Source organism: Pipra filicauda, unplaced genomic scaffold (assembly GCF_003945595.2).
Source record: "Pipra filicauda isolate LSUMZ 115617 unplaced genomic scaffold, ASM394559v2 scaffold430_size1018388_pilon, whole genome shotgun sequence".
Taxonomy (NCBI): Eukaryota; Metazoa; Chordata; class Aves; order Passeriformes; family Pipridae; genus Pipra; species Pipra filicauda.
This window is the reverse complement of record NW_024104566.1, coordinates 151911-295222: the sequence shown is the minus strand read 5'-3', so window position 1 is coordinate 295222 and position 143312 is coordinate 151911. Positions and strand designations below refer to the sequence as shown.

The following is a 143312-nucleotide window of genomic DNA, read 5'->3' as shown; positions in this document are numbered from 1 at the left end:
AAACACATTTCCAACCTCAAAGTATTTATAGTATAATTTAAACTGTACACAACAGCTATGGAGTACTAGGCAGTAATAAGTAACTGAGAAGGAAGGATTATTTCTTTCTAAGAACAGATACTTATAGATGAATATTCTAAAATACTAAATAAGGAAGTGCAGGTAACCTTCTAGCTGCCTACACAGCTATCCTGACTGCTCCTTACAAGAACTTCATATTTTCATTTGATCTGGGTTAGCTGATCAACAGCTGACTAATTGTCTGACCCCTACAGTTTACTAAATCCTTAAGCTTTTGATGTGAATGGAAATGTGTCCAAATTTGAAATTCAGTTGCCACCTGTGCAGGCAGATTTGAAATTCTTTGTCTCAAAACATCATGTCACTAAAATTCAACTGCTGGAATGTTTGCACGGCAAACACAAGTGGAGAGTCAACATTTTTCTTAGGAAGACTATGCATATGCACAGAAGAAAAACTTTGGCATTGTTTGTTTCATTCTGCTAAGAAAGAAGCAAGATGTAAATTTTCAGATAATTTAGGCTGCCTAAAGGAACCTGTCCTCAGGTTCTTCTGCTTGGTTCATCCTTAATTTTTGATGGCACAGACAGTTGCAATGAGAACACCTTGTGTGCCTTCATGACTTGACAGCAGAACAGAGTGAGAGGGAAAGAAATAAATGGACATGTGAAAGGGTGTTTCAAAGGTGCTGAACAAGCACAAATGCATCTGTAAAGCATGTGGAAGTCATTATTGTGATGAGCTGTAATGTCCTCACCACACCAGAGGGTTTTGCTGTTGGGAAAACAGTGACAGCAGCAAAACTAACGATTTTGCCATAGCCAGAACTCAAGGCACCACTGCACTCAAAAACATAAGTGAAATACATGTGCCTTCCTTGGATGAACTGAACTGGAGGTTAAGGCAGCTTTCTACAGCTAGCCTTGTTAAAAATATAACTGAGTAACCAGAAGGTACAAGATATTCAAGGCAAGAAAAGAAATAGTTATTTTCTGGTTGCTGCAATGCTATTGTAAATTGCACAAGTGCTGATAGCAGTTATAAGGTCACGGACACATAGGCTGGTTGACCCATACTAAGTAAACTTAGCCCAGGTTTAAAAAGCTGTAAACAGACACTTTGACATGCCTCTGTTTGCATGTGCAAACATATGCAATAGAGCTCTAGCACAGGAGTAGAAAGGGTATTCCTGGGTGGGTTATCATATGTAATTATATTACATTTTTAAATGGATGCAGTTCAGTACACATCTGAAAGATTTACATTTTTAATGGGTGCAGCTTACTGCACACATAAAAATTTTCATATATGTAGCCTTCTTTTTGTATGTAGCTGTGATTGCTGCACTGGTTCCTTCACTTCAAGTTATGGCTCAAGTTTGACTCTCCATTTGTTCATAGGCTAGGATGTCAATGATACGCAAAACTACAGTGATACAACCAATTCAACTGCACAAAAATACATTTTTTTATAGGAACATTATTATAATGATTAGTCTCAACCCCCTCCTACCTGTTACGTGGCCCTAAGGTAAAAAAGACACAGCACCTTAGAAATAATTCTGGCAAATTCCAGTAAGTGAATGAATTTAAACAACAAAGGAAAAACGGTGTCTACTTGGATTTATTGTGAAATTGAACCTAATCTCAGGAAGGAGCTCTGAAATTTTGCTATCGTTGTTCTGAAAGGATCTGAAGACTAAAACATTGGTAATGGTGAATTTGTTTTCAAAAACTAAATCTCAGAGAGTGGAAGTTCTGCCTGACCTCTGTGAGTGCAGGATCAAATTATAAATCCCAGCTCCTGCGTTGCCTAAATAAAGTAAAATGAACATTTATTTTCTCACCAGAAGAAGCCTATTGGGGCTGATTTTCAGGACAGATGAACACCTTCAGCTCTTACTGGTGTCAGGCAGAAGAGCGAGAGCTATGCAGATCTGAAAATCAGGTTCACTGTAAGACAAGCAAACTTTCTCTTGTCCATCTCTCTGCAAGAAATGCTTTCAATGAGAAAGGACTGCATGTCTCAGTGATGGTCTCAAGGGGGTTTGAGGAAACTCAGAACTGGGCTGTACATTCCACATGCAATGTAAGATTCAGCTCAACCTGCCTACCTAGTCACAGCACATGTGCAATATAATCATGCTGTCAAAGGTTATTTTGGCATGAAATCCTGAGCCCTTCTCCCACATACAACTGCAGGAAAAACTTGCATTAAGCAGCTTTCACCTTGCGCCTAAGGACAGACATGCCAAAAAACTGAGTATTTACACACACAGAGTGAAAGGCAAGCTCATAAGAGCACCAAAACAACACAAGACAAACCTGAGGCCCTCCAATAACAAAACGCCCACTAGGTTGAAGGTGATAAACAGTATTCTCATCCAAGTATTTTGCAGGGACAACATCTTGGATCACACGTTCCTTCAGGGTTCTGCGCATGTTCTCCAGCGAAATGGTTTCATCGTGCTGCACAGATATCACTATGGTGTGCACACGCACTGGGATCACTGCTCCATTCTTCTGGGTATACTGAACTGTGACCTGGATGGAACAGGGAGAAGGAGGAAGAACACACCAAAGTTGCCATCAAATGTATTACTGGTATTCATCAAATGCCATGTACACTATTACAAAAGTAAAACTGTAGCAAAATGTCAACGCTGTCATGCATTATATTGATCACTGTTCAGATTGTTGCCAGGGCATGAGAAATAAAGCCTATTTTCTCACCTCATATTTTCTATGCTAAGGAAGAAAATAGAAAAAAATAAAAAAAAAATAATAATTAACCAAACTCATTTGGTAGACCATCTGATTCTCTATGAAATCATCCAAAATGTGTCTTTTAGTTGGGATTTCCATCAAAGCTTCCAAGCCTCAGAAATTTACATTCTTGTTGCATCTTGAAAATGTCTCCCCAAATCCCTAAATACAAATAAATCCTTTGGATGTCCTGTCACTTTTTCAATGAGCACAAACCACTTAAGTCTGAGGGGTTAAATGTCTCTTCACTGTTAGGTGCTTAAGGGCTCTGATACAAGTTAACCACTTTCCAACAGTCAAGGAGACAGTATCATAAGCAGTGGAAAAGCTTTATCTCTTACTTGTAGGTTATCCTGATAGGCTTAACACCTTTTCTTTCCAGAAATATTAAATAGTTTTGAAGACAACAATTGATGTGCTCAGTTTTCAACTATCTAGACAACCATAGCAGTATTTACCTGTGTCTTAGAGTCAGGTCTCAGCCAAGGAAGTTCTCCATTACGCCTCAGTTCTGCTAACCTGGCATTCAGTTTATGAGCTAGAATAATTGTTAGAGGCATACATTCTTCTGTTTCATCAGTTGCATAACCAAACATCAAACCCTACAGGGGGAGAAAATATACTTCAATTACTGTTAATGGCACCACAATCAAAGACAATGAGATTTCATCTGAAGCAAAGAGTAAACAGTACCCTCAGGTTTACTTTCTACTGTTTTACATTACAGTGCAAGAAGCCTAAACTTGGGTCAGGCTCCAACATGTTACAGTGTAATGAGAAACAAACCATGTTCCTAGATTTTTCGACTGAAAGCCTGAAGGTTTACATGTTGAACTGGAAACCTGGACAAAAATGGAGATGTTTCTGTGAAGAAAAAACCCCACCAGATTCTTTCACAGAAAAAAAAAATCTGCTGGAGAAAAAGGTTAAGGACTATTTTGTCATAAAAATGATGCTATCAGTAGTACGAAAAGGTTGCAGAGGCTTTTGTGTGTGAGTACAGACACACACACTGCAGGTCGCACCTGAAATGACAGTGGAATGGGATGCCAGCACTCCATGAAGGACACACCATTCACCAGTTTAAGGCACCTGCCTCAGATTTTTCAATGCCATATGCTTCTAGTCACAGCTTCTACCAGTATTCACTCATGTTTCCTGCACCAGATTATAATTTGTTAAATAGAGTTAGGAGCATTTCCTTTTATCTCATCCAGTGTATGTTGTGGGGGAAAAAAAAAAAAAAAAGAAAAAAGACAGGAATGTACTTTGATGGGAATGGGAAAGGAGGCTACCAAAGTGCCAAAGAAAGTCAAAGTGCCCAAGAAGATATCTTTTCATTTTATGTAGTGTTATGACTCCATGACAGTATAAAAGCATTTTAATTTAGCCCTTAAGGGATTTTTTGAACAATATTACTTTGCGTCCTGTACTCTGATACCCTCACTTACAGTTTTCAACAGCAGTGTTATAAACTAGATATTACTTCTAATGATAACTACTGTAAATGCTGAACTCACTCATACTGGCATCAGTCAGATTATGGAGTTTTTGTGTTGGTATCTCTCTCTTGGGAATATACCATAATTACCTATATTACCTATTTAGCTCATAGAAATGCAGTTCGGACAGCCTTAATTATGTGGAACACCTATTACAATATCTGCCTCTGGGAAATAAGTGAAAATTAAAAGCACTCTGGCACTCTTTGTACTAATTCTGAGGACAGTTGAAACATCACCTAATTTTTGGATGTGCGAAATCTCAAGAGCTCTGTGAAAGTGAAAAGATCTTTTGTTTATTCCACCTTACATGACAAGTCTGGCTGCAAGACGAATGGACTGATGAACCTAAATCTACTCAGCAAAAACATGAAATATGTAAGCAAAAAAACTTTCGCTAAGTTCTATAGGGCACCTCCTCAGCTACTACCAACTGCCAGAGCTCTCCTCACTTAAATGGAGTGCTAAAACAAGCACCAGGAAAAGTCTGCTCTCAAAGAACTTTCAACTGTTTAGTAAAAATATGGGTTTTATTCCGGGGCAGCGCAAGATAGAAGTGTGGAAATATTTTGACAAGGGTTTTGACACAGAAAATAGGGCAGTAAGATGGGGTAAATTTTTTCTATTGAAACATCTTTGATGCTTTAGATGTGATGCCACATCTACCTGATCTCCAGCACCAACATCCTCTTCATTCCTGTGTAGATGAACACCTTGGGCAATATCAGGTGACTGCTGTTCCAGTGCCACTAAAACGTTACAAGTCTTGTAGTCAAAGCCTATTTGGAAAAAAGAATAGCACTGAATTAGCTTTTTCTGTCACAATTAGGGCAAGTAACATGGAACCATATGACAAAATTTTAATTTTATATAGGATACTACGTTCAGAACTCAAAATCTTTCCACTGTTTTTAGTAATTATTTTGTAAATATCACACTTGAAACCTTTTTTAGGATGGTGTGGGGTATACAGGGTTGCCTTTATTGCTTGTTACTGCTTATTTTCTCCTGCACTGGCTCCCTGCGCCAAGCCAATTCAGATTATGAATTGTCAACTCAGAAAATTAGATAAAAAGGTAAATAATGAGCCTCTCCCAAATAAATAGTAATAAAACCTTCTACATAAATTCCTAGAGGCTGATGTTTACAGCAACTGAAGGCTCTGCTCTCTAACACATTGTTTTAATACATGTAAGGTAGTGTCGGTACCTAAATCTCTCACAGGACTTTGTGTGAACCACAAACAGAGGAAAAAAACAGATTCAAGTGTCACAGAAAATCTTGAAGTGGGAATTTACATGACTTTCAAAGACCAAAAGTAAAGTTTTAAAAAGAAATTGAAAGAAGATTGTGCCAAAATTTTCCACCTGTTCCTAGGTATATAAATAATAACTTGTTTCTCTCCAAATTCAACCTTTCCTAGAACTGTAGCCACTGACAGCTGCTGACCAAACTCATGTTCAGTCAGTACAACATATATACATGTCCATATGCATATGATTCACTTGAATGCTCTTCACCCTATTTTAAGTAGGCTATATAGAGAAGAAAATTGTATCTTTGTATACAATTGTTTGGTTTAGGTTTTGTTTTACTTCTAGAAATTGTTTTTTACTGGGTCACTGCATCTCCCCTCGTAATTTTGGGCAGTTAGGTTAAACAGGAGATTTATGACCTACTAGATTTGCCAGTGTTCTCTGTAAGCACTGCTGAAACATGACAGTGGAGGAAACCTGCAGATGTGCTGCTATAATATTCTCCCACCACAATCTCCCTGCAAATGCAATAGCAATTAAAGGGCTGCAGTAAACAACTTTTTAACCAAAAGCTCTTAAAAGATACGCTTCACTGTAACAGAATACTTGGAATATTTATACTGTATAAACGGACACATGCAAATCAGAAAGTGAAATGTGTTTGGTACATAGAGCATTTTGTCTTTTTAATCATTTGCACATCACACAAACCAGGTCTGCACTGCACCCTCCTCATTGTAGAAGTAGTTATTCAGAGCACTCTCCACACTGAGAACCAGCTTTACACCTGGAATTCCAGATGGTACCACAGTACAAAAATATAAAGGTACAATGAAATTAATTAGGTTTCTTCTCTCTCTTTCAAAACAAGATGCATCAATCTGTTTGGCAAATGAAAAACCAAGAGTCAAGTTCTTGCAAGTTTGGAGGAGTAGTAAGTTCTGTGCCTCAAGCTGCAGTTAACTATTCTGGCCTAATACCACAGTTCAAAGTATAGTCTGTCTATTCCCAATTCAGTTTTGACTAATAAGTGGCAGTTTCTTTCTTACTGGGATAAAGCCAGAAAGTGTATCATGTAGCACCATGTAAGCAACTGTCAAACAGAATACTGCGTTTTTATCAGGCTTGCTAAAGCCCATGTATGGAATTGGTGACAGACCTGTTTTGCAGTTGCCTATTGCTTGCTCTTCCAGGATTTCATGAGTTTTTCCACCAACCTTTAGCTGAATCATCATAGCCAATATGTCTAATTGCATCTCGGACAACTCGCTGATAATCCACAATAGCACGAGACGTGATCTCCCCACAGAGCAACACCATTCCTGTCTTACATACTGTCTCTGAAAAGAGAGACGAAAACAGGATTACAATAGCAGAATAAGCCAGCCTACTAAAACAAATAACTGTGTTTGCGCCAATGGTGATTTTGAGAGATCTATTGGGTGTGTAGAGTGTAAATCCTTTCTACCCATATTTTTAGCATTATTATCTCCTATAACAAATTCATTTTATATTCACTATATGCCTGAAAGTAAGGAAAAGACTAACATGTCCTATTTACAAATGGGAAAGTCAAAACACTGAGCACGATTCAGTGATATGCATCAACTTAAGAGAAATTTAAAATTAAACCATGATTTTTAAATCCACCCAAACAGTCTAAGGTATATAGTGAGGCTAAATAAAACTAATCAGTGATCAACTATTTTGAAAACTTGCCTCCGGTTCCAGAAGGAAGAATCTGAAGATGGGATTTAGTTACACAATAAATTAACTGTAGTAATAACCTGAAATTTGATGGTACAACTTCTAAGTAGATTTCAAAAAACAAGCAGGAACTTGGACTGAAAAAATAGTACTTCATTAAATACAGTAAATGAACTTTTCAACAAAACATTCAAATATTCTTTCAAAAATCCACTCTAGTCAATCCAAATCTGTTTCTCCCAGGACAATTCAGTCCACACACAAAATCAACAGCCCTATTCTTCTACAGCCCACTTAAGCTTCAGCCTTTATAAAAACTTTTACTGTTTCTTCTCATCTCTCCTTCTCTTCAAGACTGAAATTCTTATGTCATTTTTTGAGAGTGAAATGAGCTAGCTCTTTTCAACATCCTAAAAGAAGAATGTGTGATGACTTAAAGCAAAGTAGCAAACAACTTACCACAAGCAACCTTGGCATTTGGGTCCTGTCTGAGGTGGGCGTCTAGTACAGCATCACTGATTTGATCACAGATTTTATCTGCAAGACATCAAAGCTGTGATTCAAAACCACAGTACTAAATACAAACCATGGACTGCTTGCCCCACTTAGAGTAGGTATTTCAGAAAGGAATTCTTTTTTTGCTTATTTTTTTTGCTATATTTGGCATATTTAATCCAGCTAAATAGAAAGACATATGAAACATCCTGCAAACAAACTCTGTAGATGCAGTGGGGAATTTACTCACTGGTGTAAACTAACAGTGACTATAACTTTACCTGTAGTTTTTTGCACTTAGGTGTGAAACAATGAACAGAGAATGAGGTTTTCTTCCCAGCCTTCTCCTTCTCTAACACCACAAGCCAATACAGCATGCCCTCCACACCAGGGATATTCTAACAGAACAGTGATGCTTCACCACCAACTTCCATTGCCCTAGCAGAAAGTTAGAATGTACCTGACCAACCCTGTGGGTAAAGCCTAAGAAAGTATTTGGATTAATACACATAATGCACAGGTCAGTGGAGAGCCTGTTTCAGGTTTGCTTTTTGTCACTGCTTCCTACCATCTGGCAATGTTGTTCCCTAAAAACGCCTGCACCCAAGGCAGTGGAGGGAGCACACACAAAAGCAAGAAGAGTTTATCAACTGAAGTTTGCCTGAGGTAAACCTTTAGTTACCTGCCAAGTACAAAGGTTTCAATTCAGGTTTATCATAATAATCTTTTATCTTCTTCTTTCTTTGAATCTTATTTAAATAATGTAGCTAATCTAATGAACACAAAAGGGCAGCACCCACAGCAATGCCTTCTACACGAAAATAGTAAATTTTCTCATATAATTTAATTGTATAATTCTTAAAAAAAAAAAAGTCCAGTATTGTACACTGTGTTTAGACTTTGCCATAACATGCTGTGTGGCAAAATAAATTAATCTCCTCTGCAACACAGTCTGTTGGAAAGCAACGTTTTGTAAGTCTGTCATTGGAGGCCTTTAATACATTTAACCTCAAATCAAAACAAATTCTCATTTATTTTCAGGAAGATGGTGTACATTTAGCTAAGAGGGACAAATCAAAGACTGGAGAACTAATGTGATTCCTGCACTCTCGTCTCCCATATTAACTACTTCAACACAAAAAGAAGGAACATGAAAGACAATTAACAGATGTCAGCTGCATTGGAACTTTCAGCCTTACAAGAACTGTACATGGATTACTAAATTTGGGACAATTATTACCAAACAGGAATCAGACACCATTCTTGCAGTTTAATCAGATGTCCAATTGAACCTTGTTTAGCAAACCTGGGGACAAAGGTGGCAGGAGTGATTTAAATGTATCTCTGCCTATCTCTTCAAATTTCTCAGATTTATAAGGAAATAGAGCCATATTTTCAAGTGTAAAAGCAAAAATTACTGATGAAAATATGTAATTTTTGATTACCTAGGTAAGACAACAAAACAAATGGGGTTAGAATGGCCCTCCTAGTGCAGGTCCACTGCCCTGTAGTAAAGTCCAAGTGGTTGGGACTGTTTTTTAGTCTTTTTTTCACCACCCAGAGTTCCTATGCCATGAACACCTTTATCCCTGTCCTTGCTCCACATGAAGCATGCCAGCTGGTACAAAGAACATTATGTTGGTTTTGCACGCTGTGGTTGAAATTAATGAACTATAACTACCATGAAACATCTTAAGGGACCACGAGCCATAGCAGCCAGTGAAATCAGTAAGTGAAGATTTAACAGAATGCTTTCATGAGGTTGGTTGTTGGGGGTTTTTTTAAAAATTAACTGTATCATTAGTATCTACAGTATTCCATGGATATTGAAAGCAGCTCTTTTGCTTCCTTCTCAGAGAAATAGACCAGCAAACACTCCTGAACAAAAAGTATAGTCCACATTTACAGAAGGAGAGAGTTTGTCTTACAAAACTGCTGCTGTAAAAAGATTGTGATAGAACCCAGAGGGACAGTCATCCATAGAAATGACATTATATCCATGCAACAGTATTAGACTGCTACAGAAATACTAAATTTTGGTGCTGGTATTCCAAAGATGAAGTTAAGAAGCTGTGGGAAGGTTTAAGCCAGACTGAGAAGGATGCCCTAAATCAGAAAAGTCTACCTTACAGGATTATATCAATCAAACTCAATCTAGTTTTGAAAGACTGAAGGAGAGGCAACCTACCAGAGGAAATCCCTACAGGCACTGGGATCACAGTCTCTAAGAACCCAAAAATACTACGCTGAGAGAAAAGGTTTTTTCTGATGGGCAAGAATATAACTACAGGTGATAAATGAAAATAAAAAGAGACAGATAAAGATTCAAAAAGTAAAATCTTAAATCTTTCAGAGCCACTGAAACCATTCATCTAGAGGCACTCAGGATTCCTTGTTCTTCAAATCACCACATGAAAATTAGATATAATTTTAAAAGGTATAAATGAAATTCAACCATCATTTACTAGCTTGTCTGATGAATTCTTGCATGAAATAATATTACCTGTGTATGAAGGTCAGACCAGACTATATATTGGAGGTCACTTCTGGTCTTTAATTTCTATGTGAGAATCTAATCAATGAAAAGAATAAATTAGAATAATTTAGTGTACCATGCTGAGAATGCACCTTTAGATTAAAATAGTCTGGGCAAATCAGTTCGATAACTCATGACATATCTGATTGTTGGTGCAACAACCAGCAGATCTAGTGCAACTAGATCTCCAAATACAGATACAGACATATCTATCAAGACTGGAAAGAGAAATCTAACTGGATGATTGGCTGATTAATGCATTAAATTAAAGGCATGTCTATTAGCAAAGGTCTCTGGTGTAAAATAAAACAAGGCATTCTATTTTTAGTAATGCTTAGCAGGCTTTGTGCACCTTTCATTCTGTTATTCAAATTTCTCAACTCAACCATCTCATTTCTCTTATTAGCTGCTAAATATGAGAGGATATGCTTCTTTCTTTCTTTTTTTTTCCCCTTTCCTTTTGGAAACGGGGAAAGCATAATGGACCACCTATGGTGAGACATTATCATTTTTAAAAGATGCTTTCAGGGGTCAGAATTCAGTTCATGCATCCTTCCATGTAGTGAATTACTATCCAGTAGGGTAACTATTGCAAAAGAGATGTCTAAGCTAAGGATTTCTTGACTGAGCACAAAAGTATTAGATGACCATGAGTTCTTTTCATGAAGTCAAATCATCCCACAGACTTATCCTTATGGCAGAGATGCCAAATAGCCATGAAACAACTCTTGCTAACTAAAAAATTAGTCTAGGGAGACCGATGATAAGACCAGCCCTCAAAAGTCCAGTTGTCATATTATGAAGTAAAGGAGTAAACAACAAAAGTGATCTCCAATAAATAGAAGGAGCTTCCCAGGTTCCAGATAGTAAGATATAAGTTTTTTACATGAATCTAGAATATTTAAGAGCCTAACACAAGTTCTCAGGACCTTCCCAGGAAGTTTCTCAGACTCATCATGCACAGACAAAACCTACGAACAGCAGTAAAACCTGAAAATTTAATTTTAAAAAGCTCCATTTTTTGAAGTTCAACAAACAGGTGCAACCACACTTCTGACTTCGATGGTGTAGTAAACATAACAAACACTGAACACCTGAAATGGCAAGGTTGACTTTCTTCAAATCCTGTGATCATTAAAATAAAATTCAGTATTTTTAATGTTATTTTATTTATATCAACAGAAAAAAAAAAAGATAATTTTAAACTAGAATGTGAAATTTTATATTCAAAATATGGAAAACTGAGCAATTCTCAGTTTTCTGGTTAAAAAAACAGTGAAGAAATGCAGATACTTATCACAAGCATTTCATCAAAAAGTGAGCTTTCCACCAAAAAAGTTTCACTAGAAAGACTTCAAATAGCTTAAATATGCAGTACTTTTTTCCTATTTAAAAGACTCTTGAGAAGTGCTAGTTGATAGCTGTAGTGATATTGCACTATTAACACTGTTTAAATATCTTGTACATCTGTTCTCTGTTCAATGTGCAGTTTACTGAAGTATTATGTATATCATTAGGTATATATAATCTTAGATATAAGACAAGCAAGAATCAACTTGCTGGAAAGATCTGCATTTTCTGGTTTGTTTTTTTTTTTTTTTTTTTTTTTTTTTTCTTTTGTGATTTTTTTTTTCCCCTGTGAATATCTAGGAGATAAACATATGCTTTTAATATGGTTGAAAATCTGAGGGTGCTTTTAGCAGATGTTTGCTCTTATATTTTTAAAGATTCCTTGATACTTTCTGGAAAACTGAACGACATTTAGTTTGCAGGAAATTCCACCTGAAGTCACACCGAATAGGGGAAGGAATTATTCCTAAGTGGTTTGACATCTGTAAGACATTGTGGGGTAGAGAAACACTCAATGCCTTTCAAAGCATCGTGAAACCATCATGCAGCACAGACACGACTGGACTAAGCCAAATGGAGCAGTGACAAAAACCAGCTAACTAAATACAGAATCTTTCTCTTGCTCATCCTACTGTCTGTGTGCTTTTATTATTCTATTGAAATGCAGATCTCTTCAGAAAATTTGGAATTTACCCCACTAAATGACTAAATTATTAAAGATCTGAAAGGGATTCCCAAATGTTACACCCAAGAATCTGGACTGAGAAAATGGGATAAACAGTCTCCTATAATATCTCTGGGGAGCAGAGGTAATACCTGTATGTCAATTACTGGCAGCTATTACTCGCTTCCATGGAATTTGGGCTTCTCAGTGACACCCAGCTCCAGGCATTGTACAGGTATAAAATAAATAAGCACGTAATTTCTCCTGCTTTGTGCATTAAGGAGGAGGTCTCCATTAAAGCGCTCAGTCCTCAGCTAATATAATCAGAACAATTCAAATTTCCACCAGACAAAGATGCAGTTCAGGATCTTTACTTCACATTGTGCCCTCTAGCAAAATTATGCTATCAGATACGGAAGAGAAATAATCAAGAACACGCAAATTATCCATTTTGTATAAACAGAGGAAATCAAAACTCACAATAAAATTCTATTGCTACAGATAACGTCAGAAGCCCAACTACAGCCCCAGGCACTGGGCCCCGTTTTAAGAAATAACCAAGATTTTCCTGGGTGATAAAATCCTAGCGGCATGTCTACACCTCTTGTACAAAACCAGGGAAGGAAAAGGGGGAGTTGGTCAGGATGTAAGGGACATCAATTTGCTGTCAGGAACTAAGAGCTACAGCTGAGACAACTAAGCTCCCTTCCTGGGCTATGTTCAGGAACAAGAATTTGCTGGACCACCCAGAGTTACTTACTGCCAACCTGCCCGCCTTTGATCTGGAAAATCTGTATCTTCCCTTTGCCATAGGGTTTGGGTTTTCAGTACCCTACATGGAGATCTAGGCTGTTTAAGAAAGTACAAGCATCACAGTCTTGAAAATATCCAAGTAATTTTCCATTTTCTACTCACTCCACAACCAACCTCGCATCTCAGAGTACCCAGAGACCCACCAGGGTAAGAGGCTGTACACACATCAGACAAGTGGTAACAGTGTTTCTCAAGGGCCTGCCCAATGTTTAACACAGGAGAAAAATAATGTTCATGGGCCTTAAAAGAAAGTTACTGAGGGCCTATAGAGTGTTTGGAAATAAAGAAGAGAATGTGAAGAAGAACTGAAAAATAGGTCAAATTCTAAAACAAGAAACAAGATAAAAAGAGAATCAGTAAAGGAAAGAAATCAAGGGACAAAGCTAAACCTGGGGACTCAGCTAAACTCTTTCTGCTCCGAGAGTTCCCTATTATTGCCCCAAGGGGATTAAAAATAATGATTAGAGTAGCATAAATTGTGACCTGTCATCTTTGGAAATACCATCATCCATTTAAAATTACCATATTGTATAATGTTATTTTTTTCTATGAAACTACATAGCACTACAAATGCTGGATGTAATTATACATAAATTTGAGATGGGACCTATGTCCCAAGGACAAAACCTGGCTGTCATTTTCTGATTGTGTTACATCAGAAAGAACCCCAACTGGTTCAACCTGATGTAGCTGCCTCCCCATTGATGGAGACATACTCAATTGCATCAGCCATGGATTTCATCTGCAGTAATAAGTTTATATCATAGGAGTATCAGAACTATAGACACAAATTCTCATTGCCGACCTTTTTATCCTCTACTATGTCATTCCACCCAATTATGAGTTACTCACATAACATAAAACACAAACCTGAAAAAGCCTTATTATAGCAAAAAGTATAGGCCACCAAATTGGCTTCTAAAACAAATACACTTTTCAGGACATCAAATAGCCTATTGTCCCCTGGCCTCACTTGAGGGAACAGTTGCTGTTGACATAAGGTACATGTTTATGGTGGATGAATATTTGTTTTCAATAAAATTGAACTAATCTCTGCTGACCATACATAAAGTTTAGCAAATAACTGTCCACTATTTGCTTAAGCAATTCCATATATTGCATCAGATGATGGAAAGGGGTGGGAGGCAGTGGGGTTGGAAATCAGCAATTTTGCCCTGTACAGCTGCTGGGACCACTAAAAAAAAGCTTTAAAACAGGCTGCTTAGGGATATTCTAGTCGTGGGGTGACAGTTTTAGAGCATTGCATATGTGGAGGACAGTTTCACAGGGCCCATAAAGATATAGAACTTGAGAAGTAAGCTATGCATTCTTATCCATATGTGAAACTTGAGTCTGCCGGAGACACAGTAGTGTCTCCACAGGAATACTGAAAGAAATTCAGATGAAAAGGAAGGAGCAGCAACATAAACCTCAGTGCCCTCCTCAGTTTAACACACACCCTGCAAAAGCACGTAAACTGTTGGAAGCACACTAGTTATAGCAGTTCTGTAGTCCAGTAAGTAGAAAAGAAGTAAAAAGCACCCTGTTACATATAACTTCTATAATAAAATTAATAGCAGATAAATTCTTCTTCAGACTTTTTAAAAAGATTCATCTTAAATGAAAATATTATTCTTTTTACACTTTTACCAGAGCTGGTTTCTTACCTGGATGTCCTTCTCCCACTGACTCCGATGTGAACATGAAAGCCCCTTCATCATCCAGCGTGTAATCACATAAACCATCCACTGGTCCATTCATGGTTGTGATGCTTTTCCTGATGAATTACTACAAACAGTGGTTGAAGAGTTCTACCTTTAGTGCCTTCTCTTTAAGGAGAAGGTTCTTTATCAGCAAGACTATCACTGTCTTCACTTGTCACCTCTTTCGCTGACTTGAATTTCAGTGTGTGAAAGCAGCATACACTTGCATCTGTGCATGCACACAAGGAGAACGCATGTGCCTGAAGTCTGTATCCCTACCTAGCTTGATCTGTCAGTCCCTGAGCTGCTCCTATATATGGAAAAGTGAAAGTGCCTAGATAATCATGTGAGGAAAATGGAAGAGCCCATTTCTTGGCAGGGGAGTTAGTTAACTTTAGGATATTTCACTAATTAACTCAGTTCTTGGAAACTTTCTGGATTCAACCTGTGCAAGATTGGTTATCTTAGCAATTCAACCAAGTACAAAGTAAGGCAGGAGTACTAGTGACAGCTCGGGGCAGCTGCTTCTTCAGTTTGTCTCTCCCCTAATTCTGGGATCTATGTTGTGCTTCCAGCTGTGTGTTGAGGTTTTACAGGATAGATACAAACTCTGTAAATACATGTCTTTCCTAACAAAAGACTGGAAGAAGTTTGCTCTGTGTCACGTAAATATTTTCTTTTTACTTTTACAGCTCTAGAAAAGTAGAATTCTCTCCTTAAATATTTCTTTTTCATTTTCATTCATTCTTCATGCACATTTGAGAGACAAAACATCTGATAAGATCTAGCACGTCGGCTGCTTCTCATTTACGCAGACCTCTCCCTTCAGCCTTTGTTTTTCTTTTCCCATCCTCTATTAATCCAGATCCATCTCAATTATATTTTTATATCATATTCTCATACTATATTCCATCACCCTTAGAAATATAGTAACTGCCACATCTGAGCACTCAGTGATCAGTTCTGCTATGGAAAATTACTTGTCAGATGGCTCGTGTCTGGAATATGCTGATGGTATGCCAGGTATGAAGACAGATGGCATTTTGTGGGTATTTGTGTCTTTAAGTTACTATATAACAAACAAGTAAACATAACCATGAGGCAGATCCACAAAATGCCCAGCACTAGTGCACCATTATAAATAAGTGTAATTACCCTTAATTCTTTTAGAAGAACCATTATAATCTCAATTTCAGACCAAAGCACAGGTCTATCAAAATAAAAATTTCTCTTTACTTCAATGCACTCTGAATCATACTGTCTTAATCATTCAAAGTGTACCTGGTACTTGGATTGCAATGTGTTCCACAGCCTTTGCCATTTTGACAGCAATGAAACCCTTATCGCTCTTCAGTTTAAAAACCTACTTAGTTTACTTCAAACTAAGTAAACTTGATTATTTTCAAAAATCCCTTTATGTGTTTCCTTGGATTCAAATTTCTGCATTGTTACATAGTTATGTAAGAATTCATTAGAATTTTCACTTTCTGCCTACATTCCTGAAAACAATAACCAGTGCCTGTGAATGTTCACCAGTAATCTGCTGCAGCATTGGCCCCTCTCTAATTATCATTGACATGAAATCGTTCATTTCAAATATTTTTTCTTGGTTTTCCATTGTAGACAATTTGACTCATGGAATGATGAGCACTGGTTGCACTTAAAAACATGGACAACGCACACATCAGATACACATTATGAGGGACAGCTTTCCCTTCAGTAAACTGTCATCACTTCACTGACATGAAGATACTATCCCAGCCTGAATAAATTACGCATTAACACACCCAGAAAAAGAATAACTAACTATATTAACCCTAGTTAATGGGTAACATTCAAAGACTATATTGCCTTTTGAAGTGATAAACATTCATTCTTAAATACAAATGTTTTGTTGTTTTGTTTTTTTTTTTCTTATGGAAGCACCAAAAGACAATGCAAATGGATGAAACAACACTAACAAAAACCCTTTTTGTACACAAAAAGTTTCTTAGAAAGAAGCAATCATCCAGTAAAGGCAGACAAGATCAAATATTGTCAGTCTGTGAGTTCCACTCTCTCTTGCTTCTGGTTTTGCTCTTCCTTGGTTTTTCAATGCCACTTAAGGAAAGAAACTGTAGTTTGGGAATCAGCATTCATGTTTTGAAGGTAACACTCAAGCAGAATGCAGAAGCAGGCCTCTCTTATCACATATAAAAATAAAAAACCCCACAAGCTCCTAAAATGATGAAGAGCACAAGTAATTTGACATATACAAGGAATGAATTTGCAGGACCACTGTTTATTTTGCTTTTACAGTTCCTCTTTCTGGACTCACTTCTGTCTAGTTAAATGCATTGGTCCTTGAGACCTTTGGAGGTCACCCCTTCATTGAAACATCCTCTCTGGTACTAGTATTCTAGCAATGTTGCACAGCTGCATTTCACATTAACTTGTGTATTAACTTCAAACTCCATTTTGAACTTCTTCCGGCTGTGGTTTTACTATCAAGAGGAACACATTTACTTTATGGCCATGAAGCACCTCAGCATGTTCTCTTCTAGGACATCTGTGACCAATGCTAAAGCACTGTAGGGTTAGGTAATGTTTAATTTGGCTTCTCTTCCCAGACAATGTGACGTTTTAAATATTTGTAAAAAGGTAAGATAGTGCTCTACCATCATGTCTTTTTGGCACAGCACTTCTGCCTATGAAAAAGAAAAAAAAAAAAGATGATAAAAGAATGATTGATATCAGCATTTTTCCCTATTCCATTTTATTGATAATGACTCATCACTCCATGTAAAAGGTTTCCAAATTTTCTACTAAATTTCTTGCCATAATCAACAGCTTTGTAGACTGAGCCCTAATAAAGTTTCTCTGCAAATCTCTTTATGGTTCACATATTGTCCATTGCACTGTATTATGTTTTGACCACATTCTATGACCTTTACTCAGAAGATACCCAATGGTAAAATCTAAATCAATATGACTCCTGCGCTTTGAAATGAGGCTAAAGACAGGAAAATAATGATGTGAAAACAACACTGCCCTTCCATATTGCTCCATATCGAGTATAATGTCAATTGGAACCACTGGAATAGCAACATGAATCTTTCTGTTAACTAAAAGAGTCTTCTTATTTGGAATCATCCCATGATTTTGCTACTTTTACTCACAGCAGTCCTGCAAAACAATCCCTCTTCTAGTTCATATAACAAACACTTAACACCTGCCAGAAGGCATGGGTTTACTGGAGTCCTGAGGAAACCTTGAAAGTAATGAACAAGATAAAACTGACAAAAAAATTTTATCAATGATGGCTATTGGTGCTGCTGATTGTCTAGACAGATAGGATTGATAATTGCCTTGGCCCTAGACCTCATGACGTTCTCATCAGATCATTTAACTTCTCCTTTTCTCTTTTTCTGCCCGTATTTGCTTTTGTCCCTTTCCCTCATTTTTTCTTGCTTATATCCATTTGGTTAACACAGATTTCCCTTCCTTCTTGGTTTCTTCCTTTTACTTACTCCTTTCCACCTCCCTATCTGTCACTACTGATGTCCCTTTTAGGTTATAAATCGCTGAATATGGAGTCTATGTGGACGAATTATGCTTGTAGAAATGAAAAAACAGGTTTGAGCCAATAGATTACAGATAAAACACTATCACAGCAGAAGGGGAAGGAAGAAAGTAGGTTTCTTTAAGATTTGATTATCCTCACTTCAGCTACAGAAGAATCATGTTTTCCCTGGAAGCAGTACAGGTTTACACTCCACTCCTACTGTTTTGCCATCATGGTAACTCTTAGGTAGCTTCTTTTTAGTGAGGAGTAAATTGTATCAAGAGCTCTGAAGAAATTCCACATTACTAGAATCGGTCAAGGGAAAACCATTTCTTAAGCTATGTAATTTGTCTCTCTCATTACAGCTTTCAAATGTTGAGGACAATGACTTGATCTGTAGAGAGCACACACTTCACAGTAACTCAAAGATACAATTGCACTATTATTAAAGACCCCAAACATGCTTAAGTTTAGCATTATACAGAAATACTTCATGCACACAAATAATGTCAAAGTGTTTTCCTAAAAAATTCTGTTTTGTTCTCTCATCTTTATCTTCAGATAAGACATTATTTACCAAAGTTAACTGTTTCACAGTCTAGCAGTCTAAGTTTCTTATTTCGCTATTCTATTCTCACTTCATGAAAGGAATTTACCCCTAAGTAATGCTTGTGGAAAGAAAACAATTTTGCAAGTGCTTACAAAAACAACTTTAACATTAGTTTCATTTGTACTGTTTACTATTAGTACTTCGTATAATACAAATAATGTGTTTTCAAGGAGTTACTGCAGTCCATCTTTTTTCCTATTGAAAATTATGCCAGCTTCATGGGAATGTCTTTGAGGGTTTTTCAGTTTGTTGATGAAAAGCCTTGTCTTAGCCTGTACATTTTGGTTTAGAGGAGGTAGATGTTTTGTTTCAGTTTTGAAGTTAACATAAGGAAGATTTTTCAAGTTGTGTTTATTTCCTTTGCACGAAGAATGACAAGAGCAAAAGAGTTTGAACATCGGGAACTCAAGACCTGCTTCCCACCTGCTCCAAAACTCTCACCTCTATCTATTGTTACCTGAGAGTGGCTCAAGGCCTCTTAGATGTGCAGGTGTAGAATTTCACTGGCCCATAAACATTCAGGTAAAACACATACTGTGGAGCAGAAAAAAAGAGCTGTGATTGTAGAAGGAAAGAAGGTAGTATGTGCCCTGAGATGGGTGCTCATCACCAGCATTTATTCTTTCATATCACCTTTCACCTTCTCAGGATGGGAGTATGGGACCTCCTGCAACCCCTGCACAAGACCATAAGCAATTCAGCTCTTCCATTCTGGAGGGTTTTTATGACTTTTTGAATGAATACCAATTTCAGCCAGAGTAATATATTGATGTGCATTCTATGTAACTCATTCCACAGTTACTTCAGCTTTAGAGAAATCCTCTGCTGTATCTCCCATATGCCTTCCCTTCTGCTCCCTAAGAAGTCTTTCCAGGTTCTTCCATTACTAATATCAAAGAAAATAATTAATTTTGCTTCTCTCCCATATGCTTGTCTTCTTTGTATCTGTTTGACCTCAAATTCTCTATTCTAACATATCCCTGAATCACAGAATATTTGAGGCTGGACAGTCTCAAGTCCAACCCTCTGCTTAAAGCAGGACCAACTTGAACAGGTTGCTCATGGCCATGTCATAAAGTAACATGTGCCAGGGCTTTATACATGAATGGCAACTTTTAATTTGCTTCTTAGGAAATAATTAAAGCTATACTGGGAGCTAAATTCTGATTTAATTAAAATCAGCTATACGCTGGTATTAATTTCATTGGGTGCATTTGTTCCTTAGACCTGGAACATTAAGTAGAAGTGAATGCAACTTAATTTTCTGTTTATTCACTTAATAAAAGTCCTATCTGTTCATGTCTCAACACTAAGATAATGATAAATTAAAAAGTCTGTTTCCTAATCAGTCTTCATAAATAAGCACTGTTGTACCAGAAATAGTGAAAAAAATAGCAAGATTAGTTAAAGTTTTCCATTCACTGATTGGTTTCTATTGGTTCATTTAAACAGCATTAAACCATATTGGTATATAACTAGTTCTGCCCTTAGTCTTTGACAGTATTCCTCTTTAAGGTATAAGCTCTACAGAGCAACGCACAACCATTTGTTTGTGTTACATCCTAATGTGAAGACAAATTCTGTGTTCTTCATAATTGTGCTGAGAGGGTAGAAGAAAAAGAATAGAGCCCTGTTCCATATTCACCTCACACAGCTAAAAGTTTTTCAGTTTGCAAATGTAGCAATGTACAACCTACAGATTTAGGAGTGTGCTTATAATCTATTATAGTAAATTTAATGAATTAACCCATTCGTTATTAAAGTTATGCCTCAGACAGGTATGGAAAAGTCTTCGATTAGAAATGGTCTCCCTCTGACCTTACAAAAAGCCATCTATATATTTTCACTGGATGTTTTCTCCAGTTGCTATGGTCAGTTGTTTGGCTAGGGAAAGATTATCATCTGAAATGTAACAAAGCATAACACTTAATTTCACTCACGTGGGGTCTGACCACACATCAGATACACACAGCCACAGTTCCTTAGGACTCCTTGTTGTTAGTGACAGCTCTGATCACCTGCCCAGACTAAACCCTATTACAGCCATAGATGTGCATCTCAAAAACAATTTGGCTACGGAACCTCAGCTGTCTTCCATCAGCTTGGGATCTGTACAATCTTCTGCTTTCCCATGTCTTGTGACATAATTAGTGTATATATGTAAACCATTAGGATTTCCTCAGTACCTTAGGAAACAGACAGATGCATTTAAACAGCTATTACCCAAGAGTTTTTGCTGCAGTGTTTCACAGATGTTTACAGTACAGGTGGTCTTTGGACTTTGAAACAAATATTGACTCTAGTACATGAAGTCAGGTTTCAGAAACCTACCTGCAAGAAGTGTTCTGGAATTTGTAAATTCTGGCTTCCTGACAAGGAACATAAGGTTAAATTCAGGCACTTCGGACTTTTTCTAGATATAATGCCAGAAGATCATTTTCTTTCATGTGGTATAGGACTGTAGTTACTTCTCTGGACCAAAAATCTTTGTAGATCATCTTCCCTATGTGCACAATCTATGTGAACAATAACCAATATTTGCAGATGTACCTCTTTCATGCTTGCAATGAAAATATTTACATACTTGAACTGTTTGATACAGGCAAACACATCTACTTAAACACTCAGTACTAATCTACTAAATAATAAATAGGAGAATTTTACATGCATTTTACATGACTGAAAATGACTGCACAATGTTGTGATCTCCAGAACTAGGCTTGTATGGTTATCTGGATGAAAAGATACAACATGCATCCAGCAACCAATTTAGTCATGATTCCTATCCACAGGTTATTCACAGCCTTTTCAGAAATTCTGCCACTGTCATTGCTACAGAGCTCAAATGCACTACTGGTGCTCTGAGGTCTGCAGGAAACTCTCAATCATCTGATTGGTCACATCTTTCAGAAATCCTCCAACCTGACCTTGTTACTACAGTTGACTTAGACAAGGAATTGACACTCAGGTAGCCATTCCACATACTTCATGTGGGCAAATATATTAGCAAACAGCAAACATCATTATCTTTCATCTATGTCTGAAAGATTTCACTGCAGCTAGTCACTTAGCAGTCTCAGATAAACAAGTCTAACATAAAACATAGCCAAAAATATTCTTAGATATCTGTCTAAATGGGGGACGTTAGATAATGGATGAAGGATATGGAGCATAAACCAACACAAGTATAATAAATGGTACTATACAAAAATTCATATAGCAACCAGAACACACCAGCATTTTTAGACTCCCATTCATAGATGAAATATGGAATAGAAAATGGATCTCACCAAATGATCTTCAGGCTTATAGACACAGTTGCCATCTCACAGCTTCATTATGATACTCTTCTCTTTTTTTCCCCTCAAGTCCTTTGCCTTGAAACAAACTAAAAAGCTCAGCACTTGTGAAGTGTAATGATCTTGCTTCGACCCTTAGCAAGAAGAACAGTTTTAGCAATGAGAAATGTCAGGACCAAGGATGTCACACCTTACCTGTTGCACTGAAACACGTAAAAGTGATACAAACTAGCAAAAAAAACCCTCAAAAACAAACAGGGGAAAAAACCCCCAAACAAATAAACAAACAAAACCAACAAAAAACGAAAGCAAACAAACCCTCCTGAATATGACCTAGTACCAGTGAATTATGACTATAAATTTCAAAATTTTGTTCTTAAAGTTTAAGATCACTAATTTTTTTTTTCATTTTTGCAATGCAGAGTATTCAAGTTACACAGAAATCACAGTACTCTAGAAAATGAACCAGCAACACTAGATCATGTCAAGGAAGCAAACCCAGCTTTAGTCCTTTAAGAGGAAACTGAAGCCTGCAGCTCGCTCTACTAGGCAGGCAAAGAGAAGGCCAGAACTATTAACTATTCTCTTTACCATCTTAAACCCTACCCTACATAGGTATATAGGCTACCCACAGGTAGCACATAGCAAAACACGTGCAAGAGCTGCTCTTAAGGTTTATCTTTCTTCTTCTACTTCAATATTTTCTCACCCATTTTTGGTTCTTTTTCTTTTTTCCCCTCTTCCAGGTTTTCCAACTAATCAATTTAAGGAGCACCTTAGTTTCCTACATTCATATCGATCATCAGTTCTGTTTCTAGGCAGAAGATTCTTTCCTGTTTCTGAGGTTGACAGCTTACAGGCTTCCTGCTACTGCTGCTTTCTTATGTCCACAATCCATGTTGCTTGTAATTAAACACCAGTGTTGCCTTTGGCCTCTCAACGGTTTGATAAGAAGTCAGCCAGAAAACAGAGAACAGAGTAGACCTGTCATAACCAAAAATCTATCAACTATTCCTATCAACTCTAAGAAAAAAGCATTTGGCTCACAGATATTAGAAGGTTTGGACAGTGAAGTGAAAGATCCCATTTTCTGCTTTTGAAAATTAGTATTGAAATTGGCACCTAGAACACATTAGCTCCTCTAAGACAACCTCTTTTCTGTATCTTCAGAAATCTTGGCTAATGAGAAAAGTAATGGAAAGTTTATGATGCAATTTATTGTTAAATTCTTCCCAAATGCTACCAGTGGCTTAGCATCCCAACAGAAACAGTCAGAGAACAAGGCATTTAGAGGTTTTGGGTAATCAGTTCTATTTTGTTAGCTCTCCACCTCTGCAGTACCATAAAACATGCCACTAGGATTCTGTAAGGTCAAAGTTATTAAGAAGCAAGGTCAAAGTTATTTCAATGTGTAATTATTTTTAAGACACATATAGATATTCCCATGTGGTTGGCATGAATGTTTTACCATTCCTGCCAGCATGTTCAGTTAGCACGGACCTGATCTCCTTAGAAACTAAAACAATTTCTACACAGTAGAAAACTAGAATATGAAATTCATTTCCAGATTTTGATTTCACAAATATCTGAATCTATCCAAAGCTGGAGGTCTCATTTTTACAGTGTGTATAACATTGAAATATTGTAAGCAATAAAAATTTATCTTACTTAACCCTAGGAATTTACTTATCCTACCAAAAAAAGCAAAATTCAAACAAGTCAATCAATCTTTTTTTAAAGGTTAGATGGTTCTTTGATTTAAGGAAGTGTGAAGAATGTTGGTGTATTGCTGTCAGCTACATGGGTTTACCACAGGTACAACTGGAAACTTTCTTGCAGTCACAAAATAGTGAGAGAGTTGTAGCTGCTGGAAAGACATTTCAAGAAACTGCACCAAGAAAAAAAAGAAACCTGCCTTTACAGTACTCTGTGTCAAGAGACAGGACAAATACATAGAAATATATAGATCTGGATGTATTGTCCTGATTTTTTGTGCCAAGCAAAGCCTGGGCAAATTCTAAGACAGATTTGCATATCATAACTATGCTGCGTTTCCCAGTGATAGTTTAAAAAAAAGCTAGAAAAGTCACATAGGAGTAAGGGGAAAATGTGTATGAGTTAACAATGGCCTATATCTGAGCAGTGGCAAAAACATTTATCCTAAAGATATTAAGAGATCAGTGTCTATAAAAACATGATCTTTTGAGATAAGAGAATAGTTCGTGTCCCAGTATAGCGTTCTAGCATATGATCAGTGATAGTTCTTGTACAGTTCAAACCTGACTGAATAGGTTTCAAATACAAGTAAATATAATAAAACTTAACCCAAGTTCAAATGAGAAAAAAAATAGTGGTGCATTTTTACTATAGGCTCCACTTAGATACATGTGCCCACTGAAAAAAACGTTGAAGAACAGCTGTCTCAGAACTTCGCCGCAGTCCCAGCCCTAGAAATTTTCAGCTGCCCGTGCCTCAGGGTAACTTTGGAGTGCAGTTAAGCTTACAATGAAACAAACAACAGATCTTGTTTCCAGGATTACAATTATCGGCTAAATAAATAGCATTTTTTAAACTTATCTACTAAACACATCAGTGGCAAAACCACAATTGCTTAAGATAATAATGAACCAAATACAGGTGTGTCCACATGCAGCCAGTCATTTCTGGAAGAAAGTACATCCAAGAGGTGGAGTAGAAATTAAGCAGAATGATTGGAGAAGCCAAACACACTCCCAGGAATGTGACCTGAAACAGAGTAAAAGGGAGCTGCAGTGCCCCTTTGCTGGAATTGGAGTGATACATTATATGAACGTTTCTTCAATCCTCCCTACAATAATTCATCTCTAATTCTGCAGTGTCTTCCCTGCATGTAATTTGAGTCAATCAATTATCTCATGTTTTACTATTAAGTATATTAAAAGTTTAATAACTAGGAGATGGCTTCTCAAAGGTAGACCTCATGTTCATGTTAGTTGAGAGCTCAATCCTCTTATAATTTCAACCACAGCTTTTTCAGTAACTTCAATGAGAAGACTGGAGTCCTTGGAAGACTAGTTCCTCAGTACACCAAAAATGGTTTCCCTCAATTTTATTTTTTTTTTAAACAAAACAACAACAACAATTGGCTTTATAATAGAGCTGAAAATATGATTCAGTTCATTACAAAAAACAGACTAACCAAAATACTGATCAAGTTTAAAAATATTTCATCCTTCTCCCATAGGAAAAGCCAATTTCTTTATCTGGAATCTGCTAGAAAATGCCTAAATTATAGAGGAGCCACTGAATGAAATAATGTCTTTTGTCCAAAAACCAATTTGCTCAACTCAAACACCAATGGGTTCTTGCATGAAACTAAAGTCAGTCACATTTTTCACACTTACTTTCCCAAGATTGTGGAAAAAAAAACAACAACCAAAACTTTTATGATAGCAACTTCTGTTGAGATCCATGCAGAAAGTAGCAGAATCTCCTTGGAGAGTTCATTAAAAGATTTCTAAACCTTTTAAATACTCCTTAGAGAGGCTAAGATCATCCAGATAACTTTGGCATGATATGCCTAAATATCATTTTTTTTTCCTAAATCAATCCCAAGCTTCACAGAATCATTTAAAGTACACTGAAATTTCAAATTACACCAGATGCAAATTAATGGGGAAAATCTGGATATTTAGTGAGGTATATACTTCTTATCAGTACAGAGACATCAATACAGCCTTTGTGACAGATAACTCAAGTAAGATTAATCAACAAGAAGCAAATGGCAACTTCTCTGCTTAGTACATTACTTGACTGTACGCCGTGGATTTGCTTTCAGGTGATAATACAAATATGCCTGGGATTAATAATAAAATAATTTTAATTTCTGGCCATTGATTCTGGATGACCTAAAGATAAAATGGAAGCACTCAGTGTCTTCACACAGGCCCTAATGAACATAGTTTTCCAGGATGATACACCTTCTAATTTATTTCAAATCCAAAATAGCATAGATTACAAAAAGTCTGATCTCTGATCTAAGTTAAACACTGATTTTGGTTAATTAGAATGATTCTATGAGGTGCAGATTAACAGGGAAGACCCATAGCATTTAAGTTATATATACACATCTGAGAACTCTCAAAATCTGGCAATGAGTCTTCTGCTTAACTTCTTAAAAAGTTTGCTACACTGTGACAGCTCAATTAAATGGCACTGTCCTCTACCTGGCCTTTATCCCTTTCACTATTAGACCAATAAATTTTGGTCTATATACACGTTTATATAAATATTTATAATAGTATAACTTCTTCCATTATATTAGTTATAAAAAATACACAAGTATAAAGTACAACGACTGCATGAAGGATTATAATGGTAACGCCAGAAAACAAACAAAAGTTTTAGAAAACCCCCCAAAAACAAACAAAAATCCACCAAAACCAAACAACAGCAAAAAAAACCCAAACAAACAAACAAAAAACAAACAACAAAACCCTCCAAAACAAAACAACAACAACAAAAACCTGAAACCACCAAAAACCCCACCACAAATACAAAACCAAAAAACCAAACAAGTGTACTGGTAAGATATTTTAAAAAGTACATCAGTCCTTATCAGCAAGCAACAGGTTTAGTCTCTCTTTTCTAGCTCTAGTCAATAGACAACGCTGCTCTCTTTCTAACCTAAGTACAGGAAAAACTCCACAAAATAGAAGTAAAGCATTTAATAGTTAACTTCAAATGTGAGTAAACTGTATTAGCAAATTCAGAGGAATTCTATTTTACATTTAAACCAGACCAATTCACCTTTCTCCCATTTCCATTAGCAAATTATTGTATAAGGTTTTTGCTTACAAAAAGATAAGTTAGTTCCTTTAGACTATGAAAACCATCCATCATAAGAAAGGGGACTGCAAACTTAATAAAGCCTATTCTGTTAACAGATAACATTAATATGTGCTTGCTGCAACATGTATTTCTCCTTTCTTACATTGCAGAGCTGAGTTACCATGTTTGTGAGCAGACTGATAGTTAATCTGAATCATTTTGTCCTATTCTGGGCTTCATATCTGTTTTCATCCTTATGCTTCAGTATTGTTGGAATGAGAACAGCTGTGAATGGGCACACTACTATCAGCACTTTCTGTGAGGGATCTGCACATGGTCTGATAGCAGCTTGAATAAGACTGCTCTTATTCTGAAGAAAGGAAAAATGACAATTTCATAAATCTTCTTTCAGTATTTAACACCTTATTTTCAGTGACAATTTCCACATTCTGCCTCTGAATACCATCTTCTTCATTCCACAAAAATGTATTCAAAGAAGCATAAGCTATAGAAGTTGTTACATTAGGTAATTGCCTTTTTCTTATTCAATATACAACTTTAGATTTTATAGAGGTAAAACTCTATTAATACCTGTGAAATCACATTATGTGCAGTAACTAGAATAGTTATCTTCTCACCTGTTCTCGTCCTGTTCCAGGCTCTAGCTTGCTATACTCCAAAGAAGGTGAAAGTTTAGAACAAGAAGGCAAAAATTATTTTAAGCTGCCTTAATTTCTCCTTCAGGTTTAGACACCCAAGCAGAGGTCATCTTTGTCATGAACTAAATTTCCAAGTTACCTACAGGCTGGTTTGCACCTCAAGAAAGCACTGAGCCAAGAACTGCTCACCCTCTTGTCCCATATCCAACAAAAAAATTCCTATAAAGCTGTAGAAGGTGCATAATGCACTACATCTACACACATAAAATCTTGAAGAAACAGAAATTTCTACATATAACATTTGAACAATACCTTCTGTACATAACAGCAAAGGAACAATTTTATTTTGACCCTTTGACCCTAAGCCATTTTCTCATAGAGTTTCCATCCAAAAATTCAATTCCTATTTTTAGAGAAAAATGGGGAATATGTCCTGCAGGATTATAAAAAAAAAAAGCCAGTTAAAAATAAACTGAAACAAAATGACAAACACTTGCTGCAGTTTTCATGGGCTCTAACTGACAGAGCCCCCAGTGTGCTTATTTAGGATGCACTCTAGTGGACACACATATAACAGAATCAAACAAAGATACAAAAAACTATGAAAAGAGATTAAAAAGCAAAGGCCACGTGTTATTAAAGTTACTTCGTAGCATGTTCTAAAACACTGTCTTGAATTTGAAGGCTGTGTGAAGGCTGAAATTTTTATAGTCAACACGATTGGACATAAAATGTAAATGGACGTGAGTTACTTATCAATTTTTAAAACTTTTATCCAAAGAACAAGAACAGTTATACTTACTGGTTCATAAGAGAACTCCATCTATTTATCCAATTACTCCATTCCTCTGAAATTGTCAGAGGAAGCTGCTGTGCTTACAGTGTTAACAGGTGCAATTAGAACAACAGTATCTGAAAGTATGTCCTTAAAATTATATTTATTAGTAACAGTTAAAATAGTATAATCATAAACTGTCACAAAATCAGTTTACTGCAATGTCAACCATAAGGGCATATTCATGCCACCAAAAAGGTTCTTGACTATCATAGAAATTGCAAACCTATACCAATGCAAATTAAATGTACATAGAAAGCCTGACCACCTCGTCACAAAAGTAGTTCCATTTTTCATTACTTTAAAGGTTACATAAACATTTCTAAGTATTTATACCTGGTAGAGTGACATTTTTCTCTTTTGATTTTAAGGTTATTCATGTAAGATATGCTAGTGAAAAGCACTCAAAAAGCAATGAAGCAATAAAAAAGGGTACAGGAAATTTTAAAAAAATGTATACTTTATTTTTAGGGGAAAAATAATATACTACTATACTAAAAATCATTAGTGCTTACATTTTTAAAAATTGATAGTATTATACTTAGTAGGAGCTACATGAACAAATGTTATGCAGAGCAAAAAAATATTTATTATGCAATTGACCTTTGCCTGTGTAGCATATAGATATTTTTAAGTTTGCCAAAGATAGCAAAACCCTTAGAGCCAGCAATAATATAAAAACATTAAAGTGAAATTATCACAAAAATCTATTTCATCCCAAAACTGAAGAATGCTGTGAATGCATTAACTGCACACTGAAATTGTAATGAAAGATATTTTCATTATACAATATTGGCAATGACTTAATGTTAATTAAGTCATTAACTAACTTGTATTAGAAGACACTGAGATACAAAGGCACATTTTATTGAAGCATTTCTTAGTGCTGATGTCTTTTTCATTTATAATGAACAGACATGGAACATTCTTGACAATCTATACCAAAATATCAGAGATTACAGACATCTGTTCTTATAAAATTAATGCATCTTTAGGGATTATAAAACTTATTTTTGTAGATAACTATGGATCAAGCTAAATATTGTTCTTAATTTTTTTAGAAGTGAAGCTTTAAGAAATAATAATGGTATTTAGTAAAGACAACGTAGATTCAACTTGTTGATTTACAAATTCAAGACAAATGCAGAAAAGACTTAAAAACTTGACTTATCAAAACTGATATGCGGACTTGCAGCTCACTTAGTATCACACAACACTCAGAAAAGGTTATTTTAAAGTCTAGATCAAACACCCAGAGCTACAAAAATAACCTAATGATTTCTAAGAGACAAGATCTTCTAGTACATCTGTCAATTGAGTCAGAGTTAAATTCATCTCTTCCAAATACATTGGAAAAATATTCTGATTGGATTTTTGCACCTAGTTTGATGTGCAGAACTCTCCTCATCTTCTAACCTGTGGAGCATTCCCTTTTTCTATCAGAAACCATACAAATTCTTGAAAAATCTTTTTTCAAAAATATCTCTTTTAATATAGATTCAAATTATCATACTGTAGCATCTACCCTCAAATAATACCAACACATTAATTTTATCTGTATTTATTATGGTTACACTTCAAGTATCAATGTGCAATAAGCAGAAAATCTATTTGCTTCTCTCATTTCAGTTGCAGTTTTCTTCCTCCAAGTCAGCCATGCTAGCTACAACTGTTTAAGAACAAAAAAGAAGAATCAATGCCAGAATTAACAGGCTTTATACAAACACCCTGAAAACAAACACACTGAAATAGCAGTATGTAAATCAGTTCTTCATATAAAATACATAAATCAAGATACCACACTTCAGGATAAGCAAGTAATGAGAAGAAAATATATTTACTGCTTTCAGGTCTGTTCGGAACTTTCTTCTGCTTCTGCTGTGAGATCTGTTTTACTCTAAAAAACAACAAAAAAATTCTATCACTTACCAGAATTCACTGAACTTTGTAAAAAGGAAAACAGAAAAAACTGCATATGACAGACAAGTTGGTACTCATCAGTTTAATCATCTATTCTTTCATTCAGTGGAATACAATGAATGTTATCATCAGACTTTTATTATACAATTCAGGGAATCTGGATGAAGCATTGTGATTCTGAGGGCAGAATTATTTCAAAAGTAAAGGCCTATATATTTTACTTTATTGACTGTTCTTAATTTGTAGCTTAATTCAACAAATATATAACTGTAAAACCTCAACATTACCAAAGGCCAATGTAATCAAACTTTAAACAACTTTATGCATAAAAACTTGAAAGATGGCACATGTAAGAAGCAGCAGGTATGTTTATTAGTTTTTTTAACTTTTTGTGATTTGCTTATTTAAGAATTCATAAAATATGCCTGAAGTCTCAAGAATAATTTTTCATACATAATTATCAGAAAAATTGCGGCTATATGAGATATTGAGAATTCATCTGATTTACCTTAGTGGAAAAAACACCTGTGAAAACCTGACCATAAGAATAGTCATAAGTATGATAATAATATATTTAGAGAACACTCAAAAAATAGGCTGTTATTAAAGTAGATTTAAGCATAAAGCACATTAATATCACAATATAAATTCTGAGCTAGAATTACACTACTGATAACGGAAAAAAAGTGAGCAAACTATTAAAGTCAATAAAGGAAAAAGTTTTCTGCTAATGATGTACTAAAACTAGTATATCAAAATCTCAAGTTATCACACTCAGAATACTCTAACTGGAAAATGTCAGACAGGTCTCTTAATGACCAATGAATACTCAGAAAACTGAGTGATTTTGCAGGAGTTGGCATCATCTGTTAAAAGCACTGCCTTGCCTTGCTTTAAATGAAGGCTGATTCATGTTCTCTCATTTCCTTGGACTGTCAAGTATAAAAGGAATTAAAAAATTAGAATGGCTTAACTTGCACTACAGAACAGGCTACGGGCAGTTTGGAGGTTGGGGCCAAAATGCCATCCCTTAAAGCCATGGGAGAGAACCAGTAACAGTTTAAACCTTCGATAGGTCAGCACAGAAAAGCAAACCTGTGAGAATCATTCATTTGTAATCTCTTTCTAAACACTTACCTCGGGCTGTCCACTCTGATCTGGCTCCTCCTCAGCTTTGGTCAAATCAGGGGTTCCAGGTCTATCTGTAAGTTCAGATACCGTCTTTTCATCTTCCTATGGTAATGAAAACCAGTTTTCAGTTAAAAATACTCCATGTCATGAAATCTACAGAAAATATTTTAAGTATGTTAAAAAGACATTATGTATCAATATAAGGAGAACACTTAAGGTAAGTACTATAAAATTTGTTAGTATCTGAATACGGTCTTTGCATGCTTAAAACTTTTTTTTAATAACAGCAATTTCAGTTTAAATTTCTACATATTCATTTTTTTTGACACTTTCATACTCTAATCTTTCTACAATTATGTTCTGTCAGTATATTAACAGAGTGTTCTAAAAACTTATGTATTTCTCAAACATTATGTGCTCCACATAAATTTAAGAGGTATTCACATTTAAAGGCTTTATTGAGATAAACAATTAGCAGTCTATGTTTTTACTGAAGTAGCATTAAAAGACCATATTAAAAGACTCAGACATCTGTTTACACACTCTTCTGTTAGTATAAATTCTCATGTGCCAGGAAGATCTCAGAATCAAGAGGCATCACAATTCAAAACCACAGTTCCTTTTCCAGGTACAGCAAAGGACTTTAAACTCACACTCTGTAAAACACTACTGTCTCAATACTTAAGCTAGACATGCTTATATTGTTATAACTTTCTCATAAATGCCATGAAGGAATGTGGAAGCATCAGCTAAAATAGCCCTATACTAAATTTTGCAATAAATATATGCTCTGTTCTGAATATATACTAATTAAACCTAATAGAACAGACCAAAGTCCAGGCAAAAAATTCAGACTGCAAAACCAAGGTATTAGACATTTTTTCCCCCATTTACATTTTTTAAAAAAATTATATGTTAATTCAAAGCTCGTGGGCTTCTGCCTTGTGTTTCATAATTGATGCCTGCATTCAGAAAAGCTTTGGCTTAAACCTTTTGATCTTCCTGCTGCAACTGCACGTTGTCTTCTTCACTCTGCAGTTCCAGCTTCTCACGTTCTTGCTCCAACTCAGCCTTCTGACGTTCTTGCTCCAACTCAGCCTGCAATCAGTTTAAGAAAGGACAAATCAGAAAGAAAAAACCCCACGTTCATATTTCCACTGCGTTGCTTACAATGCATTTCATAACTGAAATCACAAATAGAACAAAAAGGAGGCATAAAACCTAACTGCAGTGTTAGTAACAAAGTCCTTTCAGTATCATCTGGCTCAACATTTTCAAAGGTTTTAGACTCTCATGGATAACAAGGCTTTACTACCAAGGGGAAGGAGAAGCAGTTGACTGAAGTTAGTGTACACACTTTGGATACTGTCTCATTCCACATGCTCTTTAGCAGTCTATATTAGTTATCTCCTATACTTTGGATTAAGCTCTTTGGTACTTTATACAGTATCTAGCACAAATAGATGAACCAATATAGTATCAAATCTATAGAAAGGACTGGTAAGCAATATCATTAACATTAATCATGTCCATCAGCAACCTTTAGTATTTCCAATTGGAATATCTAATAGAAAGTGTCTATTATTTGTAAGCATTAAGTCCTATTGCATCAAAACTTCAGAAACTTCATAATTAAGTATTTACGTTCAACAGCACTAGAGAATACTGTTAGCTCTTGCATTTTGTGAGCAGTTTTAACAAATACGGTCATATTGTTGTAACTAGTTTTCATGTTCCTTTTTGGTACATATAATCAAAATTTGCCTAAATATTTGACTACAGACAAAATTGTTAGGTTAAAAAATGCATCTAACATGAGTATTATTCAATATTTTTCCCATAGTTTATATGAAGTGATTTATTTAATTCTCTGTGAATTATCTCCAGGCACAATTCTTATTTCTATTTACTATCCAAAATCACTCATGAAATCCTTCAGCACATAACTTATGGTCTGCAAATTAGGAAATTCCAAATTTAAAAATTGCAAGCGAAATAGAAGGAATGCATCTTACACTAGAACTGGGCTTAACGTGAGCAGCACGAATTCAAAATTACACTTTTAACATTGTGAATGTTAGCCAGGCAAAAAAATCCAGTCAGATCACGTCAACATCACCACAGCAACACTGAGATTCTTATAAGTTATCAAGTTTACATGAATCCTTTCTAAAGAATAGCTACAAAGAGAGACATTATATTTATTTCTCAGAAGTCCAAACAGTACAGGATTCTAATTGCTTTATGCCAACAGAAAGTTCAGGCAGCTAAGGAAAGAAAAAGGCACCTCACTGCATCAGGCTAAACATACTGCTTAAATAAGCAATCTTCATTCATTGGTTCCCAACCATTTTCAGGACTCTCTAATTGTGTATATGTTCTCATTACCTTTTTTGGCATTACTGATATTACGCTGAAGCAGCTTGAGATAATGATTGGTTATTACTCTCAGATCTCCTAGCATTTTTGCAATGATTTCTAGCTTTATTTGCACCAGCTCTTGCTCATAATTAACTACAGAGGATAGTCTACTTATTTTCAGCTGCTTCTCATGTAAGTCTTATGTTGGTTTCTTTTCAACTTAAGTGCCTTCATTTTTAATAACATTGTACTGCATAGTAAGCTTTCCTACCCACGTGATGACCAATAGTTTCAGTTATTCAGAAAAGTGAGATTAAAATACTTCTTTCATGCCAACTTTATCAAAACCATTAGAGATTGGAAGTACAGAAAGAGCTACAGGATGCCACAGCACAGCACCATACGCTATTTAGAATTATGTATTACTAAGTATTATTAACCTGACGTTGTTCTTCGAGTTTCTGCTGGATCATCCGCTCTTCTTCCTCCCTTTTTCTTAATATTTCAAGCTCTGCTAGTGCTGCCTCCCGTTCTTGTTCCAGCTCAGCACGCTCCAACATTCTCTATTTCAGAGGTTACACAGAACCAATTAAAAAAACCGGAGATATATACCATCAATTATATTGTAATGATTTTCTTTTTTGCCTAAGTTGGATCCACCTTTTCTCCTTCATCTAAGTTTCTTCTGTAACGGTAAATCCAATGTGCAAGATACTCTATTGGATCTGCTGGCCGATGCTCTACAACCTCTGCCAGCCCCTTTTTCAAGCAATCTCCCAGGCATTGCTTCAGATACTGAGACTCCATCCGAATCTATCAACAGGAAACAAGCAGGTATTAACTATGAATGACAGAATTACATTAAGGGGGTTAAAAATTGTTGCCTCGGGCAGTTAACTCTGAATATGACATTACTTTTTATGAACCTTGCAATATATACAGGAAAGTTATTTAAATTGTTTGTTGTATTGGTTTAGTTCTTATAAGCTCCAGTGATAGGTCAGTTACACCAATCACCGCAGAAAAAAATGCTCAACTCCTCCTCCCCTTATTGTTTAGATATGTGTATTTCACAAACTACCTGGAAATTCGCTGGTAATTCTAGGTCTACATGAGAGAAAAAAACCCCTTAAAAGCACAACAGGACACTGAGTATCTGTATATAAGTCTTCTAAGAACAGTGAAGTACGGTGAATGATCAAGGGCAGATTTTAGTTTGAACTAACGTAATTAAGACAGGTTTGCAACACCAAGGCCTGAAGGAGCCACTCTATACAGTCATGAAAGGCACAAATCTCTGAGCACACACGAGGTTTTACTCGCCCTATTTCAGCAAACACGACCTTTCCTTTACTGCCAAGGGCACTCAATCCCTTTGGCACAGCCCTGGCGGGGCAGAAAACCCAGGCTCTTGGCACTGCCCTGGGCGCGGTGGCCGGGGTGTGAATTCTGTGCCACCCTCTGCCTTCACGGCGGCTCCTGGCGCGGCGAGTCCCAGGCGAGCTGTGAGGGCCTGGGGGCATGAACAGACCTGGATTATCCCGGCCCTTTTCACCTGCATCGCCACCCACGCCCTCCGCCCCCGGGCTCTATTTAAGCACAGGCGGGGCCTCCACCCCTCCCCTGGGCTACACGCGGGGCGGGCCCGCTCCTTATCCATGTTCCTGGTGCGCGGATTTCCTGGGAGGACCTGGCACGTCACCCTTGGAAAGTTACTCGGACGTGGTACTGGCACCTCTTTGCTTCTAGCGCCGCGCTGTAGCTGCTCGCCTTCCCTCGGAGAACAGCTGCCAGAGCCCCGGTACAGCAGCCCCAGCCTGACCCGCTCCCACCCTCCGCCCAGCCCGGCCCAGCCGCTGCCGGCGCCGCCCGCCCGCTCCGGCACCGCCCTGGACGCGCGGGGTTGCCCCGCAACACGGCTGCGAGCCCCGCAGCACCGCCTCCACCGCTCCCGGGAGGGTGTCTCCTAGGGAAAAAAACAGTTTAAATGCGGTTGATGCTCTCTCTGCCCTCTCCGTGACCGGTTTCCACTCACAACAGAAAGGGGTGTCCATCCACATCTTCAGCCAGCCCTGTCTGCAATCAACTGGCAACGCACCGATGCTTCTCCGTTAATTTAGGGGATTATACGCATCTGTGTATGAATGCATGCGGACACGTAGATAAAGACTAGAAAGCAGTTCAGGAAAGAAAATACTCTTGGGATTTTAGCAAAAGGAACCTGAGCTAGCATAGAATAAGAACTTTGTAGCCAAGTACAGGGTGCGTTTTTCAATAAATACTTTATTATGGAATTTGAATTTCCAGCTTTAAGGCAGAGTTGTATTTTCTCCTTGGCTGACATTCACCTCCAATTTGACCAGCTGTTTGCTTTACTAGCAAACTTCTAGCCAGGTATTTAAAAACCCCTGCATATAATTACAGCCGGAAGAATTAATTCAGCGCGGATGTTAATCCTGAAGCTTAACGGCGCTCACGTTATTTTAGCAGTTCCCAGGCAGAAATGGAAGGCTGCAGAAGGACTGCTTCCCTGAGTGAAGAGCTACACGGGAGTTCCGTGAGAGGTAAGACGAGCCGGCTCCCTCAGCTCTGGGATGGGAGGCGGTGAGAAGGCGCCGGCCGGGGGGTGTCGCTGGCGCCCCGCGCACAGAGAGCGCAGCCGCCCGGCCCGGCCCGGCCCAGGCAGCCCCGCGGCCATGGCGGCGGAGAGTGGCAGGGCGGCCGAGGCCTGCGTGGGGCAGGTGGTGCTTCCCGGGGACCTGCTGCTGCTGCCCGCGCACTACGATGAGGACGCGGAGGGCGAGCGGCTGCGGCTGAGCGCGGGCGCGGCGCCCGCGGGGCGGCTGCTGTGCGGGCCGGGGCTGCGGCGGAGCGGGGCCGGGCTGCTGGTCACCAAGTGCGGGCTCCTGCGGCACCGGCCCGCGGGCCCCGGCGCCTACTGGGTGGACTCGCAGCAGAAGCGGGTGAGGGCGCGGGGGGACCGGGGGATGCGTGTCTGTGTGTGCGTGTGAAACCCCTGACCCGTGTGTGCCCCTGTCCCGCTCCAGTACGTGCCGGTGAAGGGTGACCACGTCATTGGGATCGTGACGGCCAAGGCGGGGGACGTGTTCAAGCTGGACGTGGGCGGCAGCGAGCTGGCGTCCCTGTCCTACCTGGCCTTCGAGGGCGCCACGAAGAGGAACAGGCCGAACGTGCAGGTGAGTGCGCTGGTGAGCTGGCGGTGATGCTGTAGCCGTCCCGTTTGGTGGCGCTTCTGATGCGTTTGGTAGCTTCTCCTGGTTAAAAGCGTTTTTTGTAAGCCGCCTATAAAAGGGAGAGGGCCGGTCTGCTTGCAGGGATTTCTCCTGGGCCCTCCTCGGAGGTTTTTGCAAGATTAGACTGCGGCCTTTCAGAGGCTTCCTAAGAGCACTGTAACTAGTGTAGTTTGATCCCTGTCAGGTCGTAGGCTTCCTCACTCTCTCATTTTAATTTTCCCATAATACTGCCAGCAGCAGATGCAGTTCACGAGTAGTGGGCATGCAAAGGGGCAGTATGAAGTTAAGGTTTTAAAGCAAGCTTTTATGCTATGTGATGCTGGTGTAAAATATTTGTGTCTGTTTTGCTTTTTTTTAATGACACTTAGAAACAGTTGTATGGCACATGCATGCCACACTTTCTGCACTCTGATGAAATATCATCACCAGAATGTAAAAACAGAAGAAAAATATAAAGAGAAGTAAAATAGCTTTATGTGGGTTTTTTTTGTTGTTGTTGTTCTGATAAGTGATTACAAGAGCAGATTGCTTAGACTTTAAATATCATTAGAGTGTGAAGAAAGAGGAATTCATATATGGTATTTAAAAAGACTGGAGCTATTTAACTCCTTTAAATAAAATTCTGTCCTTTTATCTTACAAATTCTAGTAGCGGTACAAGATAATTCTTCGTGGAGGATGCTGTCTTTAGTAGAAGAAGAGAAAATTAAAATTATTTTTCTATCATCACTGTTTTAAATCTATTTTGTTGCCTCACTAGAGGATCTTTATTAATAATCAGCATTTGTTACAAATGTACAGTATGATCTTCTCTTTTACTTTTGCTTTTTGACACTGTTTTGTTCAGGTGGGAGACCTTATTTATGGTCAGTTCCTCGTAGCAAATAAAGACATGGAACCAGAGATGGTCTGTATAGACAGCAGTGGAAAATCAAGTGGAATGGGAATAATTGGACAAGATGGCTTCCTCTTTAAAGTTTCCTTAGGTCTAATAAGAAAGTAAGTACTAAGAAACGTAAGTAGTTGCTCTAATATGTAATATGGTAGGTAGGATTTGCCAGTTGTTCCCTCCGAGCAGCGTGGGCAACTTGGTAATTGGTGTGTGTAGTTCTTGTGGTGTGTTTGTACCAGTTGTGCTGAATGGAGTATGAATATTGACCTAGGAGAAGCATTTATTTTTCCTTTTAAGGGATTTAGATGCTTTTCTATATGGTGTTGCATGACCTGTTTAAAAAAAAAAGTGATGTGGTTGCCAAGGGAGTGTGGAAAATAAAGCTAGTGTCCTAGCTAGCTTTATTTTCCAATATCAAACATTCAGGATAGTGTTTCAGGTAGGTACAGGCTACCTTGGAGTTTAAAAAACGGAGATACTTACTGTTCTTTTTCTGCTTAATGGAATAGTGGGGATGTACGTTTAGCTGACAGCTGATTAAAGAGGTTTGGAGTTTCTTATGCTGATGTAAAGACAAGATTTTTTTGTGACTATCAAGAAATACCAGATTATATGGATAAATGATAGTCAAGCTTTGTTGTTGCCTTTTGGGTGGGTTTTTTTGTTTGGTTTTGTTCTTTGGATAAGCAATCTGGAGATGTAGAGCCACTATTTCCCACCTGTAATTATTTGTTTGATTTATATGTCCCATCAGAAGTCAGTGTGAACTGATACAAAGACTTTTTGCAGCCATTCTGTTTGTTTTCCAAATTTTGTCTGTATGCAGGTAAAGCAATAACACTATATTACAAGAAAACTGCTAAATCCTGATATGTTTTTCTTCTTTGTGAAGCTGTTCAAGCTTGATTTAATCCTAGACATATTACAGTATTATTGAGAACTTTTACTTTTCAGTATGCTGCCAGCTAATAAAGTAGTCTGTTTACTGCTACTAATTTGGAAGTAATACTATTTGGTATTGTTTCCAAATCTTAATTAGGAAAAAACCCTGCTAAATTCACAACTCTTGTATTTTTTTTTTAGGTGCTATATTGATATTGTGTTACTATATTCAACTTTTTGGTGTTACTTTAGTAGCTGCCATAACAGCAGTGCTGCTGGTGTTACTGATGATAACAATGTGGTGTCTGTAAATGTAAGCACTTCTTTTTCTGATTTTTTTTTTTGATCTTATTTACAGACTCTTGGCTCCCAAATGTGAAATAATTCAGGAGTTGTCACAGTTATACCCATTTGAGCTGGTGCTGGGAATGAATGGAAGAATATGGGTAAAAGCAAAAACAGTTCAACAGACTTTAATTATAGTAAATATTTTGGAAGCCTGTGAGTATATGACTGCAGAACAGAGAAGACAAGCACTTGCCAAATTGTCAGGGAACTGATGAGAGAAAACTTTGAGGATTTGTTTGCGATGACTGTAGAGTGTTTTTGTTATTTTTGTATTCAGATTTATATTAAAAGCCATTTTTTAAATGAAGTATTGTGCTTTGGTTGTTCTTCATTTCCCTTCTTTATCCACTCAGCTTGTTCTTTTACTCACTGTTGTGATTATGAAGCCCTGTTTATGTTCACGTTTCTCAACTTTCTGATTGATATGGGGATAGTCTTTGGAAGCTTTCATTAGCTGTGAGTTTTGCAGTGTAACTAACTACTTAAGTCTTCTTTAAGAAAACTGATCATTTTGTAAACAGAATATATTTGCTTTTTTTAGTTGTATTAAAACTTCAAACAGTACATCTTTACTTAGGGGGCTCATTCATCCTGGTCAGATGCTCTTATTTATACAGTCACATGAAGTGGTTATTTAGTATTTTACAAAATTTGGGAACAGAAGTGCAGGTAGAGAATACCAGAAAATAATTACAGGGCATAGCATAAAAAAAATCACGGGGTGATTAAGGCAAATGATCAGATAAGACCAAACATACGCTCACATCAACCTTACAACTTTCACTAAAAGATAACTTGCCTAGTGGTATTAAGGAGATAGTGATTAGGACATAATAATAGCCATGTGTTTTTTGATTCTAGGCACTGGATCACTGGATTTATTTTCTTTAGTTCCAGCATGAAATACCATACAGCTTTGCTTAATGTTTAACAAAATCAGCATTTCAGAAAAAAGCTATATTAGGCTTCTTTGTGTAGTAGTTCCTCACATGCATATAGAGAAGATGCTGTTCAAGGAGACGTAAGTTCTCAGCGTGTTTTAGTATGTGAATAGTTTGCTACTGTTCCTCTGAAAGAGACCCCTGAATTAAAGAAAGGGTAATTACTGGTGCCTGCTTCCTGTGGGAGAAAAGCTTGACTGTACTTCATGAAGCGCATTGTAGCTGTTATGCAGTTACTTACATCTGTGATCTTCTGTGGTTCTTAATAAGCTAAATAGTTTGATAGCAAATTAGAAAAAACGGATTAATTAGAGTAAGCCTGAATACCATCTTAATTGAAGCGGAAACAAAGTTTTTCCTATTTTGTATTTCATCCAAAGTTTGATGATAAGGTTGTCTTTGGCATCTCTGTCAGTTAGAAATTGCTTCAATTCAGTGCCACTCCTCTGAGTCATCTGTAAAACGCTTACCTAGGGCTTCCCCTGATTCAACAAAAGCACAGCTCTAATGGTTTCCAGGTGAGTAATGGCTACAAGTCAGAATTTGAGTGGGTTTCACTGGCCTCCCTATTTAGCATTTAGGGCATTGCTCATCTGGCTTGGTAGACCTTTAGTCATCTCTTTTTCACCTGTCATCTCCCAGGTGAAGTGACTTTCATTCATATCCCATAAACCTTTTAGGTCTATAATCTCTCTTACTACACATGAAAAGCTGTAAATTAATAAGGATTTCACCAACTGCTCCTCTCCAGAGCTTTTTCCAATTTCAGCTATCCAGGGCCTCTGCAGGTTGTCTGTTACTGGAACAATAGCTGGCATAGGCAGAAAAGCATTTGCCAAATGATCTCAGGGTGCTAACATGGTTTTCTGTGAATGTTCTTGGATCAAAATAGTAAAACCACAGGAATGGGGAATGACGGATCATTTCCTGAAGAGTTGTGGCTTGAAATTAAATTAGCCTCACCACTCCCCTTTACCTAAGCAACCTCCTTTCTCTCCCAGAAGTCTGAGTTTCAAGCCTAACCTGCAAGACACAGGAACAATCCCTGTATTTAAAAATGCTGTTGTGATAGGGCAGCAGAGCAAATGGTGACCTTGAAAGTTCTTAACATAATCAGCACACTGTTTTGTACAACACGTTATTCTGTTCCACTGTCAACTGCTGATCACCCAAATAGAAATTCAGTTAAATTAAGAACAGGATACAAAATGCAATAAAATTACGGTTGTTTTTAATTTAGCACAATGGTGTAACCATAAATTTCTTAGGTTTCAGCCCCTATACAATCATTTTAAGCATGTGCTACAGTTAAGTTTGTTTTTGACAGTTTATGCAGTGGAAGAAAATGATAGTGGATGTGAACAAAATGGGTGTGGGGAAAAATACTTGAAAGTAAGTACACTTAAACACATTACTTACAGAGGGCAATATTCATTTTTTGGTTTTGTGGGGGTTTCTTTGTTGGTTTTTTTACTTGGACAAACAAAAACATTCCTCAAACAAATTACTGCCTTTGACAAGCTTTACCTAATGAACAAAATACTCAGGCAAAATCTAAACGATATCTTTGCGAACTTTTAATTCTATGTTGGTCACTGGTGTAAAAAGTATATGTGATGGAGTATAACTTAGTTCTAGGAAGAAAGACTCGTCGTGATTTAATTATGTTTTCTGCTGGAAGTCTTTCACATGCCCATTAAGGCACATAAACTCATGCTTCAGGAAATAGGACTTAACAGAAGGGCTGCTGTGGACTTGAAATGTACCTTACTAAGTAAGTATAATGTCTTTCTGTTGCATTTCTCTGTATGATGTTAAACATTGTCAATGTTCAACATTTAAGTCATTATTTAGAGTCATTCAGATACTCTGTGATTGTGCATTGGGTGCTTTGTTACATTATTTTTCTTTCAGGGTGTTGCGATGAAGGTTAAGTAAAAACAGTTGATGTCAACATGAACACAGTCCATATTCCCAGAGATAAGCACAGCCTCTTAAAAAGAAAGTTCACAGAGAATTAAATAGAAACTATACATTGAAGATATGAAGTACAGAGTTTGTGGCCCTTCCTACCTTGGTGTTTTTTAATGACCAAGAATGAACGCTAACAGAAAGTACAGATACGCGGTGTTGAAATTAAGTGTGATAGTAACACATTTGTATTTTGCTCTAGCAGAAGAAAGTTGCTCAGACAAATAGTTTAGTGTAATAAAAGGATTAAGAGCTTAACTCTAAGGTTATGGTTAGAGTGTGGCTGTAGCTCTGCTAAGATTAGAAGTTTACTGTGCCTAACTACTTATTACAATCTTACCAGTAGGAGTTGGAACTGAGGCTTGCTGGCACGTGTATTTGATTCCTAGCCAATTTCTGTCAAAATGACCCAAATTGGCATCAACACTTCTAATACCAGGGTTATTCTGATTTTATAAAATTAATATTCTTTTAGCAAAAGAGGCTGTGGAATTTTTCTCTCAAATTTTAAATATTAAGAGCAGCTCGTCTTCTACTGGAGAAGGTTAAATTTGTTAGAGAAAGCCCAGTTTTCTCCCTTGGAGCTTGAACAAATACTTCTGAGTAACAGCTAAATCAACAAACAACTTGGATAAAAAAATATTTACACTGGATTTTCTAGCTACATACAATTGACTTGGTGAGATACATTATTTGACGGAGTATAGAAACTCACTGTCTAAAGTGCCCTACATTGTCCTTAATTTAGCTATATTAGTAACACAAGCAGCCTTGTCTCTACTAATGACTTCTAAAGATTGTAAGATGCATGACTACTATTGAAGTCTATAGAAGGAATTAAACATGTCGGTTTTACCCCAACAATTTGAAAGAGAAATAGCCTAGAAACATGTTGAGTGCCTGAATTTTAATAGAAACTAGCAGTTGCAGGCAATTAACCTGGACTGCTGCAGATTGACTGTTTTCCTCTGATGTCCTGATCTTGCAGAAGTGCAGGTACTGCCTTTTGAGTGCTATCTTTGTGGGTATTTTAGGATATTTGGGAGCTTGGTTTTGCTTATAGAGCCTGAAGCTTGATCACTATTCTAGTGGCTTGAGCAGTCATTAAAATAGCTGGTTTTTACTAGGCCTCAGTGTCCTAGTGGACAATGGAGAATACTAAAAAAGCAGAATTACATTATAGGTAGCACTGCAGTAAATCAGAGAAAGACAAACTACAGACCTCAGAGATTCTATTTTGCTTACACTTACTTGACAAAGATATTAAAGACTGAAGGACAGTCAGAGGACTAATGACTTCATCTGCTGTTTCCAAAGGCTTTGGTTATCTTTTGTCTTGTAAATGGTAGGCTTTTCAGTGATTCAGTGTTTGCATTTGCTATTGCAAAAGAGATTTGTTACAAGAATCTGTATACCCACTAAAAAGACTTACTGATTCTTTCTTCCTGTTCTTGTCCAGATGGAGGGTGTTGCACCAATCTCTTCTTGGTGTTCCGATGCAAACTGCTCATGGGGGTGAAACTAATTTCAAAAGACCTGTAGTATGACTACTGCACCCTAATCTTACTTAAAATAAATCTGAGTTCCTGTGTCTAGGCTGGCTGTAAACAGACTGGTGCTGTTATTTCCTAAGAATCAGAATGACATTGAGAACACCACCACATGAGCACATCACTGTAGAGCTCCAAAGAAGAGATGGCTTTTGCCTGGCCTGGTGGAGACCTATGTCAGCCTGCATCTGTGTGGATTTGCCTTTACTAGCATACAGGTGAGAAGTTCAAGCTGTATGTTTTATATCTACATCCAATCTTATCAGCTTTGTATCAAAAGTCTTAAATTAGCCTGGAAATCCTTCTACAAACACAAGACCTTGATCCTGTCTTAGTCCATCACTGTCTTTCCTTGTTGCTTTTGAGATGTCCTGTTTCCTGGTAGAAAAGGCAGTTTAACATTTATCTAACAATGCCCTTGGTCTAAAGTTGATCTATAGAAGCATGATCCAACAAGAAAAAGAAATAACTTCTGAAATAACACACAGCTTTGTCATTCTGTACATGAATTGAAAGTTTCGTAATGCTAGATCATGTTTTAGCATAGGTACTGATACAGTGCATTCTGAGTGACTTATGCACAGGCATGCCAGAGAAATGTAATTAACTGATGTACAAACACTTTACAGACTGATAGTCTTTGTTCAGTTTAACTATTATAAAACCGAATTATGAAGGCAGGAATAGAAGGGCTCTATGCTTTTTAAGAACGCTGTTCAAAACTGAGAACTTGAAGATTACATGCTGGTGTCTGTTCCTCTGTGAAATATTCTTCTGTGTGTGTTTGTTAGAGAATTTATTATTGTCTTTTTTTTTTAACAGGAAAAATGTGTGAATAACATCTGAATAGGTGTATGGGAAAACTAAACTAGATCAATCATAATATGAGTTTATCAAGAGGGAAAAACAGACAACCAAAGAAGTCAAATTCCCATTCAACTTTCCTGCCAAAATTTCATTATCTTTCTGATGCCATGAAGGGAAAGATAGTCTAATAAAGATAAAGAAATTGTTGTGGCAACTCCACTTAATGCAACACAGTAGCCTTTCTGGAGGTGTAGGTAGAGAAGGTTATATTCCAGTATTTTTATGACACCATATTTCTTTGAGTTCTGTGTCTACTAGATGTGTGGATGCATTCAAAGGATTTCACTGCTTTGTAAAGTAGGAAGATATTCTTGGATGGAATCCAGATGTGTGAGCTCAGATTTTTCTGCTTTTTTCAGAACCTTTTTACAATAGGGACAAATGGAGTCAGAGTCACTTCTGTGATTAACTGCTTATTGTTCTTGCCTGGTGCCTTGTCATGGACTCCTACTCAGAGCAAAGAATAAATAAAAAGATGATCTATTTTGTGATAGGTGGTTCCTCCCCTCCCCCCCCAGCAATACTGGCTACCTGGGAATTGTGAAGGCCAGCTGCCAGGTTTGCTAGAGGTGTAATGTGCAGAAGTATCATTAAGAAAAAAGTTTGGTTTGTGTGCTTACCATGGCAACAAACATAATGGAGCTGCTGTCTATTGACAAATGTTGACAGCTGGATCCACAGCCATTATAAAATTCAGAAGAAAGGAACGTTCACAGCCTGCAGAAATTAGGGTTTTAATTACATGGTGATGGCTGACAAAATTTACTGATCACTTTTTTGGTCAGAGCGTTTTTCCAAAAATTGCTGTGTCACCATGCAAAGATACGTATATTCTAATCCTGATTGCATTTAGGAAACATAAGGCCACTTCAGCATATGTTTAGTGTTGACAGAGAATCTTCCCAACTGAATAAGAAGAAAAAGAAGAGGTTCTGTTTCATGTCTTTCCAAGGAAAAATGGCAGCCCCGAATTCTCAATATTTTCAAGTTCCTCAGCTCTTTCAAGTAGTCTGGTAATGCTGTTTCTACCATGGAGTTTGCTTAGGTAGAAACAACATAGGCAGCAACCACATAGGTTATTTTTAATTGCTGCTAAGACTGAGTGACTTTAGTGCTTTTTACAATCCATTTGACTTAAAAAGAAAAAGCGTGTAGATAAAAGCGTGACTACCACAATTTTGGGCAAAAAGACCCAAAGCCTTCTCCCTGGAACTGCCTGAGCCCGTGCCACTCAGACATGTACATCCCAACATGTTGCAACGGGGCTCTGTCTTGCAGAACCGCTGTTCCATGTGGCTTTCTGGCAACACAAGGCTGCTGTGCCCCTCTTGTAGGAGCAGGGCAGTGTGGTCGTGGAGGATGGTCCTGCGTTCAAAGCAGTCTGCTGGGGTGCCTGGGCAAGCTCCCACGTGACTTCTGGCACATCCAAGCACATGTGGCTTGCTGCCTCCAGTTTGATCTGTGCTAGATCAGAATGGCAACGAGGCTGTTGCTTCTAATTAGCAGGGAAGTTGTTTTGTGGTGAGATTGCTCGGAAAAACAAATTCTGCACTAGAGATAAACAGAAATGCAAAGAAGAGATAAACTGAGCAGGTCTAACCAGAGTGGCTGGTGACTCCCATTTAAGAGAGAGATAAGAAAAGGACATTTGGTCCAGGTAAGTTTGGGTCATGATGAAAAACAGTGGCTCTGGTTAGTTGTTGGAATGTAGACTCTTTAGCACCATCAGAGGGGTTACATTCATTCTCCTGAGCTGCTTTTGTGTTACTGACCAGACCGTTCTGTCATTGCTACTTTTTTTTTTTTTTTTTTTTTTAATTTAACTGCTAGATTAATAGGCGACCTCCAGAAAGAGTCCCAAGGTATTGAAGACGAGTACCCTGAATTTCTGGCTGGAGTGGTGCCTAATGACCACAAGCATCTCAAGAGCATGTTTGTTCAAGGATGTTGTGACATGTTATTGGCTGGCTTATCTGAACAAGTATATTCTTGAATGCAATATATATGTAAACGTTTCAAGTGCCCCATTAATCAGATTACTTGAATGATAAACTCACTGCATTCTTAGACTCGAGTCGTTAGGGCTTTTTTTTTTTTCCCCCCCTCCTCCTTGCGTATTTAAGCACTGTATCCCATAATGTATTTCGTGCCTTTATTTGCTTAGCCAGAAGCTGAAAAAACCCCAGCGAGGGGACAATGGGTTCCGGGAAGGAACAGGAGGTTTTTATCCGCTCCAGCCGCTAGCGGCGGGGATAATCCCGCGGGCTCAGAGCCGCGGGGCGCTGAGCGGGGCCGAAGGGCGCGGGGCCGGGCGCGGCGCGGTGCCTGCGCGGAGCGCACCGGGGGCGGTGCCGGCGGCCGCGGAGCCGGAGCGGCGGCGCTGTGAGTGCGGGGCTGCGGGCGTGGGAGCGGGGCCGGGAGGGCACCGGGACCGCCGCTGTGCCGGCCGCGGGGACGGGCTGTCCCCGTCACGGGCTGTCCCCGTCACGGGCCGTCCCCGGCGGCTGCTGCCCCGTCCTGCCGTGCCCGCCGTGTGCGGTCCAGCCGCGGTGCGCGCCCGCGGGAGGCGGCGGCAGCGATTGCGGCTGCTGAGCAGCGAGGGTCGGGTCGGGCCGGGCCCTCCTTTGGTCCGCGGCTCTGGCCATAGGAGCTCTGCGCCCTCCCCCCGCGGTGTCGAGCTCTGAAATCCTGCTTATGCCTGCCCTTGAGGTTTGACGTTTTGAAAGATCCCTGCTTGCTCGGGTAACTTAACCCGTGTGTAGGGTGGGCACAGTAAGGTTGCTGAAGGGCGAAGAGACTGCTTCGTTTCTCGTGTTATTCCCGATGCGTTGGCTGGGTCTTGGGTGCAATCGCGTGACTCAAGAAATCCGCTGAACGCACCTTCGGGCTGCTCGAAGGACCAGCTTAGAGCCCTCCAGACCTTTTCCTCTAGAACCACAGGGACAGTGTGCCCCATCAGAGCTGGGTCATAGCAGGAAATGGACAAGGGAAACGAGCTTGCGGGGGAAATTGTTCTCTGCTGGATGTGTGGCAACGTGTTACAGTCTCACTTATGCACAGAGCCCCCCTGCCCTATGGGGTGGAGTTGAAATGTGTGTCCGTTTTCTTGTATTTTTGCTTTTAGAAACAAATAATTTTGCCCTTACGAATTATGTAGTGTGAGGAACGTGAAAGTTAAAATACAAGTAAGGCCTAAGAATCTAAAAAAATGGGAAAATAATTTTTAATTTAAGCTTGAATCTGCAGCAGTTGGAATTCTTGAATCTGCTAGGTTGGAACAGGAGGGATCACTTGCTGCCCAGTATCTGCTATGTTTTCAGTGAATGCTGATTTGCATTATAAGTGGGTCTGTTAGTACTCCCCTTGTTCCCTCACCTCTGCAGACTGACAGAGTGCAACTTTCCTGCTCTGGATCACCATCAGACCAAGCAGTGAGTTTAGCCTGTATTATCTTCAGGTAAAGTACTTCTTGCAGTTCTGTGCTCCAGGTACTGTCTCCCATCTCCACGGTATCTCCATTTGCTGATTCGATCAGAGATTTCCCTACCCAGTATCTAGCTGCTGTTCCCTCTGAATACGCCAGGAGAGTTGGAAGATTTCCAAAGTGGTGTGCCAGAGCTCTTTGCTCTCCCTTGCTCAAAAAAAATGGCTTGTTGAGATGTTGGGTTTCTTAAAAACAGTCTGAGAACGGGGGAGATAATTTGGTCTAGCAACGAACTTGATTTCAAAGGAAGGAGTATGGTTTCCTTGCTTGATACAGCAACTTTCTCTTCACCTAGAGCCAAGAGCAGTGTTGTATGTAATTCAGTAATGAACCCTCTGCAGACCAGAAAGAAACCTAAAAAGATGACTGTTATTCTCGACACAAGGGATGGTTTGTTAGGCCTTTACAATGGCAAAAAGAAAAGAAAAAAAATACCTCATTTCATGAAAATTACTTACATTTGTGCCATTCACAGAAATGTTAGGAGGCTTCTCTGTGCATTGATTTTGGCATTTAAAGGACAATTCTGGTTAGAAGGGACCTCCTAAACTTCTCCAGTCAGATCCCCACTTAAAGCAAGGCTAAGTTTGAAGGTCTATCAGGATGCTGTATTGTGTAATCCTTAATGGTATTTAAAAGCTCATGAAATCTTGATGAGCATGTTACTGGGTTATTGTGAATTGTAAATTTTCTTTATAGGAGTCAGCTTACAAAAATATTTGCAATCATGACTCATTTATGGGGGGGAATGTCTCATAAAAAATCAGCTCAACTTGTTTGGGATGCACAAGTTCTAACAGAGCTCTGAAACATTTTTAGGCTTGATATAGAATGTCTTGAGGAAGTTAGGAGTGGGAGAGAACAAAAAGACAAGCAGTGGTCAAAGCCATTTTAGGCTAGAGAGTATTTGCTAGTGTGATCCAACTTGTGAGAGTGCCCACTGAGTGTTTCCACTTTTGTTCCGTTTTCTTTTCAGGAAAAGTATGTAAGCAAATCTGTTTGCTGCCCTGAGTTATACTGACAACTTGAAAACATAGGCTTTCTTTTTTTTTTTTTTTTTTTGTTTTGGACACAGCTGCAATGGGTCTTGTTTACAGTGCTAAAATAAATGTTTAAGGATAGCTATCCTCTGAATGACTATTTTTTCTCTGATTGTGGGTGGGAGGAATATGAGACATCTAGAAAGCCATGTTTTAACTGGTCTTGAAAAAAGACCATCAACTGGCACTTAAAACAGAATTAAGACTAAGCTTGTTTAAATTCTGGTTACCTGAGTACTGACAGACCATAAAATAACTCACTATTATTTTAGAGATCTCTTGTGGTCACCACAAAAACACACAAAAAAGATGATTTTCCTTTTTATTTTGCCCTCTAGTCTCTAAAGAAAAGTGCTTGTTGTTTTTTGGAAGTTCTAGCAGAGTTGAGAGCTTGCAGATCTGATAGTTCCAGAGAAGATGATAGTTTTTTTAGCAAAGGGATGTTGCCACTGAAGCAGGAAACTGACCATAGAAATGCTGGGTTAATTCACTAGTACAGCCTCTATAGTGAATTTTTTTTCCTAACATTGCACAATGTGATGGCTTTTTAATTGTTTCCGGAGTTGTTTGTATTGTTTTGGTATATAGTGGCATATGTGAAAGGGTTAGATGTAGAATAGTCTGAAACCGAAAGAAAATATTACTTGTAAAAATGCACAGTTCTACAGAAGAGCATGGTTTAGCATGCAGATCTTAAAGCTTTGTGCCGTGCTCCCAGCTCCAGAAAAGCTTTCCATAATTCCCGTTCCCTGTACCTACCCACCCCATAAAAAGGGTAACCATGTGTTCTGTTAAAAAAAAAAAAAAATAAAAGGTTGAATGATTAAGATACCTTTAAAACAGTCTTGCCCTGGATTGGACAGCTGCTCTTTTGTAAGCACTGCAGGGTGACTGGGGCAGGGATTGCTCAAAGACTGGAGAGCCCCGGCCTGGCCTCAAGGCAAGGGCTCCAGAGCTGGACTCCTGCCTAGCCCTGCCCTCTCGCCACCCGTGGCAGTGCAGTTTGTCTTCTCTCCTGCCTGCACACACATTCGGGGTTGCTGCTGGTGGCTGATGCTCCTACAGGCTGCATGGGTTCTGGTGAGTGCCTGCACCTCTGGGTTACAGGCGTTTGGGATGCTCTGTTGTCTCTTCTCACGGATTAGGGTTCGTGGGATGCTTTGTTGTGTCTTCTTATTGCTGATTGTCCTCTGGTGTTTAAAAACTCATAGGGCTTGGTCACAAGGCAGTTGTGTTTGTATTTTAAGGTGGGCTGTGAAGTACTTTTGAGCTTCAGGTTTTCTTAATAAACAGCAGCTACACAGAAATGAAGCTGCTAGTTGAAGCTGCTCAGCTGTTTTCCAGTGAACCTCTTGGGGTTCAATGACATGATGCGTCAGGGCTCAGCCTGTCTTGCTGGCAAATGTTTAATAACCTGCCTGTGCTTCCCATGCATATTTTTCAGAGTGGCTCATTATGGTGTTTGCTTAGCAGAGGAAGAATTTTGGTATCACTGTGTAGAGCTGCATCTTCCTTTCCCCTATTTATGTAAATAGCAAAAAAAAATTCATGTATTCGAATAGAGGTTTTTTTGTCACTGTATGGAGACCAGAGTCCAACTAAAGTAAAGAGGTGTGTTGACTAAGATCAGTGATCTCCTCTATCAACAGCTGCTGAGTGGAAGCTGGCTTTTAGCAATGCTAATAATGCTGACATTAAGAATAATAATGTTAATAAAAATGAAAAGCTTTGTGAAAACTACTTATTAATCAGTTGCCACAAATTTGGCAACATTTTTGTACACAAATTATGTGCACAAGGTATTAATACTTATGTTTTACCCCACATCCTCACTCCCTTCCTTGTAACTAAGAATTTAAGAGGAAAACAGTTCTTGACCCGGCAAGATTGAAGTTGAGTAATCAGACTCTGGGAGAGAGCAGGGCTTTAGCCTTTTGGGTATGCCACAGAGATTTTGAGTTTTAATGCAAGGATATTGCTGCAATACATATATTTGGAGTTACATTTTGGTCATTCCAGAGGCTGGTGTCAGGATGGTCTCTGATAGGTGTCAGAGGCAGATATCAAAAAATTTTCATTACAGCATGACTTCATGTTTGACAAAACTACGCAAAGAAAGCAGATATGGTCAAGGAAGTTTTCCCTTGAGTAGAAGTAAGTGGTGAAATAGGGTAGAATCTGTTCTCTTATCTGCATTATGTTTGTGTAAACTGTCCTTGTTCCCTGCTCAGGCTCATGGATTACTCACATTTCTAGATACCATGATACTGTCTTCTGTGGAACCAAGTATGCTATTAAAAGAACAATGTGATCTTTTTTTTCTTTTTCCCAGATGTTTTCTAGCTATTTCTGCAAACAGGCAGTTAGTTGTATTTGTTTGTCAGTAGTATTGTGGAGCTAGTTTTAGGGATGGAAAGGGGTTTTCTCACAGAAAATTCTGGGCACAAAAATGAGGAGCTACTCCTAATTCTTACTTTCTGAATTTTAGCAACAGCTAGCTGTGGGGATAAAGATAATGTGTATGTCTGGTTTATTGCCAATCACAGCTCAAAAGAATAATATTTTCTTATATTTGTTGGAGTGAGAACCTCTCCCATACAAACGTATATACTGACAGTGATATTTACCAAAATATTCTATCAGGAAATAGGGTTTTGCAAATGGCAGTGAAAAAAATTGATTCTCCATGTTCTGTAATGCTGCAGCTGGGTGACAGCAAATGTTGTGATGTAAGTGTACAGTGATTTCTTATACTGCCAGACCTCCAGTGACTTTTGTACCAGTTGTTGCTCAGAGCAGGATCTTGAGTTTTGTCCATGAGACTGGGCTAAGTGTGTTTTCCAGCATCCTCATTAACTGATACTGCCTCACTGGAAGGTGGCTGTCAGCCCTTTCCAGGCTTGTGAAACATGCACAAGGGTCAAGATTGGGCTGTGGGGGATTCGTGGATGGAAGGTGGTTAAATAAAATTGCCACCTAAGTAGAGTCACCAGTAACCACAAGCAGTGTTTGTGCTCTCAGATGTTTTCATGCATGTGTAATGGTTCCCATTGCAGTGTTATCAGTTCTAACTGATGGGTGTGAGTTTAAGTTGTTTGCTTCTGATGCACTTTCTGCTTTAGCAAGAGTGGAAATTAGTTATCATATAGAAGGAAGGTGCTGTCCCAGGCATGTTTGTAATGTTGGATCACTGTGTGTAATAAAATGGTTGCAAGTCTACATATTTCTGTCTGCAGGCATGAGTTCTAATTTTGGCTTGGTGCCTGCTTTGGTTCTAGTGGGGAATTGTAAGGACTGTGGAAGGTTACCAATTATGTTGAACCAGATATAGCAGGTTTAGATTTAGTTTTTTCCAAGTCTTCTGTAGTATATTTGTAAAGTTCACTGGTTAATATCAATTAGCATGTGTGTAAAACATTTAATCTACAGATGCTTCTCTTTCTGAAAGAAACCACTGTCTTGCTGTAATAATTTAAGTTACTGACTAACACAGAGGTCATCTTGTTAGAGGCTCTTTATTACACATAATCACTTCAATCATCTTTCTCCTGATTGCATCTGAACACTTCAATAAAAGGTAAGAATATCTTCTAATAGCTAGTTTTGGTGTGGGTCAGGCACAGAACTGGAATGTAATCTAGGTCTTTTAAAACCCAGTTCAGTACATTAATAAATATACAGATCATCTCCAAACTAAAAATATCCATGTGAGCTTTTAGTTGTTGTTTCAGACCAATTCCTCCTTCTGTGGCATTATTGATGTCTAGCGTTAAACCAGCTTTCTTCTTTCTCTTTCCAGAAATGTCCTTCCTGCCGGACTTTGGGATCTTCACCATGGGCATGTGGTCTGTTGGCCTTGGAGCCATTGGTGCAGCTGTGACAGGGATTGTCCTTGCTAACACTGACTTATTTTTGTCCAAGCCAGAAAAGGCGACGTTGGAGTTTTTAGAGGAGATAGAGCTAAAAACTTTGGGATCAGGTAAGATTCTGGATGTTTCAGCCCACATTCTTCAATAATTGGACTTTTAAAAGAACCTTTGTAAGGCCAGGGTTAGAAGCAGTTTTTTTAGTCTTTCCTGGTTATAACATGTAGTTGGGTGTTCTTGATATCCAGTAGTTCTGGTGAGGGAAAACCAACCAAAACTGTTATTTGTGGATGAAAAAAGACACAATAAAGCAGTAATAGCCTCTTATGCATATAGTTTTTTTTTCTGATAGAACTGTATTTGAACGTGGAATTCTGTGCAGTGCTTTGTGTTGGTCCTTAAAGCATTAATCATTATAAACAAGAATGGCTGATACTATTGTTGATGCTGTTTCTCCTGTACAGAGCAAAGGACATTCAAAGCACGTGAACTGTGGCAGAAGAATGGTGCAGTGATCATGGCTGTGCGAAGACCTGGATGATTTTTGTGCAGAGAGGTACTTGCTGGGTTTGGGGATTAATTAGGAAGAGTTAAGGTATGCTTGAATAGATCCTCTTAGATCCCCTTTAAATAAAGGATAGGGACGAATAGGGCAGTCATCAAATACATCTAAAATATCTCAAGGATCTTGTTTCCTAGTTCAAACTGGTCACCAGCTAACAGCATACTTAGTTTCTTTTGCAGCCTGTTTGTATAACCCAGGTCCTGAATATTTTCCTTCTGAAGGTGATGGTTACATGACTTTTACATCTGCCAGGGACCCGGCCCACGGTCATTAGAAAGGGAGATGGCACAAAATCCAATTCGTAATGAGTCTTACGAGCTAGTTGTATTCCAGATGTCCAAAATAAATCTCTCTGAGCCAGGTAGTCTCTGGTCAAAAGCAGCCCAAGACTGGATTGGCAGAAAGCCATCAGATAACACCCATCAGCAAAAAAAAAAAATAAAGAGATGTGCATAAAGGAAGGCCCTTACTGTTCTGGATGCTGAAATGTGAGGCAGGAAGGTAAGGAGTCTGAAGATAAGTAGTGACTGTTCCATAACAAGGTGGGTTGGGAAACGACATTTGATCCTTAAGTTGACATTAGGCTCCTTGGGTGGAGCTCCTGAAGGAGACACTTAAAATATGATTTGAATGTACCAGGTACCTGGGAACAGCCATAACTTGCAGCTTGGCCATTTTTCTCATAGCTATGGGGAAAAATAGCTATTATGTTGTTACTAACTATAACATGGAGTAATTAATATCGTAACCACTTCATTAAGGCATCTGCTCCCATCAGTAGTAACTGCTTAAGTACGTGTAGAATTCATGCAAGGTTAAAGATTAAAGTGCTTTGCTCTCTGAACAGGTGTAGCATAGGCAGGAGCAGAATGCACTTATGTGCCTGACTGGGACTTTCACATACAGTCAGATAGGAATCCTGGAGTGATTTTTTCATTATTATTATTAATGCAAACTTCCTAAGTAGAAATAAAGATCCCCCCCCAAAAAAAATTGTTGTTTTTTTTTTTTCTTTCAGGAAAAAATTTAGGACAAAGAAATTTAATTTTGTAATTCTGATTTTAAAATGTCACATTTTTAACAGAGGTAGTCACACTGCTGATCAGCTCATTAGGGCAAAGAGGTTTGTATTTTAACCATGAAACCATTTGAAAAAGCTTCTAAACTTAAGTTATTTTTGATTTTTGTATACTCAAAGCATTTTGTGAGTTGCCTCTTGCCTCTGTCTTAGGTTCAGTTGCTGTTTTTTGGGTCCATTAATGTTCTTCCATAGCATGAAAGCTTTGGAAAGCTTCTTACCCCACTGTCACTGACTCTGAGCTACTGAAGTGATTCAATGTGGGTCAACTGCCATATCTGTTAATCTGTAGGCAGTAGGTCTTGGATACCCTTGGTTTCCACTATCTTACACCTTGGAAAGGATGCTGAACTGTGTCTTTCTTGACAGCACCAAGAAGGAATACATACTTGCCTTGGCTTGGTGGTGGTGTTGAAAAGCAGTCATTTTACCTCACAGATCACTGTCCTAAGATCAGTGGTGAGGACATGCTTCCATGCTCCCCATTGCAAAGGGTGTCACAAATCCTACTGGAATGATGCCTTGGGATCCTTGAGAACTGAGGCATGTAAATCTGAGAAACATGGAGTCTTTTGTCTTTATCATCTGCATCCTAAATCATCAGATTCCTTTTTTTGTTATTGTGGACAGTCTTTAATGGCACTGCACTGTACATCTTATAGTCTGGATCCAGCTATGTAGTGATCTAGTCCTCCTGTTGTTGTAAAAGTGCCATGGGCTTATTAAATAATGTAGATATTAACTCAGGCACTCTAAAGCAGCAACTGATCCAAAGCTATAGCTGATCTGTCAGAGGGACCAGCTGAAATGGGAATTGTTCTTTTGCTTTGTGCCTGCCTTGGTGGAGAGAGGAAGTATTCTGCTAGGATGTGCTTGTCCATGTTTAAGAAAAACAAGAGAACAGTTTCACAGACTAGGTGAAATGGTCACAGCCATACAGATATTGTGTAATATAATTTGCCCACAAAAATAGACTTCCTTGATTTCTCTTATTGTATCATTTTAAAATAGCAGTAAAGAAAACCAAATTTGGTCTAGTCCCAAGATGCTGCTTGAAGTCTAACCTCTTGTGAATTTTAACACTTAACTGTGCTTTTACATTGCATCATTCCCAATCTCTCTTCTTCCAAAAGCCAAGCAAGGAGACATAAAATAAACTCCACCAAACTGTTGAGGTGTCTTTTTCCATAAGGCTCATCAAGGTTTGATGGTATTGCTGTCTCTCCAGACACTGATTTCTGGCTTTACAGGGCACCCTACTGCACTAGCCTGGAACTTCACTTCTCAGACGTGTTAGGTTGCAATACAAATTATTTTTTTGGGTTGTTGTGTTGGTTATGAGAGTTTTGATCTATATAAAATGTCCCAGATAAAATTGTTATTAACCCTCTTTTAAGAAGATCCTAAGGCATTTTGGTGAGGGAAAACAGAAAGTTCCCAGATCTTTAAAAACAGAAAAGAGGTAAAAGGATAAGCTAGATCCTTTAACTCCCACTGCTCACTACTCAGTGTTTGCTTGTAATGTTGATTCATACTTTTTCATTTCCTCTGAAGAGGCAGAGTAGTGAACTGGAAAGCTGCCCTTACCCTTTCACTTTCTGCTGTCTTTCTTTAATGTGTTTTCTCCTCTCTGTTCACCCCTGTCTGTCTGCTGCTTGGTACTCAGTAAATTCTAGATGGTCCTGCAAGCCCTTCAGTTTAGGCATTTCAGTTAGGTGGCTGAAAGTTTTCATTTAAACTGTGTCCATTTTTTAAAGCGTGGAGGGTTTTTTTGTGGGAATTTTATCCAGTAGAAAGGACCTTTCTCCATTGGAGATGAGAAGAAATATATTTTCAGTGCACACTCTAATTTGTTCAAAACGTCTAATCTGTTCTTTGTACAAACTGTGGGAACTGGGATTCCTTCAGCAGAACAAAAACCCCAGCAGATGAGTGGTGACACCTTACACTCTTACACATCAGAAAAAACAGTGTTGCTTCTGGGATACTGAAGGTCTATGAAGAAATTCCCTGATTAGTTTTACTGGGGAATTTAGGAAGGAGAGTGCATCTTCACTCCATTACTTATTTTGGACTTGTAAAGCCTGCTCCTCCACAGAACCCTCAAAATACTTTGCAGAAGGACTGATAATAATGGATTTTAACTTGGAAAAAAGCACTGGAATTTCTGGCCTGAAAAAGTTAACTGATGTGCAAGCAGTATCTTTTTAGTATTCTTAAATACTTCAAAAGATAGTTGAAGCCCTAATACAGGCAAGGTATATCTGCAGCTTAGAGTTAAAAGTATGTTTTCTTCAGGATTTTTAATATTTTATCCAGTAAATGCTCAAAAAATCTCCTTCCCCTATGCTTAACAAAGAAAATTTTAGTAAATCTGGTGAAGAGCTGCCTAGGAGTACAGCTAGCTTAAATGTCTGATTTACAGGTGTGTTTCTGGTTTGCAACTCAAGCTAGGATTTACATATGTTACTGATGGTCTTGAAATTCAAGGTGAAGCTTTCCAACTTCCATTTACTGACTGAAATGTTTGGTTTTTTCCTTTCCTTAGGAGGCTTCTGAGCTCTCCTCTCTGCAACCTCAGCTGTCCAAGCTGGGTGTCCCTCTCTATGCTGTTGTGAAAGAGAAGATAGGGACTGAAGTGGAGGATTTTCAGCATTATTTCAAAGGAGAAATCTTTCTGGATGAAAAGGTACAGTAAAGTTTGTGTTCTTTTGTTTAAAAACAAGCCTATGAATGCCCTCTTCAATGAGCTTGTATAGATAGTATAGGTAAAATGTGGACTGAATGAAAAAAGACTTAGTAGCATTGTGGTTTAAGAAGTTAATTAGCTTTGCTTTTCTATATATATATACATCCTGCTCAGCTTACAAACTGCTGGGTTGCTATGCCCTGATAATAAGCTGTTGTAGGATTATTCCACCCCTTTAACAGGTAAACAATATGGCCTGTTAATATTTATTCCATTCTTCCAATGGCTGTGTTACCTGCTGATGTTAATGATGGGGTTTGAAGGTGACAGATATAATTAATTCATGATGTACAGGCCAAATTGCAGTGATATAGCTTGTCCCAGTACACTGGTACATGCTGTATTGCCAGTCCCATGTCCTACAAAACCACAGCCTTGCTTTCTCCCAAACCCAGAAGACACATTTAAAAATCATTTGGCTTCTGAAGAAAAAACAATATGTAATATTCAAAATCAGCTAGAAGATACCTTTATCTTCCTCCCCCACTCTGCTTGTGTGAATTTTAAAAAAACAACCCAACCAACCAAACAATAAATATGTTTATCACAAAGCACCCTTGTTGTCAGTAGTAGGGATGTAGGTGTACATGGGGCTTAAATACCTGTGGATGAGCTTAAAATCCACATGAACAGTGGCAATGCCACTGGTTGGTGGAGGTAAGTGGTCAGGTAGCACGTTAAAGAGGTTATTTCAGGTGCTATTTTTTTAGCTATGCCTGGTTATCTTTTGCTTGTTTTGAACTTTTCTTGGATACAGGGTTCACTGGTTTCCTGAATTTAATTTTGGAGGAAAAGTCTTTTGCACTTTGTGTGCTGAGATATCTTCTGTTTCCCTGCAGAAAGGCTTTTATGGTCCACGCAGACGAAAGATGATGATGTCAGGCTTCTTTCGTATTGGAGTCTGGCAAAATTTCTTCCGTGCTTGGAGAAGTGGATATAGTGGTAACCTGGAAGGAGAAGGATTCACCTTGGGAGGAGTATATGTGATTGGGGCAGGAAGACAGGTACTGTAGGCTTTTATGCCTCCTGTGAGACCAGAAGTTTGTTTTCTGGAATTGTTCAGTTGCTGGGCAGTTGATCTCCCATGAGGAGACCAGTGTATGAATTTCCCTCTTGTGTTTTTGACTAGGGTGTGTTACTGGAGCATCGTGAGAAGGAATTTGGAGACAAAGTCAGCCTTCCATCTGTCCTTGAAGCTGCTGAGAAGATAAAACCACAGGCTTCATAAGTGGAAAAACAGTTGCACGTGTTTCTGATTACAGCTTGAAACGTAGACTGCATCCGTTTCTTGAATGTGCAGTTTAATTGCTTAACTATTTGGTGTTCAATGCACTGGAAAGGTTCTCTATTCAAACATAGAAACTAATAAAAATCCTCTTGGATTGTTTTTTGTTCCTTTGCAGCCTTCCAGGTGGTCAGGATTTCAACTGCTCCTTTGTATCTGACTGTATTAATGAAAGGCTGGGTCTAAAATCTGACCTAGCCTAGATGTTTTCAGTCAGAGACAGTCGGTTGAAAACCTGTCTACCTAGGGGAGCAAAACTCTGCTAAGGCTGGAGTAAAGGAGTACCAGCTGAAGTTGAAGGATAATAAATCTTTATGTAAACGAAATGCCTTTGCTTTTTGCTTTTTTATTAACATGTAAACACATCCGAGTTTCTGGAAGACTAAATCCCGTCAGTGTAAATAATTCTGAGATTTTGCAAGACATGCCACTATGTCTGCACGTGAAGTTTCTTGTTAGTTATCTACTGGCTCTAGGTCTTCCAGCTCTGTGTGATTGCCTTCAAGGAAGATAATTGTGGCATGAGGGCAAGTTACTTTTAGTGTTTAGGATTCTTAAAAAAAAAGGGAACAATATCAGAGAGAAGATTAGGTTAGTTTCTACCCTGACTTGAATTTTGTGGTGGAATGGCTGGGCTGTTACTCATGAGAATAGATGTAGAGTTGCACAATATGATCCCTGACAGCCAGTACCATCCATAGCGAAATACATGTGCCCAGACTGTAGTATGAACAGAGCAGCATGAAAAGTGCTGATATTTCAAAGTCTAAGCAAAATGTTAACATTGCACTTAGAGAGGATTATTAAGTGTTGCATATTCTTCATTAGCTGGTGTAAATAAAAGTCTAGGCAACTTTGGTAAAATGCATGGGCTGGTACATACTAAGCTATTGAAAGAATTAATGGGAAGGATTCTTTTGTCCTGACAGCAGATCAGTCTGAACTGTAATTTTGCTTTCCTCTGATTTTAAAATTAATGAAAACTTCATGTGTCATTGGTACTGAGGGCAGGGATACTTTGCATCTCTGAGACTCGTAACATGCCTGTTTTTGCTCTGTGTACCAATGCCTATCCGTGTGTTTTGTCAGGTTGGGTGCAAAAAACAGTTGCTGTACATGATGCTGACTATATAGAAAACTAGATGCCAAAACCTCTAAAATTTCACAAACCCTGAGGTGTGGCCTTGGTCTGTGTTAATCAGTCATGCAGGCTTAATTGCATCATTATGGACGAAATCCTGACTTCTTTTTTTTTTTTAATATTTATGTCCGGGCAGAACTGATTTTAACAAAAAAATATTTATATGCTCTTCAGGGTCTGTTCTTCACAGTTCCCTGAAACTGCTAGTAGTGAGAATTTTGAGTCATTCATATGTTTCATTTGGAAACTAAATAGAAATTGGACTTGTATACTACTATCGATCAACTGAAATTTGTGTTGTGGGGCATGGAGGAAGGTACAGGAGCTCAGAGAGTAGAGCAGCAAATTCTGTAGCCAATTGACTACATGATATGGACTTCTTATAAAGGCTCTCCTTGGAGTCATGGACAAGTGCAGTGAACCATATATAGTCTCTGTCCATGTTCAGAACTGCCCAGGTAAGTATGCCCATAAATGGTGTTGGATTCTCAAAGACATAAAATGCCTGGCTGGAAATGGGCTCCTCTGAATGGCATCCACAGCAGCCAGGCAGCTGCCAAGAGTTGGCTCCATGAAATAAAGAATTGTGCCTGGGGGATTCTTGCCCTGGGTTTTTGCTGCTGAAAGGTAGTACTGGTATCAGGCATGCTTGCCTGACACAAGGCCCTAAAAAGTTCAAAGCATTGTGTAAGTGTCCACTTGTCTGCAGTAGGTGTGTGGTTACTGGAGAGTGCAAGTGGTAGGAAACACAAAAGAGATGCTAAAAGAAACGGGTGTTTCTTGCAGTTGCAACATGCTACTAGTAACAAATATCTTAAAATAGGAAGATTCTGCATTGTGGCTCCTGTAGAGTTCTGAGTTTTCTTTCTCGGGGGAACTAGAAAGCCTTGCCATTTGCAGAGAATGTATCCTTCACAAAGAATGACAGAGAAAGTACTGATCTTAGACCTGGATTTCAGGCCTTGTTTCAAGGGCTCGTTATGCATTTCACGTAAACATGAAATGTGAAAGGCATAAACAGTCCTTGGAGAATGGAATGGAAGCCAGATAAATTCCAAGAAATTGGAGATAAAGTGCCTTTGGAACCTGCTAAAACTGGAGAGCATCTACTTACAATTTTGTGTACATGCAGCTGAATCCACCCACTCTATCAGAGCTGGCCACCCGTTCTTACAGTCAGACTGCAGGAAGTCCTGGATGATGGCAAGGATGCCACGGGGTTGCAGCCTTGCTCTTAGTCCACCCAAAGGGACTGTGTTTTGTGATCTTGGAAACAGAGGCAGGAAGCTATCTTGTCCAGCATTTAAAATGTTTATGGCAGTAGAATGGCTGTTAAAACGTATAAATCACTAATGCTACAACATGCTGAAGTGTTCTTTTAGTGTAAAAATATTTTTAGAAAGACGCACAAAGTCTTTTTGAGGGTGTTTATTAAAATACTTTTGGAAACCAAAAGTTCTCTGCTCTGTCAGGTTCTGCAAAGGTGTTTATACAGTAACCATGTCAGATCTGGGTTAGTTCCCCTAAACAGTTAGTACGCTTCTTGACTTGAAAGTTATGTAAGCTTACACACACTTCAAAGTTTTCTAACCCTATATTTCAGAAATCAAGTCAAAATTTGGAGCCATGGAAGGTCAAAATGGCATCTAAAAATGTTCTAAAAATTTATTATTGAAAAATCTGACTTGTTTTTTCAAGCCAACCTTAGGATTGTTTGGAGTTGACTCATCCTTTCTGAACTCCGTGTTGACAAAATAAAAATGGGGAGGATAAAAAATAGGTGGTGCCTAGGAGCAAGGAATTGTTAATAACAATTGGAAATGGGCAGTCTTGAAGAAATAAACCCCCCAGCAAAAGAGTGAAGGAGGAACAAATTAAATCTTAGTGAATTTCCAATGCTGCAGACTGCAAGGTCTGACTGTTTTAAAAAGAAAAAATATTTTCTTTAAATTTAGAACGTTCTAAAAAAAAAAAAAAAAAAGTTGTTGCTTTTGTTATGCTAACAGTGGCCTCTGCTGGCCCAGTTCCATGTATGGATCTAATATTTCATTTTTTTTTTTCTTTTAACATGACATGTACCGAAAATCTAAATCACTTCTTGGTGCATCAAATATCACATCACAGTTCAACACTCAGCTGGCTACTGGAAAAACTAATTAATAAAGTTTGTTTATTCAGGGCTTGAGAAACAAAACTCCACTACAGTAATTTCTCTTTGATCAACTTTCCTTTGCTTGTCAGCCTGTGCATCTTTTTTTTCAGCACATAACCAGAGTTAATAAAAGGAAAAAAAATAATAATAAAAGAATGAAAATTCTGTGAAGTCAGGAGGGTGGTGTAATATAGGAAAGTGTTTTTATCTGAACTTTAAGAGTTAGCAGTTGCATTTCCTATCTGCAGTGTCCTTTTACGGCCATTAGAAAAATGGTCTGGCCCGGAGGGTGTTTTCAGTTCTGCATTTTTGTTTCCCCGTGTGGGTTATCTATTCCCACGGCTGTCAAATTGCCTGCAGTTGGTGCCATTTGCGAATATCCACAAAGAGAAGGGAATGCCGAGGAATCCCTGCCTTTTTCTGATGCGTTTCCTGTGACTCGCTGTGGTAGAAAGAAAACGAGCGCGTTTCTCCTTCTCTCTGCACCGCTGGATGTCACTGCTGCCCCAAACAAAATGCGGGTCAGCAGTAAACCCGAGGGGTTTTCTGCAGTAAAAGATTTGCATAACAGACTCTAACCACTGTTAGCAAAGACATCTACTCCTACCCCCTTTTTACTTGAGTGGGCGTTTTCCTTTTAAGAGTAAGAAAGTTGGAGGAAGGATATACTGTATTGAATGACACACGCTGTGGCGTATAGGTATTTCTAAGTGACCGCGGAGGGAATACATTATTAACAGACTCACTGCAATACTTACAAAAAGTAACATATTAGGTTTTGGTGATACTAATTTTCGATAGTGCCGGTGTGTGAGTGGTTCCCGTGTCCCGCTGGCCGGAGCGGACAGGTGCAATGCCCACTTTTAGCAGCAGGAGGAGCTGCGGAGGTGAGGAAAGGCTGTGGACTAAATTCGATCACCAATCCAGCCTAATCCCCCCTAATTTTATTTGATATCTGACTAGTTCCAGCCTAATTTTTATTCTTCTAATCGATCTCTAACGTGTTATAAAGGTTTTTCCCTAAAATACTTTCTCTTTTAGATCCCGCTATTGATTTCTTTGTGTTTGAAGCTGTTTGAAGTCTCTTAGTGGCTTCTGTGGGCTTTGTTTCCCCACGCACCCCTCTCTCTTAACTTCATAATTATCAAAACCACATGACAATTCCAACTATAACTCTAATTTCCCGAAACCTCCCTCCATAAATAGAAATTTTTTACACTGAAAAATGGTGTTTGATGATAATGCTGAGCAGATACAGTTGTGAATAGCTCTGGTCATGCCATTTTCCACCAGCTGCTCCTCATAATGGAATATTCATTAATTTCAGGAAATGTTTTGCAGTGGTCAGAGGAAACAGCATTGACAAACCATACATGAACATCAGCCTGCACAAGTTCAGATTGCAGTTCAGTTCAGATTCAGTTCTGCACAAATCAGAAAAAAATCAGATTTTCCATTTTCATTCCCACAGTATTATTACATGCTCTTACTGCTGAAGTGACTTTCTTTTAAAAGTCTTCCAATTTACCCTAGCACTTAGTTAATGGTTTCTGTGATGGATGAGATTTTTACCCTAATTTTCTTGACAACACAGTGAAAGCACTGTGAGAGATAACGTCAAAGGCAAATAAATGGGACACAGAAGTTGTTTGAACCATCTCCATGCTAACAATGAACACAGTCAATTCAACTACTCTGTGAACTGCTAACACTAACCATTTTAAATTGCAAGAGAGCCTTGTTTTACCTATGAATGCCCTTCCTAATTCCACAGTCCTTACATCCTAAAGCTGCTGAATTTCCCCAAAATTCCTATTTTCTCTGCTGACTCTTAACAGTTACTTTTGCACCCTCCACCTTCCCCTCCCTTACAGAATCAGCATAATGAAGCTTTCTGCTTTGGCTCTGGACTTTCTGGAGATGTGACTCAGTGCTCTGTGAGAATACTTTAGTACTACTGAGATAGAGAAAGGATCCCTTCTAGTTCTTCTTACCATTTTATAATCCAATAACCTGTCCTAGCTACCCACTTAGATCCTCCCTAAAATTCAGGTAATCTTCTTCTAGCATCTTCTGTCAGCTTTAACATTCAATTGAATTTTACTTTGGTTTCTAAGAAGTCTTGAGCAAGGTTGAGGAAACTGCAAACACCCCTCCCTTCCTTTTTTTTTTTTTTTTTTTAATAATAAAAACTCCCAAAACCAAACCCCATTTTTTGAAAAACTGCTGGTAGGAAACGAGAGGGAATCTCGATAATGTGGGTGACACACTGGAGTGTATCTGCTCTGTCTGACCTCGGAGGGATGTGGGTCAGAGGAACTGTGCACTTACACCCTAGTATTTCTAGCACGGTTTTGGTTGTCAGACTTGACCGAGTGGAGTATTATCACACAAAAGAAGTGCTAATCTCACACCCTTTGATTATTCAACAGTCCCTTTCACCTGCGTCTGAGCACTCGATGGGATTGCTGATCCAGGGAGAATAAGGAATTCCCGAGTCCAAAGCCTGGAGCAGGAGAAGGAAGTGCATAGTACATGAGGCGGCCGTAAAAACTTCCGTGGTGCTGCACTCCCTCCCTTGGCCTTGCCTTCCTGAACACAAGCGTATTTTCATAGTTAGCGAGGCACTGAAGAAATTAGTTTTGCTCTGTATGTGAGGAAGGGAATGAAGGTACCTGGAGAGATCGCAAGATACAGAACGGGAGCAGAAGCACTGTAAGGAGGTTGGGAGCCAAGCTAGGCAGGAAGGGGGGCATTTCCCAGCTGCCAGGTGGTGGCTGCCACAGGTGTGAGCTATCACTTGCTCAGCACATGGGTTTTAACAGCTCAGCCCTTCCTTCCCCTCCCTCCTCTCTTCCCAGCCCCTCTAACGAGAAACATAAAACCCCTGGGGCGCCTGAAGACTCAAAATACTCTTCGGGATCGTTTTATTTTTTTTTTCCTTCGCCTTCTGGCTTCCCAGGTAAGCTCGGCCGTGCCTTCAGTAGTACCCAGCATGTGCCCGTCCCTGACATGCTGGTTCATGCCCCAAAGCCCTAGGGGGGTGAGAGGCGCCGCTAAGGGCAGGGCTATGCCGGGCTCTCTCCGCCGAGGCGAGCTGGGCTGGGCTGGGCTGAGACCCTTCCGCAGGGCCGGCTTGGGTGGGGGTGGGACGCGGCCATCCCGGCCCCGGCACGGGTCTAACCAACAAAGCGGCGGGCCCCGCTCAGCGGCCGCGCTCTCCCCGGGCTGAGCCGCCCAAGGGCTGCGGGGGAGGGACCGCGAGGGGCGGCCGCTGCTGCGGGGTGGGGGCCGCTGCCCGCAGCCTCTGCCCGGCGCCGGGGGTGCTTGCGGGTCGGCTGCGGGAGGGGTCACAGCAGGCGAAGGCGGCGGGAGCCCGGGGGTTCGGAGGGAGAGCTGGGCTCTCCTGCACGGCCCCTTTGTGTGGAGCGCGGCTGCGTGCGGGAGCGGGCGTGGCCGGCGCCGGGCGAGCATTTCCGCGCTGCCTCGGGCCCGGCGGGGCTCGGCTCGGCGCAGGGGCACGGCCGGCGGGCACGCCTGGCGCAGCTGACGCGGGAGGAGGGCCCGGGAGCGCCGCCGTGTCCATGGACTAGCCGAGGCAGCGCAGGGACCCCGGGTACGCCGACCGCCGCCTCGCCCTCCGCCCAGCTCGGCGCGACGTAGCGAGCAGGCTGCTGCCCCCGGTGAGTGCCTGCCCGCCCCGCCCGGGCGTCCCCTCGGCCGTCTGTCCCCGGGGACTCGCTGTCCGGAGCGCCCCTTTCTCCCCCTGTCTTTAAGCACCCGCATTTTGACCTCCCCTTCCCGGAGCACGTCTGTCCCCTGCAGCATCCCCGGGGGGCTGGCGGCCCCTCATCCAGGCGGGCAGCAGCCCTCCGGTTTCCCAAGTTTCCCGGCAGCGCGGGGCTATGGCGAGCCCCTGCCATTGTCCTTGTCCATTAAAGGAAGCCCGAGAGGCCGGGCGAGGCTTCCTCTGGGAGTTCACGCTGAGTTGTTTCGTTGAGGTGCCACGAGGGAGAAAGATTTAAAACCGAAACAACACCCAGAAGCCTTTCGGGGTTCCGCAGCCGCAGTTTGCCCGCTCCGTTCTCCTCCGTCGCACCGGCTGCTGCCAGACCCTGCCCTCAGCCCAGACGTGGCTGTTACTGGGGAGCGCAGTGGGGGCGAGGATTGAGGCCCGTCACTTAATTTTTAAAATTATTTTAAATTTATTCAGTTTTAAGCTATGATAGCGAGGGACTTGTCTGACACCCCTTCAGCCGCCTGCTGGAACAGGCCCGGCCGTGGAGCGCGGCGGCACCGCAGGTGATGCTGCACGGCCAGCTCAGTTTCAGCTGGCGCTTTACCTTCCGTGTAAATAGAGCGGTTTCAGTTTGGGACTATCTGAATAAATAAATAAATAAATAAACCCCCAAAATAAAACCAAACCCATGCCGTAACAGAAGTTACTTGTTTGTTTTTTCTCTTCCTCAGTAGATCTTCAAAGGTGGTGGTGGTGGAAAGAAGGGTATTTTTAAGATAACTGTCAGGACAAGATTTTTCCAGCACTGCTTTTTTGTTTGCTTGGGGATTTGTTTGGTTTTTTATAGGGACATAAAGCTTGTGACCTAGAGCTCTGGAAAGCAGTTTCTAGAGAATAGAAGTATACAGGGTATATGTTGTTTGTGAGTGCTCCCTGGTGTGATAGTCTCCTTTCTGGTGAGTACTCATGTGCTCTTCTAACTTCCTGAGACACTTTATACTCACGATAAATGTGTGGCATTTTAGGTGCTTGGGAGTGGAAGATTGAGGTGCTAGTACTGTTTGCTTGACAGAAGAATTGTGCATAGAGAAGGGGTCAGGTGGGAATTCAAGTCCAGTCATTAGTGTGAAGTAGAAGTGAGCTGTGGGGGAAACTAACTTGCAGGTTTTGTTTTCTGTTTGTGTATTGGTTTTGGTTTGTTTTTACTTGGTTTATGTTTTGGGTTTTTAAAGAATCCAGGACATTTGTGTTGGTTCTTTATCCTTTGGTTAATGACACTTGAAGAAATTACTTTTAGGGTGTGATTTATATCCTTTTAGCTCTATTCTTGGAAGGTGGGGAGAGAATATAGTGTTGTTGCTTGTCCTTGGAAGATTATCGTGTTCAAAATTGTAATGCTACTGAAACAGCAGTTTTTATGAATAGCTTCCCAAAAGTTTGTTTTTTCAGCACTGTCATAAATGCACTTCCAATATGCAAGTAAATTACATATTTGGCATTTTGTTTTGTTTTTGTTGATCTTGCTCACAGATGGACTTGCTAAAGGTGGAGTCTAGCTCTAAATTGCAATCATGGAAAATTGCTTTTCTGGCTGGTGTGTGCTCTGTGTGATTTTTATTTAGTGTAAGTTGATCTAGTTAACTTCCTTTGTAGCTTCCTCTGTGTAGAAGCATTATCTCCAGTCCCCAAATCAGTCTTAATTGAGTCTTATTTCTGGGCACAAGCTTTGCCTGACATTTAGTGCATTGTAGAAAAAATAATCCTATGCTGTTTTCCTGTTTAAAGCCTCTTTCCTGTCCTCTCTTCCTCCTTGCAGGGGAGTGAGAGGGTGGCAGAAAAGAAAGAAGAAGTATGATCTTTGGTTAGGAGCAGTGTCTGTGCAGGAGCCCTCACATAAGTAACACACCTAACAGGACTGAAAGGGGGTGTGCTCTGGTCTGACATTTGCTGGCCTTAGGCCTTCTAATACTTCATGAAAGGGCCATAAAAAGACCTCGCTCTGCCCCCTAAAATACTGTTTAATTGGGACACTTTTTCTTTGTTATTGAAGATGTAACTTTGCTCTCAGATGTAGCAAGAAGATTGTTGACATGGTGTCTTATTAATTTAATCATATCTGGATGATGAAGTTTAAGTTGTATGCTAACTTCTAATGAATAACTGAGGAATATTTATCTCTTCTATTACTTTGTTTTAAGGCTGACCTCTGACTTTTTTTAGAGGGTATTTATATTAGTTAATGAAGCTTTGGTGGGTGGCTACTAGTTGGCCATTACCTGTAAGTGGCTGCTTAGAAAAAAAGGGGGGTAATTTTTCTGCTGACAAACTCCTACAGTTAATTCTCATGGTCTTCTATCAAGTTTCTTATTGTGGATTAGATATGGCACAGTTTGAGCACTGATCAGTGTGAATAAATTAAACTCTTGTTTTAAATCTCACTGTGTTTAGTTTAGAATTCTCACTGGGGTGTATGTGAGGGGAAGCGGAGTTCACAGAGCTATTGTCTAAACTCTTCCACAGGTCCTCCCTTTTATGTAGTTTTCTGCTTTTACAAAAATTTCCACCTGGGTGGGGCATGGAAAAGTGTGTGGGTTTCAGATGCACTTCACTTATGGGCTCTCTGTGCCTTGCTGCTTTGCACTGTGACTACCTGGGGCAAAACTTCCTGGTTTTGGTAGAACGGGCTCTTGTGTTTTGGCATCCGTGGTGCGTTTCTCAGACTGGGAGGGCTGCAGTTGGCAGAACTCATGAACGTGCTGTGGTTCTCATGTTGCTTTAAGCTGAAATACCTCAGATAAAGTAAAGTAGACCTTTAAACAGTAAATGCTGCAGGCTATTGCCAAAAGCGAATTAAGAGGTCCTTTTCCAAATGGCTTCTGATTGTACGTTCAAAGGATAGTCATGCATCTTCCTCACTAGTATTGCACAGTCCTAAAATCTATGGCTCTTCTAAAGCTGTAGTGTTGGTATCTTGTGTGAAAGTATGGACACTGCCTTCCAGTCCTTGGCACAGCTTGGGCAGGAACATGATCCTTCTCCTTGACCCTTTGGGTCCTGCTCAGACAGCAGCATCTGATAAAGGTTGAGAACAATGTCAGAGATAATCAAACTAAAGCTTATCAAGGTTAGATATGTGTGGGTCTTAAAGTTTAATAGTGTGTGTCCTCCCAAGTATACAGAAACCTGATTTTAATTTAGCAATCAAAGAAGAAAGGGAGGGGCTGAAGTGTCTAGGCTCAGATGACTTAATTTTAAAAGCAGCAGTAATATTTATTACTTAAATATAGTTGAATGTCTTGCATTTGAAATTTTTTTTGCATTGTAAAACAACTTCTCTTTATTCTAGATGACTGAACAAAATCTGCTTTCAGTATGGTCAGCAAGCTGAAAAATCATTGTTGGGTAAATTCTATTTTAGGCATGTCACAGATGAGGATAACAGCAACGGGTTTAACCTGCAGAAAGTGATGATCCTCAAATATTGGCAGTATAAGGGATTGTGATGTTTGCAGTTGAAACCACTGCCTTGAACGGCCAGGCTTTTGCTGACCTTTTTGACCAGTCTGACATAAATCTTGGAACTGAACCTTTCAGAGAGAAGCATCGTTCTGCTTGATTATTCACATGTGAATTCTGTTATCACTTGTGCAGAAAACTTTTAGCAAATGAAACTAAAGTATGCTGGCACCAAGAGGAACTGTATCGAAACGCAGGGCTCTTAGCAGGATTTAAAAATAAGTTTATTTTCCTTTCTGGTTCAAAGTGTGCCTTGGCCCCTGTTTGGCAGGGTGGACCAGCACTTGTTTTGCTTCAGTGTTTCCTGTCTTTCTTCAACTCTTTGGGAGCAAAGCAACAGTGTTTTATCGTTTTCATTGTAGTACAGCTCATAAATGATACGTGGGAGTGAAAGAATTGCTGTTCTTACCCAGAGTGCCTACTTACACGTTTCTTCTGAGAGCTCTCTCTGTATCCTTGTCTTTAGAAGTCTGCAAAAGCTGAAAATCTTAGGCCTGTCTTCATCCTTAATTTGAACCTGAGTGTGAAAGGCAAGACTGCAATAAACAGAGGCTTTGCTTCCCCTTGATCTTTGCAGTAAGCATTGTTGAATGTTATCCTAGTAGTACAAAAGAGCTTCCTCTGGTTTACAGTCCCAGTCTAGAGAACAGGCATTTATACCAAATGGATAAGGGTCTTCCTTGTGAAGAACTGTACTGAAGCCCCCTGATGTAGCTGGGGCTCTTTGGCACTAACTGGCTCAGGCACTTGATGAGCTTGTGTGTGCCTGTGGGCTTTTGGCTTTATGGGTTGTTTTATTTTGGCTTTTTCATTCTGTTTCAGGCAGGTTGCTAGTGTACAGCCCTAAATATGTTCACCTGACCCAGCAGCCCTTTCCAGAAAGCTTTTTTTTCCTCTTTTAAGGTTTTTGTTTCCTGCTCAAAAACTAAATAATTGATACTTAAGTCTCTCTGGAAAGGTGTTTTCTCTAAATAATTGATGGACCTGGAGTTAACAAAGGCAGCTTCAAGTTGCTGCACTTGCAGCAACAGGATGAAGCAGAGTATTCAGAGGCAGCTGAATGCTGTGAATTTTAATATTTAAAAAAAGGTCATTTGTTCTGCTTGGCAAGAGCTGTCTACTCTTGCTTTGGGGTATAAAATGAGTGCTGAAATATGTTCACTGACAGACACCCAGACACTCCTGGAATAGAAGACAGAAGGAATAGCATCGAGTAACTTGCATCTGAAGACAGACACGTGAGATGTTAGACTTGTGTCACTATGTGACAACAGCCTTCTGACTGCCAGGATATGGAGCAGATTCTTTTGATGCACACTGCTTTTCCCTCAACAATTTGTTATTAAATGGTGCTCAGGGAAGTGCTTAATGTTGTGTGAAATATGCCTGCACTGGTGTAACTATATATATAGTAAAGGGTACAAAACAGCAAAGCTTTCTACCCTGCCCTGAGAACTAAGTTACTTCGGTTTGTCTGTGTAGCAGACCTGCTGAGGAGAAAGGTTCATTGAAAAAGTTGTCTGACTTGAAACTAATGGAAGCCAATTAGTGAGATGACTCTTGGAACGCAACAAGGTAGCTTTCTTTGCAAAGTGTACAGTGTGCTGAGGTTGCAAAGGGTATTTTGACAAAGTGGTCGTAGCATTGGTCTGCTTCTGCAAAGCAGGAGCGTGTTCAACTGAAAGAACTTGTCCAGCTGGGGCAAGTAAGAAAGGAATGTGTTTTTCAACTCTGGGTTGTTGTGTTTTGTTTTTTATTTTCTCTGAGCTGTGGTGCTCATGTAACCAATTACGCTGTCAGCCTGTTGAGATGGCAGTTTCCTGCGTTATCACTTTTTTTCCATCAGGAAGGCACAGGTTAGGATGTGTTTGTGTCTGACCTCTTCACCTTCTAACGCTGCTGTTGTTTGCTGTTAAGCTGTTGCAGAGGCTGAGGTCTGCAGTGGAGGGAGCACTGACTGTGTCCCTTCACAGCCTTTGCTGCCCTGATCTCTAAATGGCACAGTGTTGTTCTTGGCATAATCTTAAGAGGTGGAAAGCCTGTTTTTCCTCCTTCCCCAGGGGCGGATGCAGAGTCTTTGGGCAAGACAGTCGAGGGTTTCTCACGACCTGCCAGAGCAGTGACTCTTGGGGGAAGGGCTGGAGCTGTTCAAGCATGGGCTTAGCCTGAAGCTGCTGTGGTCTTTGTCTTTTTAATCTTTTCCTTGTGTTGTGGTAGCATGTGTAGAGTGCTCTGAAAACCTATTTGCAGTATCTCCTGAAGCATTAGCTTGTTGCTGTGTATTTGGGCTGAGACACATAGTCTGCCGAGGAGCTGGCAGTGGTTGTGATCCTGAGGCATTGGTGAATGCTGTTCTATCACATCTTCTGTGTTTTCTGGTGCTGCGTTGGAGGCTCATCTGCTACTTGACTTTTGAAAGTTGCACAAGTGTGTTTCTTTACCAGAAAGTCAGTGGAGAGACTAATTACATGGTTGTTGAACTGTCTACGTGGCTGCAAAGAGACATTTTCTCTTGTGGCCTTTAAGCTGGTGATTTTCCTTCTTGGCAAGTAGAGTAAGGTTGCCCTGGTTGTGTTGTGAATGCAGCTGGTGGAGGTGGAGGGCAGCAAAGGCAAGCTTAGAGCATGGTCCCCAAACCCTACATATGTTAGCACCCCATTTCCCCAGTAATAGCATCCCCTGGTACTGGGAGGGTGCCTCACTTGGAATGAGTGTTCCTCTGGTGTTTGAAAGCATAAGTCCTGTTACTTGGGGTGGGAGGGGGGGAAAAAAGCCTGAGGCTTCATGGATTGAACTCCTCATCATGTTTCCATGACATGGAATCAGCATTGTTTGACCAGAACAAGTGGAGGATGTAACTAGTATTTTACAGATACATGCAGTCATTTCTTAACATGCTAATTACAGGAGATCAGATGTCAGCACCGGAATCCTTTTTTTAACTAAGAGATACCTTGATTTGGTTTACACTGTTAAAATAAACACCTATTTTATTATATACAATATAATTGTATTTATTTATATAATATATAAATATATATAGGAACATACAGAAATATGGTGTGGATGTGGACAGACTGCACATTATATCCAAAGCAAGGAATGTTTTCAAGAAAACAAACAACAAAACCCAAAGCAAATTATATGGTCATCACTTCTTTATTGTATACTGCTATAATCAGTCTCTTGTTTTTCTCTCTTATGAATAAAGAAAATGAATGTGTATCCCTTTTGAAGAAAATGTAACTGGAGTTTGAACAAGTGGCATTCCTGGAAATGGAGAAAAGCCACAATATGTATAGAAGTTTAGGATGTTCTCTGAAGGAAGAGTGTATTTGTCAGCAAAGAAAGTTAGTGGCTTCCTGTCTTTTGTCCTCTAAGTTGTGACTTGTTTTTTGTGATATACAGTGCTGTAGCAAACGGAGGGAGCATTTTGTTCTTGAAACCTTTTGGTCTGTGGGGAGGTATGGGAGGGAGCAGTGTATGGAATAGGTTCTGTTACTGTTACTGGATAGAAATAAAATTATTCCTCAGTCACCAAATAGAAATAAAATTATTCCCCAAACTGGAAATTCTGGCTCCTCAGATAAGATGTTTACTTTGTGAGGGTTCCAAAACCTTCTGTTGGAAGGCAAAAAAAAGTCAAATTACATGCTGTCTTTAAGGCTGAGTTTTGCCTTGCTGCTGTTGGCGTTATAGGCAGTGGGTGTATATGTACTCTCATAAGAGGTAGTAGAAAACAGCTGAGGAGTTTGGATCAGCTAAGATTATTCTGGCTACTTGTTCTAACAGGTTTTGTTTCCTGGAGTGAATAAACTCCTGGTCAGAATAACTGACACACTTCTGTGTGTTTCACAGTACCTGAACTTTCTGCAAAGTAAAAGGGAAAACATAGCTTCTGGCTTGTCATGTGTACTAAATAAGTTACAGCCCAGGCAAGGTCCTATTCAGGTTAAACTGGTCAATAGCTTTATTCAAGAAAATTTTCATACACATGAAATATTTTTCTAAACTTTTCCAAGATGTTAACGAGACATTTATTGAACTGTAGTGACAGTGTTTAGTGTTGTTTTCACTTACTCTGGTGTAATCTGACTGAGCTTTATCTCCAGAGGTTTATCCAGTAGCGCTTTTGAGGATAAGGTCAGTGAAGGCCCTACATCCTGTGCTCGTGCTGTTGCCTGCAGTTCTTAAAGATTAGTAAAGAGATGGGTAGCTTACAAAAGGATCCTTCTCTCTTCTACTGTGTTCTGCTCATGTTTGGAAAATTACCAGCTTTTAGATGAGGCTTACATGTAACACTTCCTTTTCTCTGTTTCCTGTTTCCTAAAGCTCTCTCTTGCTTTAAGGCAAAATAAGGCATATGCAGTCTATTTGTAGTCAGCTACTTTGAGCAGATTTTCCTTGAGCTAGGTGAGATATCCATGCCTTTTAGTTGGTGCCTTTGTCAAGCATTACTCTGTTGGAGCAGATAGTATCTCATCTGTCTACTTACTTTGATGAATCTTAGGTCAGGGGAGCAGAACTAGCACAAACCCACTAAAATTTAGTGGATAATTGAGCTGTGCCTAAGTAAGTTCTTGAATTATTTGGTCAATTACTAAAAATATTTGCATTTTAAATTTACATGGTCAATACTTGCAGTGTCATTAACTTTCATTCTGACCAGTTTGTAGAAATGAAAATGTGGAATCTGTGGAACTGTTTCTGTTTTGTGGATTTATTTTTTTTTAACATTAGCGGTAGCATTTTTGACCAAATAATAATACTTCTACATGTGAATATAGAAATAAATACTTGTGCACATGAAAGCAAGGCCAGCCAACAATGTCTTTTGGGAGCTTCTGTAGGAAGAACAGCGAAAAGTGAAATTCTTACAACTGCTGTTGTCCTCTGTCACAGCTTTTTAATTGCTATGGGAGCAGTCCTGAATTCTCTTGCTGTTTTCAAGTCTTCATGTTTTGTTTAAGAAATCAAGTGGAGCTGAAAATATTCCATGAATCATAGTTTGAGTAACTCCTTGATTTACGGTTTTGCAACGCAGAGCTTTTATGCCAAAGTACTGGTGATGTTAGTTGAGTGGGCAGTTTAGAAGAGATTCTTGATGTGCATGTAGCTTATTTCTCAGAATTTCCAGTGTCTAGATTCTGAATGTTACTCTGAGTTCAGAGTGCTTACATGTATTTCATATGCAACTCATCTGCATAAAACCAGTGGCTTGGTCAAAAGCACAGCATAACTTCAGTGTGAGTTATACAGGGAGCTGGAATTGAGCTCTTCTGAGTTGCTGCTTCATTGTTTTGGGTTTGGGAATGCTTGGTATATGTTTCTTAAAAGTTTTCATAAGTTGTAGTCTGAACTGTAGTGAATAAAAGCTCATCATTGAATCTTGAAACCCTTCCCATTTGTAGGGGATTGGTTCTGCTCTGAGCGATGTAGAGTTTGCACTGGAGCAACTTGTGCTTGAAATATTCTTCAAATACTGAGGACTTTGAGTCTTGACTTCTCTACAAAGGAAGGGCCCCAAATGATGATGTCTTAAGAATTTTGTCTGGCTTTGGTTACGTTTTCCATTGAAGCCTGAGATCTGTTATCTGCCTTTATTTTTCAGGTAAAACCTATTAAGGATATCTGTCTTGCATCCTGAGTCTTTCAGGTTAAAAAACACTCTTTTGTTGATTAATCCTCAGCTTTCCTCTAAGAATGAGCAAATATTTCTTTGCTCATCTGGGCTGCAGCAGAAGTAAATACACTATACTTGTATTCCTTAAGAGAAACTTGTCTTTTCTTTGTAAGGTTCCGGTTCGAGTTCCTTGGAGACAAAATTGCAAAATGACACGTTTGCCCAGAGTTACTGAGTCATGGGCAGGACTGCCTCTGTTTCCAGGAACAGATTAGCCTGTAAGAGCTCTGAATCCTGTCAGTTTGTCTTGCCTTTTTGTTGTACCAGTTCAGTCCCTACTGTGAAGATCTATGCCCAACACCCAGACATTGAACTGAACATGACCTTTGCTGATCAGCTTCTCGCTAGAATGTGGAAAGAGCAGTCTATTTGTTACACCATTTTTCAGAAGATCCTAAAAATATCTCTGAATTATTCCTGGTCAGGGATAAGGTCTTCTTTCAGCTTCACAAAAACTGCTAACGATTGAGCACCTTCAAAGAATGACAATTATTTTTAATGGCACCATGGCTTGAATGAATTGATGCTTTTTGATATAGATTTGGTGTTGATGGATTAATGGAATTAAGGAGTCATATCAAAACAAGTCATAGGCCAAAGTGCATCTGTTCCTGTATTTTAAAAGTTCTTGCTCCTCAGTGTGTTCTTCTTTTGATTTTGTTCATTTGCTTCACAAGCTTCACTTAGATTTGATGCTTTGTATTGGTGAAGAATGGTGGAGGAGTCAACAGGTTGCCAAGTGAAATTTTTTTCTTTGTTTTCTCTTGCCTCAGTTCTGCCCCTGCTCCCCCAGCTTCATCTGTTTTAGCATTTTGGTTTCAAGCGTGGTGCTTGTGTAGGCTGGCATTGTAGAGGTGCTCATGAGCACACTCATCTACCACTGCTTTTGCCTTCCCATCCTTGTCCTTCCACCTCCTGACTGCACCCACACTGGCTTTTGTGTGTGCTCTGGCAAGGTAGGTTGGAAGGCTTAAAACTGTTTGCTTCTTGGTGCATGGTACAAGATCACAGAACTGATGTGAAGATTTGCTGTATGGTTTGCTGTGTGATTGTTTGCTCCACTGAGTAGGTTGATTAATGATTGTGGATTTTAGGAGGGGCAGGGAGGAGGATAGTAGTAGTACTACCACTCTACATATGGTGGTAGTACTGGCTGAACTTGGAACTTCAGCATGACTTAGATCTGCCTTGTACAGTTAATGCCTCCAGAGGATTAGAAGAATTTGTGGTCCTAGATCTAGAAAAGAGATTTGCTTCAGTTGTTCTAGATTTAACATCTTATCTATGAGGATTTCTCTGCATGTTCACATTAGATTAGTTAATAGATCACATCTTCTGTTTTAGGGGAGTTAAAGTATATACATTAGGAGTATCACTGCTGTAGCATTTTGAAGGTAAGAGTGGAATTGTGGGTGTAGGAATGCTTTGGAAATGGTAGTAGCCTTTTGATGAATGACTACATTTTTTTCCCCCTCGCTAAAGCTGTGAACACAAAGTTATGTATTCTACCAAAGCAGCAGTGCTCTGCATTTAATTTTTAGAAATTTCTGTTACTGTGAGTGGGTGATAACTGTCAGCTGACCCAATGTGACTTGCTTTGTCTGAAATACAGTAGAGAACGTTATTAGTCTGTGCTGCCCACGTACTACTTTAATCTTCCAAGTGTTTTGTAGTATTGCCTAAGCACAGTTGTGTAGCCAGTGATGTGAGCTAAATGAGTGACTGATGTAGCAGATTTCTAGCCCAGTAATAGATGCCTCCTACATTGGGAAACATGACTGCTTTTGGTATAAACACGGGGAAGGTGGCTGTGTGGCCTTGAGTGGATTGCTTGGTCTGTTTGTAGTGTTTGGGGAAAAAGTCAGGCATCCCTGCACTTCAGATGTATTATATCACTCCCATACCAGCCATATGCTGTTCAGTGGTCTGTCAGTTCTGATGAGGGTAAGCAAAGAGAGTAAGTCAAATCAGCTCTTCAGATAGGCAGGTGTTTCAGAAGGTAATATGTGTCTGGGGAGCCACGTGCAGTTATAGGACAGCCTCTTGCTAATACTGGTAATACAATCCCCTTGTTTCATCTCAGAGCATTAATAAGAAGTGTTTATGTTAAAAAAGCATTTTACTTTTTCATTCTGTTAAAATACTGTGATTGATATTGACTGGGACATCTTACCAGTTTTTGAAGAAGTGGGGAGAAATGTCTTGCAAGCTGCTGGTCAAAACAATGAGGTAGCTGGGAGTAGTGCTTATCAATAAGGGTACTTTTGATGCTCTTATTCCTGTGAATAGTTTCACTGAAGCTGGGTCTTGAATTAAGTCCCGATGCCAGGGAGGGTGACCTAACAAAAAGAATCTTCAAACAACGCTTGCGTTTTAGGTCCCTAAATGATGTGCTTGCTGTTTTGCAAGCACAGATTATATTTTAAGCCTCTTTATCTAGTAGAACCCCATTTTTATGGAATTTAATGATGTGCTAGCTGAATGCCACCTGCTGCCTCCTCTTTTCTAGAGGTAGCAGCAGCAAAAGCAGTACTTCTGACTGTTAGTATGTTCGTTTTACTGTTGCTGCTCCTGTCTTTTACCAGGTTCCTAATTTTTGCAGGGAGGGAGGCAGAACAATAATGGAGGCCTTAGTGTGCCTGTATGTGGAGAATCTTTGCACTGGCAGCCAGTGTATTGCTGTAATACAGGATTATACTCATGCAAATGGAGTCTTGGGCTCTGCTCAGATTAGTGGGATTCTGCTTTTGTACCCTCTTTTTCCACTCTTCCCCAGGCAATCATACTTATTGAGTTGGACAAGTATATGAGTATGGATTGTTGAAATATAAATTGCCATTTGGAGCTAGAAAGGGGAATGAACTTGAGAACCAGATATTTTTTCCTTCTCTTGTATTCTCCCACCTGCAGTCTTAGGTAAGTGTGTCAGGGGAGTGGTGCTTAAATAAGTGTTCTTTGCTCAGATCCATGTTAGTAAGGTTCCTAAATGTCTGTGATGTTGAATGGGTTGAAAAGATAAGTAACTAAAGCTGAACCAGAGGATGAGCAAAGAAAACTACTTCTTAGGAATGTATGTCACAAAACTTGTTTTTATGTAATACAATAAACATTCCTAGATCTACCCCTAGGATGGGTCACATCAGGAAGATCCTTTCCAGTCACTGCCTGTACATAAAGTACAATTTCTTTTGTTTTAACAGAAGTTAAGTGATTTTTGCTATAAATGAATTGTAAGCATTAGAACCTAATTATAAGGTGAGGTTTTGGAAGGAAAAAAAGACTTGTTTTTAGTGTTTGGTTAAAATTGTATGAAAATCAACATCTGAACTGTGGAAATATCAGGTTCAATTATTAATGGTGAATGTTCACACTCTGTAGCCTGTAAAATTTTACAGGTACTGTTTCTGTAACAATGTGCAATAAATAATTTACTTTTCTCCAGACTCTTTTCTCTCTAAAACCTTTACTGGGGCTAGTGAGGACAAGATGTTTGAATTCCGACTGAATTCAGTTTTACTCCTTCTCATCAATCACCAGGAGGAAGAATTTCTTCTCTTAATGATTTTTTCTGTTGCTACTTGCCTGTCCAGATGCACTAATCTAGAGTTGCCTGTGTGTGATATATATTAAGCAACCTGCACTGATAGCACATGCATGAAGGCTACTTAGATGTTGTCTGCCTTTGTTATATATAAATTAATCTACTTCGTGCCAAGTGGATCAGTATGACTTGTATAATAACTACCAACTTTCAGTAGGATCTGAAAATTCCTCTTATGCACGTTCAGGCCATTTTAGCTTAAAAAAACCCAGAAATTACTCTCAATCCACAAATCGTGCAGTCTTACTTCGTTATGCCAGCTCACATTATTTTCCAGTGGTTTTTTTCCTCATAGCTACTTAAGGCTGTGGAGTATTCTACCAAAATGTACCCTCCTTAGATTTTTCTACACTGTCTTTGTATTTCTGAAAGCAATTTTAATTTGGTGGAGCAACAAAGAAACTTTCTGACTGGACTTGTAGAGGGATGAGGGATGTGTCTGGACCAAGGAGGGACTCTCAGTGGGATTCCAGATGTAAGCCAAGCCTGGCATGAAAAGACCTCTGGAAGGAAAATCAAAGTCTGTTAGGGATCTGTGTTCATAGTCTTGTGGACTGGAGACCTCTTTTGTGTCCTTGAACTGTATGTGTGTGGTTTTAACTTTGGGGGAAAAAAGTTTTAAGGCATAGCTTGAAATATTTGTGTTGAGATTTCAAAAAATAAGCTCCTTCAGTAAGATGCTGATGGTAGTACTTCATAATTGTACAAAACAATTGGTATTTCACTTAAAAGATAAAGTAAGCCGTTTATTGAATTGAATGGAATTCTCAAAGCCGACAGGTATTTACTTCTTTCTTTTGGTGGGATCGTCTTTTATACTAAGGTGCAGATTGCTTTCTAAAAAAAAAAAAAAGGCAAACTAGTTCACCACATCCACAGCGATGAGTTTTGCATTCCATGGTGCTTGATTTAAGTCTTTGCTGGGTAGGCAAGACTGACATGATTTTTTTTGCATGTTGTCTGTGAGTGTCCAGCCAGGCACAGTACTTTTTCTTAGTTATGAGTTGTTACAATAAATTCTCATCCTTGCTTCCTTCCCTTTGCAAGTCTTTCACTAACATTTACCTCAAGTGAATGGAGGGCTGAATTGTGGAACTTGTCTGTCATGGGCAGTGCTCAGCTGTCCAGAATATGAGGGCTGTGTGAGTGCTTTGCCTTCCTTGCTCTGGCTCTCAATTTCACAGCTTGTCCTCTGTTTTCTTATGCATGGCATTTTTGCAGAGGTGGTTTAGTTATGGTACTCTGAAAAGCTGTAGTTCTTGGAAATATTTGAGCAACAGTTGCAGTTGAACCTTATCTCTAGTGTATCTGCAGAGCAGATTGGCTGTTGAATGGTGGGGCTTTTGTTCTTGAGAGTAAAACCTCTTACGGGATATGATTTGGTAAAGAAACATTAAAGTATGGAATGGACCAGGTACAACTGCCTGTTGTATTTAGCAATCTGTAGACACTGAGGGATTCCACGTAACCACTTCCAACATCCTGCTAGCTGGGTTGCTGGATGTGCAATCCACAGTGTGTTCAGACACTTTGGTGTTGAGCAGTCATCTCTAAGTAAAATGGTTTTGAAGGAGTGACAAAGTGAATGAATGTCAGCTTGCTGATGCAGATCTTCCTAGGCTAACTGTATAGCTGGTTTCCTTTCTGAGTGATCCCTCCCTGTTACCACATAAGGGTGCTTAAAGATAGGATTATTAAGCAGTTAAATAAGTAATATTAAGTAAATAAAGTAATTAAAGGGAATTGAGGGTCAATGAGCTGATTTTTAAAATACCTCTGAATGGCATATGGTACAGGTTACTATAGTCCCTTGTCAAGAGAGATTTGGAAAAAAATCTTGAAATCTTTCACTGTAATTATTCTCATTGTTTCTCTTCTTTGCAGACGCTGTGCCATAGAAGATGCACTATTACCGATATTCTAATGCAGAAGTCAGCTGTTGGTACAAATACTTGCTCTTCAGTTACAACATTGTCTTTTGGGTGAGTATGAGATGTAGAGTCTGAAATAATTTAGGCATAGCTCAGTTTTATTAACTTCATTCCTCTGTTAAAGAGAACAAGCTGAAATATTTACCTGAAAGCAGTAAACTGATGGATAGTATATGCCAGGTGTTTTGGAATTGAAGAAGCTTATCCCATGTGAGAAATTAATTATTATGGAAAATGTGAGGAATCAGTATGCATGTTATCCATGTTAAGTTGCTTTCCTGTTAAAAGAAGTCTCTTACAACATCTCTTTTCAGATCACCTTTGATCTTTTTTGGGTGGTATAGCTGTAAATACACTACACAGAAGAGAATAAAGGAGCTGCCCCAGAGATGGGTAAACAGCTGTCATTACAGTGTAGTCAAGATCTTACATGTGGGCAGCACAGTGCTTACTCTGTGGGCAGCAGAATTGTCTGATACAGTCTTGAAATACTTAGCTATGGACTAACCTGTCTATAATGTTTACTTAGAACTGTGAAAAGATACAAAAGCAAATGTGTGGTTTCAGATGTGTATGGTGGTCAAGGTCACTGGAGGACCAGACTACCTTGGAAAAGAAGGTTATTCAAAGGTTAGTACATAGCATCGCACTAGAAATGGTTAACATGTCTGTGAGGGGAAGAGGAGGATACAATTCAGATAAACTTGGCAATTCTTTTTGGAACTCAAAAGTCAAATGTTAAGAGTTTGCATCTGAATCCGTGGAAAGGCATGGGTAGTCATGGAAAAGTGCAGATTCAGTGACTTGTTCAGTGCTAACAGTATCATTGCTGAAAACCAGAGAACTTTTTGCTACTTGTCACCAACTCTTGCTTACTAGTGCAGTGTTTTAACATGATACTGTAGCATGAAGCCCCAGGGGAGTTATCCTTGTGGGGATAACAGGGCAGAAGAGATGCTTGGTTTGTGTAGAAACTTGTTCCATTAATGGTCAAGGGGACACAATATTGCATAGTGCAAACGTTCCTCGGGATGATATTTTCCACATTTCAATTGAGGATGCCCATCAACAGGTCAAAAATCATATGCTTAAAGGCCACCAGCTCTGTTGTTGTTTTTCTTCTGTGTTGTCCAACTCCATGTACCTGTAGTGGAGTGTGGTGTAGTAAGAAGTAATACTTGTCGTGCTGGTCTGGTTCAAGCAGCAGGGGAGGGATATGTGGGAAAAGGATGCCTTGTGGTTGTCCTAGACCTCTGCTATTTTTCTAGTACATGTCTCATGGAGTAGTGTCTATGACTGTTTCTGATGGGTAAACAACCTTTTAAAAATGGAATTTTTTTTGTGTTTAGTGAGAAGACTGTCATGCTATTGCCTCTGATTATTCACAGGAATGAATTTTGTCGCGATGTTCTTTATTTTCTGCTGTCATTACTCTCTTACATTTCCTTTTTACTGTGGTCTCTTGAAATTAATGACGAAGATCTAAGGATTTTTCTGTTTGTTAAAGAAAAATTTTTAAAGAGATGCAGAAGGATTGAGGAGAATTTGCAATATAACTTGTGTGTTTCAGCTGATCTATTGGTTGGATTAATTGGTTTTCTGAACTAACACATGTAGTCTTGGTAGCTTTCTCAACAAATGGTCTGAGGCTTCTGCTGAGCCATTATCAGGCTGACCTAGTTAATGGTGTGTAACTACAGCTCTTTTGATAAGATTTTGGCACCTTGGGTTGTGGAACAAGCTATGTAAATGTAGAGTGGGAGAGCAGACGCTCCTATAGGCAATGCATGAATCATTTAGCTGACACAAGGATTTGGGAACATATGAAAGCTGTCTGGGATGACTAGTCTAACAATGTCTTTAATTGGACAAATCCACCATTTGTAAAACAAAGTAAATCTCTTTGCCTTAATAGAACTGAAGGACTACAAAATCAAAAGGGGAAATGTAACCATAACTCAAAAGCAGCACTCAAGGAGGGAATGTTAATCTTGATTCACTTTTCTTGGGTTGCAGGGCAGGTGCTTGTGGGAGCTTGTTTTGTGAGCATTTGTGTTAGTGAGGGTGGCTGTTCTATAGGGGTATGAGGGATGATATATGGATAAATGTGCAGACAGGCTTTTGCCCATATAAGCTGTTACAGCTCACCTGTGTCTCAACTCATGACACAGTTTATGTGCAAGCCAGGTAACGTGCATGTAAATAAAAAGTTACATTTGTTCTTCTTGTCATACTTGTTAAAGGTGCATGTTGACTTTGCCATTGTAGCTTTGAAGATACTATCAGTGACTGTATAAACTTTCAAGTTAAAGCATGTGGTGATGTACTAACTTCCAGAATTTTTACACTTTTCAGAGAGTGGTTACTTCAGTACTTCAAATACAGTTCACATAGATTGGAGTGAAACAAAATATTGGACTCAGAGGGCAAATATGACTAATAATGGAAAGCTTACAGTTTAATCAGCCTTTAGAAATATACAAATCTAAAAGTCTTCTTTTGAAGGTTTTTTTTTTTTCATATGGGTGATTTGGGAATTGAAAGTTCAAGTCCAATGGCTTCTACTTAGTTGTGTGCAACTGGCTTGTAATATCACTTCCCTATTCTTCATTCTTGTAAGAAAGGGAATGGAGGTCATAGGAAGGCTCTGTATTCCTAGGCATGATTTCGATGTGTGATTACTTTATTTTCATCTTGCTTTTTAAGCGTGCTCTTAAGGCTTAACTTGTCCAAGTACACTTGTTTTAATGAGTAGTGATAAGGCCATACTGCAGCCATTAAGATAGCCCTGCAAGAGAGCAAGATAACAAGGCTGGACCTCCTTTTGTGTTTGAAAGCTGTTTTTTTTTTTTTTCTGTTTTTTTTTTTTTTTTTTTTTTTTTTTCCACCCCCCCCCAAAAAGCTTCATTTGTCATAGTGAAGCTTAAAGACTGCAGTAATAGCAGGTAAAGAGCTTGGTTCTGGCACCTTTCTGTTCTGAGTCATTTTGCTGTGGAGTGAGTCCTCCTGTGAAAGCCGTGGTGCAGGGAAGGAGGCAGGAGGTGGACATCTGAGCCCAGGGGGAGTGCAGGGTGCCCTCTCTCAGGGTGCAGCACTGCTATATGCTTTCCAGCCTGAACTGGGAAAAGCCCAGGGAATAAAAGGCAGTGCCTCAACACCTGTCTCTGGTGCTTCCTGCTTTGTCTCCAGGTGAAGGTGTTTTTTTTTTTTTTTTGGACAGTCCAAGAATGGCACTTCATCCAGGGCACGGACACTTAAGTGAAGTGAAGGATTGCATGTGTGCTCTGCCAAGGCCTTTTGAAGTTGCATGTGAGCTCGCTGTCTCAGATGAATTGAGAGGAGAGGATCAAATAGCTGTTAGCTGCTGTCATCTTGATTTATCTTCTAATGGTTTGTAGCTTTGTGTGTGATTCTTAAGGGTTGTTGGAGACAAAAATAGTACTTTTCATTCATGCTGTAGGAGATGTGGCATTTTGCCCTGAAAATAATAATGAAGGGCGAAAGTTCTCTTCAGTTCTGAGAAAGAATTCAGAGTTAATTTTCTGAAAAATAAGAGAAGACCCAGGCTAGCATAAGATTTTCTGGCTTTTGCAGTCTATGTTGTTTTCAGGAACATCTGAAACAGCAAGGCTGTGCCAGGAAGAGGAAAGAATCCACCACCAGGTGGTTTCCTGACCCTGAGAGGAAGAGTCTAGGAAGACACAAGGATAGGAAGGAAGGACTGTAGGGTGCTGATTGCATGGGTGGAGCTACAATGTAAAATAGAATTGTCCAGGGAATGGGGAAGTGTTCTCTGTAAGAGAACATATTTTGTGATTACAAAAACTGAGTGTAATAGGAATGCATTCCTATTACTCCTGATCAGACTTAGAGGCAGTCAAAGGAATTCAGAGTTTGAATGGGAATGGATAATGCTTAAACATGATCTCGAGCACAGTGTCTGTGCATTGGTGTCACTACTGTACATTGTGAGCAGAGCTTACAGCTTGATGCAATATGTTAATTTTTCATTTCCAAAGCAGGAAATGACCAAATGCTGGTAACTACTGGTTTAGTTTCCTTTTAAAGAGGCACAATTGAGCTGCTTTGTGTGTTTCCATCTAACCTTTCATGGCTTAAATGACTCTGACACAGTCGTGAGTTGGGTAGCCCAGTTTGTTCTTTCCTACATGTCATTCAGATTTTGGTGAAAGGCAAATTTCAAAATGCTGCTCTCTTGAAGTAGCTGACTTGCTTACTCTCACCTTGGGAATGATTTTTTTTTTTTTTTAACCTTGCAACTTCTCAGCTGCCTGTTCTTCCATTCATGTAGCCATTTTGCTCAGTGAGCTGAAGAAGGTTAGAACTTTTCCTTCAGATTAGGCAGGATCAGTTCCCAGGTTTGCCTCAAGTCACTTGAATGCTGTGCAAGAGTGTTAGAGAGGGAATTTTCCTGGTGCTAATTCCCTGTAGAACTCTTGGCATGTTCAGTCGTGCTAATTTCTGAGGTAATTTTGTCATCATGGTGTGTTTTACAGTAGTTTTCAATGAGGCACTTTAAAGTATTTTGCACGTAGTCTTTAAAGCAAAGAGATTTCATTTGGTTAAATAACTATTTTACTTCCTTGCAAATTGCTTGTCTTGGTGATTGCACCTGTCAGTGTAGTGGCTGATGGCTTTGTTTCTTCTGCAAGTACATCATATTTCACTGGTTTTTGCTAAAAGAACTTAATGTATGTGGTTTGGCTGCTTCTAGTGAAAAGTATGAATTGCTTGTCTTAGCTGAATTAAGTTTTAGATTTATCCACATTGATTCTATGAGACAAAGTTTATTTTTCTTCTGATAAACTCTTTTTTTTTTACCTGCAGTTTGCATAGGTTCTCATGAAAATAATTTTGCAAAAATAGTATAGTTTTGTGAAACTGAACACTATAAAAGCATAAGAGCAGTGTTCATTTTCAGAGGTGAGAATAAAGCATGCTAATGAAAAATCTACTTAAGAATCTACTACAGTTTAATTAAGGGGGTAATTATAATGAAAGACAGTCTGAAGAGAACAGCCTATTTATATATTCAATAGCACAATACTAGTGTTACAGTACCCGTAATTTGTATATAGAGTGGAAAATGTGTCTTCCCAATTCTTTTTCCCTCTCCTTTCTGTAGAAAAATTTCCCAAAGATCCAGTTGTCTGCTGTGTAATTTACCTTGATTACTGCAAATTATACCAGCTGTCTTCATCTGTCTCCCAGCATTCCTGAAGCATTTGGAATGAAAAAGATGAAGGATACATCAATTGCATGCAATGTGCAACTTAATAACATACAAGTTTGATTATTGACTCTTTTGCTGAGTTAAGATGTAGGATTAATCTGGGTTAATATTCTGTTTATATCAATGTGGCTTTTAATACTATTTTCAATGTTGTGCTATGATCCAAATCATCAGTTTAAATGTTCTTGGTTTATTCAGAGTCTGAGGTGAGTAGTCATTGTGCTGTTGCTTGTTAAGTAAGATCTGGATATTTAACACTGCATTGTCCAGTTCTGACTCTGTGTATTAGTAGTGGCTTGGGTTGGTTAATCTGTGTGTTTAAGTCCTAAAATATGGCATATAATAGTTCCTGCCTAGACAGAAGTGTCTAACATAATTTGAGTAATTCTTACAGAATGACATAAATGACTCTTGCAGCCCTTTTTGGCTTTCCTTTCACCTGCTTCCCCTACCAGAGTAAACCCAGAACGACCTCGCTTGCCCTGAGTGCAGCTTAGGGCAGGCAGGCCATGGACCCAGCAGTACTTAAAATCTATGTTTTCTTGGGTGACTGCTTCTTGCCTGTGCTGTGGGGAACTGCCCATGATGCCCATTTAGTTCAAGGGAGGTGCTGCGTTTCCTAGAGGAAAGAGCTCCTTTTTCAAAGGGGTTTTCAGTTGTTGGGATTTACTTGTCAGTGTGTGTAAAACTTGGCAGGGGTGAGCAACCTCAGTCCTTTCTACAGAATCATAGAATCATTTATCTTGGGAAAGACCTTTAAGATCGAGTGCAACCATTAATGAACCTGCCAAGTAAACTGTGTCCCTGAGTGTCACTTCTACATGTCTTTTAAATGTGTCTAGGAATGGTAACTAAAGCACTTCCCTGGGCAGCTTGCTCCAATGCTTGATAACCCTTTCAGGGAAGATATGTTTCTAATATCCAACCTAAACCTCAGCTGATGCAACTCGAGGCCATTTCCTCTTGTTCTGTCACTTGTTACCTGGGAGGAGACTGATACCCACCCCACTACAACCTCCTTTCAGGTAGTTTCAGGGAGGGATAAGGTCCCTGCTGACATAGCTGGGTAGAATGCCATTTTAAGAAATGAGGAGCAGCTGCCCTGGGATTGTAGAGAGGTTATTTTAGTTTGATTATTGATGTTGGGTATTAAAGACAAACTGCCTGAGAATGGAAGAAAGGGAATAAAAGATTAGATTGAGGGACTCTTGTTTAATTTGGATGAATATGATTCAGAAAGGTTTATTACACAAACATTTGAATTAGTATAGGATTTGTATGTTGCTTATTGATAGTAAATGAATGGACTGTTAATCTGTCTTGTTTCAAAAGAGCTTAAACAAGACAAGGATTCAGAAGACAAACTATATCTAATCAGAGAAGAGTCTAATGTAGTGAGCCTTGACACTGAGAAGTTACAAGGATTCAAACATGACTGCTGCTGGAATTGGTACTGTAAAATGACTAAATAGAGAATAACTTCAAAATGCATTAAATACTCTGACATCTTCATTAGTGTGTAGGCAAATGTTTTAGAGCAAGTCATTGGGACGAGCGTAACTCCCACCTGCACGCTATTGTGTGGAATTGTCAGTTTAGTACCATGTGCTTCTTGAGTAATCTTGAAGAATCAAAGTGAAATGCTTTTTAAGAAGTAGCTTATAACTTGCATAATCCTTTAAATCATTTTTGCAAGAGATTGACTCATGGGGAGGAATGTCCTATTACTGCTGTCTGAGATTGCAGGCAAAATTTGTTTTACTTAAACAACAGTGCTACTGGCTAGGTGTTCTGAGAATGTGGTTGATTAGTACATCTAATTTTTTTTTTCTTTTTTTTTTTTTTTTTTAGCTAGCTGGGGTGGCCTTCCTTGCAGCTGGTCTGTGGGCATGGAGTGAAAAGGTAAGGGTAGAAATGACTGGTCTTATTTTGGTGGCTGCCCTCTCCAGCTCTAGTAAAGCTTGTTCTTCAGGAAGCAGCTGAGCTCAGGACCGTGTCCAAATAATCTAAACTGAGTTTAGTTGGAATTTTGTTCTTGTGCCTGATCTGGTGTTAAGCTATGACCCTTGACATTTAGAGCTTTTTTAATCTTTATGAATTGTTTCTCTTTAAAGACCATATTTTCTGAAATATACTTCTCTACCCACCTCTTTTTATTCTGAACAGGAAATAGTGTGAGGAATGTAAGAGATATCACTTTATATTAAAAAAAGGCACTAAGAGAATCCAAACATGTGTCTTTGAAATACTTCAGAAAGATGGTCCCAGTCTTATGGCCATCTGTTGTCCACTTTACTCCCCATGGAGTGCTTAAGTCATGATGTTTCCATGTAGAGGAACAAAACTGGGGGAACATGATCTAGCTGAATAACACTATTATTTGTGACAAAAGTTTCTCCTAGCTAAATAACTCCCTGAATCGAAGGAAGTCAATGCAGACATGTACCCTACAGAGTTCTCCTGTTAAAAGAGAAGAGAATGGTAGAAGTATGGTATGGTTCAACCCCTTGAATGAATTTAAAAGCAAGGCTTTAAAATGACTGTAAGCATTAGGAAAAACTGACAATTACTTGGAGACTGACTAACCTGCATCTAATTAGCAGTGGAGGGCTGATGCTCTCACTGTTCAGTTGTGCTGCTGAGTAGTAAGACTTCAATTACCATCCCAGTGTTTGCATTTCCTTAATTGAAGTGTTTACACACAGCAGCTGTCCACAAATAGAGAGGTTCTGGGATTCCTCTGATTTCTGAGAGGTTCTGGGATTTCCCTTCCCTTTTTGGAAGGGAAAGTGTTTTGCAATGAACTTAATTCTGAGGTATTTATTCTCCTTCTCCCCCCCCCCCACATGCATGCACTCATTCTCAGAACTAGATTAGTGTTATCATTGATATATAGTAAGCAGCCTATCTCCACACACACAAAAAAAAAGAATTTTCTTTCCAACCCTTTAGGGAGGGTGTTAAACTTGTCTTCAATTTATATTCTCTCATGTTCAGACCTTTTCTGTTTTGTAGACAAGCACGTAGGATCTGTGTGGTTGGAAATTAATATCTCACAACTTACTCCCATTTGTCAAATTGACCTTATGGTACACTGAAGTTACTGAAAGGCAAAGACAGACTCTTTCTGTCTTTTTTTTAAATTTGTCTGAACTCTTTCTGCTCTCTGTGCTATCTTGCAAATGAGTGCTTCAAAACCTTTCCTGTGGTTTTGAACTTAGAAATCGCTCATGAAATCTGTTCATTATTTTTTACATCACTTGTTGTGTGCTATGTTGTCAGTCTTTCATACTAGTGCCATTCTTCAGCCACAGTGCCTGTATTTTACAGATAAACATCTTGGTGAACAATAGATGGGAAGCAAGAGAAAAACATTGCAGAAGCTGTGCTGCAGTGGTAAACTCAAAGATAAACTATAAATGGTGGAGGAGTTCTGAACATCCTGTCTTTTACTGCAACATGAAGTACATTAGGTCCATTTAATTTATCTGGTTTTTCTTGTCTCTTTTCTTTTTCCACTAGGACTACACTTTAGATTAATTCCTCAGCAGTCTTTGTCTCTGGATATAAATCCTGTGATTCTCTTTTAGGTGGTAATATATTGAAATGAAACTGCTGGTTTGTGAGAAGTGTTGAAAATACTATATGTAACAGCATGGAGAAAAGCGGGAACCTAATGACAGTTTATTTAAAAAAAAGGGGTAAATGCACAGTCCTGTGCCTGAGATGAGGCAGCCCCATGCACCAGTATGGGCTGGGAGTTAACTGCTTAGAAAGCAACTTTGTGAGGAAAAAACCTTGAGCTCCTGTTTGATCAGTAAGTAGAATATCAGTTGTGCCCTCATGTCAAGGCCAACAGCATACTGGGCTGTGTTAGCACCACTGTGGCCAGGGAGGAGCTTCCAACAATATTCACACAGTTGACGTGCATGTGGAGTACCACGTCCAGTTTTGGGCAGCCCTGTGTCAGGCAGATCTTTTCCAACTTTATTCTATTTTTAAATCTGTTTATTCTTTAGTCTGCTGATCTTTGCATTTGTGCACAGAGGTCTGTAAACTGTCTAAAGGTGCAGGCGTGTAACTTGTGTTGTAATTGGTGGCAGTGATACTGTGACAATCAAAAGCCAGTTTACACAACTTCCTTATAAGAAATCAGGTCTGTCCTTGTCATGTGTATTTTGTAGTTTTCATACTAGTGAATCTCAAAACAGTAACTGTTTTGGCATTTGTTAATTAGCTGTATTAGAGATGTTCTTTTTTTAGAGACAATCCATAATTGCCCTCTTTTGCCAATATATTTCAGTTGAGATGGTGACATAAGGCTTACAAACATTAAAAGAAAGTGAATAAGTGTACAGCTGCAACTCCTAATTCACTGTTCCAAGTAACTGAAAGAAAGTTAAAGCCTGAGTTGTGTTATAGGATTTTCTGACAGGGACTTCGAGTATCAGACTTCATTCCTGTATACCTGTAGGAAATCTACATATTGTAAAGGGCAGCTTGTACTTCTAAGAGTTTTTACCATCCTGCAGATGGCACAGGCAGAAGCCAGAAGCATCTTTAGAGATGGGTAAGGTGAGATAAGATGGTTCTCTGAGTTAATTCTCTTGTTTACTTCCTTCCTTCAGGATTTTGAACTTAACATCTTTTGTTAGGCAAGTAAACCCCCACAACCTTCTTTTCAAAAGAGCATGTTGTAAACATCAAATGTGAACTTGAAGAAACTGTTTTGAACCGGCAACATCTGAGGTTGAATAATAGAGCCCAGTTCCTGCCAACTTTTCTTCATAACATGCTTTGATCAGAGGAAGTTTTCTTCCAAAAGATGCTGCATGAGCAAGTGAAATTGTCTGAAAACAAGAAGTTTGAGTTTAGGTGTGGGAAGGAGATGGCTGGCAATAGTTGTGGAAGTTTCAACCTCCTGGTTGCACATGGCTTGGTTTCATAGTGTGTTGGTTTTACAGAGACTCTGCTTCAGCCTGCCTAATCTTGGCATATGGCCTTGCTTGTGGGGTCTGAGCCAATGTTATTAGGTAGGTGGGACTCTCATAATTAACCTGATAGACCAAGTTTGTTAATTAGCTGTGAGGTCTTACAGTTTTTAAGAATGGAAATGTCACTGGTAACATGTATCAATAAACTATGACTGTTTTCCAGTAGACTATTTCAGCTGTTTGTCACCAGCTGTTGCAAGGCAATTCTGAGCTCTACAGATCAATTTTTTTTTTTTTTCTTTTCATTCCTTCAACCAGTTTTGGTAAAAAAAATTCTCTTGCTGTTGCCAAACTTAACAGCTCTCCCAGGATCTGTTATGGAACATGTTATGAAAGAAGATGAAGTCCTGTGTGTCACTGTAGTACTGTTAATCAGTGTCTTTTCACCAGCTGATGAAGTTTCTCCATGGCCACGTTTTCTCCTAATGCTGTATTTTGGATATGTTATTTTTGTTAAGTAAGCAACTGAATAAGAAGTGATACGGATTTTTCCCAGGAGTTCTCTTAGGTTGTGTATCCTTTGCACTTAACTTTAGCACAGGTACTTGAGTAGCAAGATGAGAATTTACATTCCCTTGACAGAGTTGGACTGCTTATTGCAAGTCTCTAATATCTTTCTCTTACACTATACATGGTTAGGTTGAGAATATACTTTATAAAGAAAAAAAGATAGCAAACTTGTAATTATGGGATATTGTACTGTGTTTTTTTGTTGTTTCTTTGTTTTAAATGGAAAGCATTTCCTTGTTAAAATGTTCTGTGTGTCATTGAGTATATGATGAACACTCAGACTATTGCAAGGCTGCCTGGATGTCCCTACAAATCATTCTCATTAACTTTAATGGTTTCAGCTGTTTGTCCCTTCTATCTTTTGCATGTTCTATCTTGTTCTATCACATTACATTTGATGGATTTGATGGAATTTTAATGGTTGCTAGTGTAATAACTTCTTTAAAACCTAATCTGGAAATTATAAGGAAGGATTTCACTGCGTTGGTGTTACACTTACATAGACTTAAAAATCTAGGTAGACAGGCTTAATAGCTAAGATTACTGTCAAGATAAGTGGTGTCTCTGGATAGTTCACGAAGAAGAAAATATTGCTGCTGAATCAGGTAAATTGCAATAACTCCTTTTGGTGTAAGAATTTTATCTGGGGTGAAAGGGGGGAATGTTTAGATTATACTTGTGTATTTTTTAAAGAGTTTGGAGCAGCATTTCTAAGATTATTTGGCACTAGAAGGGGTGTAACTAAAATGAGAGGAAAAATCTGCTTCCCTTGAAAACTCTAAACCAAGATTTGTTTTCTCCCCCCCCACCTTTAAAATGTCACCCATAAGCTGCTTTGTCCTTAGAATATCTCTCCCTTTCTGCCTCTTAAACATTAGGATTAGAAAAAACCTATTTTCTTAATTTTTTTTGGACCATTATATTGGAGTGCCCTTTTGATTGATGCATTTCAAGTTAATATAAAACATTAATTCTTTTGCCTTGAAACTAAATGAACATCAGTGATAGTTTTGAGCTTTTGGCACCATCTTGTGGAATCTTGTTTGGTAGATAGACCTAGGAGAATGTAATCTGAGAAACTGACTGTGCTGGATTGACTTGTTAAAAGAATTATTACCCAGAACTTTGTATTAATACTGCTGCTGCTGGGGTGAAGAAAGTTGGTGTTGTCCATAAACATTTTACTGTAAGACTTTTTTCATGGGGGTCGTTGTTGGCAAGTTCAAGGGTTTGCAACCAATTCATTTGGAATCATGTGGAAATCATCCAGAAGGAATGTTAAAAGAATAATATGCTTCTAGTGGTCACCTCTTTCCGTGCTGTTTTCTCTCAGGGTGTACTGTCTGATCTGACAAAGGTGACTGGTCTTCATGGTCTGGACCCAGTGGTGCTTGTCTTACTGGTGGGAATAGTGATGTTTACTTTGGGATTTGCTGGTTGTGTAGGAGCACTGAGAGAAAACATCTGCCTTCTGAAATTCGTAAGTAACACCATTATATGAGTCAATCATTATGTGTCTGAAAGCTGCAAATAATGAACTTGTAGCAAACCCAGATAAATATGTATGTGGTAAACTTGCTGCCTTAACACACCTCTGAGTAATAGTATTAAAAGCAGTGTAGGTTCCAGCCTATTTATTTTCCTCTTTATGGAACATGTTTGTTCCCTCTTCCTTCATTCTGCCATGCAGTGATGTTTTAGAGTGTATACCAGAATCTAATGTTGTGATGTTATGGAACATATTTAGTCAATTAGGAATTACTGAGAGAATATAGTATAGTGGAAAATAATTGTTTAAAAACTTAAAAGTTTCATGTAGATGTTGGGTGGGCAGAACTTTGGGGCTTCAGTGGATGATGTGAAATTTCTTAAATGTTTTAGTTAGTACTGAGGCTTCTTTGCTTTAGATCTGAAAACAGTTTAGCTGGACAAAAAAGTCTGAAAAAAATTATAAAATTAGAAACAGTGCAAGAGGTAATATCAAGACTACTTTAGCCCTGTGTTTTAAAGATTGTCATTTATTATTATTTTCACTGCTGTGCATAATGATTGTGGTATGATGTTGATTGCACTGACAAGTTCAGGTGACCAAAACAAAATGACTGCTCTGCTTTCCTGGAGGTTTCTTTACCTTGTATACTCATTTGAGACGTCATGTTCTCAAATTCTGTGTCTGTTTCTGGTGGTGTTAGAGTAGAGATGCATTGAAAATGAATTACTATTTTCCAATTTGGGAATTTTTATTTTTTTCCCTACAGTTCTGCGGAGCAATTGTGTTTATATTCCTGTTGGAGCTGGCAGTAGCAGTTATGGCTTTCCTATTCCAGGACTGGGTGAGGGACAGGGTAAAGGAGTTCTTTGAGAATAACATTAAATCCTACCGAGACGATATTGACCTCCAGAACATCATTGATTCGCTACAGAGAATTGTAAGTTCATATCCTGTCACTTCTTTCGTGCATTCGGGGAGAATGTTTTCATTTTTGTGATAGAACTATCATATTTTGTAGCTAATACTACTGTTACAGATGTTCTGGTTTTTTCTTTCTGTATTGAAAGCGTCAGGGAGGCAAGATATTCTGAGGTAGTGCTGTTCTAAGGTGGATTATGGAAGCTCTCTCAAGCATCCATCTGCACTGAACCTTCTTCATTTGCTCCCCTGTTCTGGTCAGCATTGCAGCACTTGCAGTGAGAAGTGAGCAACAAAAAAAACTTTCTCCTAAAAAAAATTGTGCAATGAAACTGGTAGTCTGCATTCCTATTTTAGGAGGCACTGCAATCTTATACAGGGGTGCAGCATAAAGGCTTTTAGCTTCTGAGGTGCACCTCATCTTGAAACAAAAGAGAATATCTTTAAGTGGGAAAGGCTAGTTTATAGTTAGACAGTTGCCAAGGAAGGTTGAAACTATTTTATGCTCTAGTGGTCCTAAAATCTTCATTTACTAGAAGACAGTGATGTACAGCAGGAGATGACAAGGCCTCTGCTAGTAAGGACCTGGTGGCTTTTATTCCAGCAGCTGCTTTTGTAATCATGCCCAGAAAACAACCAGTAAAGGTGACTCTTCTGAATTTTATTTATTTGTGTGTGGTTGAAAAATATATATGGAGAGAGACAGAGTGCATATGAGTACTTTGCAAAGAGGTAAAATAGTTGTCTCCTTTTTATAATTTTCCCTTTATGAAAGAAGGTTGGTTTTGTCTGTCTTCCATCTTCTAAAATATCATATTAGAAATCTGTGCTCACAGCTCGCAGCTGAGTTTGAAAGCAAAGCGTGTTTTAGAGTGGATACCAGTCTGGTCAGCTGTATATTACCAGCATGTTGTCTATCCTGTTCCTTTACTCTTGTGTGCATTGGTATGCAAGGATCCTCTGATAAAGCCGTCTGGATGGGTTTCAGTGCTGTTTGGCTTGAGCTTTTGGTGCTGAGGGCACCTTTTGATAAGGTAGGGCTCCTCCTGACCACAGCCAACACAAGTAATTGTCTTAGTGTTGTCCACTTTGATGTTGCTCTTTCTGCTTATCTAGTTTCGGTATAGTTGGCCAGGCTAATAGGCTAAGCTGATTTACAGTTGAACTCCAATTACTTTTCAATGAAAATAAAAGGCTAAGCTTGCTAGAAGGAGTTAGTTAGCCAGTCTAACATAACAAGCCAATAAACCTGAAAAAGGAAAGACCAGAAAAGTCCGAATGGGTCTGTCAATGATCCGTACCCAAAAGTACTGAGGAAGGAGGGAGATGTGCAGTGTGAATTAGTAAGTGTAGTTCTGTGAGGGTCAGCAGTGTGTCCAAATGCCTCACTGAAGCCTGTCTTCTATGGAGCCATGCTCTTCAGGCTGACTTGCTCTGTTCTCAGTGCATCCCTCGAGAGAGAGCTTTGTGTAGGCAGCTCCTTTTTCTGGCTAATTACATTACTTTCAGGCCTGCGAGTGACCTCATAGTCTGTACCTTATTAAGGAAGAGAAGCATGTTTAGTGGTTGTATGGCTTTCTATAAAGGCATGTGAGGGACAAGGTACTAGAAAGACAAAAATAACCTCTTTTTTTCATTCTTTACAGTGATATACTAGTGACTTAAAGTCATTTTTTTTTTTGATGCTTTTCTGTTCTGAGCATTCTGTTCAGCTCTGTTTAGAACATACTTCCTGTGAAAATTGTGTATGCAATTCTGCTCTCCATTCACATCTGTGTCTGTCACAACTTGATAACTTCTGAATTGATTTACTGACCTCAAGCTGTGATGGTCTTGCAGACAGATAGGTTAATGCAAATTTTGTGACAACAGGCAGTGATCAGAGGAGAGATGTTAGGGAGAACCCAAGGGGCTGGACCTTCATGCGGTGCCAGGAAAATCTGTATGATGGTATAATATTTCAAGTACTCAAATTTATAGAGAAAGACTTGTACCCTTAAATATCCAGGCCACTAAACTGCAAAGCATAACCCAATAAAAAATTAGCTTTCATTAGTTCCAGGAGGTAAGCATTCCTTAAGTTGTTAGGGTTTCCCCCGTCTGCAGTTATGGTAATTACATCACACTGTTTAGGTCAAGAAACTTATGTGAAATACTTCTAGAACCGAGTGACCTTTGGAGTTAGTGAGACTTTACCAGTTCATTCATTTGTATCTGAAAACCTTCTGATAGAAAAGAAAGGAAGTATATTCACAAATGTTTGGATCTACTTTTTAAAATAAATAAGGAGAAGAATACTTGTTGATTCATGAAAAATTAAGCATGTCACAAATTTAAAGAAACCTTTTTCCAGAGCTTTTCTGCTTTGTGTGACTTGGAAATAATGGGTTACAAAGTGTTTATATAGCATATTTTGTTGCACCATTGTATCAGTGTACACTGATTGTCTGCTAATTACATCTAAAATGATAATTTTTATGATTTTGCTTGTCATGCTGAAACCTGTTTCCAGGAGCAGATGTGCCAGGTGTATTGCTTTGATTTCAGAGAGCCACATTATTGATTACTCATTTTTTATTCTGGTGTGGTCATTGTTTCTGCACAGACTTAGGGACAGTGAAGATTTATAAACAAACACTTAGCATTTAGAGGTATTTTAGACACAGTTTACCCACTGATATTTGTTTATCTCTTGCAGAACCACTGCTGCGGTGCCCAAGGTCCTGAAGACTGGGACTTTAACATATACTTTAACTGCAACAGTGAAAGCAAAAGTCGTGAGAAGTGTGGAGTTCCTTTCTCCTGTTGTATACCTGATCCTGCTGTAAGTTGTGCCCTGGCTTTGCTATTGCTCTGATGTTGTAGAGTTAGGTAAGGAAGTGCTTCCTGAATAAGGTGTGATGACTAGGACTTTAAAAAGGATGGAATAGAAATATGAGAAAAATTCATCTACACAAGAGAGATTTTTGATCATTTAGGAGATCTCTTAGGGTTCAGATGTGGCAGCTTTGTTATATAGTTGAAAATGGATAGTCACCAGGGATTCAAGCTATTTTAGTATGGTTTGAATCTGCAGGTAGTGGTGGCTGGTGTTGTTTCCTTGAATCCCTGGCCTCTGTTACCTAGCTTAGGTGGACCTGAGAGCAATGTCTAAACAGTATGTTGGCCCCAGTTAGAATTAATGTTACAACATCCCTCTGCCAATCAAGTAGGAGTAACTCCATTTGCTGGTTGTTTATCAGTAACTAGTAAAGTGCTCATGCACCAAATTTGAAGCATTTGAGTAATTTCTTGTTTTTGGCAAGATTTAGTTGCTTATTAGTTAGATCTATTTACTAAATATTATAAAACCTTTTGACCCTTTCACTGGATGTCAAAATGTAGAGGTAGAAACTAACATAGAGTGCTTTGTAGTATTAGTGGAAGTAATTACAGCTCAAAATCCATCTGTCAAAGCTTGTGTGGAGCAGATAGCCATTGGTAGGATAATACAATCAGAACTCTACCAGTGGTTAAATATAGAAATCAACCAAGGAAAGACTTTGTCAGGGAAATATTCAATATTCAGATTCCCCAGTAATTGTTTCCTTGTTTAGTTTGGAGCAGTACTGTTCTAATGCCAATTTTTTTTGTTGCTGGTGCTGTATTTAGGAGAAATAAGTATGTTTAAGTCTTTTTAATGTGAGATTCTCCTACTAATATTTTAATGTAACTCAGTAGGCATTTTGTAAATTATTCTATAATTGCATAATATATATTTTCGTAACTTTTACACGGGGGGAAAAGTCTTTAAAGGAATGTCTTTGCATCCTTGGTAATAAATACTTTCACTGGGTTGCATGGGGTTGTGATCTGGAAGGTGTTTGTGGTCTTACTACTTGGGATCTACAACTGGAGTGTTTCATCTTCAAGACTGTGTATCCTGGAGCTGGGTTATGTGTGAAACTTTGAACTATCAACTGAGGGGGCTGAAGTAGCTTGCACCTGTTACTGGTTTTAGCTCACTGGGATAGCAAGTTCTTGTGTAGTGCTTGAAATGATGGAGCTGTAAGGCACATTTCTCCACTGCAGGAATAAGTAAATCAGCCTGGTAGCTGTATTGTTACCTCAGTGTCAGGTGCTGTGTGAAATAGCTGCTGCGAATCTGATCTTGGAAATGCAGAGGCCTTATCTGTGCACTGGCAGTGCAGTTGCTATGCCCCATGTTAAAAAGTCTGGGCTAGTTGAAAGCCAAGTGATAGAAGCAGCTGTGAGATTCCTGGTGGAGGATGTCATCTAGCTAGTGAGCACCTTTGCTTTATCATCACTTTTCTTGTATTCTGCTACTGCTTTGCTCGTTTTTACTAAAAATGCTTCTTAAAACTTCTCTGACACTCCTAATGTTTGTGAATGTAAAAGACAGAAAAGCTTGCTGTGAACAGAATTGAGTAGAATTCAATTGATTTATTTTAAATCTTTTTTGCTTTGCAGCAAAAAGTTGTGAACACACAGTGTGGCTATGATATCAGAAAGAAGGTAAGGTGCTGGGACCTTGCTGTCTGTCGTGTTCTGTGCCTGCATAGACAAAACTATAAAAATAGTGGGATCGCTGGTGGGTATGTCAGCTTAAAATTCTGAGAGCTGACTGTGCTACGTGATACTGAAAGTAGACTGAGGTAGACATTTTCTTTTGTTTAAAGTAAGCTTGTACTGCGTGAGGGGTAGAGAAAACAAGTGATGAAACAGGTAAAGGGAAAGGTAAAGGTGTTTCAAAAAGGGGTGGGACTTGAATTTCAAATGTGTGTTTCAGTTATCAGTTGTAGTAGTCTACAATCTATTGTACAGTCTACACTCTGACAATCTATTATCTGATAATTCTACAGTATTCTAATAACAGCATTTACAGGAAGATATTAACATCAGTGTCTGACATTGCTTGATTTATATATGTATTTTTAAAGTGTGGTTAAAAACACCACTGCATAAGCGACAAAATTAGTATAGGTTTATCATGATTGATTTTATGGTAACTTGAGCAGAAAAGTAATATTCTTATTCTTCCTTTCTGCATTCAGAGCAAGAATCAATGGGAGGATCAGATTTTTGTCAAAGGATGTATTCATGCTCTTGAAGCTTGGTTACCCCGAAATATCTACATTGTTGCAGGTGTCTTCATAGCTATCTCACTGCTCCAGGTTAGTTGTTATTGTTAGGATTCTTTGAAAAAAATTTCAGTTTTGCAGCTACAGACCTGCTAAAGGTAAAAGCAGTTCTGAACAGAGGTAAAATAAATGTTCTGAGTATGGGTTTTTTAGATATGAGAAGGGTATGACACAAAAAAGAACTATAGGGATGGAACTTAGAGGTAAAAATACCTCTTGCTTAAAGCAATGAAGGTCATATAAAAATACAGTACAGTTATAATATGGTATGTGATAATTGTGATATATATTGTAATATTAATGGAGTCATGTTAATATATGATTATAGAAAATAACGTGATACAATAATACTCCCTACTTTTCCATATGTCTTGGAGGGGAGATCTGCTGGTTGTCTACTCCAGTAGATCTGAACTACAGCCCATCACAAATTTGAAATGACTGAGATACAACACCATCCTTCATGCTCAGGTTCTCTCTCAGTAAGTGATGTGCAGCATGCTGATCAAAAACCTGAGAATGTAAGAGCAGGGAAGTAGGTGAACAGGTGGCAAATGTGATCTTAGCAGAACCAGATGGAGTTGCTGTGACTTCTATTACCTCATCAGTGCTTGGTATATCAAAGGAAAAGAACCTAAGTATAGCATGTAAGATGACTTCTTTCAAGGTGGATCCTGCTTTCATTGTGGCAGTTCTTTACACTTACCTTACTTTCTTTGCTGTGGAAGTGCTTCACTTCCATGGGAATTAATAAATCTGCTACAGAATGTATTTTCCATGTAATGGACAATCGTTGAGTGTAGAGTGCTGGCAAAATACCTTTTCCCAGCCTTGGTAATACTGCCCTCTGTAGCCTGAGGGTGTGATTGATTTTGATTTATTTTATTTAACACCATCTAATGATAGTGCTTCCATGGATTTGAGAAATGCTGTCCTAAGAACACAACATCTCATTAGAAAGACATTCAAGATAGGAAGTTTAATCTTTTGGCAGTATGTTGACTGAATAACTTGACAGTGTTGTTCTTTCTTCATATCCTGAGTCTCTGTGAAATCACTTTCAGTCACTTGTATTTTCAACCTGGGTCTTTCTTGTGCATTAAACTTCTTCATGGTGGGACTGCCTACTTTTTCAGCTTTTTCAAAACTTCACCGCAGTTTTATGTTGTTTCTAAGAATGTTTCAGGAAATGTGCTCAGTTATGAATTTATCTTCAAATTGTAAAGGAAGATTTCTCTGAAAACTTGTGCAAATGTTAAAATTTCATATTTAAATGTCTCAGAATAATCTGGGACTTCTCTTAGTACTTCTGTGACAAGAATTTAATTTCAGTACAGGTAATTGTACATTCTGTGTGTATTTAAAAAATTGATCTGAAAACTGACTGGATTATCTATTCAGAGTTGTGAAATGAATGCAAATATCTGATTTGTAATTTTAGCAATAGGTTAGCATGAGTGTTTATGACACTCAGACTTGGCTAAGTGGATTTCTTCCAACTCAAAGGCATCCAGAAGCTTATTATTTTGAATGCTCATGAAGTTTTCATAAAACCATCTTTCTCATGAGTTTTATTTCCTGCAAGATTCTGTTGCCTTTATTATATTTTAGTAATAGCCACGCTTTGATGGATGATCCTGGGTATGAAATGATATCTGAAAGTACATACAAACAATTTACAGACTGGTGTGTTACAAGTTTTTATCTCACAAATGGCATGTTTTTTATCTTTTTAGATCTTTGGGATTTTCCTAGCCAGGTCATTGATCTCCGATATTGAAGCTGTAAAGGCAAGTAATGCCTTCTGAATATAAAAGCAGACACATGTTGCAAAACAGTATATTTTACGATTATTGATTGGACACCAAGGTGGAAGAAAAGCACGGACCGTGAAATACTGCTGTTACTAAAAGCCTTATGTGGATTTTGCCCTGCTCATGCTTTTTGTTAGAAACTGGTACAAAAGACATCTCCAAACGCACACCTGTCTACCTTTTTTCTAACAAGACAACTCAGTGCACCAGTGTTGATCTCTGAGGAAGAAATGGAGTTTCCCAACACACTGGCAGAACAGATTTTTTAAGGACTGTAGCAGGAAGACATAAAATTGCTGTAGACTCTTTCCCTGAAGGATTGCTATGAAAATTGTTCTGTCTTTGCTCTTAACTGTCGTCTGTCTTAAAATGTAATCTTTTCAGAAGGCATGTACTGATTTCTTCAGAATCTTGAAATCATATTAATCTCTGCAGTAGACTCATGCAGTCATTTTTGGCAAGATATCTAGCAACCATAATCATCAAGGTATTGGAAATTGGGGAAAAAATCACAAGTTGTCTAGTTCTTTAATTGATTTTCAGTTGTGCAGAACCCATGCTGTTTTGAAAATTCAAACCAGTTCTCAGATAGTAAAAATCTATCTCTAGCATTATATGTTAGAAAACCCCATTTCAGGCAAGAGAGTGTGAAGCTCTGTTGGTGTTTCCTGTCTGAGGAAAATTTAACTATTCTTTATTTATAGAAGAAAAACCTCTTTAAAAGTGCTTATCCTTTCATTGATCACTAATATCCTTAAAAAGTGCTGTCTGTGTAAATTGCAAAGTGCAGCTGGTTTCAGTAGGTAGCAAGCATGCTGTTAATGGCTTTTTTAATTCCTCTGGTTTCTCCCACAACTGCTGTATGGATCTTCACAAGTCTGAACTGATACTGTCAGGACCAATGAAAGACTTACAAAATTCAGCATCAGTCCTTACTGAAATATGTTTGGAAATGAGGAAGTACAAAGTTAGTGAAAGATTAGAGTTGTTGGATTTTTAAATTTTCTGTAAAGCTATTAAAACATCAGTTCTGCTTGATTCCATGGTTCAAATGTGAATCAAAACATGGTGAACCAGAATGATTTCTTCGCAGTAATTTTCTGCTGAACTATTCCTTCCGAGGTCAGGGGTTTTATTTTAATCAAGAGGAAACTAAACTCTTCTTCCAGTCCTCCCTTCTTGGGAGTTTAGTAGATGGATCTGTAGTTCAGTAAGAGTTCTAATCTTTTCTAGGAGACTTTTTAGTATCCTTAGCTTTAAGGTAAAAGTATGTGGCTGAAAAGTTCTTGAAGGTAGCTGTAGCTTCAGTTTTACTGTGGGCCATATAACTAACATTGTTTACTGCTTCCAGTAACACCAGATTTTCAGGGAGAGCAGGTTTATTTACAGTGCCTAACATAGTGTAAATTTTAGAAAATTATATATTTTTATAATAATATTTTAGTATATGTAGCCTGCCTGAAAGAGTCAATGCTTGAATTTCTAAAGTATATGGCTTTTTCAGGAAGCCGAATTTTTAAATCTCTCTCACGTCCTTTTATTCTATAATGCATGTATTAACAAATATTTCACTGACAACAGTTGATCAACAGTAAGATCTTAGTGTCTGTGTTGGTTATCCAGACATCCTTATGGCTTGTAATCTATGAAGCACTTCAGACAGTGCTGTACTTCTCATGTGTACTTCAGCTTTTGTAGTTCTCTTTCTGGCCAGTGACTGAGACACAACAGGAAAAGGAAGCTTGTCTAAGGATGGCTGATTTCCTTACAGTAACAGAGAACAGTCTGCTATTAACTCATCTGAAAACCTAAAGTAAAATGGCTAGAAGTACACTGTGATTTTTTTTTAACTTTGATATACAACAAGAAAACAATAACAGTAGATCACTGAGGGGAGAGCAAGAGGCATTTCTTCTGTAAAGCCTTGAATTTGAGGTCTGTTTTACTTATTTGTTTAATGCATTGGGAGTAGCCAAAAATGTGCAATCGTACTGCTGCTTTGCAAGTGGCAAAGCAGTGTCCAGCAACCTTTGCTTTAAATTCTGGTGCTTGAAACTTTACACCACCTCATCAACCAACTTAGTCAGTTAATGTTTTGTGTAAATAATCTGATGTATGTAAAATTGGAGAAGGATGTTTCCTGTTTGTAACTTTTTATTCATAAAACACTGCATTGAAAACTGCGACCAGGGAGTATGTTTCCCTTTGCCACTTTTTGACACAGAAAGCTCCTGATGCTGGGAAGGAATTTCAGCAGTTTGGTGAAAATCATGCCAGTGTCAAGGATGTCTGTGGAGTTCATGCACCAAAATTAGCTGCTGACAAGAGCCAGCATTTTGGATTAGGATTCCAGGGTCTGCAAATCTTGCCAAGTTGCCTGAAGACAAATGAGTACTTGGTTGTTTTTTGTTTGTTTTTTTTTTAAGTACTGTTTGTGTCCAAAACAGAATGTAATTGAAGTGTTGTCTTTCCACAGTTTGTTCTTAACGGCTTTGGCCATATTAACACCAGCTTTGTATCAGTGCTTCAGTTATTTGGAGCTGAATTGAAGAGAGAAGTACAGCCTATTTGAGGATCTTTAAATTCATGAAGTGATTTTTCTTTTTTACACTGTGGATAAACTTCTCTGTGCTTATTCAGTATAATTTTTAAAATCCCTGGGCTCTGTGCTGGTTTGCCCCTAGACATTTTGAAGTGTACCCCCATTGATGGAGCACATGGCTAGGGTGATGTCAAACTTAAAATGGGAATGTTTTCTGCTTAATTTTATTTAGCATCTCGTCTGTGGACCTGCAGGGACTTCATGGCTAAAGATTTAGTTTATGGTTTAAAAAAATCTTGTCAGCAGAAGCGGCTGGGTGTGAACCTGCCTCTAAAGCCTCCGAGGAGAAGTAATTCAGTGACCTCACAGAGGTTTGATAAATTGTTGAGATTTCAGTGGTTGCATTTGGAACAACTTCACGAACACTACAATGGAAACAAGATTTTTAATGAAGATGTCAGATAGGAGCTCAGACTTGAATAACTACACTGAGAGAAGGAAACATGAACGTGATCACTTTTATTTCTCTGAAATGAGCACAATTTATTTCCGTTAAGCGAAGTATTTGTCAGTATGTTTGACAGTGCAACTACCCTTTTGTTGCTATCAGTGTAACTGCATTTGGACACAGTTTCCCTGTACGTGAAGAAGAAGGTCAATGTAAGCACTGAAAAAAGTGCAGTGACCAAAGGACCTTCGGTCGCCTCCTGAAAATCCGAATGTTTCTTCCAAGAGGTCTTCAGTTTTGGTGACCTCATACAGTGCCATGTGCATAGACCTGTACTTCAGTCCACTGAGGTTGATTGACTGATGTGTAGAATTGCCTTGGTTTTTGTCTCCTCATTCCACCCTTCCCTCTTCCTTCCCCTTACTGCCTATGGGTTATCATGCAGCTTGAGCATTGTTCAGCCATTGGGAGAGGAGGTTCTGTCTTCTCTTCTGAGGTGGCTTTTCTGAGTGACTTTCAGTATATTTTTTTCTTAAGCCTTAAATTTTATCAAATAAAACTTGATGTTTTCTACTCCTGGAGTTTGATTTCTAAAATCTGTTGCTTTCATTTACTAGTATTTCACTCTCTAAGGGTTAGACTGGCTACCAAACTCAGAAATGGTAAAGATCCAGTGGTGTTCATTTGTATATTTTGCTGAAACTAATTCCTGATTTTATTTTTGTTTGCAGTCTGGGCTGCTGAATAATAAATAACACTGATGATATTTTCTCCATTGCTAATGGAAAGCCATGAACTAGCGAAGAGCTGCAGAAGGGTTTAGAGAAACTATTAAATCTCCTGACATCCAGAAAGTTAAATCTGCTGTTTTTCTTTTCTCCTGTGTGGTCAAAACCTGTTTCTGTTACTCACCAAGTGACTTGTCTGGGGTGGTTTTATGAAATTCTCTTTCTTAAGAGTATTCCTGAGAGTGATGTTTGGTGATGAGTGTAGTAGGCCAAGTAGTGTTACTAAGTTTTGCAGGTGGGAAGACTTTTGCAGGAACAAAGTTGAAATGTTTGTTTGCAGACAGTTTGTTGCAGCCAGTTGTACTCAAATTGTTTGAAAATTGTTGGGCGTTGTTGACTTTGAAATATACCCTGTTTTGTAACAGTTTTCTGAAGATCAGTACTTGTTTATTTTTTTCACAATAACTTTTCTGCTGGCTAAAAAAAAAAGGTTGTTTTTCCCCAGCATTCTACCACTGCAGGGGTTTGGACATTGTAACTCTGCAACATTCCATTGCTTCAAAAAGTTCCCATAAGAACAAGTTGTGTAATAGAATCTGTTACCTTTTCATCTAATCACCAATTTTAAATATGAAAGGTTTCTGTAGAAATGTTTAGACACATTTGCTTTACTACAGTTTTTCGTTATGTGAAGTTAAACCCCGGTCCTCTTAGTGGTGATAATGGAATGCCAGCTGCCTCCAAATCTTCACCCATTCCCACTTGCAATTTCTAATTAGCTTTAATTTTGTGTCTTGTGTAAGCACTGTATGTTCACTGACTGCAGTTTCTTGTAACCTTTGCTTCTGCTCAGTCTCATTCCAGGTTCCAACATGTTACAATACAGCTCTGAACTTAGAACAAGACTGCAGCCTCAATTATTTAGGAATATAGCTTGTGACAGTAGCACGGTAAAATTTTAGAGATGAGCTTTAAAATTGGAAATTGAAGGGAGAGTTAGTTTAAGGATAGTTTGTGTTGGTTTTAATGTGGTCCCTTAACAGCTGGGCTCACAGTGTGATTCATGGTGTGCAGAGGTTCAGTTGGTGCCTGTTGGCCCTTTGCATTGTTTAGGCTACAGATCTAATCCACCCCATTTCAGGTTATGTGATATAAGCTTGAGATTTTTATGTAATTATTTTCAAGTCCCACTGATGCAATTTTTCTCGTGTGTATCCTAATGGGACAAAACCAAGCAACTCAAAAATGTATAACAGAAGTGGTAATTGCCTAATGCTTCTTCTGTGATGTTTTCTGAGATCACTTGCTTTGACAGGCCTTATTCCTGCTGCTGTGTCTTAGTAGATCAGTGAAGAGCTGCAGTGATGCAAGAATCAGGAGGCCAAGTAGATGGGCAAATCAGGTTTATGTACAGCTTTAAAAGCAGGAGCTGTGCCTGGGCTTTAGTAGTGTTGGTTGTGTGGCCACATTGCAAATGCAAGGTAGGGTTGCAAAGGTGGTGTTCTGTTTGCCCCAGCAGCAGTGCTGGGTTGCCACGTGGAAGAAGGGACGCTACTGAGGTGTGTCTCCTCTCAAAACCTGTAATGTTGTGACAGCTGCCTTGACCACATTTGCACTGCTGTGACTGCAGAGTTGTTCCAGAGTTTCTTTAATCTTGTCCTCCTCTATTTCTTGTCTCAGATCACCTGAAAGGGAGAAGAAATTCTGACTTTCATTGACATGCAATGGCATAGTGGCTCCCAACAACTGTAGTAAAATAAATTTGGAGTACTTGCTGTTTAAAGTTAGCTGCTTTAATTCAATTTTTTTTTTCCCTTACAGCCATTGGAAGTATTGAATAGGTTAAGATTTTTTTCTCCTGTTTGACTTCCAAGAACTGATTGACAGAAGAAAAATACTTTCAAACTATAATACAGAGCAATTACCAGCATTTTTTTGCCTGTATGCTTTTTGTTAGCATTTCATATTAGTAAGCATGAACTCTGTTACAGTTAGTCTATAAAATTCTAGGTATATACACCTCTGGAAGAAAAGTCTTATAGATCACACATGTTATGTCAATACTCCATTGTAGCACTGAAGGATGCAAGTGCTTTATCCCTATTCCAATATCTCAGTGGCTACAGGGAAAAAATAGAGTATTCTGCAAAATCCAGCTTGTCTGTCAGTATAGGGTGGCTCCAAGGTTTGAAAGGCAGCTCACCTTATGATCAATCCTTGCCTAAGCACAATCATTATTTTCAATTCACATAATTTTTTTATTAGGGTGTGAGAAACTGCCACGAGATCTTTGGACTCCTGGTTTCAAGGGGGTTGTTTTCATTTAGGGCCACACACCTGGGATAGTCTGATCTTGCTTGAAGCCATTTTAAGTCTTCCCTAACCTTGGAGTGACACTGAAATCATATCCTTTACATGCTTCACGAAAAGTTACTGTGCAAAGGCAGCATTGATAGAATTGCTGTTTTGTCTCAGCTTCTGGTTTGCTCACAGCATAGGCAGAGCAAATGAATGCCTGCCTATGGACATGATACGGACTCTTTCTTTGAACACAAAAATGCTGTGGTACACACAGGGCCTGGGCCTGCCAGGCATTTCTGCATGGTGAAGTTGGACAAAGATGCCTTTATGCCAAGGCTCTAGTTTTGCTATTTCAGGACTTGATTATGCCACTGACTCACTGGAATAAAGCCTTGCTTTTTTTTTTTCTATTTTATTCAACTGATGGTTTAATCAACTTTTCATAAAGAAAGTTACTTGACTGTGATGTTTGCTGATCAATAAAGAATGAACCTGTTTAATATCCTTTACTCATTCACTGGAGCATCACAAGCAGCACATTTTGGTAAGAGAAAACACTTGTCTTTGTTACAAATATCTATCCTTTCATCGGAGACAATTTAAAATGAGGTTACCTGAATTAAGAAGCCTGCACAGAAGACCCATTGAGTTGTATTTCACCTCAGGGCTTGTATTATCATCTTGTAGAAGTTTGTGTAAACTTTGAACTAGCTGTGATTCCTTAAAAGATTCTTCAAGGGTTTCTGAAAAATAAGTAAACAAATGTCTGAGGTGTTTCTTGTAAAGAAACTGGAAAGTGAACATGCTTGCTTTCTAAAAATTCCTGACTGGCTTCATTTCAAACTGTCTATTCTGGGATGTCTTGGGCAACTGTCTTTTCTCTCCTGGAGAATTTCTGTATTGTTTTCTGCACAGTATTTCCTCACTGGCCTCTTTCTTCAAGACAGAACTATAACCCCATAATAGATTAAAATTTGCAATGTTCAGTACTAAAAATGTTGATTCACATTAGTTGCCCAATTGAGTTTGAGAGTCTGAATGACAGACAAGCAGTTAAGTGGGCTGTTTGCAATCTTACTAGTTGGTATAGGAAATTCCAAATTTCAAGCTGACCTTTTCTTTTCAATGTACCTTTTGATGTATGTAGATTTCTGTGGTGTCTGTCTTTGCTGTAATAAATTGAGAGCCATTTTCAAATTATACTGGACAAATCTGAAAAAAATTTTATGTAACTCTGAAAACTAGCTCAGGAAAAGTAGCTAGAACTTCATGGTTTTCTCATTGCTTCATATACAGCTTCTACAATACCTCTTTGTTTATGCTACTGCTTTATTCTTTCCTCATCTGTCTTCTGAAGATTATTTCCTCCATTTAGAGTTTTCAGTAACCATTCAAGTATATAACTTGTCCTTCATTTAGACTTTCTCATTTTTTTTTTATCTTCATCAGCTTTACTTTCCCTCTGCTTTGTTTTGGGTTGGTTGTTTTGTTTTGTTTTTTTTTTTGTGTAGGTTTCTAGCATCATACCATGCTACTCAACAGACTGCCTGTCCACACAACCTGATAATTTGACTTTCTCCTAAACAAAAAAATCTTCAGGTAAGCCTCAAAGCCTATTGCTTTTGTGATCTGGGTGGCTGACAACCTTTATTTCATGCTGAAGAGCTAAATCTAGACAAGAAGGATGCTTTTTCACATGTGTTATGTAGAATTAACAGCATGACAGTGTTAATAATTGAGGATGTTGCACAGATATCTACTTTTAGGAGAACAATACCTAAATCGATTGCAGATGCTACTGCCAAGGCGTTCAGAGCCTCGTTCTGTGTGGCAGCATGTTCACTTGTTGTCATGGAAACCAGATGCTTCACTCCTTGTGCCTCCTGGATGGCTTTGACCACTTCCTGTTAAAGCAATGGTAAACCACGTGGAAATCTGACTTATGAATAAAGTAGAATGAAAAAAGAAATGAGATTGCACTCTTCAGCTTCTGAGTAGATGGAAATTATTTGCCTGCTGTGGTGCAAACTGACAGTATTTGAGACAACATTGCTTTCAGCATTGATCATAGATGTCTGCTTAGGGCTCGTCTAATTTACCTGGAATATCAATACTTGGAATTAAGCATGAATGCATATCTGTAAGATAAATACACATTTTGTCTTGAGTTTTACTTTGTCCTTATTCCACTCTTTCATTTCAAGGCTTCAAATAGGCAAAGACTAATTTTACGTTATCAAAGCCTATGCAGATAGTATCTACTTTTTTAATCATTACCTTTTTTAATCATTAAAGCATGGTTGGGATGCCTGCACATAACAGCATGACTTCTGAGAAACAGAAGCCTATTCTAAAATGCCAGCAAATACAAGTCATGCCAGGTTAATCCACTACTAGGTGGAGAAGTGGGCACTTCAGAGCTTCTGGAGGACTGACATGTAGGACTGGTCTGGGCTATCTTTGCCATTTTAATTTGAAATTTGAATCATATTTATGGCAATGGAAAAGCTTTACATACTTGTCATTTGTCAAGCCTTATTCAAGCAGGGCAAAAGTTGACAAGGGGCAGTAGGTAACCACACTGTTTGTTTCTGTGGGGTGTCTGTGGCTATGGAGGGCACAGGTTTCCCACTTGCTTCCCCCGAGCTGGTGTTGAGGCAGACCAGAGAGGTTTTTACTGTGACCTCCCGTGTTTTTAATTGTAAAGCTATATGTGTAAGCTTTAAGAATATTTGAGAAAGATAAAGTAGAAAGGTATCAGACCAGTAGTTCTCTTACTTGGGATCTGTTGTGATGCAAGATTGATGCCAGCAGCCGATTTGCTTCCCCGCGGACGCCGGAGTGGTCGTTCATGTCGCACCACTGCACCAGTCTGTTGAGCAGTGTGGGGTCTTGGCCCAAGATTTCAGCTGCATCAGCTGAGGAGAAAAGCCCATCACCAAGAGGCATTCAAAATCAGACTTCTCAGTCTGTGTCATAGAAATGTGAATGCAGAAGTAACTAGGGCTGCAGGCCTGGGCTTTTAAGGATCTTGGAAATCTTCACCAGAGGAATGCCAAAGGAATCTTGGAGGTGAAGGATAAAATAAGCTGTTCCAATAGACCTATCCTTTTAAAGAGGCTGCTGAAGCAGGGTTTAAAATGAGCAGCTTTGTATCTTTGAAAGCAAATATTCTGTTGCTATACTGAAATTTCTTTGTGAGGAATATCCCTTTCCCATTTGGTTTCCTGCACTATGAGCCCTGCACAAGTGTAATCATGGGCTCTTCAGAGCCTGTTCTTGCTGTTTTGGTGATAATTACCATTGGTGATGTGGGAAGCCAAGCCTTAGTACAGAATTGCAGCAGTAATTGGATGACCTGAGTCTTAAGGATGTGTGTTGAACTGTGTATAAAGCATCATCAAAACTTCCCCTCGAGTGTGGAAGAGCCTTTTAATTTGCATTCCCCTGTGTTTCAAGAACCCTATCTCAAGACTTGCTAGAAGTGTTAATCTGTGTGGCTGACATTTGAAAAAAATCTCACTAGGTAACTTTTCCTAAGAAGTGGAACTCTAATTATATGCTGAGGTTTAGGGCTGGTTGCCACTAAGGGAGACTGCTCTCAAAGTTCTTTGAAGTTCAGCAGCAAAAGGAACTTTACTCATCCTCTGTCAGTCTGACATAAGGGACCACGTGAGTCTTACTACACTTAATTAATGTTTCTTCAAAGTGCTCTGGATCAAAAGTGACTAAATGGTGGGAGGTGATTTCCTAAGCAAAGGAAAAATGCAGACATAAGGGTGCTGAAGGCCAAAATACTCTTTTTTAACCAAATATATTAAGTAAGGGTTCAGCCCTGAGAACATCATGGTAAATAACTGTAGCTGTTTCTGTTCAATACTGAAGACTTTTTGAAATCCTACATCTTGATTCTACTGGAATTCTCTTCTAAGGGTACTAGGAGAAAGATAAAATAGCAAAGTGCACAACTTAATCTGCCTTTTGAAGGAATTGAATGCTCACCCATTTGTCTTAGAGCACAAAGAGGTGTTTTGTGAACTGCCAAGACTGCTGCTTCTATGTGTTCCAGTTGAACTGAGGATATAAATGCACAGCACTTCTGGTTGGGCACCAGATGTAGCAACTGAGAGGCAAAACTAGTCACAGGACAGACACTCACTTTTGGTGTAGAATTACTCTAATGGCAAAAATATATTGTGATTATAAGATTTAATTCAACTTTTGGAGTCTCATGTAGTTATCTGTAATTAAAGGTTTTTCTTGTTGTCTTATTTTTGGTTATCTTGAGTCCTGTCCCATGCCCACTGCTCCCCCCTTGATGATAGAGAACCACAGCAGTTGAGCATGAAATGTGCATTGTGTACTGTGAAAAAGGAAAGATGTGGTAAAGCTCTTCATTGGAAGTGTACATTCCCTAAGAAGGGCTATAAAGGATCTGTGAGCTTTTTGCAATATTTTTCTGATTTTCTAGTCTTAAAATAGTTTCAGGCCTGAAAAAAAGTAGTGAATGAGATCTGTCGTCCTTTGGATGCTGATTCAGAGAGGGGAAAAATGTGGGGAAAAGTCTGTATTGTTTTAAGATACTGAGAAATTTGTCTCTTGGACCTTTACTGATGCTAAGATTTGAGGAAGAACTAACATTAGCATCTGTAACAGAAGGGATGGGTTTGGGTGATAGGGGCATTGCCCTGCTCCTGTCCCTTTCTCTGGCTGTTGCATTTGTTTTGAGATATTCTGGAAAGGATCAAATAAAATGTGTACCAGAAGGTCTGTGTCAATAAACTATGTGATTACTCCACGTATTTTACAGGAGATGTAAGTTAACCTATAGTCATTGTTTTGGCAGAGGCAAATGGGGAAGTGCAGACACTTCCTTTTCTTTGTTTTCCCAGTATACTGTGGATCAATATCCATGGGTGAAAATCCCACAAGAGATTTGGGAGCTTATAGTCTACTGGACAGGTTTTTTTGAGTTAAGAGTTTCTTGTCATTGCAAAGCCACCTGCATGTTATCTCCTGTAACATAAGGCTTTTGTTTCTAGGTCAGATGTTACTTGTTAGTCTGAGATCATGGTAATCCAGTTTAGTACAAAAAGCTGAAAGAGGTAACAGGGTGGTGAATAGAACCAGTCTAAGAGATTTGTTCAAAGGCAGGTTCTTGACCCAGTTTGGCAGGGACTTCCTGATGTCTACCACCATTTTATCTCTTTGAGATAAAATCCAATTAGTTATTCTTAACAGGAAGACCTTTTAACTTGCAAAAAACCCCAAATTTGAATAAATTGTGTGTGATTGAACTTTCAGTTGAGCTGAAAGTCCTTTGGCTATTGAAGTGCAGAAATTATTCTGCTCCTCTGAAGCAAAATGGTTCAGGAGTTAATGTTAACATCTCTCTAGAGTAATGAAGCTGACAGATCTGCCTGCAGTTTTCTATAGTTAGGAAGAAACCTATCTCTTCTAGTCTGTAGGCCTCGGCATACCTGCTGACAGTCACAGTAATGAATTCATACTAGATAAGGCAATTAGCTAATTTAGTGTGGACTTCGGAGTAGATGTGGGTGCATAAGAGTTTCAGGCTGAGTTAATTAAGGGCAATGTTAGCTCATGGGTAAACAGAATAGAAAGTAATTAAAGGTGGGAGAATTGTGTGCTCATAGACAGGATTGAGTAAACACTGAATAATCTCCTAGATCTTTTTTCTGCTTTCACTTTGATAACTGTGTTATTTCAGAAGTACCTCTTGCCAAATTCCAGCTTCTCACTATGGCTGGTAAATGGAATTCAAAAAACCACCTAATTTAGTGGTTTAGATCTGTGTTATTATGATGTCTCAATTTTAAAAGCTAAATGCTCTCCCCTGTCACAATTCAGATAGGATTTCAGAGAAATTACCTTTTAATGACTTCTTCAAAGCCTGAGAGGAAGGTGATGCTAAGTTTCTATATATCCTGCAATATCCATTTCCTACCATGGAGAAATGAGTGAAAGCAGCTTTTCAGTGGACTGGGATAATTGCAAATTAATATGAGGGATAGATCTGAATTTTATATCATGCATATTGATTTGATAAAGGATGCAGTCAGAGTGTCCGCAGTGGTGAGGTTGAGTGCAGTGTGGAATGTAGGAGAGTGAGGGTTTTTTCCTCTTGCATACAATTATTGAGTTGGTCTCTCTAATTGTTCTGTATCAGTGACAGTTCCCATCACAAAATGGTCATAACTATTCTGGTTCTGGTTTGGACCTATCCCTTGTACTGATTAGTGCTCTAGAGCAGCTGCTCTGGTGATATGAAAGGCAATACCAAACCCTACAACACTCATTTTTGCGTTCTACTGTGGTAAGAAGCTAAGTAAGCCTAAGGATAAATTAAGATGTAGTAGATCTTAATGTAATTCTGACATTGTGCATGTTCCTCAAAGATGTACCTTTGCATGTGCATCTCTTTGTAAAACTGAATGAAGTGCAAGTAGGTAGTCCAGTATTTCACCAGCAAGATAAACCTAGCAGCATGTGTGTATGAAGACTTCACGATGGCTAGTAACTTATTTCTTCTGCCTCTCTCCATCCCAGCCCCCTTTGTTCCTTTTATATTCTCCATTTCTTTATTGATTTTTCTCTCCTGTGATTTGACAGTGTAAAGTATTAGCCTTACTCTTTTCTATCGTACTCATGCCTTGCTCTATATCTGTGGAGGGAAACATCTTCATTTAAGGCCTTTGCCCATTCTCACAGAGTGCTGCAGATTCTTCCCTTTGGTTTGTTTCTCGTCTGCCTCTGGGGCTGACTGGGTCAGTGTGGAAAGCTTGCAGCCGCTGGCAATCAGCTCTGTTGAAACCTCTCCAAATTGGTTGAAATTAGGTTAGCAGGACACTTAGCCCATCATCTTGCACATCCATTGTGTTGCAGGGCTAGGGGAGCAGGGGGGTGTTTAGTTGATCTCAGTAAACACTAGCAATTCCCTACCTTGACCATCTGCTAACATCCGTAATGTTCCAAGAAGTTTAAACTGCACAGGAGGACTCTCTGATCTTAGAAGTGCTTCAATCCGTTCTGCAACACCTTCCTCCAGCATTTGAACCTTGCTAACAACTAGAAAATAGAAAAGAGATGTTGATGTGAAGCTTAGTAACTACACAGGCATCTGAAAATATAGATATGACATAACTGTTCTGAATTTTATGCTGCATTATGCTTCTAGCAAAAGGTCCAACTTGTTAGAGAGCTCAGATATTAAGTCAGGACTTCAGGCTTCTCTTTTGAGATAAAACCTTTCTAGGAACTGCTGTTAGGTTATTTTGGTTACTTTTGATCTTAGCCCTTCCTGGAGCCAAGTACATAAGAGGATAAACACAGCATTGTCATTTCTTTCTTCTTCTAGTTGTAATAGATGATCCATCCATTCGCCCACTCACATGAGGAAGCCTGTTCTGTGCTTACTCAACTGAAATGAGTGGCAGAAGGGACTTACACAGCCATATTTCTAGAAAATGGATTTTCCTTTTGTATTTGAGCTCACTGTTCCCCTGTTGCTCATGCCTTTGCTTCTGTGCTCCCTAATTTTTGTGTCTTTGCACCAGTGGTTGGTGCAATAATCCCTTGTCTAGAAAGAGTCCTAATACTGCTTGACTGTGCTAGCAAAAGCTGCTTCCTCCAAAGCAATTTTCTTCCCATCTTTTGCATGCATTTTTTGTGGGGTGCTGAGGAGGACAGGAAAGTGAAATTAGGGAGATAACTATTACATCCCTTTGTCCTTTTATTGGGCAAATTGAGATGCAGACCCTATTAAGTAACTTGCTCTTAATGTTCTTGTTTTTCAGTGGCCCTCCTTTCACTAAATCATAATAACTTTTTTCATTTTCTTTTTTATAAGCACCTGTTCTCTTTTAAGATCAATACTTGAATGAAAGACTTCTTTGTGTCTGTTTGCAAGTGTTGGCCCATATTTAATTCATGTTTATGGATCTCCATTCAGTCTTTTTCTTTTTTTCTTGTTCTCCAGGTAGCACGCTATACTGTTGAAAGTGATAGAGTGCACGTGTTTCTAGAAGTGATGTATTAGTGTTAGGGAATGTCTTACACATGTTACAGATAAAAACACAGAGATTTTTGTGAATTGATGAAGAAAAGTACAACGTTCTAGTGGAATAGTGTTTTAAGTGCCTATACACTTGGAAAGATCTAAAATGGGTTGTAATAGACTTGAACAGATAATTAAAATAGACTCTGTATTGATATATTGATATTTTATAATTCAGAGTTGAGCTTCTAAAGTGCAACTTCAAAGAACATTAAGATTTTCTAGTTCTGTGTGTAGCAACCAGTAATACAGCAGTGAACTTTTAGGTTGCAACTACATTTTTCTGAAGTTTTATGTCCTCTAATCTTTGCAGAATCAGCTGTGTTTATTGCTTCCTTAAGAAACTCCTAAGGAATGCCTGGGCTTGGCATTGCAAAAAGTTGGCCTTTGGTATTTGTTGGGGAACAGATTCTGTCGTGAGCTAGAAAGTGATCATCTCTGCTTGTTGTCAAGGGAAACTACATCAAAATTGTTCTCTTTCAAATGAGTTTAATTGGTGTCTTTGCTGCTTGTAACAAATCCTATTGTACATTTTGCAGGAATGAAGTCAGTAAGAGGTAAGCATGGGACAGAGCTAGGCTTAGAGAAAAAAAAAAATCCCCTTTTTCGTTCCAATAATGATAGTTACATTTTTCTTGCTAATTTATTCTCTTAATTTCAGCTGTGTGGCTCTCCATGATTTGTCCCCAGTCTGTGATTTTTTTCTCCTCGTAGCTCTGTGTTAGATTGTAACTTCTGTAAGGTGGCCTGCACCTTTGCAGCACTGCGTGCTTTATTAACACCAAAAAGCAATCTGCACAGGCCTTTGCCTGCTGATGTGAGTGCTGGTAGAACATCTCTTCAAAGAGAAATAAAATAAACATAGTATCAGTGAAGGGCTTACAGTGTCAAATACGTTTATTAAAATACTGAGTGGACTGATGTGGTTGGCTAGTCTGATAATACTATAAGCCAAACTAAATAAATTTTTTGAGAGCATATTAAAAGTTGAAAGAAATAAGTGGAGTTCTGAGGAGAGCTATCTGTAAGAAAAAAATCAGTTTTTCAGGCTTTAAAAGGAAGTAGTGGAGGCGAAGCAGCAACAAGGATGTTCTGGAGCTCTTAGTTGTTTGAAGTAATGATTATGTGTAAAACTGTTAAACCAAGCATGCTGGCTAGCTTACATAATAAAAGAGGCAAACAACTTCAAAAAAAGCATCGGTGTTATGCTCTGGAGTACTGTCTGTCAGTGTAAGGACTGCATTGCAGGGTACTGTTAAGTCTGTAACAGAACATTTTTGGCCTGAATGGTACTTCACATGGAAGCATTAAATTTGAGATGAGAAGCAGCATAATATTCTGATGTGTATTAACAAAAGATCACAAAGTGGAATCCTAGAATGGTGTGGGTGGGAAGAGACCTTCAAAGGGACATCTTGAACTTAGTCAGGTTGCTCAGAGCCCCATCTAGCCTGACCTTGAATGTTTCCAGGGAAGGGACATCCACCACTTCTCTGGGCAACCTGTTCCAGTGATTCACCACCCTCATCATAAAAAATATCTGCCTTATCTAAGTCAAAATTTACCTTCTTATAGTTTGTCCTATTGCAACATGGTCTACTACAGTCTGTTCCCATCTCTTATTCGACTCCCTTAAGTACTGTAGCTTTTGGGTTGAAAGGCCAAATTTGCAATGAATATTGGCTTTCTAGAAGAGCAGATTTATGAAATCCCTACCAGCTATGACGTGATAGCTGCACCCTATACTCTGTATTTTAAGCTAGAAACCTTATTCTGAATTTTTGTCTTGAGCAGCTGTATGCTGTTAGTATGAAACTATTTCAGCAGCTGGCAATCAGATCACACTTCATTATATTTAGACCTTTTATGTAGATGAGGAATTCTTGATGAATTATTCAAACGTGTTTCTGCAGGGGGGGAAGTCTGTTGCCCCTCAAAATGCAAGGGACTGGAATTGGTGATTTGGACAGAGCTGCACAGGTCTCCATTAGCTGACCCATCTTTACAAAGGATCACAGTAAGTCAATTGTCTTCAAGCTGTGTACCTGGTATAGCAAGGTTCTGAAGTGCACTGAGTGCAGCGTGTTGAACAGAGGTGTCCCCGCTCTGTACGTGCTTCTCCAGAAGATCCAGGAGCTGATGAATGACTCCCAGCTGTACCATCCGTAAACAGTTGCCATCTGAAGAAAGAGGCAAAACCAAGCAGGTGAGAGAGGTAAGAAACTCAACAATAGAAGTAAATGATGCAAACTGAGAATTCAGGGAGCCTTTGCCTTGACCACTTTTATGTCTTGATAAGATTGAGACTAAAGCTTTTGGATTGTTTTTTGCAACCTTTAACTCTCGAGATGAGTGGGCATCAGCTACCCATGAACTGATGCTGAGGCACCTTCTGATAATGCTTAGCTTGAGAGAGCTTTAGGGACAATCACTGTCAAATTCAAAACCATAGATTCTCCAGTCTTTTTGTATTTTCTCAGTACTGCTGTATTTCCCACTATATATATGGTGGAATACCAGTGGCATTTTCCACTTCTCTCCAGGATAGCTTTAATACTCCAATTTTGCTATTCTGCTGGTTTAAGAGACTATTGTGAGACCAGAGATCTTAACCACCAATGGTAACTCTGATTACTAGTTCTGTACTGCTGTTACTCCTTGTTTACTATGAAATAATTTGTCATTAACTACTTATTGAAAGAATCAGACCTAGACCTGTTTTGAGAAACCCACTTTCTGAAATGAGAAGTCTGTTTATGTTGCACTCATATGAAGCCAGGAAAATACAAGTTCACTTAGAGAGATCTGATTTGTTTAATCCTGGTGAAAGAGCAAATTTGTATATCCAAAACCTACCTCTTTGCCCAGCAATGCTTTGCAGTATTTTGTCACTGCATGTCTGTCTGTCTCCTGTCTTTGAGAAGTTGCTCTGTACAGGTGACAGCCCTTTTGTTATCAGACACTGCTTAGGTCACCTTTTTAGGAAATGGGAAAGTGTTCTAAACAGCAAAAGGAAACCCTGTATACTACTGTACCCTTTCTGAAGGAAGTGTTTTGAAGATGCCATTTGGCAAATTATCTTCTGTATTTTGCTTTATGCAGTCTATTATACACTTCAAGAGAAGTATATGCCTGACATCCGTCACCATTTCCATTTTGCTGTGCTGTTACCTTGTGACTGCTGTCTGTTAACATGTGGCAAAACAGAGTGAACATTATGTAGAAAGACCACATCTTCCCCTGGAGTGAATGATTATCCATGGAATTATACAAACTTCATGCGAGTATATAATCTGACCAAAAATAGCTTTAATGCTTCTTGTGGTTCTAACTGCATGACTGAGGTATACAGCCTTCTAATTTTTGTATGTATAGCATGTAAAAATGACTCTAATTTTAACATCTTTGCTGGTTTGGATGTTATTTCCACCTTGTGGTAGTAGACACTCCTCTGTGTTGTCTTTTGAAACCAGCACATACTATTCCTTTCATTTATTAACCTTTCAGTTAGTAGCCTATTCCCCCCCCCATTACTATATCCATTAAATAAGAATTTGTCAAATGCTTATAAAGCGTAAGTGGATATTTTCATGAGAGAGCTGACAGTCTGTGAAATAGTTGGAATTCTACCCATGCAAAAATCTTTTTATAGCATTTTATGCATACATTCTTTCATGGCTGGGCTTCGTGAACGAAGATTTGGGAAGGCTCTATCCACATTTGTTACAGATACATTCTTTAAAGCTAGTGGTTTTGCTTGTGATTCTTCAAATGTTCTCTTACCTGGTCCTAATCTTTGGAGATCAGATATATGAGGAAAATTGCCCAGTTGTCTTTAGGAACCAGCTCTGTAAGAATAGGTCATCTCTTCTGGTCTGATAAAATTCTACAGGCAAAATATTTTGATCTTTATGACTCTTTTTGACTAACCTTAATTGCACTGAATTTCTCTCCTGCCCCCACCTTTCAAACAGGAATGGCAGAGCATTTTGGATTTTCTCATGTAGTAAATAGGCAGAGCCTATTAGTGACTGCCTTGCTTTGATTGTCACAGAGCTCCAAATTGCTGTTCTCTCCTATGGAGTTCTTGCTTGGATAGCAGCAGAACCTCCAGTTTAATGGCTCATAGTTAAAGTCTGATAGGAACAGCCACTTTCACAGCTGCAAAAGCTGTCTGTCATCTTTTCACGGCCTGGAAGTCATTTGATGCTGAGATCAGATTTTCATAGGATTTTTTTTTCTCTTAGATTAAAGGCTGTGCATACATCAGTGGCACATATTGGGACATGAGAGGGATTATTCACTTTTTCCACATGAAACATCTAATGGTGGTATGGGGATGAGGGAGGGAGAAGAGCTAGTGACAAAGCAAGCCATTCAGTTGAATAAATGGAATTTAGCCAGTTTAAAGGCACTGAGGGCATTTCTGTGGCCTTTGTAGAGCTGTGATGCACAGTGGCTGATTCAGAACAAGGTATAAAGCAAGGAAGAAAGGGAGTCTAGGAAGGATGTGAGGGGGAGGTGAAGAGATGCGTGTATGATAGCTTACTTCAAAAAAAACCCAACAAAACAAAAAAAACCCCAACATTCAGACAGATGTGAGGGAATCTTTTATAATGATTAAGCAGATATTAGTGAAGAAAGTTGAGCAATGTTGAGGTCCCTTTTGTTGAGTCTGAAGCCAATACAGTAGCTTTGAGTGAGAAAGGACGGAAGACATGGTGGGGTACCTTTTGCTGACTGATTCAGCACAGCATGCCTGCCTTCCAGGGGTGTGCTTACAAGAATCTCTCTGGGTTTCTCTCTGCATAGTATAAAGGCTCATTGCTTTCTATAATAGGAAAGTGAAAGATAAAATGACTTTTTTGTTTTTTGTCTGAGTAACCCTCCCTTTCTAAAAGTGACTTTAAATCTGAAATATCAGTAGCTGTGTGTTATTTTTCTTCTTTATTTATAACAAAAGTATTTGCCATGAAATATTTCCAGAGTCTCCCCTCTACTAGAGTGTGATTTAGGAAAAAAAAAAAGCAAACATTTGCCTACCTAGCCACCCCATTTTTCATAATTATGTCCTCAAATTAGTTCATCATCATTAGCATCTATAACTTAAACATACACAGGTCTCCAGTCTGTAGAAAAGCAAGAACGTTTCAGAACCAGGGAACAGTGAAATTTAAGTGTTGCTTTTCTCTGCCACCAAACAGTGGCTTTCTGTTTTGGAGGGGTAGAGAGTGACCAACCTTAACATTTTTTTGTAAAATTAGCAATAGCCATTGCTTCTGTCTCTGTAGCTGCATGTGTTTGAATGTGGTGCAAGTATCAATGTTCTAGGAGATAATGCCACACCCCTTAGCAAAAATCTTCTGTATATATTTATCTGTGGCATGACATATAGAGAACATCTCATATCTGTTATAATTAGCCCCAAAGGGAACTGTTCTGTCAGTCTTTGGGGAGGTTCAAGTCAATGATGACTTAGATTGTTGTTAGAGTTAATATTTTAAGACCTTTGCATTGTTGCTTTAGGATTGAGGGTGGTGGGATGCAGTGTAAGTGTCCTGTTCATGATGCTTTATTCTTTAATCCATATTGCCCAAAATACAACACAGCAAGGCCACTTGAACTAAGTTCTCTTAGGTCTTGAGCCTTTTTGTGTTTTCCCTGAAATCAGCTTAAAGTCTTAGTGGAAAATCTGGGTCAGCAATGTGTGTAGATGCAGAACTTAGACTACAAGAAGTTACTACATTTCATTTGCTAATCCAGATGTTTAAAGTATGTACACAGATTTGGAGTAGTGAATGGGGAAGCGTGAATAGTTCAATACCATGTGACTTAATCTGATGATTAGCTTTAAATTTAAAACTGGCTCTTAAGCCATCTTTGAAAGTAAAGTTATAGAAGGGTGTGACCTGACAGCTGTACCTGTGGTTACAGTGGCTTCAATTTCTTGTGCTTGCTTTTGTGTTCTGTGCAGGGGCAGGCACAGTGGTATTAGGTGTCCTGAGGCAACATATGTGTTAGCTTGAAGGTAAGCATGGCAGCACAAGCACTACACTCCTATAGAAAGTGAGGAGTGTGGTGCTCCAGAAGAATTCCTGTAAGGATGATCAAAGATTGTGGATGGGTCCCTGTTAACAGAGAAAATGGCAACTCGTCTGCTAAAGGCACCTTCTGGTTTTCTTTCTTTATGTATCTGGACTGTAAGTATTCCCTTTTTTTACCTCCAAGAAGCAGAGAGACGATGAGATCTGATGCAGCCTTCACAATGCATGTGTCTTCAGCTTGTGAACTACCTTGGAGCCTCAGCAGGATCTCGGACAGCACCTCTGGCACTCCTGCCTCCACCAACTGCACTTTCAGAGCATCTGTAGAGAGCACAGTAAAAGCACATTGAAAGCTTCTTGGGTCTTCATGGAAGCATTTCAAACGAGGAAGCTAAATCCTTGAACTTTAGCCAGTCTTCTTTCAGGTGCAGTCACTGTTTTGGTTTTGTTTGTAACAACTTTCTAGTGCCAGGGTGACAGCAAGGCAGAACGAGCAAAGCTTTCTGCCTTGGTCTTTCCCATTTCTTGTATTGCCAGTCATGAGCTTTCATTTCTTTAAAATCTGTATGGGGTATCTAGATATTTTTAATAGATTCATGTCAGTGCTTGCTACACCACTGCTTAGTGTAGACATCTTCTGTGGTATCTGGTTGTTCTCATTTTTTAAATTAAAAAACCCAATCTGTCTTGCTGCTTCCCTGTTACATACAGTGGAGAATAGAAGTTTGAATCTGCTGTCTTACAGATCTACCCTAATAGAGTGGAGTGCTACTCCCTCCCTCCTTTCCTTGTTGCCTCACCTGTTAAGCTTCAAAGTGTTGTTCGGGCCAGGATTTCACATGTTCATGTGGTTTATTTCTACTGAAAGGGTTGCTGGTTCCCTTAGTAGGATCCCATGGCAAACTTGGAACCCAGAGCTTAAACTAGTGCAGTATCCCATCTCCCCTCATTGCACCCAAACCAAAAGGAACCTTACCATTTTCTGCAAGTGCTTGCAGGACCTCAAAGACAATTTCTAACCTTTCATGGTTCACTGCTCTTCTCAGGTGTTTCACCAGTTGTTCAGCAACATTTGTCTTGCTTAGAGCTTCCTTAGCTGTATCTGTGTATGTGATAAAGTCAGGATTTTGAATGTTTGATTAAATATTAAAAGCCTACATCCCTATAATCTGAAGTCATTTGATACTGTTTTTGAATTTGTCTGTCCCCTTGGTCAGCACTGAGACAGCAAAACTCTGTCCTTTCTCCCCCCAGCTTCTTTAACGCTGTTTTTCTGTAATTCCTGTAGACCTTATGGGTGTCAAATTAATCCTGGCTTAACTTTCACTGACCCTTACAAGTCTATCTGTAGTATGATTATTTAATGGAACAAATTGACACATGTCAGTTAGCTGTAGTAGTGTATTTTCTGCATTGATTAGATGGTTCTAGTCTTGCTGGGATCCTAAACATCTACAAGATGTATGTTAGCAAAGCTTGCCACTGTTTGACATAGAACACATTTGAATGGAATACGGTATTAAGATGGAGATAAAAAGGACAGACCTCCCTAGAGGATGATGTGACAGTGTGATACCATACCTGCTTCCCTGCCTCTCCCCCAAAATACAGGAAGCAGTAGATCAAATGGTAGTCAGACCATATATAGAGAGTGGTAATAGTTTTCTGCTTGTTCTTTTTCTTCCATCACTACTTACGATTTGTGCAAAGTAGGGCAGATATATTTTAAATCGGGGAGATGCTTTTGCTTTGAAAATTGGGTAAATGAAAGCAGAGGCTGTTTTGTTAAGGTATATGAACTTAATTATTAAATAGAAATAGAATTTTAATAAACAAGCTTTTAATGTACTGTAACTGAAGTAGTTGAAACTGTCAATTTTCCATATGAACTTATGCCATCTCTACTTTTCTTTTGGCGTCAAAAGCTGTCTGTTAAATCTTAATTGTTTTAATATAGTACCAGTAATTGCTGGTACTCCATGAAGGAGTAGTTACTTCTCCAATACAGATACTGTGGCCAGTCTTTGATTAGGTCTATCAGTAGCATTTAAAAAACAAAGCTCAAAACAAGCACCACTCCCCACCCCAAAAAAAAGCCAAACAAACAGAGGAAAAACCAAAACAAATAAAGCCCGCCGTCCTGTGGGCATGGGAAGGCAGTGACAGTTTGAAAATATTTTATTCCAAGATGCAAAAACATTTACTTACCAAGGTCTGCAAGATTGTATAAGGCCAATAGAGCAACGTGGACAAGTGGTTCGCTCTCTTCATAGTCAGTTAATATTCGGGCTAGTGATGGGATTACTCCAACCTTCACCAGCTCTTCCTGAAGGTCACCTGATAAGGGAAGTGGTAGAAGTTAAAGGTGATTGGATTAGGGACTAATTAAATCAGTGAAAAGGGTTTGACTGAGATGCTTAGCAGCAAGGTAGTCTGGTTCTTTCTCACAGTTGGAATTTGTAAAGCTTTTGTGCTGTGGCTTCAGGCTAATGTGTGTGGGGGAGAAATGCAAGTTTAGGACAGATTTTTGCTAAACCTCCTGGTGCTACTTTGACTTAAGGAATTATACCACTCTAAAAACATAGAAAGGCAATTGCTTGTGCATTTCTACTACTAGTTCAGCTTCCCAAGCAAGTTCTGATGAATGGTATTTCTTGGGATGTATCTGAAAATTGAGTGAGGAACAGACAGTTGGCTTTTTTATCTTTGGGGAATGGGAATCTCCACCTTATTATACTATGGCTTCTTTTGTTCTGAAGGGCTGGGAGATGAAAGGTACTGGAAATATGTGATAAGAAATAGTGACTCATATAGCAAATGTCCATATACTTACTTTTTGTGTGTTAGAGTAATGATTAAAAAAAAATTCGTTAAATGCTTTACCAATACCTGGGATATTGTAAGATACCACTAAAAGACAGACTGCCTTAAATTTAATCTAGGGAAATCGTGCTCTTCCTCATCTTGGGAGCCTTGGAAGGCTTGAATTCCAGGTATCTTAGGAATTTTTATGGGCTGAGTAAGGTTTTTAAGCAGGTGTAAATTTTTATGACTTAAGGGAAGTCAACAAAGTAAGTAAAACTTAATTTGGTCCTGCTTCTAGCATACTGACTACGCTTGTCTCCATCCATGTGCACGCTTGCTGAGGAAAACACTGATAACTGCTTTCTTTCTTTTTGTAGCTTGTCATGTAATGAATGAAAGCTTAATATCTAAAATGGTTTTGAGAATGCCAAGAACTCTAAAATACAAAGTTGGACAGTGATGGTTACTTAACAGTACAATGGCACTGTTTTGCAGCAGCGTCTTGCTGAGAACTAGGCTGTAACTTGTATGGCAGATCCCAGAAAGCGTCTGGGTGCCACTGTGGCCTATACCATTGTAATTCAGGCAGAGAACTGGTGAAGTTAATTTTTCTTTCCTTTGATGTATTTACTGCTGTGCCAGCAGTAGAATTTATTAAATCATGTATCTTATAGTCACAATCATCTTGGCAAATCTGTGCAGGGCCTGTGCTGTGCCAGAAGGGAAGCAGCTGTGCAGTATGGCCATATGCTGTAACAGTGCTGGTGTACAGTAGTTGCATGAGCCTTGCATGTGATTTTTAGGGGGAAGGTTTTTGAAATTATTATGTGGCATTCCTTGGCAAATACATGTAACTTGCAGGGAGCTAGTGAAATCTATACCAGGTACCTAGCATGCTTGGATTTCATAAGAATGGTGCAGAGTGGCAAATCATAGCTTTCTAAGTAAAGCTGTGCAGATCCATGCAAGGATAGAAGACAGGTTGAAGGAAGAGGGTAATGAATAGAAGATACTGGGTGAAAATTTCCATATTACTTTCAGTATGCAATAAATACTTTTGATAAGTCTGGGAGTTAAAGGTAAAAGAAAAATCTTAAACTGTTTGGACAAGTAAATGAAAATTGTTTAAGTTGTGAGACCAACAGGCAAGCTAGTGTCCAGGCAATCTGGAGCACAAAGATCTCCTACATGCAAGCAGTGGTCCTCAGAGAAGACTATTCCTTGCATAGATAATATCTCAGTATTTTAAGGTTTTTTAGAGTCTGTTTTTTTTCTAACACACTTTTTAAAATCCTTTACTTTATTACTTTACTCTTATTACTTTCAAAGAAGATCAAGCCATTCAGGATTTGGGCCCAAGGCAGATATGTAGAATTGTTTAAGATGTGTATGAGGCTCTGCTCCTCTTGTACTTAGAGAGCAGTTCTGGCAAACCTGAAGTCAAAAATACAACGGGGAAACCCAAAGTGCAGGAGTTGCTTGGAATGCATTCAGCCTGGTACCTGTGAGCTGTGTGAATTGTATATCTAACTGGAGGCTGAAGTACAATAAGTACATGTGCTCAGGTCTCATAAAATTATTATGAGTTACAGGTTATAATGCCTTTTAAAATAATGCCTTAGAGGTAAGGAAAATGAGATTCTCTTATGTGGATACTTACGATTGTCATAACAGATACGGCCAATAGCCCTCCCAGTATGAAGCAACATTTCTTGGTCTCTGCTCTCCAGCAAAGGTATCAGTATTGGAACCAAATCTGCTTCAATACATGGTTTCTTCATTTCCTCTGTAGGTAAAGGAGAGGTTTTTGCCATGTAGGAGTAAAACAGTTGCAATGCCAGTAGCTGGTAGCCATGAAACAAAATCCAAGAGTGGAAACCTACAGCTAATGTGCTGTAATGTGCCTTGTAGTTACACTTTAGCAAACTTACCATTTTTGGCTATCTCTGAAAGCACGTGGGCTGCTTTCACTGCACATCGTGGATTGCCCTTCAGGATTTTTGCCAAAGTTAGGAAGATCCCACTCTCTCTGAGGAGGCAGAAGGATCTCTGCTCTGTAATGATAAGTGTTAGCAATACCTGCTGCAGGTTTGCAGCTGTTTTATTTTCGTGTTGCTTTGTTTCCTGGAGTTCTGAGTGGTTATCTGTGGGATCCAAGGTTCTGATTTAGCAAGGTACTTAAAGGCTGTCTCAGTCTAAATATATGGGCACATTCATCTGCTTGAATTGCAGCAAGCATGGTTCCAGCTGATTACTCTGCTTCATGCTGAATTGAAGCACAGGTGGCAAAGCAAAGAGGAAAACAGTTTCATCTTCTCTGACTATAAAAGGATGCTTGCGTAAGGCACGGGAAGTCAGGGATTAAGATACTATTCCTGAGGTATGGCCTAGCAATTAATTTTACAGGTAGGAACAGCATCTTTTATTAGAGTAGCAATTAGAATAGTCAATTCCCTTAGCCTTTTTTCATTAAAAATACAGCTAACTGACCTTAATGTAGTTAATCACTATCTGCCATGAGATTCAAACAAATGCAGGTTTATGTCTTTTTAGGAGAATGTGCTGAGACTTTAAGGACTTTTGTATAAGGAGACTAGGAAGTACTTTTTTAAATGCCTGACAGGGTCACCCTAAGTTAATCCTAGGAGTCTATAGTAAATAGAAGGTTAAATCTGGAATTTCTCTGAAGCTTCAGGTGTTTAGTGACCAGTAGCTTTATTTGGTCACAGATAGATTTGTGATTTTGTACAGAGAGAAAAGATAAACTATAATAAAAACTATAATAAAAACAATAAAACAAACCAGCCTGAGGACAACTATACATCCAAGAGCAACCCCTTCTTGCAATACAGGTTACCACAACAGACAAAACCTGCAATGAATGCTTTTGGATTATGCAAACAGTTGAATGTTAATCTGGAGTGATACTTAGCTATCTTCAGTAAGAGCCAGGAGAATCCCATTCAAACTTTCAAGGATCTGATCTTCAGCTTCTGTGTCATCTCCACAAAGCCCAAGGTATTCCAGGTGCTTACTCAGGGTTTCTAAACAGAATGGGATAGAAAATGGGGGTGAGCCAGTATAGAAAATATTTTGAGTTCTTTACGGTTGTTCTTTTCAGTCCCAATGGCTGACGAGAAGATCATTTCCTGGAGGGTTGAGTTCTAAATATGCTCATTAAATAACTCTTTTAATCCAAGAGCATGAGGTCAAAGGCTTGGTCCACTTCTCCAACAGCACATAGCTCTTGTACAGGCATAAACATGCAGAGATAAATTGTATCTGGAAAAAGAAATTAGCATGTAATAACTGTGGCAGAGTGTGAGGTGGGGAGGAGAGAGGAATAATGAGAGGACCCACATTGGGCCTGTCATTTCTAAATACTTGTTTATCATAAAGATAGTATCTGCAGTTCAACCAGCTGAGTATCTGCTCTGATAGTGGCCAGTGACAGCACTGGAAGAATGCAAGACACAAACAGATGTGATAACACACTTCTCCCTTTGTTTCTGGCAACCTGGGCCATAGATAAATACCTAGTATTTACATCAATACATTTAATACATTTTAATCTACTTTTATGCAATAAATTTGTTTACCTATTCAAGTTAATTCATAATTTTTATCTCCACAGAGCACTGTGACATTAAATACCACAGTTTCGCTGTTTTAAGAGGAAGATACTTCCCTTTGTTTTAAAATACCTACCAAAACCCTCAAAATGAATGGTCTTACTACCCTACTACTCTTACTATAGTAAGAGAAAGGAAATAAACTTTACTATTTGCCTTTCCCATGCCTATCATGATCAGAGGCATTTTTATTATATTCCTCCATTGTAATTCCTCTGCCAATTTGCTTAACACTTAGAGAAACTTTTATTCTTTTGTTATTTTTTTTTTTCTTGGGTGAGGAGCTAGATTTGAAAGTGTTCTCAAGATTCAGGTGAACTGAGGTTTTGTTTTCTACTCTGTTAGTCTTTTCTGCAGCTATTCCAAATGACTTGTTATCTTCTGGGCAGAGGGAATTAACTTAAACCCCACCAGCATTCATAATTAGGCCATCTTTTCCCTGTGTAGGTTGTCTTCTATTTACAGACACTGAACTTGATGTGCCTCTTTATCCCAAGTCATACAGGATGATGTGATTTTTCTGCAATTCTGTACAGTGTTATTTGAATACTCCAAATAATAATAAAAAAATATCCTTACTTCTACTGTTTCTAGATTATTTATGAATATATCGAATGACACAGGTTCTGGCAAAGGTAACCTCTAATAATTTTGGCTTTCTTTAGTGAGAGCAATCTTTATTCCACTCTTTAGACTTCATCAGATAACCTTCTCTCATATCCCAAGATAACTTAGATAAACCCTATTGAAAGGTTTGTAAAAATCGAAATGCATTATTAGCAGTATCTCCTTTATTGATCTTCTTGCCAGGTCTTAAAAAACATCTTTAAAGAGAGACGGGTTGAGCTTTACTTGCCTCCACAAAAGTCACATAGACTTTCCTTTTTTTATAGTGTCAATGTTTAGTAACTCTGTGCTTTCTATAATGCTATAATTTACCTATGCAGAGATCAGACTTCTGTACTTTAATTTCCTGCATTCTTTGCAACTGTTTTTGTAAACTCATCCCACTCTTAATGCTTTCCACTCTATCAATTCTGTTGTTGATCTAAATGATATTCTGCATGTCACAGTTACTGATTCAACAGTTCATTTTTTATCCCTTGTGAACTCAGGAGTATAACATCCATTTCTGATGGTGGGTTATCCCTTATTTTATTGATTTGTTCTAAGTCTTCTGCCCTTTCAGTATGAAGATTCCTCCATCTACTTCCTGAAGACAAAAAGACCTAAAGTACTTGAAATTAATGTAAGAAATAATGCTGGAGAATTGATGTCTGAAGTAGTTAGTATAGTAGGATACAATATAGGATGTTACCAAAACTGTAGCAAAGTAGCATTTCTACTTTACAAACTGTTTAATTGAAAACAATGAGGCATGAATCTTGCCCTAGAAATCCTTTGCTGAGGATTAATAATTGATCAATCATTTCTGTTGTTTGATGAATTCACTAATTTCTCTTTCCTTAATGTATCCATTAGTTAATGTGAGATTTTTTTTAAATTTAAATGCATGACTTTAGTGCATACAGGAATTTACTTCGGAGGAATGAGAAGTATTTTGAAGAGAGGATGAAGCAAAGGGAGTGGAAGTAGAACACAGTTAAGGGCTGTTACTGCCCTTGAGAAGAAAATTTATTTGACTTAAAAAATTAAAAGCAGTTTTTTAAGAACAATGACAATTTTGCTTTTGTGCTTTAAACAAAATGCCATCTTTAGACAAATGGCTGGGTTCATCAGGTCCAGTTCTTCTGTCAAAATGTGCTGAATAAATGATTTTATATGAATGAAGTACAGTAGAATGCAGGTTTTTCACAAAAAACAAACAAGAAAAAAACAAAACACCAACCAACCAAACAAACCCCAGACCCCCTGACCTGAACAACCTGACAGTTGAATCAGCTTTGATCTTAAACTGGATCTCAGGGAGTGGGCAGAAGGCGACTGTTAGCATTTGACTCTTGTATTCTCTAATTAGAGCGATAGTGATATTTACAATTACATTTCTGATATAATTAGGATCTATCAAAAGATGAAAAGACAACTGGATCTCTGAAGTTGGAGGAGATTGTTTTACAAATAGCAGGGAACAGTCTATACTGGTCGCTCATTGGGTTGGTGTTGTGATAACTGGAAATCCAGATGTTTGTTGTTTCTCCAGGGAATAGATCAGTAAAATAACACCATATGTATGATGACAAAGTCCTTGTAAAATATCCCTCTGGTTATAGTCTGTAGTGTTTTGAAATGAGTAGTATGAGCATCCAAAATCGACCAAGTAGCTGGCTAAAGAACTACTTTTATAAAAGTCTTGCAGAAATTATAGTCTGGCATTTAACTGTAACAGTATTAAAATACTAAAACTTTTTCTCAGATCCTCAGAATTTTATCATGCTTGTTATTCATAAAAACTTGATGAATTTCATCAACATGGGACTGATTCCCCAATACTCCCTGTGTTTAAATCCATGCTTCTGGAGAGGAATTGAAGCAGACACTGTAAGACACAGCTATTTTGGTGGAGAGGCAGTAGGCAGTAGTACACATAGAGATTGTGACTAAAATTGACCAGAAAAGGCTATTTTTTGCTTCATGGAAAATTCTGCGTTGTTGACATTTTGTTTCATCCCATGCTGGAACAGAATGTTGACATGGTGGAACTTCAGGCAAAACAGAACAATTTGTTTCAGCTCTTTTTTTTTTTTTTTTTTTTTTGCCAACGTGTTTCTCTGACAGCCTGGGGCTGCCTGGCCGGCTGGTAGGCAAGCTGGAAGGGAGCCAGCCAGGCCAGCCAGCTGGTCAGACAGCAGGGAGTGCCTTCTGCCTGGCTCTTGAGGAGGGCTTTTAGCAGAATAAACATGTTCTCAAGCAATATTATTCATTCTCTTGAATCAGCATTTTTATCGTGTTGCTGATCAGCTTTAGTAATTCACCATAGAAGTGGGGGGGGGGGGAAATGGGCTCAGGATCTAATTTTACTTTCTCACTGATTACCTGCAGGGTCTGAGTTTAGAAATCTCTTGAGATTGAAGTACAGAAGGCTTTTTTCCTGAGCTGAAGGGATAGATTATTAATTCACACATAAATCTGTGTATAAGATACTGAGTAGAACCAGACTTTTGCTGTTTTTGATAATCCTAGTGAGAGTAGAAACAATACTGCAGAGAACATGGTTGTACCATGGAGATTTCATCTGGTTTCTGCAATGGGGAAAGAGATGTGAAGTGTGAGCCCTTTGGATCCCTTGGACCATCACTGTGTCAATACCCAGTGCAGATTTTGACCTATAAAGTATTTAGGGAGTGAGAAAAAAGAATCCTACAAGTCTCTCAGTGACTGACTATACCCCCTTTAAAACAGCAATGACTTATCTGATTTTCCTCTTTTTATAGCCTTTCACATATGTAGGAACTATCTTCTATTATTTTCTAGAGGAAGTATAGACCCTATCTTGCAATATAAATACTACATTGAGTATGACTTATTACTGTCTGGATCCTGAGCAGTGTGAAGTCTGTATGATCCAATTTGTTTGAGGGCTTGAGGCAACTTCATCCAGTCCAATGACTTGTCTTTCACTGCCACTTCCTTTAGTAATTTCACGTACTAAAGTTATTTTTCTGCCACTTACCTCTAGTATACTTTAGAAAATTCTTCCACAGATTATTATTATTATTATTATTATCATCATCATAATTATTCAAAGTGGGAAAATAAGATAATGTGTTTTTCCAGAATATAAAGATGTGGTAACAATAAAGGTCTGTATAGCTCAGTGTAATGTCTCTGGTAGTAGATGATTAAAGAACAGTAAAAGAAAACAATGTGTATCCTTTCCCAGGTATAGTTTCTTAACTTCATAGGGGTTTTCTTTGCTGGAAGTTTCATCTTGTTTAATTGCAATTAAATTGATTGAAGTATTTATGTTGAATGTTGTTTTGTAATTTAGCTTCCAGAACATGGACTAGAGATAAGTGCCACAAAGTAATTTTGGACTGAGAGAGAAAATAACTCATTCTTGTTTTCTCTTATTGAAATAGTCATCTGGCCTTCTCTTGGCTCTGCTTTTCTGTAAATGTATTGCATCTCCAGGGCAGGAAACACAAGACTCTATTAAACATATCCTGTGTAACAGCTGAGGGATCAGTCCATATTGATGAACTGCTACAGTTCTGCAGGTCAAGAGTAGCTCAAAGGTATAAGATGTGTCCTGAAGAAACCAAAAATTTAAGTCCTGATATTGGAAAATACCTTTTGGGTCTATCTAGCAATGTAATTACACGCAAAACAAAAAGAAAGGTTGACCTGTGTTATTATTAGCGTGGCTGCCTGCCAAATAATGTAACTGTAAGCCTGCATTTTGTCACAGTATTTTTTTAATGCTATTCCCTGAAATAAGAAAAATAATTCCTAATTCATGGCATCTCCCGTATAAACCTATGGTAACAAATGTACCTGCCTGCTGAGTAGAAGAATTAGAATATAGTAGTCAAAATAAGGTTCCAGGTCTCCTTGTCTGGGAATATGATATTATATTTACTTCATAGAGGTGTAAATTGGAGATGGAAGAATCTAGATGGGCTGGTAAGTATATGTGTGTTAAGAGCACCTAAAGCCTGTAAGGTCAAACACGTTCCTGCTGACTGTGAGTGGTGCAGTTGTATGATTATAGCATTTTGCTGTAACCATGGGAAGCAAAAGCTGCTGCTTTTAACTTTGTTACCAGGGAAGGGAGGAGAAAGGTGCAATACAATTTGAGGAAAGATTTATTTATTTATTTTTAAAAAAATTTCTCCGTGGTGAATTACTGTATTTCATCTCTAGAAAGCCATGCAACTGTTTTGGGACCGGGCTGACTTATATTCTTTCCAATAGAACTATCTTATCTTGGTGCATGAAATAAAGTATTGGAGGAATAGATCCTCCATCTCTTCAGACTTTCAAACCCATGGCAAGAAAATTGTCCTATAAATCAGATAAGCTATTATCTGTGTCTCCATGAAAAGCCATTTATGGCCATGTTAAAAGATACGTTTTGTGTCTTTGTCACTGCACTCAAGGGTGATGAGATGTAGGAGAAAAATCACAAAATTAAAAAGGAGCTGGGGAGAGAATTTAAAACCAATATCCTGAGGATGAAAGGGATATAATTATGAGCAACTCCTGACCTGGCTTTTTTTTTTTCCCTTCCCTTTTGTTTCTCTCTACACAGTTTTAGATTACTCATGTCTGTTCTGTAGCCATAAAGAATTCACAATAATAATAAATTTCAAGGCTTCCTTTGGCTGAGGTTTTTAAATTTTTTCTGCATGGAAGTTACTAGACAGAAAACATCTGTAGGCAAAAAAATAATTCTGCTTTGTGGACAAGTTTGCATTATTAAAATTAGAAAAGGGGGAAGAAATATTTTGGAACATTTTTGAAAGCTTGAGACAACATTTTAACTTGCACTTCCCCTAGTGAATGTTCACTGGATTTTCCTTGGTTTAAGTTAGCTGAACTGAGTTTAAGGTTTGATCCAGTGTGTATAGCATCGTGGAGGTTGAAATCAAAGCTGTTGTTTGTAATAACAACAGTTCATTCAACTTGTGCAGTCCTGTAGTTTATGGCCACGTGGGCTTATATAGCTTTTATATCTTTCTTACCCCTGCATCCTTCAGTGACTCTCTTCAAAGAGGAAAGGAGTAGGAATGGGCGATGAGAATAGATTTTCATTGTCTGGGAACTGAAATATCTCCTGCTGCCCGCACTCAGAATCTGAACAAGGCCATATTTTCTCCAGTATTCTTTTCTCCTGGTCTAGACTATTTGTAATTATTCTCAATGGGCAAATGCATAACAGTTTCTAAGCATGATTTAAAAATACTTGCTGCCAAGAACTGGACAACAGAGGAAAGCCCACTGTGTTGTCCACAAAAACTAGCCTTTACTCATTGCATTTACAGCCTTTCTGGACTGCACTGGCCCATCCTGAACTCCTTAGAGCATTGCTCAGTGCCTGTGATCCTGTGGGATGGGCCTTTGAACAGGTTTTGAAGGAGATTTTTGCTGTTTAGCCTGAGCTGCAGGTTGAAAGGATGATGCAGACAGGAATTTAAGCCCAGCTGGCTAGCACTTACATTAATACTCTCTATAATCACAAGGATTTAAAAAAAATTCCTATAATCCATGTCTAAAGTTCTCTTAATTGTCATAAATCAACCAGGACAGTCACAAATACTCTCTTTGATGAGGTGTTATGCATGGCACTATTTTTTTTTCTTCAAAAAATGAGGTAAAGAAATCACCTAGCAGTAAAGTAGAAAAAGAAAATGAACACAGAACGTAAGTGGGTCATCATCTGGTTACCATGGGTGAGGAGTGTTGGATTTTTAATGCCTGAACACCAACCATTAGATAGAAAGGTTGATGCAAGGAGGTGGCAAGCAGAAAGTATTTAAAAGAGAGATTTAAAAAGGAGAGAGTGTGCTGATGCAGAAAGGGCTTTCAGTTGGTAACACATACCTTTTGAGAACCTGTACATAGTTCTAACTTGAACAAAACGTAAGTGAATAAAGAACTTGAAAATAGAATCGGTTAAAGGAGATGTAAAAATATTGCATTATTGGAGTGGGAATTATACAGTTGAAGCTTAGAGTTTCAGAGTGCAGTAACTCAAGTATGAAGCTCTAAGTGCATAGACAAAGGCTTTTTTCTTTGTTAACAGTAAGAAACAGAGATGGACAGAAGAAATTTGCGGAAAAATAATAGAGATGTGCATACTGATATTCCTTGTGATAATCCAAATTGATATATTGTCATGGTGAAAAAAAAATGGCAATTGATTTTGAAATGTAGATTGTTTGGCAGGGAGGAAACAATTCTATATTTTTATAATTTTTGGCTTTATTCTTGGATAATTGAATTCCACCAAGGAGGGAATACAGGAAGGAGTGTGCACGAGGAAAGCTATAGGTAGACAGCAGATCCTATTGGCCTGTGGCTGGTGCTACACCCTGTGGAGTCAACAAGAAAAATGGCTACAGAATCCTGACTGAAAACAGATAAGTGGAAAAATATGATTATCCTAGTATAACATAAAACAGGTCAGTGAGATAAATCAGAAGAAACCCAGCCGAGTGCAGTCAGGGAGAACATATGTACCCAAGGGATGACCTATAGCATGAAAAGCTGCTTAATTGTGTTCTGTTAAATTTACTCCTTTTTTTGAGGGAAGGAGAATAAGAATAAAATTCACTTCAGTGTAATGGAATCAAAATGTTGTAAACCTGTATGCACCTTTTTTGCATGCCTGGTAATTTAACTGTGACTTAATGCTTAGGGAGTAGGTCTGTTTGACATACACCAACTTCATAGGCTAATGCTAAGCCTGAGCTCCCAGCTGCTCCAATTCCTTATGCAAGGTAAGGAAATGCTAGCTTTTGCATCTGGAAGGTAGACTTACAGGAATAGCCACAAATGTACTACACTCAAAAGCAGTTAGTAATGGACTTAAATATTTCTTTCTTCATCAACAACAATTTGTGTTTCAGTCATATTTTCGGGTAGATTTTTTTATAAAAAGAGTGATCAGGAAACTTGCTGGTTTAAGTCAGAGTTCAACTTCTTTCATAGTTGTTTAGTTCCAGGAGGTGTTGGTTTCATCATATATTGTGAAATATAAGGGTAAATTGTCAGTGCTGGCAGAGCTACGTATGAGCAGATAATTGATAGGACAAATTGGGACAGATGGGAATAAATCGACTTCATTTATGGAAATGAATGAAATCTCTCTGTCTTGCTTGCTCACTGGAGATCTAGTTTTCTGCATTTGTTATGAGTGATGTTGGTCTCTAAAGATAGCTTTGATCACACAGTTAATATACATCTAAAGTATGTTGCTTATGTGGTGGGCTTGCTATCTGCTTACTCTCTGTAGTTTTGCAGCACAAAGTGAATTAAAGGAACCCTTCCCTATGGTTATTATGTGTGTATGGGAAGTGGGCCATAGTCTCAGCCAAATAGCATTCAGCTTAATTTCCCTGGCTCCCTAAATTTAGCTTGAAGAGCTGTCAGTGGAGGAAAAACCAATTAGACACCATAGCAGAGAAAACACTAATTTCCTTTGGCTGACAACCCCTACAAGGGGTTTTTCAGCAAAACAAAAGAACAGCTGTGAAAAAGAAGCCTTTGTGCTGATATCAAAGTATCAACTGAGTCCTCAACTATCCCTGCTAACCAGTCTGTTGGGAGCATGGGTGGATGTTGGAGACTATAGGCAGTGACAAGAAAGCTGTGGTGCCCAGACCCCAGTGTGTGTTGTCAAAAGAAAAGATGTTGATGGGTGTTGGAGGCAGACCACAGAATGGTGAGCTGGATGGCTGGGAACATGTTCCATCCCTGACTCCCAGCTGGCTGCTGCCTCTGCAGTGAAACAGAAAAGTCTCATCCCTGGCCATGGCAGTGCATGTAATCCAGTTCTCCACAGGGACTTGTCAAGTCCCCTGGTTGGCTGTAGATGGTTTGGTTGGTGTATGGGTGTTACTAGAGTGTGCCAATGCACAACCAAAGCCAGAGCATGTGTCTGAAGTAAAGAGAGCATCACCATGCAGAGTCTTGGGCTGGCTGCTCTGGGAACCTCAGCCATGTGGAATGGCTGTAGGAGCAAGGAGGCCCCACCAGGGAGCCCAGTAGCATGAGGGCTACATGGAGAGATGGCAAATAACAAAGCAAATGCAATTATTGGACTTTTGTGCCTGACCTCCACCTAAACAGGCACAGCACAAAGGTCCCACTGTCTGGACAAAAATTTCTGAACTTCTAGGATTTAATTAATGTTTGTTTTCTGTGCAAGTAAACTCATAGGCCTGAGCATTAGTCTGTTCTGCTTGTGTGTGACACATTTTGTTTGAGGTAGGTGTATCACATAGTTTTAGGAGGCTCTAGTACAATGGTATGTTGTTGGACTTGAGAGGGTATTCTTGTTTCCTTTGCTTCTCTGATACAATGCCAAAAAAAAGAAAAAACAATGTTTTTGTAGTTCTTGAAAGGACAGATCTTTTGTCTGCAACTCGTTCTCCACCTGTACCTATCTTATCCTGGCTGATTGCTTGTATGACTCCACCCAAGATCTGGAAAAAACCATTGAGAGAGGAGGGTCTTGTCTCTGCAGTGTTGAGAAAGACAAGGGTATGACATGACCTGTGGAGTGGGGTTCCTTATTGATCTCAGAGGTTTCCAGAATAAAGTGGACAGTAGTGGGAATTCGCATGAATTCTGTCAAATGTAAATTTTTTTATGACACTGTCTGAAGATATTTTTTTAGTACTGAGTATTATAGTGTCAATCCTTGTGCGCATTTGACCCATTTTTATAACCTGAGAGAGATGTGAAGAAGATTCTTGGAAGACGGTGTTGAAGTTGGTTGCATAATGGATGCACTAGAAATATTTTTTTCCTGGTTAGTGGGTGTGTTTGGCTATTTTTATGCAGTATAAAAATGTACTGAAAAAAAGGATCATTCTCATGTCTGACACACATTTTAAAAGTTATGGCCTTATAAGGTCTGTCAGTGCTCAATACAAGTAACATGCTCTGCTCTAAACCTGAGTTGCTCAGCAAAATCTGCTTATTGGTACATCACTTTATCAGTGGCTATAAAGGGTTACTTTTATGCTTGTTTCCAGCAGAGCAAGAAGGATCAGATTTTAAATGTATGCAGGTGTCCTAGCAATTCGGAAAATCCAATGATTTTTTGCTGGGTAGTTTTTTGTTGGTTTGTTTTAACTTAATTATGTTGACCGGGTGTTACTTGTGTTGCATGAATAGGTTTGAGCTCTGCTGCACAAATGGGTTGAATTGCCTGGGCACTGAAGAGGGGGGCAGGCAGGGAGGACTGGAATGCAGCCAGAGTTCTGCAAGGACTTGCTTCTGGGACCTCCCAGTAACTGTTGTGTGCTGCCAATGTAAGAGGGTGATTATATCACACAGTATGTTTGAAAGGGAGCAGGCTTACACAGATGGACATCTTGGGAAAATCCTAGTTGTGTTACTGAAATAGATTCAATAAAGCAGTTAGCACACATTGTTATAAAGCATTTTAGGGAGTTCATGTCTATAGTTCCAGGATATGCAAGATAACATGAGTAGCTTTTATCTTGGGTATCTTTTCCTAGGCTGAATACTGCAATAAGGTTTTCATGCACAAGTTTATGTTTACATAATGTTATACAAGCTTTTTTGAGAGTACCTAGTTGAAAATCTTAGTATCAAGTTCAAAAATCTTTGCAGGTTCTCTCACTTTTATTTGCCTGGAAGAAATGCTTGCAATCATTACAAATTACCTATGTAATTTTTTAAAATACCAAAATGATTATTAAAGTGTATGGGAGAGGCTTTAGAGAAAGGCAAAAAGGAAATGTTTAATAAAGGGAGGGAGAAACTGTCTGTGAACAAGTCATAAGATTCTTTTTGCTGTGGTGAGCTCGTGCATTTTAGTCAAAGCACTTTGTGACTGGATTTCTTCCTATTGTTCTACTTCTCTTGCATAAAGAAGTTAAAGAATGATAAAATGCTTTTGATGAAATAGTTTTGGGGTGATAGATATTTCAACAACTGTGTTGAACAGTGCTGATTCCAAATACTTATTTCTGGTATTTCTTACTATCTTAAAGTATTCTCTAATTTGTAACATGAGCTAATTTTTCTTAAGTATCTACTTTTTCTTTCTTGGATTTGTGTTTTTGAAGGAGTTTCTACAGGTCTTTCAGTAAAACTGAGCTGCTTTTATTCCTGAGTATTTTTAGACTGAACGGGGCAGTTTTACACTCTGAACTACCACAGGACCACAGGAAAGTCCCCATACCAGTTTATAAATAAGAATATACTGTCACTGTACTTTTGCTGGACTGAGTCCTGAATAAAGTACTTTTTCTCTGTAGATTTTATTTTAAATTGTATCTTGATTAGAAAAAAGCTCTCCTCAAAAAATGGATTTTTATATTAGAATAGTGAAAGATAATTCATCTCTTTCCAAGCAGCGCTGTATTTTACTGCCTTAATTTACCTTTCTTCAATGAAGGTGGAGGGGATCCCAAAGCACAAGAACCATAGTTTTAGGTGAATGAATATTAAAAATTACTTGAATTGTCAGAGAACAAGAAGAGGTGGGTTGGGTTTTTTTCAGCTTGTTGGTGACCTTGCAATGCAAACGAATTGTTAACAACAGAGAAGCAAAGATGAAACCACAGGTAGTGAAGTGCTGCTCAGTATGGGCCTTCAGCAACCTTCTCAAACCTTCCTCAAGTGCAAGAGCTGTGTTTAGCAGAGCACCATGGAAATGATGCTTAGAGCCTTTGAAGAGTTTGCTCAAAACTGGTGTTTGGGACCCTGTGTCTCAGGTCTCCTTCAGCCTGCACAGGTCAGGATGGCTTTATTGACTTTGGTGCAGTCTAGATTCAAGTCCTACAGAACAAGAGTGGCTGAATTTTCATTAGGTACTGGACAGCAACAGGCTTTGTTGACTGCAATTTATTTAAATGCATCTGACACAATGCTTTAAAAATCTAAAAGAAAAAAAAAAGGCTGAATTTAAAGTAGCAGCTCTGGGATTTCCCTATGGTGTTGATGTATTAAGGTTATAACGTTCTTGAAGCAAATGGTGACATGCTGAGGAATGCTGAGAACTGCACACACAAGGAATTTGTAATATTGTCTAGGCTGGCTTTGGTGTTCTCAGTTGTAAGGAAGGTAACAGCTTCCTTAAAAACATCTAAAAATTGCTGGCATTGTTACACGGTTTTGAATGAATGAGTATTTCTTTTTAAAATATAAGTTTGATAAACCTGTACTTAGAAGTGTATGGGTTTCTGTTTGTCATTTATTATTTTACTGTCCAAAGTTTTCTACTTGGGCAGCAGAAACAGCACTGTGTGAGCAAAAGGATGCTGTAAAGAGCACGAACAAAAGTGGGAATAAAAACTTTGAGCCATGACCAGCAAATATTTCAAAAGAACAAGCCTTCTGAACAGAACGTTCAGAAAACAGGACAGGTACATATAAATGATGTAGGAATAGAAGAAATAATCCACCCAAGTTCAGTTATCCACCTGAATTGCAATAGAAAGTCAGTTCTACAGAAACGACTCTACAAATAGAGGTGGTTTAGCCAGAAGCAATACCTATCTAATACTTGTTTAGTTCACTTATATTTTCTGTCCATCTCTTTGAGTGTTTACAGTGCTTTTAAATTAAATTTTCGCCTGCTTTTTTTATCAGTGTCCCAAAACTACTGAAATGTTTAACTTCACTTCAATAATCATTTAATTGACTAGGAAGGTAATTACCCTGAATGGCAGCTCAGTTGTCATACTGCTTTTCGAGACAGATTATTTCACCTTTAAACACGTTGAGTATTACTAAGATTAGTTCTGCTGATGTCACGAGGTCCAATTGTGATGTAAATTGCCATTATATGAACGAAGGTGGAGTGCTGAACCCTATGATCCAGTTAACCAATACCTTTGAATGATCTGGAGAAAAATGGAACTTAAATTCTCAAAGGCATATTTTAAATCTAATATGAAAGGTGTTCCTTTCACGTGGAAACACTGTAGCTTAGTGCTTATACTCCAGCTTTACCTAGGCTGAGACCTGAGTCATAAAGAAGCATTTTCAAAGCCTGGACTGCTTAAATGCAGCTCCAGTCTCTTCAGTAGTGCTTGGCAAACTTCAATATATGTAAGAGACACATATGTTTGCTTTGATGTACGTTGTACTGCCAATAGAGAGTGATGAATTTTAGTTCTCTTTCAAGTACTGAAATTTCATAAGAACTCATAATTTTCCAGTACTTTAAGTTCACTTTTCATTGCCATTCTCATAATTTGACATTCTCTTAATTTTTTTTTTGAGTCAAGTATTGTTTGAAATAGGACACACAAGAATTTTAGGTCACCTATAGCACTGCATTTATCACAGAACTACACTTGAATATTTAAATGATCCTAAATTAGTTTTCTATTTCTGTCACATACATTGGAAATTTCTGGATGAGAGAAAATTAATCACAAAGCAGAGATCACATCTATCTATAGTTAACAAGAGCTTTACTTACCCATAAAAGCTGTAGCTCTCCAGAATGGGGACAATAAAGAATACCTGATCTGTACTGTGAGCCTGTGTCCTTTACAGCTACCAAGCTGTGAATAAGGGGGGATATTTTATAGCTTTCAAGTTGATGAGCAGCCCACAGCATGCTCACTCTCTTTCCTCCTTCTGCCTGTTTCTGTGACCCTGCTCTTCAAATGCATCTAATACTCCATAATTACTTAATCCTCCACCACTGCTTTTGTTTCCAGTTCTTAGATGTCATTAACAGAAATGGAAACACAGTAATTATCGTGCTGGGAGAGAATCTTTCAGATCTTCAAAATAGTTTATATTGAATTTCCCTCTACTGTCATTCAGAAGAGTGATTATTGAATCTAATAAGGGAAAGAATTTTAAGGGAGACCAGATTCCTCACTGGCATCTAAGTACAACCAGAATTAAAAGTGTCTGACTCCTAGAAGCTACTCTAAAATCTGGTGAAATTTTATCCATGCCTGGACCTCATTTGGTGGGTTCTAAAGCGCTTGAGAAAGCTTCTCTTATTCTACTTCACACTCACCTTTCAAGTTTGCATGGCTGAAGCATACGAGAGTATTCTTTTTGTTTTCTGTAAAGACAACAGATCCTGAAGTTACTATGTCTGGCTTACTGTTTCTGATGAAGTAGAATGTTTTCTTAAATATTCACAAATTTTTTTTTTTTGGTAATTGTTATAAAAAAATACTGTTTTTCAAGTGATGGTTTGAAAAAACATACAGGTTTTTTTTTTTATTGCCTTTCTCAGACCACTCTCTGGGAGAGTTGAACCTCTAATAAATAAGAGCCAGTTATAGGACAGCTTAGGAAGCATGTGCTGTGTTCTATTCAGGATGCATTACAACCCCCTAGTGTTGCTGCAGTGTGAGTTAGAGGAAACGCTGTCTGCCAGTTAATACTACTTAAAGATTGTTCCAGTAAGCAGATTGAGCTTCCCGGTGTGGTGCTGCTTGTTGGGGGCTGTGTGTTGCAGTGTTTGGGGTAGTGGCAGTGGCTGCAGGTCTGTAAAGTCCTAAAACTGCAGTGCATCTTGGAATTCTAATCACTGTGGTGATTATAATGCTGGAGGGAGTTTAAATTGCTGACTCTTAAAAAGCAATCTGATAATGAGTTTGGAGCCTGAGGATCCTGTTAAGGAGGTGGGGATGTTTTACTGACTCTCTTGCTAGATAATTAAAAAGCTGGTCCCTTTGGCCAATCTTATGGAGAGGGAAGATGAGCTGAATTCTGTCTGGCCTTTTTTTTTTTTTTTCTTCAGTTGTAATGACATGGCTTGCCAAGTTGCATATGAATTGGAAAATAAATGTCCTTGCTATTTTACATCTTGTACTGGGGAAATTTCTTATGTGTGTATTGCCTTATGTGTTTTCATTGTCTCATTCAGAAAAAAAATGTGTTCTACAGATGCTGTATTTCTACAGAAATATAGTCTGTATGCTTGGCTGCTGAGATCATTCATGAATAAGCTGCGTGTCACAAGATGGTGAGACTTTCCTGCCAGTTCAGAGATTGGCAGGATGAGCTGGTTCTTGTCTGCTTTTGGGTATCAAAGGTACTGCTGTTTATCAAGGTCAGAGTGCAGACTGAGGCTTAGGCAGGATTGCCACATGCTGTCAGCACGGGCAAAGGTTGGGATATTTCTGAAATGCAAGCAAGAGGAGTAAATGTTAACGTTTTATTGGCAGTCATGGTAAACTGTGAAGCCCCAAAACAGACAAAAAACAGAGGGGATGAGTAGGTGGTGTTACTGCAGTATTAGGCATGCTAGAAGCATTCAGCCTCCATAGAGGCCAGTTCTAGTGTGTTTTGAAGTCAATGGGAATTTTTTCAAAGGAGCACTGGATTTTCAAAGAAACAGGAAAATGGTAATAATGAAAAAAATTAACAGCTTTCCTTGATAAAAGATTGAAGACAACAGAGGAAACAAAATGAGGTATATAGTAAATGGGTGAAGACAAGTAAGAAATCACATCAGATAAACACATCTTCAGTGTCATTCATCATCTTGCTGCAGTGAATACTAATGAGGAAACAGAGGTTCATAACACTGCACAAAGCACTGACAAACAACCAGGTATGGAAATTCTGTGCCAAATGAACTGTGATTTTATATGCAGACTAATCAGTTTCAAAGATTATGGAAAAATAAGACAATCTGGGAGTCTAAATTTATAGAACAGCACTGTTGAGCTAATACATCCTTTCCATTTGAATATAATCCTGCAAATCTGTTGTAAGAGGCACTGCAAAAGGTTGTTACCAGCGTCAGGTGCTGATTATGTTGGGTGCTGTAGAAATGCACAGTGAGTACTTTTTGCACCAGGAAAGTTTACAACCACACTGAAAAATCAGAGGATATCTCATCAGTGTCCTGGTGGAGGGTCAGTGCTGGAGGCAGTGAGAGGAGCCAGCAGTGTTTCTTGGGTGAGGGTAGCCTAAGCTCTGCTCTGGTGAAGTATCAGCTATTCAGCACTGCTGAGAGAGACAATGTGCTTGGGTCTGAGACTGACTGTGTGCCTCTAAAGCTTCTGAAGTAAAGCTTAGTCATCAAGGCCTCTACCTGGGGCACCTGAGGTATGTTTATGCCGCCTCTTCTAGGCACATCTCAGGACTGAGAGACATGGAGAAACTATTTTCTCTGCAGATGCCAATGAAAAAAAACTTATTTTCAGCAAAAGACATTATCTAGAATAAATGGAGGAGTCTTTCTTCCCCTCTTAGTTGATGGATTGCTCAAAGTTAAGTTAATCTAATATTCTGCGATGTGATGTATCTCTTATCTGAGGGTTAATTTACTGCTTTAATTTTTTACAAGGTGGAAATGTGATTTATTTGATTTTGGCTTCAAATAAACTGTCCTCTTTTCAGGGGAAAAAAAAAGTGGACAGTAGGTACCTGTGTTGATCTGAGCAGTAAAATACCAGAAAAAGATTTATTGGAAAGGACTCTATGCTGGGGAATGTACACTGCTTT

At 38.9% G+C, this 143312-nt stretch overlaps 6 protein-coding genes across 8 annotated transcripts in view; 3 read left to right on the top strand and 3 right to left on the bottom strand.

Moving 5' to 3' along the window:
* Positions 1–16632, bottom strand: part of MAT1A (methionine adenosyltransferase 1A) — a 19483-nt gene extending 2851 nt beyond the window's left edge. Inside the window, exons 1-6 of the mRNA XM_027720677.2 lie at positions 14777–16632; positions 7711–7788; positions 6762–6884; positions 4955–5067; positions 3245–3388; positions 2346–2564 (exon numbers count right to left, since the gene is read on the bottom strand). Coding sequence (XP_027576478.1) covers positions 2346–2564; positions 3245–3388; positions 4955–5067; positions 6762–6884; positions 7711–7788; positions 14777–14870 — 771 coding nt within the window. The 5' untranslated portion in view covers positions 14871–16632. The remainder of the gene's footprint in view (positions 1–2345; positions 2565–3244; positions 3389–4954; positions 5068–6761; positions 6885–7710; positions 7789–14776) is intronic.
* A 13481-nt stretch (positions 16633–30113) lies between these two features.
* Positions 30114–35806, bottom strand: DYDC1 (DPY30 domain containing 1). 3 transcript variants are annotated; one of them, XM_027720700.2, is made up of 8 exons: positions 35716–35793; positions 35304–35493; positions 34641–34793; positions 34421–34543; positions 32610–32717; positions 31626–31721; positions 30410–30465; positions 30114–30237 (listed from the first exon to the last, which is right to left on the bottom strand). In XM_027720700.2, exons 3-7 carry the CDS (start codon positions 34785–34787, stop codon positions 30415–30417), a joined length of 525 nt encoding a protein of 174 aa, XP_027576501.1. In that variant the 5' UTR covers positions 34788–34793; positions 35304–35493; positions 35716–35793; the 3' UTR covers positions 30114–30237; positions 30410–30414. The 3 variants fall into 3 exon arrangements, with proteins under 3 accessions (XP_027576501.1, XP_027576498.1, XP_027576503.1); XM_027720697.2 differs by having other exon boundaries at positions 35324–35493; XM_027720702.2 differs by lacking the exon at positions 35304–35493 and having other exon boundaries at positions 35716–35806.
* Positions 35807–36659: 853 nt separating this feature from the next.
* Positions 36660–39662, top strand: EXOSC3 (exosome component 3). The gene is made up of 4 exons (XM_027720696.2): positions 36660–36943; positions 37028–37177; positions 38081–38232; positions 39366–39662. The coding sequence occupies exons 1-4, from the start codon at positions 36677–36679 to the stop codon at positions 39565–39567; spliced, it is 771 nt and encodes a 256-aa protein (XP_027576497.1). The 5' UTR covers positions 36660–36676; the 3' UTR covers positions 39568–39662.
* Positions 39663–50156: 10494 nt separating this feature from the next.
* On the top strand, positions 50157–59077 carry PRXL2A (peroxiredoxin like 2A). The gene is made up of 6 exons (XM_027720675.2): positions 50157–50288; positions 53008–53187; positions 53539–53630; positions 57266–57406; positions 58306–58470; positions 58596–59077. The coding sequence occupies exons 1-6, from the start codon at positions 50279–50281 to the stop codon at positions 58692–58694; spliced, it is 687 nt and encodes a 228-aa protein (XP_027576476.1). The 5' UTR covers positions 50157–50278; the 3' UTR covers positions 58695–59077.
* Positions 59078–65518: 6441 nt separating this feature from the next.
* Positions 65519–104208, top strand: TSPAN14 (tetraspanin 14). Its single transcript, XM_039385748.1, has 9 exons — positions 65519–65727; positions 80468–80565; positions 87620–87670; positions 92606–92752; positions 93531–93701; positions 96381–96506; positions 98153–98197; positions 98737–98856; positions 100560–104208. Exons 2-9 carry the CDS (start codon positions 80485–80487, stop codon positions 100629–100631), a joined length of 813 nt encoding a protein of 270 aa, XP_039241682.1. The 5' UTR covers positions 65519–65727; positions 80468–80484; the 3' UTR covers positions 100632–104208.
* A 1653-nt stretch (positions 104209–105861) lies between these two features.
* LOC113987679 (rap1 GTPase-GDP dissociation stimulator 1-like) lies at positions 105862–125368 on the bottom strand. Its single transcript, XM_039385749.1, has 10 exons — positions 125243–125368; positions 122986–123114; positions 121754–121879; positions 120955–121098; positions 116779–116913; positions 113620–113745; positions 109435–109574; positions 108434–108560; positions 107271–107399; positions 105862–106040 (listed from the first exon to the last, which is right to left on the bottom strand). The coding sequence occupies exons 1-10, from the start codon at positions 125361–125363 to the stop codon at positions 105907–105909; spliced, it is 1311 nt and encodes a 436-aa protein (XP_039241683.1). The 5' UTR covers positions 125364–125368; the 3' UTR covers positions 105862–105906.
* Between the last annotated feature and the right edge of the window lie 17944 nt (positions 125369–143312).

Excerpts from the sequence above, each read along its gene's own strand:
- DYDC1 (XM_027720702.2), bottom strand. The coding sequence starts at position 34,787 with ATGGAGTCTCAGTATCTGAAGCAATGCCTGGGAGATTGCTTGAAAAAG. Across the intron at positions 32,718-34,420 it reads AACTCGAAGAACAACGTCAG|GCTGAGTTGGAGCAAGAACG; the intron begins GTTAATAATACT and ends AACTGATTGCAG. Across the intron at positions 30,466-31,625 it reads ATCAGAGTGGACAGCCCGAG|AGTAAAACAGATCTCACAGC; the intron begins GTAAGTGTTTAG and ends GTTGTTTTTTAG.
- EXOSC3 (XM_027720696.2), top strand. The coding sequence starts at position 36,677 with ATGGCGGCGGAGAGTGGCAGGGCGGCCGAGGCCTGCGTGGGGCAGGTG. Across the intron at positions 36,944-37,027 it reads TGGACTCGCAGCAGAAGCGG|TACGTGCCGGTGAAGGGTGA; the intron begins GTGAGGGCGCGG and ends GTCCCGCTCCAG. Across the intron at positions 38,233-39,365 it reads TCCTTAGGTCTAATAAGAAA|ACTCTTGGCTCCCAAATGTG; the intron begins GTAAGTACTAAG and ends TCTTATTTACAG.
- TSPAN14 (XM_039385748.1), top strand. The coding sequence starts at position 80,485 with ATGCACTATTACCGATATTCTAATGCAGAAGTCAGCTGTTGGTACAAA. Across the intron at positions 87,671-92,605 it reads TGTGGGCATGGAGTGAAAAG|GGTGTACTGTCTGATCTGAC; the intron begins GTAAGGGTAGAA and ends GTTTTCTCTCAG. Across the intron at positions 98,857-100,559 it reads TAGCTATCTCACTGCTCCAG|ATCTTTGGGATTTTCCTAGC; the intron begins GTTAGTTGTTAT and ends TTATCTTTTTAG.
- LOC113987679 (XM_039385749.1), bottom strand. The coding sequence starts at position 125,363 with ATGAAGAAACCATGTATTGAAGCAGATTTGGTTCCAATACTGATACCT. Across the intron at positions 109,575-113,619 it reads GATGTTAGCAGATGGTCAAG|CTGATGCAGCTGAAATCTTG; the intron begins GTAGGGAATTGC and ends TTTTCTCCTCAG. Across the intron at positions 108,561-109,434 it reads TGCATCACAACAGATCCCAA|GAAGTGGTCAAAGCCATCCA; the intron begins GTAAGAGAACTA and ends TTGCTTTAACAG.